Source organism: Scyliorhinus torazame, chromosome 6, assembly GCF_047496885.1.
Source record: "Scyliorhinus torazame isolate Kashiwa2021f chromosome 6, sScyTor2.1, whole genome shotgun sequence".
In the NCBI taxonomy this organism is placed as follows: Eukaryota; Metazoa; Chordata; class Chondrichthyes; order Carcharhiniformes; family Scyliorhinidae; genus Scyliorhinus; species Scyliorhinus torazame.
The window spans coordinates 67,525,138-67,669,316 of NC_092712.1; the positions used below are offsets into that span (position 1 = coordinate 67,525,138).

Below are 144,179 nucleotides of genomic sequence, written 5' to 3' on the forward strand. Positions count from 1 at the left end.
ATTCCCTGCCCTACTTTATTTCCATCTGTGGTCTCTTACTAAATGTAATTATTTGTAAATGACAATGTATGTAGAAGCAAATACAAGTAAATGGTTGGTTCATCTGCGAGGAGTGCTTGGGGCTCTCGATAATGGGAAAGGGTGATTAAATCATCTGCTTATTAGCATGGAAAATTGTCATGGTGAGGTGACAGGGGTGGAGAGAAGTAGATGTGTTTCTGGTGGCATTTTGTTGGATGTGGCAAAAATGTTAGATAATGATCTGTTGACCATAGATCCTGGTGGGGTGGAAGGTAGGAATTGATTGATTGATTTATTGTCACATGTACCGAGGTAAAGTGAAACGTATTGTTCTGTGTACAGTCCAGACAGATCGTTCCATACATGAAAAAAATAGGACATACATACACAATGTAAATACACAGACAACGGGTGAGCAGATGGAGTGCAGTACTACTCAGTACAGAAGATGTGTGAAGAGATCAGTTCAGTCTATAAGAGGGTAATTTAGCAATCTGGTATAACAGCGGGGAAGAATCTGTTTTTGAACCTGTTAGTGTGTGTTCCCAGACTTTTGTATCTCCAACCCGATGGAAGATGTTGGAAGAGAGAATAACCAGGTTGGGAGGAGTCTTTAATTATGCTGCCCGCTTTCCCAAGGCAGTGTGAGGTGTCGACAGAGTCAACGGATAGGAGGCAGGTTCGCGTGATGGACTGGGCTGGGTTCACGACTCTGTAGTTTCTCAGGGTCTTGGCCGAGCAGTTGCCATACCAGGCAGTGATGCAGCCAGATAAGATGCTTTCTATGGTGCATCTGTGAAAATTGGTAAGAGTCAACATGGACATGCCAAATTTCCTTAAATAATATAAGGAACAAGCGGAACACTGTGTTGATTCTGAGGAAGAGCATAAGTGAGATGATCAAGGGCCCTGTCAACGACACGGGAGAGAAATCTGGAGGAATACTGGAAGTAAACAAAGAGACATGCTGAAACTATTTAGATCAGACAGCAACGGTGGAAAGAGAAACAGAGGGTACGATCTTGAGCCCGCACTCACCACCTGTGAGATTGGCGGCGGGCAGAATATATCGAGAATACAATTCTTGCCGGAGATTGGGTTGCATGATTTCCCTGTTCCTCATTGGCGACATAAGATTCACACCCTCATTAGCACAGGGCTAAAGAGCTGGCTTCTAAAGCAGACCAAGGCAGGACAGCACGGTTCAATTCCAATACCAGCCTCCCCGAACAGGCGCCGGAATGTGGCGACTAGGGGCTTGTCACAATAACTTCATTTGAAGCCTACTTGTGACAATAAGCGATTTTCTTTTTTTTTCATTAATAACTTCGAAATCATTCAAATGTGATTAGCGCCCACATTTCTTCTCCCCCCCCCCCCCACCCCGCCAAATGATCTCCCCTCACAAAGTATTCATACCTCGCCAACATGGATGCAGAGGTACTGACAGTCAGAAAGATCTAGGTGTACAGGTCCACAGGTCACTGAAAGGGGCAACACAGGTGGAGAAGGTAGTCGAGAAAGCATACGGCATGCTTGCCCTCATTGGCCGGGGCATTGAGTATAAAAATTGGCAAGTCGTGTTGCAGCTGTATAGAGCCTTAGTTAGGCCACACTTGGAGTATAGTGTTCAACTCTGGTCGCCACACTACCAGAAGGATGTGGAAGCTTTAGAGAGGGTGCAGAAGAGATTTACCAGGATGTTGCCTGGTATGGAGGGCATTAGCTATGAGGAGAGGTTGAATAAGCACGGTTTGTTCTCACTGGAATGACGGAGGTTGAGGGGCGACCTGATAGAAGTATACAAAATTATGAGGGGCATAGACAGGGTGGATAGTCAGAGACTTTTTCCCAGGGTAGAGGGGTCAATTACTAGGGGGCATAGGTTTAAGGTGTGAGGGGCAAGGTTTAGAGATGTACGAGGCAAGTCTTTTTACACAGAGGGTAGTGGGTGCCTGGAACCCGCTGCCGGAGTTTTTTGGAAGCAGGGACGATAGTGACGTTTAAGGGGCATCTTGATAAATACATGAATAGGATGGGAAAAGAGGGATATGGACCCCGGAAGTGGAGAAGATTTTAGTTTAGATGGGCAGCATGGTCGGTGCAGGCTTGGAGGGCCAAAGGGCCTGTTCCTGTGCTGTACTTTTCTTTGTTCTTGGTAAGTATAGCCCCCCAGGGAGTAGGGGGGGGGGTTGGGAAGAGAGCGCAAGAGGAGGGGGTGGATAGAGGAATGTGCCTGCTGCTCTCAGGCACAGGTTGGCACTCTGACCTGGTAAGCTGGCAGTGCCAACCTGGACAGCCTGTGGGGATCGTCAGGGAAGAGTCCCCGATACCTCAGTGATTGGTGCTAGGGGGCCCCCGGTTTCTTTAGAGCAGGTTCCCAGCTCTATGAGGCTCCAGCCTGCCAGAGTGTCGGTGTAAACCACGTCTACTCATTTCTTTTCGGTAAAGAAGCTCAAGGTTCCATGAGAAAACTGGTCTGTGCCACTGGAGAGTTGTAAGTCAGTTTTCTTGTCTGATTCAGACACTTTGACAAACTCTGGTTAAGATTCTGCCCAGAATTAAATTTTCAGGTCGTTGACCTGTCATCATATCAGAAACACTGGTAAGGAATGTGACGCTGCAGAATAGATGTGGGGTGATTGCAGATATGAGGAATGATTGGATAGGCTGGGGTTGTTCTCCATGGATTAGAGGAGACAAGAGATGCATCTTCTTCTTAGGTGGTCCCTCAGTAAAGGATGGTTTGCTTACACTCTTATAAATGGGTCTCAGGTGACTGAGGATTCCAATGTGTGATCTCACCTCCAGTCTCTATCACAGATAGGGCAGCCGGTGATTGGAGGAGAGGGTGGGTGGAGTGCCGGGTTGCCACATGCTCCTTTCATTGTCGACGTTTAGCTTCAGTCAGCTCTCAGCAACTAAGTCCCTTCCCGGATGCTTTTTCTCCACTCTGGGCCAAGGGTTCCCAGGTGTCGGTATGGATATTGCAGTTTTTGCAAGGAGGCTTTAAAGTATCCTTGGAGTGCTTTCTCTGCCTCCTGGGGCTCGCTTGCCATGTCAAAGCTGGAAGTAGAAGTGCTTGTTTCGGGGATCAAGTGTCAGTAAAAAATGGTGAGGCACCAGGAGAGTGGATGGGAAGGGCCTAGTTACTTTAGCAGAGAGATCAGTGACCAGGGGCAAAGATTTAAAGTGATTCATAGATTTTTTTTCAACTCATTCAAAAGGCGCCTGGCTATGCACCTGAAATGCTGTAATCTGCAACATTACAAACCAAATGCCAGGAATAAGTTTGGCCATGTTTTTCAGCCAGTGTAGTAACAACGTGCCGTAAACTTTCTATAATTCGATGTGATTGAGGTAGAAATTGGGAGAATTGAACACACTTCCTGTAAGGACTATATTCCAAGTTACTGTTAGAATCAGTGGGCTCTGGCAGTGATTCCACTGTTGCTCTTTTGAACTCCTTAGAATTCATTTATTTTTTGTTTTTATACCGTAGAATCATTGAGCCAATGGGTAGAATCAGTAAGTTTCCAGATGACACATATAGGCCGGGTGGTTAACAGTGAGGCTGAGAGTCTTGGGTTGCAGGAATATATAGATGGGATGGTCAACTGGGCAGAAAAGTGACAGATGGAATTTAATCTTGAAAAGTGTGAGGTGTTGCACTTAGGAAGGAGCAATTTGACAAGGAAATAGTGAATGCATGGCACCACACTGGGAAGTCCTGAGGAACAAAGAGATCTTGGCATGTTTGTAAACAGATCTTTGAAGATAGAGTTAATAGGGTGGAGAAAAAGGCATATGGTAAACATGCCTTTATCAATCGTGGCATAGATTACAAAAGCAAGGAAGTCATGTTGGAGTTATATAGAACTTTGGTGAGGCCACAGCTGGAGTACTGTGTGCAGTTCTGATCACCACATTGTAGGAATGATGTGATTGCACTGGAACGGGTGCAGAGGGGTTTCACCAGGATGTTACCTGGGATGGAACATTTTAGTTATGAAGAGAGGCTGGATAGGCTTGGGTAGTTTGCACTGGAGCAGAGAAGACTGAGGGGCGATCTGATCGAGATGTACAAGATTGTACACAGCCAGGGTGGATAGGGATCAGTTGTTCCCCTTAGTTGAAGGGTAGGTTACGAGGGGACACAAGTTCAAGGTGAGAGGCGGGAGGTTCAGGGGGGATTTGAGGAAAAACGTTTTTGACCCAGAGGGTGGTGATGGTCTTGAACACACTGCCTGGGAGGGTGGTAGAGGCGGGTTGCCACACATCCTTTAAAAAGTACCTGGATGAGCACTTGGCATGTCATAACATTCAAGGGCATGGGCCAAGTGATGGCAAATGGGATTAGGATTGGCAGATCAGATGCCTTTCATGCGGCAGTGCAGACTCGATGGGCCGAAAGGCCTTTTCTGCACTGTAATTTTCTATGATTCTGTGAATTCCTAGTGCAGGAGGCAGCCATTCGGCCCATGGGGTCTGCACCAACCTTCTGAAAGAGCACTCTACCGAGACCCATTCCCCACCCTATCCCCGTTACCCCACCTAACCTGCACATCTTTGGACTATGTGAGGAAACCCACGCAGACGCGGGGAGAACATGCAAACTCCACACAGTCACCCACCGGAATCAAACTCCAGTCCTGACGCTGTGAGGCAGCAGCGCTAACCACTGTGCCACTGTGTACTTGTCCCATTATCATTCCCTTATGCATTGTACCATCATCCCTTTTGTCATTTAAGTTTCTCTGCTTTCTACCCCATCCTTGACTTCCCCTTTTATTTTATTTGCTGTCTTTGAACTTGCTTCACACCTCTAAACACCAGAATTGAAAAAAATCAAGAGATACAAGATCATTAACCTGAAAGATTAACTATTTTTCTCTCTACAGATGCTGCTAGACCTGCTGAGTTTATGCAGCATTTTCTGCTTTTATTTCAGATTTCCAGCATTTGCAATATTTTCCCTTTGTGTTGGGAGTATACAAACTCGGTCACCAGGTAATAGTTCAAGTTTATTGAGCACAATGGGATCAATTTACTTTTGATGCAGTGAGAATGTTCATGACAGCTAAGCGCCCACAGCATTGTAAGAAAGAAACGACCACGACTTAAAAGATGACTGACTACAAGAGCAAATCATTGTTCAGCCCATCATTTAGTTTTAATTTGGATCAGTAAAAATAAAAAGCTTCTAAAACACGTTTCGGCAATCACCAATTCAAATGGTTCATGCAGACCAGCTGTCTCAATGGAAACAGAATGCTTTGTACAAAATGTTCCTCAGGTGTCAAATTCTATTTAAATAGATGCATTTTCCCCCTGTGTGGGTTGGGGGGGGGGGAAATGGGGTGGTTGCTCTACATTCTTTTTGCAAAAGAAAAAAGCCAGCAGCATGATCTGTTTCTTCAAAATCAGATGTAAAACAATGTTCCTTATATTGCTTCAATCATTACATAGTGGTTGGCCACCAATGTTTCGTCAAGCACTGGACACACATGGAATCCATATTTATTCTGGTACAATACTATTGAGGTAACAAGGATTTTCTACTTATCGTCTCATTCACAAAAGCATTGAGCAGTTTTCACATCATGGAACACAATGCTGTTACCAACTTCATTTCCTGCAGCATCGTGACATTGGAGGCAGTAACATTTCAGTTGAATCAATCCTGATTCTGTCTTTAGCATTATTCCAGGAGAATAGGAGGGTAACATCCTTTTGCATCAGTTCTTCTTTACTTTAGGAGTATTATCTCTGTACCCAAGTTGGATCTCGGGCAATAGATTCATTTTCCGGCCCTAAAATTGCCGCTCCCCATGTGCTGTGTCCAGTTGTCAAATGCCTGATATATTGAAAAAAAAAACATTAGAAATAGAAACATTAAAGTTATTTCTATTATCTGGATTATGAAAAATGTTTTCTTACATCAATGTTAGAACAGTTCTGGACACAAGACTCCATCATTCTCTGCATTTTTTATCTTTCAAATAAAAACAAAAATACTGCTTCAATCCCGGTCTGCCCCTTTAAGAATTCATTTTTAATCAAGTAATTCCCTCTGACCTCATTGTAGTCCGCATGTTCAATTTTTCTGATCAAAGGAGATGGAAGGAGGGAATTCTGAACGCTACCACACCAGAATTTAAAATCAGAAGTCAAGCAGTAGCAGGGCAGAAGGAGAACTGAGTCACTAAAAGCTTTGACCCAAATTTTCCTCCCAGGGGAGAAGCTCCAGCATTTTGCTTCTGTCTGCCTCCAAAATCGATACTTACCTTGTCTGTAGTTTGCAGTAAAAACTCTCTCTTTCTGCAGCAAAGCCCAATGTCGAGACAGCTGTAAGGGCTTGCAAGGTGGCACATTGCCAGTGATTGGTGGATGTGGGCATTGCTGGCTGGACCCATTACTGTCCACCTTCAACACCATAATCCCAGCAAGGCTGGTTTAGCTACAGGGGCTGGTTTAGCTACAGGGGCTGGTTTAGCTACAGGGGCTGGTTTAGCTACAGGGGCCTAGACAGCTGGTTTGTGATGCAGAACAAGGCCAGCAGCACGGGTTCAATTCCCGAACCAGCTGAGAATTCTGCATTCTCACTCCGTGTACCCGAACAGGCGCCGGAATGTGGCGACTAGGGGCTTTTCACAGTAACTTCATTGCAGTGTGTAGCGCACAAAGACTCACGAGAGACAAATAGAGATGAAGTCGATGAGGCTTTATTAAGCGTGACTTGTTCCCCGCAGTTCAGTAGCAGGCTGGCCTGCGGGGGAGAACTCCTGGTTCTTATACTCCGGCTTCAGGGCGGAGCTAGAGGTCAACAGCCAACCAGGACCCGGGATCTGTCAGCCAATGACATCACGGCTTCACAGTCCCACATGACCCCTAATGCATACTACCACACAGTGTTAATGTAAGTCTTCTTGTGACAATAAAAAGATTATTATTATAAGCTCATATCAAAACCTAGGACTTGGCTCCTCCCTCAGCAACTGGATCCTCAACTATCTGACTCACAGATCACAATCAGTAAGGATAAACAACAACACCTTCTCCACAATAGTCCTCAATACCGGGGCCTGACAAGGCTGCGTACTTAGCCCCCTGCTATACTCCCTATACACATGACTTGTGTGGCAAAATTTGGCTCCAACTCCATCTTCAAGTTTGCTGATGATATGACCATAGTGGGTCGCATCTCAAGCAACGATGAATCAGAGTACAGGAGGGAGATAGAGAACCTAGTGGTGTAAAGTAACAACAACAATCTCTCCCTCAACATCAGCAAAACTAAGGAGTTGGTTATTGACTTCATGAAGAAAAGTATCGTACACATCCGTCTGCATCAACGGGGCTGAGGTGGAGGTGGCGACAGCTTCAAATTCCTAGGTGTGCACATCACCAGTCTGTCCTGGTCCACCCACGTTGATGCTACGATCGAGAAAGCACAGCAGCGCCTAAATTTCCTCAGGAAACGAAGGAAATTCAGCATGTCCACATTAACTCTTACCAATTTTTATGATGCACCATAGAAAGCATCTTATCTGGATGCTTCTCAGCGTGGTATGGCAACTGCTCAGCCCAAGACCGCAAGAAGCGACAGAACGTTGTGAACACAGCACAGTACACCACGTGAAACCGCCTCCCATCCATGACTCGGTCTACATCTCCTGCTGCCGAGGGAAAGCGGGCAGCATAATCAAAGACGTCTCCCACCCAGGTATTCTCTCTTACAACCTCTTCTATCAAGTGATACAAAAGTCTGCGAACACGCACGAACAGGTTCAAAAACCACTTCTTCCTCACTGTTACCAGGCTCCTGAACGACCCTCTTCGATGCACAGATCTCTCCACATATCTTCTCTACTGAATAGTATTACAGTCCGTATGCTTCACCCAATGTCTGTGTCTATGTATTTACATTGTGTATTTATCATATGTCCTATGTTTTCTTCACGTATGGAATGATCTGCTTGGGCTGTACGCAGAACAATACTTTTCACTGTACCTCGGTACATGTGACAATAAAACAATCCAAATCCATCCCTAATTGCTCTGGAACTGAATGGCCTGTTCGTCCATTTCAGAGGGCGATTAATAGTCAACCACATTGCTGTGGGTCTGGAGTCACATTTAGGCCAGACCTGGTCTCGATAGAGGTTTCTTTCCCTAAAGGGCATTAGTGAACCAGACATTAGTGGTCTTTAAAACATCCGACAATGGTTTTGTCATCATTACACATTTTAATTCCAGATTTTTAAAATGTAATTCAAATTTCCACCATCTGCCAGGATCACAATATGATCCTCCCACGTCCTTCCCTGCAGCACCTCTATCCTACAAAGCATCCTACCACAGTAACTCCTGGCTCCTTCACCCCAAAGTCACCATCCCAAACCTGATGCCCTCTTTCCCCAGTCCTCTCCGGGCCCATCTCCTGGCTAGCTCATTCAATCTCTCACCTTTTCCATTCTATCACAGCCCTTCCCTTTGTTCTTTTCTCCCCTCCCCGCACCACCTGCCTCTGTATTGCTTAGAACCTGTTACATCTTAATCTTTCTCTGTTCTGATGAAAGGTCAATGACTTGAATCATTAACTTTGTTTTCCTCTCCACAGATGCAACCAACCTCATTGACTAGGGGAAGTATTTTTCTGTTTTTATTTCATATTTCTAAACATCTGCAGTATTTTGCTTTTGTATAAGCATTTTTTAAAATTCCACTGAAATTAAAGCTTAACTCAAAAGAATCTCTTTGCACATAAGGAAGGATGCTCAACTTCTGTTCCAGGACAGTAGCATTTAAACACAGCTTTATGCGATATTTGTAACTTGGGATAGCTTTTATTTGGAAGCTACTCACTTGTTAGCTACTCCTACCAAGCCACCATGATCAACAGCAAAAAGTTCCTCCCTGCGTTTCTGCTTCATTTCATCTGAGATACCGTACAGAAAACGGTCCAATCCTGTTGATCAAAGCAGAATGTGTGTTGCAATTAAACAGCATATTTTCAGTTGCCAAATGCCCTTTTCACGGGTCTGTCAATGTGTTTGCCTCTCATATTTGCAACCAATGTTCGTGGCGATTTTAAGAAATATCTTTTAAAATCATTCACGCAAATTTTGCAACCACTTTTTGCAGTTCCCATTCACCGACTATGAAGAGGGGTTTGGAGCTGCATTCACATTCAATTCTAACATGGCAGGGGATAGGAACCTAGGCAAGGATTCCGTGCAGAGAGAATCAAGAACAAGAGGAAAAGACAGCAAGGAGAATAAGAAAAGTGATAGGCAGATAAATCAAGAGCCCGTATCAGATAATAACGCTGTAAAAAAAGTAGGATGGATGGGACAATGAACGTTAAAAGGACTGGACCTTAAGGTTTTCAACCTGAACGTGCAGAGCATTCAAAATAAAATGGATGAATTAGTTGGGCAGATAGATGTAAAAGCATATGATATAGTTGGGATTAGGGACACATGGCCCCAAGGTGACCAAGGATGGGAACTAAACATTGAGAACTATTCAGTCTTTAGGAAGGACAGGCAGAAAGGAAAATATGGCAGAGTCGCATTGTTGATTAAAGATGATATTGATACAATATTGAGGAAAGATATTAGTATAGAGGATGTGGCATCTGTCTGGGCGAGTTATGAAACATCAAGGGGCAAAAAACATTTGTAGGGGTGGTATACAGACCAAACTGCAGTGGTAATGTTGGGAATTGTATTAGACAGGAAATCAGGGATACATGTGACAAAGGAACATCTGTGATTATGGGTAACTTTAATCTGCATATAGATTGGGCGAGTCAAATTAGTAACAGTACAATAGAGGAGGAATCGGTTGGAGCAGCAATTGGATGCACTTAGGAGCATGCAGGTGGCGGAAAGCGTCATAGATCGCAGTTATGTAAGTGTGGTCACACCCAAGGTGCAGGCAGAGAAATGGGTGACCACCAGAAAGGGCAGGCAGTCAGTGCAGGAATCCCCTGTGGTTGTCCCCCTCTCGAACAGGTATACCCCTTTGGATACTGTCGGGGGGGATAGCCTATCAGGGGAAAACAGCAGCAGCCAGAGCAGTGGCACCACGGCTGGCTCTGATGTTCAGAAGGGAGGGTCAAAGCGCAGAAGAGTAATAGTTATAGGGGACTCTATAGTCAGGGGAACAGATAGGCGCTTCTGTGGACGTGAAAGAGACTCCAGGATGGTATGTTGCCTCCCTGGTGCCAGGGTCCAGGATGTCTCCGAACGGGTAGAGGGAATCCTGAAGGGGGAGGGCAAACAGGTAGAGGTCGTTGTACATATTGGTACTAACGACATAGGCAGGAAGAGGCATGAGGTCCTGCAGCAGGAGTTCAGGGAGCTAGGCAGAAAGTTAAAAGACAGGACCTCGAGGGTTGTAATCTCGGGATTACTCCCTGTGCCACGTGCCAGTGAGGCTAGAAATAGGAAGATAGAGCAGACAAACACGTGGCTAAACAGCTGGTGTAGGAGGGAGGGTTTCGGTTATCTGGACCACTGGGAGCTCTTCCGGGGCAGGTGTGACCTGTATAAGATGGACGGGTTGCATCTAAACCGGAGAGGCATAAATATCCTGGCCGCGAGATTTGCTAGTGTCACACGGGAGGGTTTAAACTAGTATGGCAGGGGGGTGGGCACGGGAGCAATAGGTCAGAAGGTGAGAGCGTTGAGGGAGAACTAGGGAATATGGACAGTGTGGCTCTGAGGCAGAGCAGACGGGGAGAAGTTGCTGAACACAGCGGGTCTGGTGGCCTGAAGTGCATATGTTTTAATGCAAGGAGCATTACGGGTAAGGCAGATGAACTTAGAGCTTGGATTAGTACTTGGAACTATGATGTTGTTGCCATTACAGAGACCTGGTTGAGGGAAGGGCAGGATTGGCAGCTAAACGTTCCAGGATTTAGATGTTTCAGGCGGGATAGAGGGGGATGTAAAAGGGGAGGCGGAGTTGCGCTACTTGTTCAGGAGAGTATCACAGCTATACAGCGAGAGGACACCTCAGAGGGCAGTGAGGCTATATGGGTAGAGATCAGGAATAAGAAGGGTGCAGTCACAATGTTGGGGGTATACTACAGGCCTCCCAACAGCCAGCGGGAGATAGAGGAGCAGATAGGTAGACAGATTTTGGAAAAGAGTAAAAACAACAGGGTTGTGGTGATGGGAGACTTCAACTTCCCCAATATTGACTGGGACTCACTTAGTGCCAGGGGCTTAGACGGGGCAGGGTTTGTAAGGAGCATCCAGGAGGGCTTCTTAAAACAATATGTAAACAGTCCAACTAGGGAAGGGGCGGTACTGGACCTGGTATTGGGGAATGAGCCCGGCCAGGTGGTAGATGTTTCAGTAGGGGAGCATTTCGGTAACAGTGACCACAATTCAGTAAGTTTTAAAGTACTGGTGGACAAGGATAAGAGTGGTCCGAGGATGAATGTGCTAAATTGGGGGAAGGCTAATTATAACAATATTAGGCGGGACCTGAAGAACATAGATTGGGGGCGGATGTTTGAGGGCAAATCAACATCTGACATGTGGGAGGCTTTCAAGTGTCAGTTGAAAGGAATACAGGACAGGCATGTTCCTGTGAGGAAGAAAGATAAATACGGCAATTTTCGGGAACCTTGGATGACGAATGATATTGTAGGCCTCGTCAAAAAGAAAAAGGAGGCATTTGTCAGGGCTAAAAGGCTGGGAACAGACGAAGCCTGTGTGGCATATAAGGAAAGTAGGAAGGAACTTAAGCAAGGAGTCAGGAGGGCTAGAAGGGGTCATGAAAAGTCATTGGCAAATAGGGTTAAGGAAAATCCCAAGGCTTTTTACACTTACATAAAAAGCAAGAGGGTAGCCAGGGAAAGGGTTGGCCCACTGAAGGATAGGCAAGGGAATCTATGTGTGGAGCCAGAGGAAATGGGCGAGGTACTAAATGAATACTTTGCATCAGTATTCACCAAAGAGAAGGAATTGGTAGATGTTGAGTCTGGAGAAGGGGGTGTAGATAGCCTGGGTCACATTGTGATCCAAAAAGACGAGGTGTTGGGTGTCTTAAAAAATATTAAGGTAGATAAGTCCCCAGGGCCGGATGGGATCTACCCCTGAATACTGAAGGAGGCTGGAGAGGAAATTGCTGAGGCCTTGACAGAAATCTTTGGATCCTCGCTGTCTTCAGGGGATGTCCCGGAGGACTGGAGAATAGCCAATGTTGTTCCTCTGTTTAAGAAGGGTGGCAGGGATAATCCCGGGAACTACAGGCCGGTGAGCCTTACTTCAGTGGTAGGGAAATTACTGGAGAGAATTCTTCGAGACAGGATCTACTCCCATTTGGAAGCAAATGGACGTATTAGTGAGAGGCAGCACGGTTTTGTGAGGGGGAGGTCGTGTCTCACTAACTTGATCGAGTTTTTCGAGGAGGTCACTAAGATGATTGATGCAGGTAGGGCAGTAGATGTTGTCTATATGGACTTCAGTAAGGCCTTTGACAAGGTCCCTCATGGTAGACTAGTACAAAAGGTGAAGTCACACGGGATCAGGGGTGAACTGGCAAGGTGGATACAGAACTGGCTAGGCCATAGAAGGCAGAGGGTAGCAATGGAGGGATGCTTTTCTAATTGGAGGGCTGTGACCAGTGGTGTTCCACAGGGATCAGTGCTGGGACCTTTGCTCTTTGTAGTATATATAAATGATTTGGAGGAAAATGTAACTGGTCTGATTAGTAAGTTTGCAGACGACACAAAGGTTGGTGGAATTGCGGATAGCGATGAGGACTGTCTGAGGATACAGCAGGATTTAGATTGTCTGGAGACTTGGGCGGAGAGATGGCAGATGGAGTTTAACCTGGACAAATGTGAGGTAATGCATTTTGGAAGGGCTAATGCAGGTAGGGAATATACAGTGAATGGTAGAACCCTCAAGAGTATTGAAAGTCAAAGAGATCTAGGAGTACAGGTCCACAGATCACTGAAAGGGGCTACACAGGTGGAGAAGGTAGTCAAGAAGGCATACGGCATGCTTGCCTTCATTGGCCGGGGCATTGAGTATAAGAATTGGCAAGTCATGTTGCAGCTGTATAGAACCTTAGTTAGGCCACACTTGGAGTATAGTGTTCAATTCTGGTCGCCACACTACCAGAAGGATGTGGAGGCTTTAGAGAGGGTGCAGAAGAGATTTACCAGAATGTTGCCTGGTATGGAGGGCATAAGCTATGAGGAGCGATTGAATAAACTCGGTTTGTTCTCACTGGAACGAAGGAGGTTGAGAGGCGACCTGATAGAGGTATACAAAATTATGAGGGGCATAGACAGAGTGGATAGTCAGAGGCTTTTCCCCAGGGTAGAGGGGTCAATTACTAGGGGGCATAGGTTTAAGGTGAGAGGGGCAAAGTTTAGAGTAGATGTACGAGGCAAGTTTTTTACGCAGAGGGTAGTGGGTGCCTGGAACTCACTACCGGAGGAGGTAGTGGAGGCAGGGACGATAGGGACATTTAAGGGGCATCTTGACAAATATATGAATAGGATGGGAATAGAAGGATACGGACCCAGGAAGTGTAGAAGATTGTAGTTTAGTCGGGCAGTATGGTCGGCACGGGCTTGGAGGGCCGAAGGGCCTGTTCCTGTGCTGTACATTTCTTTGTTCTTTGTTGTTTGTTCTTTGAATTTCTGGTGTGTGTACGAGATGGTTTTCTGTTGAGGAACCAAGGGAACAGGCCATCTTGCTGTGCAATGAGAACGGATTAGTTGGCAATTTAGTTGTGAGAAAATCCTTGGGAAAGAGTGACCATAGTCTTTATCAAGGTGGATAGTGAGTTAGTTGATTGTGAGGCCAGGGTCCTGAACCTCAATAAAGGTAACGATGATTGTACGAGGCAGGAGCTGGCAAAAAATAGGGACAGTAAGTTGCAATGAAGAAATAAGAACGGTATAAATGGATATCGATAGATTAGGAGAGTGGCCTAAATGTGGCAGATGGAGTTTAACGTGGATATAAGTGTGAGGTCATGCATTTGGGTCGAAAAATTGGAACGGCAACTTATTATCTAAATGGGAAAGAGACTTTGGGGTGCTCCGATGCAGAGGGATCTGGATGTCCTCGTGCATGAGTCACAGAAAACGAGTAAGCAGGTGCAATAGATAATTAGGAAAGCAAATGGAATGTTGGCATTTATAGCACAAGGAATTGAGTATAAAGGTAAGGAAATGTTGGGCCACAGTTCCCTTTCTACTCTTGTGTCAAATAGAAATAAGCAACCTTTGGAGTTCACCTATTCGTTCTTTGAATGCCTGCCATTGCCTGTCGACTGTCCTTCCTTTCAGTACTGTTTCCCAGTCCATCATTCATAAGTTCATAAGATATAGGAGCAGAATTAGCCAATTCGGCCCATCGAGTCTGCTCAGCTATTCTATTATGGCTGATATGTTCTTCATCTACCTACAATGCGACAGACCAAGAGCTAGATTGCAAAATCAGCCAGAGCATCTCGCCCTAGAATACATGATCCAGGAGCAGGCATTGGCAATTTACACTCCTGAGCCTAAATACCTTTAATGTGATTATGGCTGATCCCATCCTGGCCTCAGCTCTACCGCCCTGCCCGTTCCCATAACCCTTCAACCCATACCCAATTAAAAATCTGTCTAACTCCTCAAATTTACTCACTGTCCCTGCATCCACTGCACCCTGGGGTAGCGAATTCTATAGATTCACAACCCTTTGGGAGAAGTAGTTTCTCCTGCAATTTGTTTTTAATTTGCTACCTCTTATTCTAAGATTATGACCTCTCGTTTTAGAATGCCCCTCAAGAGGAAGCATCAGCTCCACGTTTACTTTATCCATAACTTTTAGCATCTCAATTAGATCTCCCGTCATTCTTCTAAACTCTAGAGAGTATAGGCCTAAACTGTTCAATCTCTCTTCATACAACAAACCCTTCATCTCTGGAATCAATCTAGTGAACCTCCTCTGAACTGCCTCCAATGCCACTGCATCTTTCCTCAAATAAGGGGACCAAAACTGTGCACAATACTCCAGGTGTGGTCTTACCAATGCCTTGTACAGTTGTAACAATGAATAGAGATGTTTCACTGTAATTGTAGAGGGCGTTGGTGAGGCCACACCTGGAGTAGTGCATGCAGTTTTGGTGTGCTTATCTGAGGAAGGATGTTACTCAGTTTGAACTTGTCTCAAGTCCACAAACTTGGGAGATGCAAAAGGTGCAAAATACAAATTTACAAATGAGAGGGGCGATATTGTTGGAGAGGACAGTGTGAAACAGATTGGTAAGCTCGAGGAAATACTTGTTAGGAAGGAAGATGTGTTGGGCATTTTGAAAAACTTGAGGATAGACAAGTCCCCCGGGCCTGACGGGGTTTATCCAAGGATTCTATGGGAAGCAAGAGATGAAATTGCAGAGCCGTTGGCAATTATCTTTTCGTCCTCACTGTCAACAGGGGTGGTACCAGGGGATTGGAGAGTGGCGAATGTCGTGCCCCTGTTCAAAAAAGGAACTAGGGATAACCCTGGGAATTACAGGCCAGTTAGTCTTACTTCGGTGGTAGGCAAAGTAATGGAAAGGGTACTGAAGGATAGGATTTCTGAGCATCTGGAAAGACACTGCTTGATTAGGGATAGTCAGCACGGATTTGTGAGGGGTAGGTCTTGCCTCACAAATCTTATTGAATTCTTTGAGGAGGTGACCAAGCATGTGGATGAAGGTAAAGCAGTGGATGTAGTGTACATGGATTTTAGTAAGGCATTTGATAAAGTTCCCCATGGTAGGCTTCTGCACAAAGTAAGGAGGCATGGGATAGTGGGAAATTTGGCCAGTTGGATAACGAACTGGCTAACCGATAGAAGTCAGAGAGTGGTGGTGGATGGCAAATACTCAGCCTGGATCCCAGTTACCAGTGGTGTACCGCAGGGATCAGTTCTGGGTCCTCTGCTGTTTGTGATTTTCATTAATGACTTGGATGAGGGAGTTGAAGGGTGGGTCAGTAAATTTGCAGACGATACGAAGATTGGTGGAGTTGTGGATAGTAAGGAGGGCTGTTGTCGGCTGCAAAGAGACATAGATAGGATGCAGAGCTGGGCTGAGAAGTGGCAGATGGAGTTTAACCCTGAAAAGTGTGAGGTTGTCCATTTTGGAAGGACAAATATGAATGCGGAATACAGGGTTAACGGTAGAGTTCTTGGCATTGTGGAGGAGCAGAGAGACCTTGGGGTCTATGTTCATACATCTTTGAAAGTTGCCACTCAAGTGGATAGAGCTGTGAAGAAGGCCTATGGTGTGCTCGCGTTCATTAACAGAGGGATTGAATTTAAGAGCCGTGAGGTGATGATGCAGCTGTACAAAACTTTGGTAAGGCCACATTTGGAGTACTGTGTACAGTTCTGGTCGCCTCATTTTAGGAAGGATGTGGAAGCTCTGGAAAAGGTGCAAAGAAGATTTACCAGGATGTTGCCTGGAATGGAGAGTAGGTCTTACGAGGAAAGGTTGAGGGTGCTAGGCCTTTTCTCATTAGAGCGGAGAAGGATGAGGGGCGACTTGATAGAGGTTTATAAGATGATCAGGGGAATAGATAGAGTAGACAGTCAGAGACTTTTTCCCCAGGTGGAACACACCATTACAAGGGGACATAAATTTAAGGTGAAAGGTGGAAGATATAGGAGGGATATCAGAGGTAGGTTCTTTACCCAGAGAGTAGTGGGGGCATGGAATGCACTGCCTGTGGAAGTAGTTGAGTCGGAAACATTAGGGACCTTCAAGCAGCTGTTGGATAGGTACATGGATTACGGGAAAATGATATAGTGTAGATTTATTTGTTCTTAAGGGCAGCACGGTAGCATTGTGGATAGCACAATTGCTTCACAGATCCATGGTCCCAGGTTCGATTCCGGCTTGGGTCATTGTCTGTGCGGAGTCTGCACGTCCTCCCCGTGTCTGCGTGGGTTTCCTCCGGGTGCTCCGGTTTCCTCCCACAGTCCAAAGATGTGCGGGTTAGGTGAATTGGCCAATGATAAATTGCCCTTAATGTCCAAATTGCCCTTGGTGTTGGGTGGAGGTGTTGAGTTTGGGTAGGGTGCTCTTTCCAAGAGCTGGTGCAGACTCGGGGGGCCGAATGGCCTCCTTCTGCACTGTAAATTCAATTATAATCTATGATTAATCTAGGACAAAGGTTCGGCACAACATCGTGGTCCGAAGGGCCTGTTCTGTGCTGTATTTTCTATGTTATGTTCTATGTTACTGCTATGGAGGGAATGAAGCGAAGGTTTACCAGGCTGATTCCTGGGATGGCAGGACTGTCATATGAGGAGAGACTACATTGATTAGGATTACATTCATTGGAGTTTAGAAGTTTAGAGGTCATAGTTTGAGGATAAGGGGGTAAAACCTTTTAGGACAGAGGTGAGGAGAAATTTCTTCACCCAGAGAGTGGTGAATCTGTGGAATTCACTGCCAGAAAGTAGAGGCCAAAACGCTGTGTAATTTCAAGAAGGAATTAAATACAGCTTTTGGGGCCAAACAGATCAAGGGATTGAACTTGATGATCAGCCATGATCATAATGAATGGCAGAGTAGGCTCAGTGGCTGAATGGCCTCCTCCTGCTTCTATTTTCCATGTATGTTTCTATAATGTGCACACTGTGCAAGTAAAAGCTCCCTCAAAGACTAGCCCACACAGGCACATGGCATGATGGCAAGTTTGTTTTCTATTAAAAAATGTTTTTGTTTTTTTAATAAATGAAAGATTTGTTAGAAGCACTGCCCAGCAAATGTGCGGTAGAATCAGTTTTAGTCACATTCCTGTCTCCAAATTCAAAATGTCACAGAACTTTTCAGCTTAAGAAAAGCACCACACTCCAATCAATGTGATCGCTAGTTATTTTCCCTCCACATTCCTAAATATCTGCAACTTACAACATTTAAGGTAAACACTTCACCTTTGTCTGATGGGGCGACGGGGGCATCCACAGTTGAAAATACAGAGAGTTTAGCTTCATCAATATCTTCTTGTGTAAATTTTCCTGCTTTCGCCCAATCCACACTCCTTCGGAATGCAGATATTGTATCGATAGAATTTGGATCTCTAGATTTAATTCGGGAGAAATAACCACAAATATTCATGATGCATTGTAATAATCACACCTATTTCTAATTGTACTTTATATCCTTTAACCAAACATCAACATTAGTTCAATGATAAAACGCTAAGCATGTCACAAACAGACAATTTGTAGTTCCACATGTTTTTACACAAAATGGCATTTGAAGGCTGAAAAATATATTCAGAAGACAGAATAATTTAACCTACCACTGCAAATTGCATCTCTTACCTAGAATATTGTACTCAAGTAGCTCATTTAGTAGAACAAAGAATATACGGACATATGGATTAGGAGCAGGAGTAGGCTATCTGTGATAACCTTTCACCCCCCCTTGTTAATCAATATCTATCTAGCTCTGCGTTAAAAATATTCAACAACTCTGCTTCCACAACCTTTTGTTCCAAAGACTCACGATACTCATAAAAAATTCTCATCTCTTGTCTTTATTTTTAAACAGTGACCCCCTAGTTCTAGATTCTCCCACAAGAGGAAACATCCTTTTCACGTCCACCCTGTCAATACCTCTCAGGACCTTATATTTTTCAGTCAAGTAGACTCCTTGTAAACTCCTGTGGGTACAAGCCTAGCCTGTCCAACCATTCCTGACAGGACAACCCACCTTTTCCAGGTAATAGTCAAATAAACCTCCTCTAATGTAATTTCAATGCACTTATGTCCTTCCTTAAATAAGGAGACAAATATTGCACACATTATTCCAGATGTGGTCTAAACAATGCCCTGTATAACTGAAGCATGACCTCCCTACTTTTGTTTAAATTCCCCTCATAATAAACAATAACATTCATTAATTTTCCTAATTACTTGCTTTACCTGCAGACCAACCTTTTGCGATTCATGCACAAGGACAATCCAGATCCCTCTGTATCCTCTCACCATTTAGGTAATATGCTTCCTGCCAAAATGGACAATTTAACATTTTCCCACATAATACTCCATTTGCCAGATCTTTGCCCACTACCTCAGCTGATCTATTTTTCTTTGTCGCCTCATGTCCTCGTCACAACTTATTTTTCCACTCTTCTACCCATATTTGTATTATCAGCAAATTTGGCAACCATACCTTCCATCCCTTCAACCAAGTTATTTATAGAAATTGTAAAAAGTTGAGGCCAATACGGATCCTTGTGGTATGCCACCCGTTACATAGTACCAACCAGAAAAATCCCATTTGTTTATTCTATTTCCTGGTAGCCAGGCATTCATTTATCTATGCCAATATTACCCCCTACACCATGAGGTTTTATTTTCTTTAATAACCTTTGATATTGCATCCTATCAAATGCCTTCTGAAAAAGTAAGTACAACCATCGGTTCCCCATTATCCATAGCACATGTTATCTCTTCAAATAACTCGAATGCATTGGTTAAATATGATTTCCCTTTCACAAAACCATATCGACTCTGCCGGATTACCATGATTTTTTTTTAAAAGTGCCCTACTATAACAACTTCAATAGCTGCTTCTAACATTTTGTCTATAACACAGGTCAAGCTAATTGGCCTGCAGTTTCCTGTTTTCTGTCTCCCTACCCTTTTGAATAAAGGAGCTACATTTGCTATTTTAAAATCTAAAGGGCGAATCTAGGGAATGTTAGGCAATTGAAACTAACGCATTGTCTCACTCACTTCTTTCAAGACCGTAGGATGTAGCCCATAAAGATTACCTCTTCGGATTTAAACATTTTAATCTCATAAAATGTATATGCTGCTGTAAAATCTTTATTTTCCTCGGCCCACCACATTTTATTTGCCAGTTTCAACTCTCACTGCGATACTGGGACAAACAATGGTGAAGCTACCCGTCTGGTGACTAGTTTCAATACTCTATTATCCTAAAATACTAACAGAAAATAAATCTGAATGTAATCATGGGACACCACTGCTTTTGTTGATGTTTCCATTGTTCTCCAACGTTATTTTCTTTCCATTATAACTTGCTTTATACAATCTAGTCCACACAGGCAATTTTCCCAGTGCACTTTTGTTGCTAAGAGCCTTGGCCAAAGGAACTCAGGTTTGGTAACTAAGTGCACAGGCAGCAGGGAGGTTCCCCACCTGAAGTACATATTCACTGGAGTGCAACACTGTAACCAATTCTGTGCATTTAACTATTTCACTATACTTTCTGAATTAATAATTGAAATATTAGAAATAATTGGTCAAGGTTGACCAACTGACTGACTTTTCACCCATTTGAGTGCATTTCATATGACCAGGTGACTCTTTTGATGACTTATAATGCATCACAGACACATGCTTCAAGCCAAGGTCATCTTAGCGTGACATAGGCAGGGTTCAGGACACACTTTGAATGCATGAGGTTCAGGCTTTTGTTTAAAAAAACATTAGTGGAGCCCACCAATTTGGTATTGATATCAATTTACGAGGACAAAATTCTGCAATTATTTGACAAATGAAAAATGACTACTGCATTGAGGAATGGGAAGTTGCTCTTACAAAGAGATAATTTATACAATGGGATTAACTGTCCCATTCCTTCAATGGGAATTCAATGGTTTCAAATTAATTTTACAATTTCAAATCTGGACAGGAAACAGATTAAAATATTTGTCAGTGCTCAATAGATTAATCTGAAGTTACAAAAATGTGAAAAAGGCCCATACATTTTAGTTTAAAGCTTTTTCAACATTTGATAAAGGTTTGAAGAAAGAAACTTGGATTGGATTTGTTTATTGTCACGTGTACTGAGGTACAGTGAAAAGTATTTTTCTGCGAGCAGCACAACAGATCATTAAGTACATGGGAAGAAAAGAAAATACATAATAGGGCAACACAAGGGATTGAATATAACTACATGTACTGTGCTGTAATGTTCTATGTACATAAGCATCAGCATCGGATAAAGCATGCAGGGTGTAGTGTTAATGAGGTCAGTCCATAAGAGGGTCATTTAGGAGTCTGGTAACAGTGGGGAAGAAGCTGTTTTTGAGTCTGTTCGTGCATGCTCTCAGACTTCTGTATCTCTTGCCCGATGGAAGAAGTTGGAAGAGTAAGTAAGACGGGTGGAGGGGTCTTTGATTATGCTGCCCGTTTTCCCCAGGCAGCGGGAGGTGTAGATGGAGTCAATGGATGGGAGGCAGGTTTGTGTGATGGACTGGGCGGTGTTCACGACTCTCTGAAGTTTCTTGCGGTCCTGGGCCGAGCAGTTGCCATACCAGGCTGTGATGCAGCCCGATAGGATGCTTTCTATGGTGCATCTGTAAAAGTTGGTAAGGGTCAATGTGGACATGCTGAATTTCCTTAGTTTCCTGAGGAAGTATAGGCACTGTTGTGCTTTCTTGGTGGTAGCGTCGACGTGGGAGGACGAGGACAGATTTTTGGAGATGTGCACCCCTAGTAATTTGAAACTGCTAACCATCTCCACCTCGGCCCCATTGATGCTGACAGGAGTGTGTACAGTACTTTATTTCCTGAAGTCAATGACCAGCTCTTCATTTTTGCTGGCACTGAGGGAGATTGTTGTCACTGCACCACTCCACTAGGGTCTCCATCTCCCTCCTGTATTCTGACTCGTCGTTATTCGAGATCCGGCCCACTATGGTCGTATCGTCAGCAAACTTGTAGATGGAGTTGGAACCAAATTTTGCCACGCAGTCGTGTGTGTATATGGGGTAGAGTAGGGGGCTATGTACACAGCCTTGCGGGGCCCCGGTATTGAGGACTATTGTGGAGGAGGTGTTGTTGTTCATTCTTACTGATTGTGGCCTGTTGGTCAGAAAATCGAGGATCCAGTTGCAGAGTGGGGAGCCAAGTCCTAGGTTTTGAAGCTTTGATATGAGCTTGGCTGGGATTATGGTGTTGAAGGCGATGCTGTGGTCAATAAGTAGGAGTCCTTGTTGTCGAGATGCTCTAGGGATGAGTGTAGGGCCAGGGAAACGGCGTCTGCTGTGGACCGGTTACGACGGTATGCGAATTGCAGTGGATCAAGGTGTTCTGGGAGTATGGAGGTGATGCGCTTCATGATCAACCTCTCGAAGCACTTCATTATGACTGAAGTCAGGGCCACCGGACAGTAGTCATTGAGGCACGTTGCCTGGTTCTTCTTTGGCAGCGGTATAATGGTGGTCTTCTTGAAGCAGGTGGGGACCTCGGAGTGGAGTAGGAACAGGTTAAAGACGTCCGCGAATACCTGTGCCAGCTGGTCCGCGCAGGCTCTGAATGCACGGGCAGGGATCCCTTCCGGGCCCATCGCCTTCAGAGGGTTCACTTTCAGGAAGGCCGATCTGACTCTGGAAGCTGTGATGGTGGGTATGGGTGAGTTATGGGCTGCTGGGGCACTCGACAGCGGATTGTTGGTTACCTGCTCGAACCGAGCATAGAATGCATTGAGTTCATCGAGGAGGGGTGCGCTGCTGCCGGAGATACTGCTCGGCTTCACTTTGTAGCCAGTTCTGTTGTTTAGTCCTTGCCACAAATCGCCGAGAGTCTGTCTGTAATTTGGTTTGATATTCTTTCTTGGCATCTCGGATGGCTTTGCGCAGGTCATACCTGGATTTCTTGTATAGATCAAGGTCGTCTGACTTGAACGCCTCAGATTTGTCCTTCAGTAGGGAGTCAATCTCATGATTGAGCCATGGTTTCCGGTTGGGGAACTTACCTACTGCTTTCTTTGGCACGCAGTCGTCCACACATTTGCTGATGAAGTCTGTGACGGTGGTGACATACTCATTTAAGTTGGTCGCTGAGTTCTTAAATATGGACCAGTCCACTGTCTCTAAGCAGTCACGTAAGAGCTCTTCTGTTTCCTCGGACCTGCACTGCACGACCTTCTTAATTGGATTCTTCCACTTGAGTTTCTGCTTGTATGCCGGGAAAAGGAGCACCGTCTTATGGTCTGATTTCCCAAAATGCGGTCGTGGTATGGAACGGTAGGCGCCCTTGATTTTTGAGTAGCAGTGGTCAAGAGTGTTGTCGCCCCTGGTGGGACAGATGTGCTGGTGGAATTTTGGCAGTATACTCGAGGTTGGCCTTATTGAAGTCTCCGGCCACGATGAACAAGGCCTCTGGATGTTCTGTTTCCTAGTTGTTTATAACTGTGTTCAGTTCATCCAGCGCCTTCTTCACTTCTGCCTGGGGTGGGATGTAGACCGCTGTGATAATGGCTGAAGTGAACTCACGTGGAAGGTTGTATGGGCGGCACTTCACGGTCGGGTATTCCAGGTCCACCAGGGTCGCCACATCCAAGCACCAGGAGGGGTTGATGAGGAGGCAAACCCCTCCATCCTTCGCTTTGCCTGATGACATAGTGCGGTCCGCCCGGTGAATTGAGAAGCCTTCAGATTGTATGGCACAGTCCAGTAAGGCGGGGGTGAGCCATGTCTCTGTGAAACAGAGCACACAGCAGTCTTTTACTTCCCTCTGAGAGGTAAGTCTGGCGTTAAGTTCATCCAGCTTGTTTTCGATCGCTTGGACGTTTGCCAGGAGTATGCTGGGGAGAGGGGTCTTGAAACCGCGTTGCTGCAGTCTAACCTGCAGACCACCGCGTTTCTCTCGCTTGTATGTTTCATTCTGTTTCCTACTCAGTCTGCTATTCTAAATTGTCACTTGTAACACATACCTGTAAGAATAGAAAGTAAACAAGCCACTATGGCTTAGGTTGACACCTCCTCCGTATGCACCACCTTTCTCTCGAATTTCCCGGTGCAGGAATTTCGCTGTCAACAGCCGTGCAAGAACATGAAGTCTATAAATAAAAAATAGTTAATAGCACACTGATTCAAATGTAAAATATTGGCCATACTATATCAAGAATACAGTACTCACAGGGGTGCTACCTGCCCCTACGCCTAGTGAGTGTTACCTCGGACGGCACGGTAGCAGTGATTAGCACTGCTGCCTCACATCGCCAGATACTCGGGTTCGATTCAGATTTTGTGCGAATGTGTGGAGTTTGCACATTCTCCCAGTGTCCGCGCGGGTTTCCTGCGGATGCTCGTTTCCTCCCACAGTCCAAAGATGGGCAGGTTAGGTGGGTTGGCAATGCTAAATTGCCCCTAGAGTCCAAAGGTTAGGTTGGTTACAGGAATAGGGGGATTGGGCCTATGTAGGGTGTTCCTTCAAAGTGCCGGTGCAGACTCGATGAGCCAAATGGCCTCCGTCTGCATTGTAGGGATTCTATGATTCTGCAAACACTGAAAATAATGAAGATACACTGGTACAGTCAATTTGCATATTAATCAGCATCCTGCAGCAAGACACCAATTTGCATCTTTTTTTCCTTCCAAGCCCCCAGCCTCTCAAATGTTGGAATATGTTAGGTTACCAGAGAACCCACTGAACCAGACAGGATACAATAGATAGATTCAAGAGTGCATTTCTGGATGGCACAACTCAAAAAACGTTGCCATATATTTCTATTTATGTGCTTTTGCTTTTTCTCCTAAAGATGCTGATTTATGTTGGGGATACAGTTGTTTGGGAATATCAACCTGTAATACCTTGCATGATGTCCATTCTCCAAGTCGATAGCAATCTGGGTGGTTTTATTCTCCATCGTGTCTAACCTAATTCTTCATTCCTATTGTCTGGCTGATATTGGTCAACTCAGCACTGAGCGGGAATTGAACCAGAGATTTCTATTTCATCAGATGGAGAATTCAGAGGGTGAATTTATCTCCAAAGCCACCAGAAGGTGGTGTTGTTCATTTTACTCTCCTCCCAGAAAGTATTCAAACCATGGGGAGCTGATGTTAATTTCACTCCCAGCTTTGAAATAACTAATTTACTTACAAAAACTCTGGGAAAACTGATGTTATTCATTTCAATTCCTTCCTTGAACACACACATTTACTTATTGAACCACCAAAGATTTTGCATGCACACTACACAAAACATTTATTTTTAATTTCTTCATTATGTTTTAGTCTTTAATTTATACCATTCTCAAAGCCGATTATGAAACTATTGGTTGAAATTTAAGACAAATGGGTGCTATTTAATTTCAATGCAACGTACTTGGTAAAGTCTGGATTCATGTAGGGAACGGTGCGGACGCATTCACTCACATAATTCACAGGGAAGGGAAGCTGGAAATGTGTCTTCATTTGACAAGCTTTGAACGTGGGTTCCTAAGAGAGAAGAAAGCTAAGAAATTTTAATTAAATATTCTCAAATGGTTTCAAAAGTATGCAAAACTGAGTTACTGGTATTTAAGTGGGATTCAGAAACACTTTGCAGTTAAACAACTACAGTACCTTATATCTCGATCTTATAAAAAAGCGTCACATGAAAGCATTCAAAGTGAAAATATTGCTGAATGGTATAATTTAAGACACCAGGGGCGTCATTCTCCGACCCGTGAATCCCGCCCCCGCCGAAGTCTCCGGTACCGGAGATTGGGCGGGGATCGGGCCGCGCCGGTTGGCGGGACCCCCCGCTGGATTCTCCGGCCCAGATGGGCCGAAGTCCCGCCCAGAAATTGCCTGTCCCGCCGGCGTAAATCAAACCTGGTATTTACCGGCGGGACCAGGCGGCGTGGGCGGGCTCCGGGGTCCTGGGGGGGGGGGGGGGGGGGGGGGGGGCGCGGGGCGATCTGACCCCGGGGGGTGCCCCCACGGTGGCCTGGCCCGCGATCGGGGCCCACCGATCCGCGGGCGGGCCTGTGCCGTGGGGGCACACTTTCCCTTCCGCCTCCGCTACGGCCTCCACCATGGCGAAGGCGGAAGAGACTCTCCCCACTGCACATGCGCGGGAAACTGACAGCGGCCGCTGACGCTCCCGTGCATGCGCCAGGAAACGGACAACGGCCGCTGACGCTCCCGCGCAGGGAAACTGACAGCGGCCGCTGACGCTCCCGCGCATGCGCCGCATTTCCTCAACAAACGCCATTTCCGCCAGCTGGCGGGGCGGAAATCCCTCCGGCGTCGGCCTAGCCCCTCAATGTTGGGGCTCGGCCCCCAAAGATGCGGAGCATTCCGCACCTTTGGGCCGGCGCGATGCCCATCTGATTGGCGCCGTCTTTGGCGCCAGTCGGCGGACATCGCACCGTTGGGAGAATTTCGCCCCATTTTTGTAACCAGTTTCTTACTGGGTTAGATTTTCAAAATACCAAGTTAACATACTAATTAAGAGCAAGAGTAGACCACTCCCCCCACCCCCCCCCCCCCCCCCCCCCCCACCCCCAAAACCTGTTGCATCATTCAATAAGCTCATGGCTGATCTGATTGTAACCTCAACCTCACATTCCTGCCCACCCCCGATAACCTTTCACACCTTTGTTAATCAAGAATCTGTAATAACACGTCAGATTTGGCACAGCAACAAAGATCTGAATCACCATAAGCAAATAAGCAGTGAAACATTCTGCCATGGTACAAATAATCTAGAATACGCCTAATAATCTAGAATAAGTATGAGAAGATCCAATTAAGGTATACAAGATGCTAAAGGGGGTTGACAGGGTAGATGTACAGCAGATGTTTCACCTTGTTGGTTATTCTAGAACGAGAGGTCATAGTTTTAGGCTTAGGGGTGGTAGATTTAAAACAGAAATGAGGCGGAGTTACTTCACTTAAAGGGCCATGAATCTGTGGAACTCTCTAACCCAGAGTGCAGTGGAGGACAGAACATTATAGATATGTTTCTAATTAGTAGCGAGATGAAGGGCTATGAGGGGCAGGCAGGAAAGTGAAGGTGAGTCCAAGATGTGATCAGCCATGATTGTACTGAATGGCGCAGTGGACTCGAGGGGCTGAAATACCTACACCTGCTCCTAGTTCTTGTGGTTCAAAAGTGGCAGAGCATTTTCCCTGGCCTCCACTGAAACTTGATCAATGTTACCATCTCGGCTGCAGAACTATTACTATTATGTATATTCATACAAGGTCTTTCATCATTCTTTTGTTATGTTTTTATAATATATGCAAAATTATAGATTTTTTCTTAATTCCCGAAGCAGATGTGTGTCTAATTTTGGATGAGTTCAAATACTATTATCAAAAAATATCTTGCCTTCCACTGACCACTTTTGTACAGCATTCCAATGTAGGTCAACATCATTAAAATTAATGTAACTAATTAAGTTAACCATGCCTCAAGTGCTCGATCCAACCCAAGATGAAGGGGAATAATTTAATCAGTTTTCCTAATAATAAACTAGCAAAAATATTTAGTACTTTCTACTGAAAGATAGGTAGATAAGGGGCAGCACGATGGCACAGTGGTTAGCACCACTGCCTCACGGCGCTAGGGACTCGGGTTCGATTTCGACCTCGGGTGACTGTCTGTGTAGAGTTTGCACTTTCTGGGTGGGTTTCCTCCGGGTGCTCCGGTTTCCTCCCATTGTCCAAAGATGTGCAGGTTAGGTGGATTAGCCATGCTATATTACCCTTACTGTCCAAAGGTTCAGTGGGGATACAGGGCTAGAGTGGGGAACAGGGCTAGAGCGGGGATTTGGCATAGGTAGGGTGTGCTTTCGAATGGCCGGCGCAGACTCAATGGGCCGAATGGCCTCCTTCTGCACTGTAGGGATTCTATGAATTGAAACGTCAGAAGAATCCATGCCATTGTGTGTTGAATTGAGAGATTTCTGGTATCTAGACAATGGTCAACATTCTCAGAAATGTCATTAGTTACTGTGAATAATGCCACTATATTACTCTTACAAACACAAGCTTTTTGGTAGCTCCTGAGCCTGCAGATACTTCACCCCCAGCTTCTTCAGGATTGAGTGCTTTCTGTAATCAAACAAATAAAATTTAATTAATATTCCATCTTTCAAATTGAAAGCGGTAATAAACATTTGCTGGCAGCAGATTGGAGAATATGTATACTTTACGTCCTAGTGATAAATGGATACTTGGGAAAGAATGGAGTTCTACATTCAAAAAGTTAATCTCAAGTTAAATACAACTAATTCATCAATAGTGTTTAAACAAGACCTCTCTCTCCAGTGAAGACACTATCAAAGACACTATCACTGCTTGTGAAGGTGAACCAATTGCATCAGCAGTGATATTAATCTGCCATTTATGGTCAATGCTCATTCTCAATAAGCAAGGTCCAATTGCAAACCTTACAGCCAATTACCCAATTTCCCCAAAATGACAGCCATTAAATTACAACGTATCGGAGATATTTTACAAAGCTTTGCTGCACTTAAAAAAGGTGCCAAAAACATGGCCGCCAGTTTCACAAAAGCAAAATCAGTGCATCAAGCAAAACATGGATCTTTTGAATAATACTAGAGGTGGTTTTACACTGAATGTTGATCGATTAACTAGATTAGAACTGCAAATGGTAGATGTGGAATTAAAATCTCTCTGCTGGATTCAAGAACAAAACTTGGATTACAGCATACATGACGTTTCCAAGGATACGGTGAGGATCCTCATCGTGGAACCATTCCAGCAGCCACAGGCGGTGACCCTCCGTCCTCCTGCCGTGAGGCTGTGTCCAAAGCATTGCTGGGCTCAACACAGTGGGGGTCACGTGTGATGCCGGCAAACCTGTATCACCCTTAGAAAATGGTCCTTAATTAATACCTTAATTCCCTCACCACCTTCTGCTGATTCCAGGGTAACTTGCTGGAGGCAGGTTATCGCATTGGGGAGCTAACCCAAGAGGGTCTACTTTCCTGGCCTTCTCACCTCCAAACCCATCTTAAAGGGACCAGTAAAATTACCCCAATGTTACCACATTCTTACTCACCCTGGGTGGCTGAACATATAGATTGCACATTAAATTGAATGCCAAGGGGTTTTTACAAATTTACAATCCTGGTACATTAAAAGTTCCATTGTCTATTAAAATAGGAGAGTCATTTGGTGAACAATGGGAATCATCCTCTGGTCTGTTTTATATGGTAAAGCAGTGTACAAAGCACAAAAAATGATTGTAAATGCTCTGTGGAGTGTACAAGGTGGTGGCATTTCACATTGGGCTTTTTCTTTGCAAAAAGAATAATGTGTAATTGAGATGTTGGCTAATCAAGTGTGAGTAATCAAACTTCAACTCTCATGAATAAAAGGGAGAGGAGTGTACAGACACATTCCCAAATGAAACAAAGGGGCAAGTTATTGGACTTCACGATCAAATCATAGAACAAGAAGGCACAAGTAAAAATTCAAGTGAAATGCTAACTTCAAAATCCCTCTTCGCCGTACAAGTCAGTACATTCATCTAACATAGAAGCTGGAGTGATGGGATGTTTTTAAACAGAGTACCTCAGTAATATTTGAACGAATAAGTTTCTTGTCCTTCTTTTTCTTTCCAAATCCAGGAATATTTCTTATGAACTTTTCAACTTCTTTTGACGCTTCTGCAATTACTTGAGTAGTAGCATTCACTGAACACCTATCACAAGACAGTATGCACCAATGAAATACCTGCAATGATCTAATCTTCTCTTACCCATATAAAAATAGGCTCAATGTGAAGTAGCACAAGTACATTGACTAGAAGTTGATGGCCGAGGTTTTCTGAAAATCCTGGTTCCTGTCTGCGATGTTTTTAAAAGTAGCATTTACTGTCAGTCCAGGAACAAGATAAATTCATTTACAAGACAGAAATATAATTTTTACATAAACTGAGAAAGAATTAATTATCTTCATCTTTTTGTTAAAAATAACTGCAAGAAATTAGTGCATTCCCCCTCCCCAATTGTTCCCCCCCCAACAATTGTCAACAGTTGTGGAAAAAAGTACAAAACTGTTCAGTCCACCTATATTCACACTGCAATATTACCATTGTGAAGTAATTGTGATGTTCAAATTGTTGCAATTATTAGTCATTATGGCACAGAAAGAGGCCATTTTGTTCATTGATTTTATGCTTGCTCTCTGTACAGGAATTCAGTCAGTCCTATTCCACCCCACCATCCCACTCTATCTCAGTCGCCCTGCAAGTTGATTTTCAAGTGCCTATCCTTTTTCTTTTGAAATTATGATCGTCACTGCCTCCACTACCCTCATAGGAATAAATTCCAGATCATTATTGAAACTTACAGGATACTGTGAGGCCTGGATAGACTGGACGTGGAGAGGATGTTTCCACTTGTAGGAAAAACTAGAAGCAGTGGACACAATCTCAGACTAAAGGGACAATCCTTCAAAACAGAGATGATGAGGAATTTCTTCAGCCAGAGGGTGGTGAATCTGTGGAACTCTTTGCTGCAGAATGCTGTGGAGGCCAAATCACAGGGCATCTTTGAGACAGAGATAGATAGGTTTTTGATCAATAAGGGGATAAGGGGTTATGGGGAGATGGCAGAACGGGGCTGACAAAAATATCAGCCATGATTGAAAGGCGAAGCAGATTCGATGGGCCGAGTGGCTTAATTCTGCTCCTATGTCTTATGGTCATTACGAATGACTGTGTAAAAGCTCTTCCCCACATCCCCACTGTGTCTCTAACCCAAAACATAATACCGGTGTCCCTCAGGCCTTATACTGGGAGCAGCTTTTCTTGAACTCTTTCGCTCCGTGTGGCGCCCTCATTGTCCAAGGGTAACAAATCATAGCTCATGCCATGAAACTACTATGGTGAAAAGCCAGGAGGCCCACAAACGACCTCAGTCCGCATGTGTCATTCTGCACTACACTTCAGGAATCTAGCCTATTGAGCTAACTGACTCCTGCTTTTATTTGTCGATCTTAGCTAAGCCTTTCATAATCTGGTACACATAATAATAATTTTTATTATTGTCACAAGTGGGCTTACATTAACACTGCAATGAAGTTACTGTGAAAATCCCCTATCAGATGTCTCTGCAACCTCGTTTGCTCCAAGGAGGACAAACCCTACATCTTCAACCATACCCAAGAAAAAGCATACAATACTTAAAACTTAAGTATTAAGAATTTAATAACAAAAAAGGAGCAATCACATTGCTGGGAGTGGTCGATAGGCCCCCTAACAGTCCAAGAGAAATAGAAGAGCAGATACGTAGGCAAATTTCAGAGAAGTGTAAAAGTAATAGGGTAGTGCTGTGGGGGATTTCAACTTCCCTAATATTAACTTGGGTAGCCATAGTGTGAAAGGTTTAGATGGAGCGGAATTCTTAAAATGCATCCAGGAGAACTTTTTAAGCTAGTATGTAGAAGGTCTACAAGGGTCCTAGTCTTAATATCCGGTAACAAAGCTGGGCAAGTGGTTGAAGTATCAGTGGGGGAGCATGTATAGACAGTGATCGTAACTCTGTTAGATTCAAGATTGTTATGGAAAAGGACAAGGATGGACCGGAGATCAAAATTCTAAACTGGGGGAAGGCCGATTTTAATAAGATCAGATATGATTTGGCCAGTTGGGAGGAGGCACTTTTAGGTAAATCTGTGACAGAACAGTGGGACACATTCAAGGAAAGAGCGAATACAGGGCCAGCATGTTCCAATCAAGAAAAAGGGTAGAACCAACAAATCCAGTGAATCCTAAATATCGAGCGATATGCAGCACTTGATCAGGAGAAGGAGAGGCTTATGACAGGTATCAAGGACTCAAAACAGCAGAAGCCCTAGAGACATATAAAATGTGCAAGAGGGAACTTAAAAAGAAAATTAGGAGAGCAAAAAGGGGACATGAAAGGATACTGGCAGGTAAATTAAGGAAAATCCTAAGTTGTTTTACAAGTACATTAAGGTTAAAAGGATAACTAGGGAAAGAGAATGGCCCATCAAGGACCACATTGGTAATGTGTGCGTGGAGCCGGAGGATGTAGTTAGGGTTCTAATTGAACACTGTGTGTCAGTGCTCACTCACGAGAGACAGCGTGGGTATAGAAATCAGGGAGAAGGACTGTAATAAAATTAACGGGTTTAACGTGGACAGAGAGGAGGTTCTGAGTGATCTGGCAGGCTTAAAAGTAGACTAATCTCCAGGGCCAGTTGAAATAGATCCCAGGCTGTTGAGTGAGGCAAGGGAGTAAATAGCAGGGGCACTGGCAATAATTTTCAATTCCTCAGGAGAGGTGCCCGAGGACTGGAGGATAGCCAATGCGGTACCATTATTCAAGAAGGGATGAAGGGATAAACCAGGAAATTACAGGCCACTCATTCGAACCTCGCTGGTGGAGAAACTTTTGGAAGAAATCCTGAGAGACAGTTAATCTGAATTTGGAGAGGCAGGGATTAATCAAGAACAGTCAGCATGGTTTTGTGAAGGGGACCAACTTGATTGAATTTTTCGAAGAGGTGACAGATGTATAGATGAGGGAAATGTATTTGACGTAGTCTACTTGGATTACAGCAAAGCTTTTGATAAAGTCCCACATGAGAGCCTGATAGCAAAGGCAAGAGCCCATGGGATCCAAGGAATTTTGGACAATTGGATCCAAAATTGGTTGAGTGGTAATGGCAGGAAGCAGAGGATGATGGTCGCAAGTGTTTTTCTGACTGGAAGCCTTGGGGGCCCTTGCTGTTTGTGGTTTATACAAATGATTTAAATATGAATGTAGGAGGGTTGATCAGTAAGTTTGCAGATAATAAGAAAATTGGTGGGATGGTAAATAGTAAGGAGGGTAGCTTTTGTTTTCAGGAGGAGATAGACAGACAGGTCAATGGCAAATGGAATTCAATCCCGATAAGTGTGAGGTGATGTGTTTGGGCAGGACAAAGATGGCAAGGGAATACATGATAATGGCAGGACCCTGGGAAGCACAGAGGATCAAAGGGACCTTGGTGTACATGCATACCGGTCCCTTAAAAGTAGCAGAGCAGGTGGATGCAGGGGTTAGTGTATGAGGAAAGGTTGAACAGGTTGGGAATGAGGTGATCTTATCATAGAATATTAGAATTTAAAGTGCAGAAGGAGGCCTTTCGGCCCATCGAGTCTGCACAGGCCCTAGGAAAGAGCACCCCATCTAAACCCACACCTCCACCCTACCCCTTAACCCCAGCTAACCCTTTTGGACACTAAGGGCAATTTAGCATAGCCAATCCACCTATCCTGCACATCTTTGGACTGCGGGAGGAAACCGGAGCACACGGAGGAAACCCACGCAGACACGGGGAGAATGTGCAGACTCCGCACAGTCTCCGCACGGCCCAAGCCGGGAATCGAACCTGGGACCTGGAGCTGTGAAGCAACTGTGATAACCACTGTGCTGCCCCAGAATGCTTAAGATGTTTCATTGCATACCATAAGCATAATCCTAATTTTTAACAAGTACTTCAATTATGCTTCCCCACCCAAGCTTTTGGGCTATGGACTTTTAGCGCAGGGTTATATTCTATATCCAGTCTGCTCACTATGTAAATCTGCCCATTTTTTTCCCATTTTATAGATTCACATTTAACAGAATTTCATAAAAGAAAAAGATGTGCAACCACATTTCAGCCTCCACCAATACTTTTAAGATAGATAGAAAATTGTTGAAACGTACAAGATCCCGAGGGGACTTGATTGAGTGGATAATAAAGTGGTGACAGAATGTATGCCTCAAGTCTAGAATTCACGGACACCGTTTAAAAATTGGGGGGGGGGGCTCCCGTTTAAGACCGAGATGGGTAACAACATTTCTCAGAGAGTCATTAGTCCGTGGAAATCTCTTCCTCAGACAGCAGGAGAGGTTAAGTCATTGGATATATTCAATCTGAGTTAGATTGACTTTTGTTAGATAAATGTGCTATGTGGAAAGTGCAGTGAGGCTACAATCAGATCAGCCATGATCTTATTGAATGGCACAGCAGACTCAAGGAGCTGAATAGCCTACTCCTAATTCTAGTGTTCTCGTAGCTCAAGTCCCTCATCCCTGGAACCATGATGGTAGATCTCCCATGTGCCCTCTCAAGGTCTTTGATTTGCTCGTTTGGTGACCAATGTTTTTTTTTTTTTAAATTCATTTACGGGATGTTGGCGTCGCTGGTTAGGCCAGGATTTATTGCCCATTCCTAGTTGTCCTTCAGAAGGTGGTGGTGAGTTGCCTCCTTGAACCGCTGCAGTCTTTGAGGTGGAGGTACACCCACTGTGCTGTTAGAGAGGGAGTTCCAGGATGTTGCCCGAGACAGTGAAGGGACGGTGATATATTTCCAAATCAGGGTGATGGGTGACTTGGAGGTGAACCTCCAGGTGGTGGGGTTCCCAGGTTTCTGCTGCTCTTGTCCTTCTAGATGGCAGTGGTCGTGGGTTTGGAAGGTGCTGTCTAAGGAACCTTGGTGAGTTACCGCAGTGCCTCTTGTAGATGGTGTACACGGCTGCCACTGTTCTTTGGTGGTGGAGGGTTTGAATGTTTATGAAAGGGGGAGCAATCAAGCAGGTTGCTTTATTCTGGATGGTGTTGAGCTTAGAGCGTTGTTGGATGCACTCATCCAAGCAAGTGGAGAGTATTCCATTACACTCCCGACTTGTGCCTTGTAGATGTTGAACAGCTTTGGGGGCTGTCCTGACCTTTGACCTGCTCTGGTAGCCACAGTATTAATATGGCTTGTCCAGTTCAGTTTCTGATCAATGGTTACCCCAAGGATATTGATTGGATGTAATACTCTAGTTGTGGTCTAACCATAGCTTTATACGAGTTCAGCATAACTTCCCTGCTTTTAAATCTTAAGACCATATGATATCGGAGCAGAATTAGGCCATTTGGCCCATCGAGTCTGCTCTGCCATTCGATCATGGCTGATGTGTTCCTCATCCCCACTCTCCTGCATTCTCACCATAACCTCTGATCCCCTTATTAATCAATAAATCCCCTTATTATCCTGTACCAGCCTCCCCGACCAGGCGCCGGAATGTGGCGACTAGCGGCTTTTCACAGTAACTTCGTTTGAAGCCTACTTGTGACAATAAGCGATTTTCATTTCATTATAAATCAAGAACACCAGGTTTGATACATGGCTACAGACTGTGTAGCCACCTAAAATGGCTGATTCCCTATTAATTTGGCCGAAACCCGATATAAAATGGCTAACCGAAAAGGCTGATGGGAAAAGCAGCCAACAGGACACAAACGAACAGCTGCAGACAGAATAGCGTATTCGGCTCTGGGGAAGTCGGCCCAGATCGATACCTACGACTATTAGCAGCACATCAACACAGACATCTGCAGTTTAATCGGCTATCCCCGGGAACAATTGCAACATATTAGCTATTGAATGCCGGGCCAGACCTCTCGGCGCCTGCAGTGGCCGAAAAAGAGACAGGTGAACGACCACCCCCCCGATCGAGGAATCGCCCCATTATTGGAGCATAGCGAACCCAGTGATTGGGAACAAGTCCAATCACTTGGGACTCAGGGTCAAGGGCCGCCCCGAGAGGCGGGAAGCCCCTGGGCCCTATAAATTGAGGGGCCAAGTTCAGATCGCTCTCTCTCCCTTCGTCTCCTGCTCGCAACCTTCGCAAGAACCTTCGACAAAGAAACAGTAAGTTTGACGCCAGCGATCGCTACCCGATAGAGGCTCCTAGCCATCGACCCGTATCAGCCTTTTGAATCACGCAGGCCAGACCCAATTCGATAAACCATTCGTTTCCCTGACCTGGTGGGCCATTCCTAAAATTAAGTATTGGCCAGTAGTAGTAGGTTTTGATATAGACAGTAGGATTATTGTGTAAGTATTTATTGCTGTACATAATAAATGACCATTGATTTCAATCTTACTAAGCGGTGTGCTGACTTATTAATCATAACTCGAGCTTGAACCACGTGGCGGTATGTGAAAGATACCTGGCGACTCGTGAGCAAAGGTGACATAATCAGAGCTAATAAAACTAAGGCTATTAAGAGCAACAGCTGGAAGGTGAAATTAGACAGAATAGTTATTTCTTAGAACACAAGAACTAGGAGAAATAGGCAATTTAACATCTAGAGTCTGCTCCACCATTCAATATAATCATAGCTAATCTCATCATAGCCTCAAGACCACCGTCCTGTCTGTTCTCTGTAACCATTCAATCCATTAATAATTCTTCCTTAAATTTACTTTTAAGACCATAAGAGCAGAATTAGGCCACTCAGCCCCCGCCATTCAAACATGGCTGATATTTTTCTCAACCCCATTGTCCTGCCTTCTCCCCATAACCCCTGATCCCCTTATTAATCTCTGATATCTACCAACTAAAATCCAAGTTGACCAATCTATCTCTGTCTTAAAGACACTCAGTGATTTGGCCTCCACAGCCTTCTGCGGTACAGAGTTCCACAGATTCACCAACCTCTGGCTGAAGAAATCCCTCCTCATCTCTGTTTTAATGGATCGTCCCTTTAGTCTGAGATGGTGTCCTTTGGTTCCAGTTTTTGCATTCAATACCTTCATTTATGAAGCTAAGATTCCACTTGCTTTGCTAATTGCTTTCTCAATATGCCCCACCTTAAAAGAGATGTAAACATGAATCCAGATGCCTCTGTCCCTGTATATTCTTTAGGATTGTGCCATTAAACCCATTGTCTCATCCATCAAAATGCATCACCTCACACTTCTGTGTTAAATTCTCCATTGGTATCATCTTTACTATTGCCGCAACTCCAATTTTATCATTGACAATTTTACTCTGTATTCCAAGATCCGAGTGACTTTTTTTATAATATATATATAAAAAATATATATAAAATCAAAAAATACCGATGCCAGCAGACCCTTGGAGAACACCAATATCTACCAGCCTCCAGTCAGAAAGACAACCCTTTGCCATGATTTACTGTTTCTAACTGTAAGGCAATTTTTAAAATCCAAGTTGACATGATCCTCCTATTCCATGTGTTCTATTTTTTTAACCAGCCTTTTAGCGGTATTTTGTCAAATGCTTTTTTAAAATCCATATACTCAACACCCTTCAAGTGCTCCTGACACATTTCAGAAATTCCACCCACTTTTTACTCATTGTACCATTATCCCAAATCAATATTTGAGTCCTACTCGATAGTTTTTCTAGATCTGTGATTACCCTGCAGATTTGTTCCTCTCTCCCTCTCATAGCATTTGCAGCCTAATCGAATAACTCCAGAAGTGTGTTCATACTCTGTTGCTTCTCAACTCTAACCAAGTGGATTCTATCCCTGCCACCTCAGGAACTCGGTCTCTTTCAGGGCTACAATGTCTTCCCCAATTAGTGCTGCCAATCCACCTCCTTTTGTTCCTTCCATATCTATTTTGAACGTCCTTGATTATTAAGCATACAGTCTTCCCCATTTTAAAGCCATTATTTCTATTATTACCGCTACATAATATTCCTGCAAGGCTACTTGCACTTGTAGCCCACTAACCGTGTCCACCACACTTTGTGCATTCACATACATATATTCAAAACCTGCTTTGTATTCCTTGTGGTCCTTCTTAGTCAGCTCCTGTCCAACACTGACCCTTTCCTACTTCTACATGCTGATGCCCAACCCCAGCCAATTTAGCTTAAACCCTCACGAACCACACCAGTGAACTCCCCATGAGGATGTTTGGGGCAACTCATCCCTTTTGAATAGACACCTCCTGCCCAGAATTGGGCGAATACCTCAAAAATCTGAAGCCCTCCCTTTTAAAAAATATTAGTTCATGGGATGTAGGCTTCGCTGGCTGGGCCGGGCTAGCATTTATTGTCCATCCCGGATATTTAAGAGTCAACCATATTGATGTCGGCCAGACCAGGTAAAAGACATTAGTGAACCAGGTGGGTTTTTAAGACAATCGACAATGCCACATTGATTTGGTATACACCTCCCGCTGCCTCAGGAAGGCAGACAGCATTATCAGAGACCCCTCCCACCCAGGCATTGCCTTCTTCCAGACCCCTCCATCAGGCAGAAGGTACAGAAGTCTGAAGGTCCGCACATCCAGACATAGGAACAGCTTCTTCCCCACAGCTACAAGACTCCTCAATGACTTCCCCTTCGGACTGATCTGTTCCCTGTAAGAACACTATTCACGACGCCCTATGCTGCTCTTGCTCATGTATTTGCTTTGTTTGGCCCCTTGTTCCGCACTGTATCCAATCGCTGTTTGTCGATGTACCATTGGGCAGCATGGTAGCATTGTGGTTAGCACAAATGCTTCACAGCTCCAGGGTCCCAGGTTCGATTTCTGGCTTGGGTCACTGTCTGTGCGGAGTCTGCACGTTCTCCCAGTGTGTGCGTGGGTTTCCTCTGGGTGCTCCGGTTTCCTCCCACAGTCCAAAGATGTTCAGGTTAGGTGGATTGGCCATGCTAAATTGCCCTTAGTGTCCAAAATTGCCCTTAGTGTCCAAAATTGCCCTTAGTGTTGGGTGGGGTTACTGGGTTATGGGGATAGGGTGGAGGTGTGGGCTTGGGTAGGGTGCTCTTTCCAAGAGCCGGTGCAGACTCGATGGGCCGAATGGCTTCCTTCTGCACTGTAAATTCTATGATGATGATTTCTATGATTTGTCAATGTTCTCTGTTGATTATTCTTTTTGTCTACTGTGTACGTACGGTGTACGTTCCTCGGCCGCAGAAAAATACTTTTCACTGTACTTCGGTACATGTAACAATAAATCAAATCAAATCATTCCAGACCTTTCATTCCAGATTTTTTTTTTTATAAATGAAGATTTCACCATCTGCCATGGCAGGATTTGAACCCGGGTCCCCAGATCTCTGGATTACTAGTCCAGCGACAATACCACTATGCCATTGCCTCCCCTGCCCCACATGTTAAGCCATGCATCGTTTCTTCACTGCCTTCCGATTTCTAATCTTGCTAACATGTGGCACATAGAGTAATCCGAAAATACCCCCATAACCCGAGGTCCTACATTTTTATATTGGAAACATGAACATAACAAAAATGTAATTGGACCATTGCCATTGCAATGCTACAGTTAATACAAGTTGCCAGCAGAGGGAAGACAAACAGAACTCAAAACTCCAAAGGTCTAAGATGATCTTAGAAAGTGAAATAATAAAAACGTACAGTGATAATCTTATCATTGCGGTTTTTGCCTATCAGAACAACCCAGAGAATGGCAATTTTAAAGTTAACTGTGCTTCTTTTCAATTGGCTGACATGTTTGTAAATATTAAAAGCTTACCTCATGTTCTCATTGTTCAATAAGTGCATCTTTATTCGAGGCAGCTTACGGAGAACAGACAAGAGTTCAGGCTTTTCTGCAATTCGTTTCATGTGTTGCACCTTTGGGGGAAGAATAATTTGCACGTGGTCAATGTTTTTTGGAAATCTTTTGCTAATCTACAGACGTTTCTGGAAATACCCTATGTACAAAATACAATTGGAAAAGAAAAGGAGGGTATAAAAAAATATAGGCAAGTAAAATCGAAAGATGTTTTATAAATATAAAATGAGGAAGAGGGAAGGAAAGATTAGAGCCAATTAGCGATCAGCATTTGTGAAGGTGCACTGCTTAGTGAATACTGTGTGCTCATTTTCATAACAGGGAAGGACAAATCAAACATTGCAGTCAAGTTGCCTAAAATATTGGATGGGAGAAATGTATCAAAGGAGGATATATTAAGGTGTTTAGCATCCTCAATATAAGATAAATCACCAGGCCTGGATGAAATGCATCCCAAACTGCTTAGGAAAGCAATAGAAGGAACAGTGAAAGTTCTGATCATCATCTTCCAATCTTCTACGCTACAGTACTGGAGGACCACTTTTATTTACTGGTCGTCCTGCCATTTGTGGATATGCACTCAAAATAACTCTGCTCTTCTGCACTTTTCCGAATCCTATTTATTAGGTATTTTCTTGCAGTTTGTCCTCAAATGCTATTCTCACAGTTCTCTGGACTGAACTCCATGCACCACTCTTCTGCCTACGTGACTCGTCAGAGAACCATAAAATTATTACAGCATCAAAGGAGATGTATTGGCCAGTCATGTCAGTACTGGCTTTCTCTCAGAGCAACTCCCTAGTGCTATCTTTTCCCCATAGCCCTGCAATTCTTTTCTTTTAAGAATTTTTTTTTAAGAGTACTCAATTCATTTTATTCCAATTAAGGGGCAATTTAACATGGCCACTCCACCTAACCTGCGTATCATTGGGTTGTGGGGGCGAAACCCACGCAAACACGGGGAGAATGTGCAAACTCCACATGGACAGTGACCCAGAGCCGGGATCGAATCTGCGACCTCGACGCCGTGAGGCAGCAGGGCTAACCCACTGCGCACTGTGCTGCCCTGCAATTCTTTTCTAATTGGCCAGTTCTCTTTTGAAGGCCTCGACTGAACCTACCGGAGTGTGCCTTCCACATTGTAACCACTACTGCATAAAAAATATTTATCTCATGTTGTCATTGCTTCCTTTGCCAATCAACTTAACTTGATGTACTCGATCCTTCTGCCAACAGGAACAATTATCTACTGTCCAGATCCTTCATGATTTTGAATATCTCACTCAAAGCTGCTCTTAATCTTCTCCAAGAACAGCCCCAGCTTCTCCAATTTACCTACTCAACTGAAGCTCCTCAGTTCTGGAACCACCCTTGTGAATCTTTTCTGCATTCTCTTGTCTGCCTTCACATCAGTGCCCTTAATTGGACACAATGCTCCAGTTAATGCCAAACCAGTGTTTTATACAGGTTTGTTATGGTTTCCTTGCTTTTCTACCTTAGAACATGGAACATACAGTGCAGGAGGCCATTTGGCTCATCGAGTCTGCACCGACACACTTAAGCCCTCACTTCCACCCTATCCCCGTAACCCAATAACCCCATCTAACCTTTTTGGTCACTTAGGGCAATTTATCATGGCCACTCCACCCAACCTGCACGTCTTTGGACTGCGGGAGGAAACAGGAGCACCTGGAGGAAACCCACGCAGACAAGGGGAGAACTTGCAGACACCGCAAGTTCTTCCCAGCGGGGAATCAAACCTGGGACCCTGGCGCTGTGAAGCCACAGTGCTATCCACTTGTGCTACCATGCTGCCCACCTTATGTTCCTATTTATAAAGCTTAGGATCCTATATGCTTTATTAATCACTTTCTCACCCGACAATCCACTTATGATGATTTATGCACATATATCCCAAGGTCACTCTGCTCTTGCACCCCTTTAGTTTATTGATATCATTTTGCAGTCTTCAGTTTTGTTCATCATCATCCTCAGTAATAACCTCTACATTCAAGTCAAATCACTGATATGTGAGAAACGAAATGTCGCCACAATCCCAGAAGACCATAAGCTGCTCTCACTTTGAGAGAGAGCTGATTGGTGGTGATTTAACCCGAGGGTCAAACAAAGAAATGTACAGCACAGGAACAGGCCCTTTGGCCCTCCAAGCCCGTGCCGACCATGCTGCCCGACTAAACTACAATCTTCTACACTTCCTGGGTCCGTATCCCTCTATTCCCATCCTATTCATGTATTTGTCAAGATGCCCCTTAAATGTCACTATCGTCCCTGCTTCCACCACCTCCTCCGGTAGCGAGTTTCAGGCACCCACTACCCTCTGCGTAAAAAACTTGCCTCGTACATCTACTCTAAACCTTGCCCCTCTCACCTTAACCTATGCCCCCTAGTAATTGACCCCTCTACCCTGGGGAAAAGCCTCTGACTATCCACTCTATCTATGCCCCTCATAATTTTGTAGACCTCTATCAGGTCACCCCTCAACCTCCTTCATTCCAGTGAGAACAAACCGAGTTTATTCAACCGTTCCTCATAGCTAATGCCCTCCATACCAGGCAACATTCTGGTAAATCTCTTCTGCACCCTCTCTAAAGCCTCCACATCCTTCTGGTAGTGTGGCGACCAGAATTGAACACTATACTCCAAGTGTGGCCTAACTAAGGTTCTATACAGCTGCAACATGACTTGCCAATTCTTATACTCAATGCCCCGGCCAATGAAGGCAAGCATGCCGTATGCCTTCTTGACTACCTTCTCCACCTGTGTTGCCCCTTTCAGTGACCTGTGGACCTGTACTCCTAGATCTCTTTGACTTTCAATACTCTTGAGGGTTCTACCATTAACTGTATATTCCCTACCTGCATTAGACCTTCCAAAATGCATTACCTCACACTTGTCCGGATTGAACTCCATCTGCCATCTCTCCGCCCAAGTCTCCAAACAATCTAAATCCTGCTGTATCCTCTGACAGTCCTCATCGCGATCTGCAATTCCACCAACCTTTGTGTCGTCTGCAAACTTACTAATCAGACCAGTTACATTTTCCTCCAAATCATTTACATATACTACAAACAGCAAAGGTCCCAGCGCTGATCCCTGTGGAACACCACTGGTCACAGCCCTCCAATTAGAAAAGCATCCTTCCATTGCTACTCTCTGCCTTCTATGACCTAGCCAGTTCTGTATCCACCTTGCCAGCTCACCCCTGATCCCGTGTGACTTCACCTTTTGTACTAGTCTACCATGAGGGACCTTGTCAAAGGCCTTACTGAAGTCCATATAGACAACATCCACTGTCACTACAACCTAGGCAAGGGGCAAAGTTGAGAAGACATGAATAACCTCAGCCAGTACAGAAATTGAACCCCCGCTGTTGGTGTTGCTCTGCACCATGAGCCAGTCACATACACACCCATCAACCATTATCCTTTGATAGCACACATGGACATTGACAACTGGGAGATGGTAGTTGACAGTTGTGACCTCTGGAGGATGACTGCTGAAAGGACGTTGGAAGAGGTGAGTGGAAACAAAAATCTTAGCTGGCCAAGAAGACAGGCCAGAGAAACGTTCATCCTCTCAGCCCACGTTCTTCCTCTGCAGTAGTCTGCCATGTCTGTGTGAGGCTCCTGAGCCACACCAGGCTATGTTGAACATGGAGTTGACCACCAAGACACAAACCATCATCTTATGAGTCATGCCATCAGAAGCATACAGTTGGTTGAGTAACAAATCTACAGGTTATCAAGCAGTTTATAAGTGAAGCACAGTTTATGCTCGCTGGATTCTAACCAGATTTTTCACTATCATTAGGAAATAAATCTTAATGCTGTAAGCCTGTTAATAATACAATATCGATCACAGAATCTCCACAGTGCAGGAGGCCATTCAGCCCAGCGAGTTTACACTGAGCCTCCGAAAGAGCAGCCTATCTTGGCCCACGCCCCTACCCCATCCCAGAAGCCACATCTAAATTTTGGACATTAAGACACAATTTGGCATCGCCAATCCACCTAATATACCATTTTAAAAAAGGATAACTTGCTCCACTCCGGTCTATTACTTACGTTTTTGTAAGTATGTAAGGAAAACCTATCATATGCTGAGTGGGGATGAGGAAAAGGGAAATGAGAAAGGAGGAATCACTCATTTTTCATTCTACCTGGCTTATTCCATTAAACATTTCTTGTAATCTTCCTGCCGATGTTAGTGTCTTGCCAGCTCGAACCGCAGCATATTGGTGCCCAGAATCTGGAATTCCATTGGCTAGTTCCTGGGCCGCCATCATAACCAACACCCTTAAATGTTCCTCATCTTCAAAACGTGGACTGCAAATGCAAGCATAATATTTACACAGAAGTCTATTGAATCACAGAAAGTGTTTACAATTTAGAAATCTAGTTTTAAAAAGGAAGCTTTCACATGTGTCAGCTTATAATTGCACATTGTGCAAAAGGAATGTTTAAGATGCTTGATTGCATAGCATAGACATAATCCTAATTTTTAAAACATATTTCAATTGTGCCTGCCCACCCAAGCTTTTGGGTTATGGACTTTTAGCATAGGGTTATATTCTATATAAAGTCTGCTCACAATGCAAATCTGCCCATTATCAGTAAATGACAGAATGCAGAAAAAAACATTAATACATTCTTTCCACTTTCACCCATTTTAAACTTTTTTTTTTCATTTTATAGATCCAGGTGAACAGAATTTCACAAAAGAAAAAGATGCACAACCACACTTCAGTTATGACGCACAGAAAATAGAAGTAGAAGGCCATACGCCCTTCGAGCCTGCTCGATCATGGCTGATCATCAAGTTCAATATCCTAATCCCGCCTTCCCACCCATATTCCTTGATCCCTTTAGCCCCAAGAGCTATATCTAATTCCTTCTTGAAACGCATCCATTAAACCATAGAATTCCTACAGTGCAGGAGTCCATTCGGCCCATTGAGCCTGCACCGACTCTCTGAAAGAACATCCTACCTAGGCCCACTCCCCTGCCCTATCCCCGTAACCCTACCTAACCTACATATTTTTGGACACAGAGTAATTTAGCATGGCCAATCCACCTAACTGGCACATATCTTTGGGCTGTGGGAAGAAACCAGAGGAAACCCATGAAGACACGAGCAGAACATGCAAACTCCACACAGACAGTAACCCGGAATTGAAATCAGGTCCCAGCAGCTGTGAGGAAGCAGTGCTAACCACTGTATCACCGTGTCGCCCACGTAAGCCAGAATATTTACAGTTGTGGTACAGACCAATTCATTTAACATTCTTTCTGTTTGGGAATAGCCAATGACCATCTCCTGTTCTCCAAATACTAATAGCATGCTCCAGAGAACTGACAATATGGGTAAAAGGTGAAAGCATGCTTAGTCACAAAACAACTTTGAAGAGATGGGTCCCAGCACGAGAAACACATCATCAATGCTACTGCAGCAGTAAACATACTGGGCACGATTCTCCCAAAGGGAGACAAAGTCCCGCCGCCGGAGTGAAAACCGGAGCGTTTACGTGCGCTGGGCCGTGGCGCCGCGTAAATGACATGGCCGGTGTCGCGTAAATGAAGTCGCCCGCGCATGCGCGGTTGCCGTCCTCCCCGAGGCCGCCCCGCAAGAAGATGGTGGATGGATCTTCCGGGGCGGCGGAGGAAGGGAGGTTCTCCTTTACAGAGGTCGACCCGTCGATTGGTGGGCCCCAATCGCGGGCCAGACCCCATCGGAGGCCCCACCCCCACCCCCGTGAAGGAATCCCGCCCCCCCCCCACAGGCCGCCCCCCCCCAGCGTTCCCGCACAGATCCCGCCAGCAGCGACCAGGTGTGGACGGCGCCAGCGGGAACCTGTCGTGTCAGAATGGCCGCTCGGCCCATTCGGGCCGGAGAATATCGGGGGTACTGGAGAATCGCCGTTGTGAATGTCTCGGCCAATTCTCCGGCTGGTGCAGTGCAGAACTCGACGGGGCTGTTCTCACCGGTTGGGAGAATGGCGGGATGGTGTCGCACGATATAATGGCGCAGCCGGCGATTCTCCCAACCGGCACGGCCTCGGAGAATCGCGCCCACTGACTCAGGAGTCTCAAAAATGTGAACTATTTAGATTTGCAACATTTATGCTGAACATTACTGGCAAGAACAGCATTCATTAGATCAAATGCAATTAGGTGTTGATTTCTAGTCTGAGCTCATTTTAGTAGGCCAGACCCGTCAGCAAAGAGTAAATGTCATTACTGAAACCTACTCGGGTAAATTAAGGTTCTTCCAATGACATGTTCCATTCTAACAAGGTCAATAACATAATAATAATTTGTATAGCAAGCAATAGTTCAGGACAGCTCAAAAACAGCTTCCACACACATTTGGAACATAAGTACTGATCAGGCCTCACCTGTTAAAAATGTCCATCCAAAGCTGCATCATGTCAGGCAGGTTTCTGTCCAAACACAGTGAAGTAAATAACACTCCCTATTGTAAAGGAAAAAAAGTTAGCAGAAGTTTTGAGAAAAACAACAGTAAATGTTTTCTATCTGTGAAAGACATCAATTTAAAAAGCAATAAAGTACTAAAAATAGTACAAGGTACTGAGGTGGCACTGTAAAAACATTATGAAAAACAAATAGACTAGCAGCAGGGCATTTTATCAGAGGAAAACAATCCCTTGAAGGATGTGTCAGCGCATGTTATTAAAGAGGTTACGCAAGTGGCAAAAATGAGTAATTAATTTTATTGCTGATCAAAAAATGTGGTTTCTTGGTGTGAATTCAAAGAAAATCAATAAAAAATCATTGATTATTTGGAGCATCAAGGAATCAAATAAAGGTAAAACCAGTTTAAATATAGGCAATTCTTAAAATTCTATGTCAATTATAGGAGGTGCGTGCCAACCCAAATGAGAACGGACTATTGCTTGTACAATTCATGTACCACTTTCATGGATCTTGGTGCACTTCCAAATATTTTACCCAATTGATGAAATGGACATGTGCTAGACACAAAAACGACATGTGGTTAGGTCATTTCCTCCCCTTCACCACGGTTCTTCATAAGTCTGAAGAACCCATCATTAAATCCCTTAAATACAAAAAAATCTAACTTAGCTCATCAAAGCATTCGACAATTTGAGCCCGTGTTCCTTGCTCAGTGTTCCATTTGGTCCTGCTTCTCCACAATACCTAGCTGTTCCATTTGCACCCCATTAAACTCTAACCAAATGCTTCTCAGATGACATTTCACTGGACCTTTTGGGTTCATTAGCTTGAAATGTACTGATCAATATATTAAAACTCTTTCCGCACCATTTATTTCTCCAGCTTCTGCTATCAGACCTGACCACAAAAGGGACATTTCCATCTGCTTTTCCAAGGAATGCATTCATATCAAGGATGGAGAGAAACAAACATTTCTCCCATCTCTTCTACTCCAGATGAGTTAATTTTGGCCTTGCATCTTCTCCGGCTATGTTTGCTATCCAAGTTTAATTACTTGCCCATAAACTTTATTTATACCTCTCAACATTTTTAAGACTTGGAGCATTTATGATTGAATTATTTATTTTCCCTAGTGATAGGGAGATCAGCAAATGTCAGTTACACTGGAATCGCCAAGTCCAAATATAGAACATTGAACATAGAAAAATATCCTTGTATTATTTCCAGACCGATCCTTACGCATGCTTCAGAACGCAGTGCCCAAAATTAGAATCAGCAGTATAATCAATAAAAACATTACAATAACCCTTAGACTTCGAATAGGTGCAGTTCACTTTAAATGGTATCAATTTTCCTTATGCTCATCATCTGATCACAAGCCACATCTTACATTGCAACGTGGGGCAGCACGGTAGCATTGTGGATAGCACAATTGCTTCACAGCTCCAGGGTCCCAGGTTCGATTCTGGCTTGGGTCACTGTCTGTGAGGAGTCTGCACTTCCTCCCCGTGTGTGCGTGGGTTTCCTCCGGGTGCTCCGGTTTCCTCCCACAGTCCAAAGATGTGCGGGTTAGGTGGATTGGCCATGATAAATTGTCCTTAGTGTCCAAAGTTTCCCTTAGTGTTGGGTGGGGTTACTGGGTTATGGGGATAGGGTGGAGGTGTTGACCGTGGGTAGGGTGCTCTTTCCAAGAGCCAGTGCAGACTCGATGGGTCGAATGGCCTCCTTCTGCACTGTAAATTCTATGATAATCGCTTGCAAGGTAGCAATGAACGTGGATATTAGGGGACTACACCATCCCTCCCATAATTTTTTTCTAGTTTATCTTCCTCTTGCAACTTGCCACAAAGTTCTTTAGCCTCAAGTCTTCTTTAAAAGGCTTAATGTGATGATGCCGGCTTTGGACTGGGGTGGGCACAGTAAGAAGTCTTATAGCACGAGGCTAAAGTCCAACAGGTCTATTTGGAATCACTGGCTTTTGGAGCGCAGCTCCTTCATCAGGTGAGTGAAGAGGTGGGTTTCACAAACACATACATGGACACAGTCAATGATGCAAGATGATAGTTTGAATGAGAGTCTTTGCAGGTAAGTAAGTCTTTACAGGTCCAGACGGTACGACTGGAGAGAGGGACAGTCACATGTTAAAGAGGCGTCAATTGTCTCAAGCCAGAACAGTTGGTAGGCTTGCAAAATCCTACCAACTGTCCTGGCTTGAGCCAATCACACCTCTTTAACCTGTGATTATCCCTCTCTCTAGTTGCACCGCCTGGACCTGAAAAGACGTAATTGCCTGGTTATTTTAAAGACAAGGAGAGATTCTTCCTTCCAAGCACAAGCTTGAAATATTAACTAGCTCAAGAACTGCCTTTGGCTGTGATTTCTTCACTAAAATACATTGATTGTGTACCTGCTCATACATATCTAAATTATCATTATCTTGGAGAATCTTGGGTGAAACAGCCATTCCTCCAGTCTTCAACTCAATCTGCTGATCCTGCTGTCTGTAATCAAGGTTTCCACAGCCCATTCTAAATGGAAAAAATATATTTTCTTAAATAAAGAGGCCTTTATTTCTTCAAGTGCATAATCGATTGATAAATTCATGCAACAAATCAGATCATCAACATTACACAGATATCAGTGCGTCAACACATGCCTGGGTGCTTCACTAACCCACCTTGTGATTACATTGCAGAACAGTGGCACATATGGCTTCAGCTCCTCAGGTAATGTGTTAAGATTAGTGAAAGCCTTGAAATAGACAATTCCATTGGTCGGTTGACTACAATACTGAACAGGCACCTCGCCTTCTAAAAGAAAATACATTAGAATTAAGATTTTCTATGGCCAAAGCACTACAAGTTTCAAAGATACACTGCAAAGGGAATCAACTTTACCTCTCAGATTCTACTTCAACTTTGAAAACACAAGTTCACCTAACAACATTTATACTCTTTTCTCTTCCTGCATCTCTGCCACTGCTGATCGACCTTGCCATGTCTGAATTTCAATGTCAGTTGCTTTCTCTCAATCTCTATCCAGGACTTAAACTCTTTAACCCTTTCTCTTGTTGCCTCCATATCCTCTTTGATGAGAATTCTACCAATTTGGTACTCATAGAATTTACAGTGCAGAAGGAGGCCACCCGGCCCATCGAGTCTGCACCGGCTCCTGGAAAGAGCACCCTACCCAAGGTCAACACCTCCACCCTATCCCCACAACCCAGCAACCCCACCAAACACTAAGGGCAATTTATCACGGCCAATCCACCTAACCTGCACATCTTTGGACTGTGGGAGGAAACCGGAGCACCCGGAGGAAACCCACGCACACACGGGGAGGATGTGCAGACTCCGCACAGACAGTGACTCAAGCCAGAATCGAACCTGGGACCCTGGAGCTGTGAAGCAATTGTGCTATCCACAATGCTACCGTGCTGCCCACTAAAGTGTACTAAAGTGTTCCAATCAAATTTTGAAATTTGGCTGTTCATAATCAAGGAGTCATTTATTTTTATCATAAGGCCTTGAAGTGACTTTTCAAATCTTGCCATAACCTTATTTCTGGGGTTCTTTTTCATTAAATATGTTTTTTTAACTAAATCGATTAAAATTACAAGATTGTGATCAGACAGGAACATGTACATGCTGATGACTGCATCCTTGTATCCATTCTAAAGAGAAGATTCAGATGATAGCTGGATTTGTAACTTCCACCCACTACTGGTCGGAAGTAACATATTAATCAGCTTCTGGGGATATCACACGTTAGACTGTCTATCACCAATGATAAAACAGAACTAAATGTGGTCAAGGAGATCGTCTATGCTGAGAGTTTACGATGCAAGGATCGATAAAGAATTAATTAAGAGTGCAAGTATAGTCTTTTGGAAGACAAGCCAAATGTTCTTTAAATTAGTATAGTGCCAATGTTTGCACCAAGATGCAGATTTAAAAGAGAAGAGTTCTTGTATGATAATCCTATTTTGGTTATTAAGAGTCGTACCTACATACGACATCTCCACGGGTGTCAGTGGAAATGTCTGCTGAATATCAGAAATCTCAAGTGCTGGGAGACTGGATGCATCCTGAGATGTGCTCTGAGCAGCAATTAGTTCCAGTCCTGAGGAAATAGAATTGCAACAATTCAATGTGCATACAGAGAATGAATAGTAATATATTTACAAATATCAGCTCTGCAAAATAAGAGAACAAAATAGCATTTAAACAATGCTTCAGAATATGTCTTTAAGATTATTCCTTACATTGTGGAATTTATATATTTTAAAACATTGCCGATATATTGTCTGCCAAGCAGTCAATATTTCTTAATGGGAAACAAATTTTCTTCTTAAAAAGTATTTTATGCATAAGCAATATAGCAGGCCCAGCATGGAAAATAAGAGCTGAGGTTGCGTTAGAATGGTGTAAAACACTTGTTTGGCCACAGATAAGAGTATTTTATACAGTTGGGGTCATGGGATTAAAGGAAGGATGTGATTATAACAGAGAGGGTACACAGAAGATTTACGAGGGTGTTGCGAGGAATGGAGAGTTTTAGCTAGGAGGAAAGATTGGATAGGCTGGGATGTTTTCTTTGGATCGGAGGAGGGAGATGAATTTAATTTAGATGGTCAAGGTCATAAGGGGCCTACAAAAAATGAATTGAAAAGACATATTTCCCTTAGAAGAGGTCAATAGTTAAGAGAAAGGATTGGAGGGAGGTTGAGGGGAATCATTTTTCAAGTGTAGGTGGTGAGAACTGGAACTCTGTCTGAAAAGTTATAGAGGCTAAAACTCGCAATCACATAGAACATACAGTGCAGGAGGCCGCCATTCGGCCCATCGAGTCTGCACCGACACACTTAAGCCCTCACTTCCACCCTATCCCCGTATCCCAATAACCCCTCCTAACCTTTTTTGGTGACTAAGGGCAATTTATCATGGCCAATCCACCCAACCTGCACGTTTTTGCACTGTGGGAGGAAACTGGAGCACCCGGAGGAAACCCATAGAGACACGGGAGAACGTGCAGACTCCGCACAGTGACCCAGCAGGGAACTTGGGACCCTGGTGCTGTGAAGTCACAGTGCTAATCACTTGTGCTACCGTGCTGCCCAAAACATTTAAAAATAATATTTGGACATGCAATTGAAATCGCCTACAGGGCTACGGCATAGAGCTGAAAAGTGTGATAAGGGTGGATTGATCTTTTTAAACTGGCACAGATATGATATGATGGACCAAGCAGCTTTCTTCTTTGTTATAAATTAGTTATGTGTCTGCAATTCTCATGCGTCACTTTAGCAACACTCAATTGAACAGATTTTGATAATTGTCCTCAAAGTAGTACACCAATTCGGAATTGTTGATTGATTAAAGAAAATACAATGGTTAGCAATAGACAACATTATGAGCAACTGAAGTGCTGATGTAGCAGTCCTTGCCAACCCCGACCCCCCCCGCCCCCCCACCGAAAAAAAAGAGAGTCCAGAATTTAAATTCAATCCAAAAATCTGGAATGCATTCTAAATTTGTGATGAATTATCGGCTGGGCAATTATTTTAAGCTCGCTCCCCCCCCCCCGCCCCAAGTATCTTCCCCCTGATGGATAAAGACACAACTGGTTTAGCACTTAACCCTACAGATTGGTAGACATCATGTTTGACTACTGGTATGCAGCAGCTAGAGCTCTCAGTCCCAATCATTGGTGACTACTGCTGAAAAGTGCATATGCGTGCATGTCACCTGATACACAACTACAGTGCCTGCCTTCCCTTCAAGATGAAACAGCTGACTCGCACACAAACTAGACCAGCATACAGACTGGCCACTTGTGAGTGAGAGACAATGGTGTTCTTGGCGTCCTAGAACAGAACACTATTACACATGAACACTTGCAGGACCAGACTATAAAAGGTAATGTTTCATTCAATAAAATTAAAATTAAACCATTTATGCAGGAATTTGGCAACATTATCACAGCAACAAGAAACAAAAATGTCACACCTTTTTTATATATCTCTTGCCTTTCTTCCAATGAAAGAGAATTGACCTTCTCTTGTAGTTTTCCTTTTTCAACTTTAGTTTGATTCTCCAAATAACCAACATCTGGACTCATTGACAACGCCAGCTGGTGAGGGTTTTCCTGTAATGCAATAAACAGCACAAATTATGACTACAATAACCTTGGCATTAAGTAAAAAAAAAAAGTCTCTTGAGAAATACATGACTTTTATTTCAAAATGCAGTTCACAATAAGATGACCTACTTTGAAAATAAAAATAATAGGAACTAAAGGCTTACATCCGTGGATTCTATTGGAAGCTAGGGTAAAAAACATGTTTAAACTAATTTCTTTTAAACGTTTCTTTGGAGAGAGAAATTGCGCCAGAGAACGTGAGAAGAGACGAACCAGGAAATTCTGGGTCAGGGTGAAATTATTCAACAATTTGATAGCTATTAATCAGCATAGATATCAAAATTGATGATTGTGCTCGAGAAACTTGACAGCAGTTTTTGAAAAAAATTACAGATGACGGGATTGCTTGCATGAGTTTTAAATCCTACAACACAAGAAACCAGACGGTAGTGTAGTACTGATGGTAGGTACTCCATTGAGCAATCTGGAGATCGTAAATTCAAATCCTATTAAGCGAAGTTGTGAAAATGAATTCAATCTGACCATTTATGAATTGGCACCAAAAAAGTTACCATTGAAGCTGCTCGCTTGGTTATTGAAAAAAATAGTTTGCTAACGACTTTCAGCGAAGGGTACCTGCTACTCATATCGTGATGAGTCTACATGTAACTCCAGCACCATACAGTGTGATTGACCCTGAAGTGGCCATGTAAACATAAATTGTAAAAATAAAACTGCCTCACAAGGCCTTGACTTCTTGGGGACACTGCCTTGTGTCATCCATTGCATCAGAATTAAAATATTCATATCCTGTATAATGTGACAATTCAAAAAAATAATCAACATTTAACTCTACCTTCAACATAACAAAGTCCTAGGAAACAGTATTATATTTAAAAAAATTTAATAAGCACACTCAATTATTCATACAGTTGAGGTGGGTGAAGGGTGTGCTGAGAGAGTACGGGGAGAAGACCCAGGCACTTGCTGGCAGGACAGCTCTGCCAGCAGGCCACCTCACGAGAGATTGGTTAGGTTCGGGATGGGGTGAAGGGGCTGATGGTGGCGCCCGAGCAGGTGAACAGGGCATTTGAGGAGGTTTATAAGAGGTTGTAGAGCCTCCAGTGAATGAGTAGGATATGAGGGAGTTCTTCGAGAGGCTGAGAGGGCAGGTTTGGAAGAGCCAGTGGGGATTGAGGAAGCTTGAACAGCGATAGGGAAGATGCAAATGGGTAAAATACTGGGGCCGATGGGTTCCCGGTGGAATTCTATGACCTTTTGGATAGGTTGCGTCGCTGTTGGTGGATATGAGGATGCGGTGGCTAAGGGGCATTCCTGTAGACGATGGGGCAGGCATCTATTTCGCCGTTGTTAAAATAGGATATCGAGCCGGTGGAATTTGGGTTGCGTCGGCCAATACCCTGTTAAATGTGGATGCCAAGATTCCTGCCGAAGTGTTGCCGCTTAGGTTGGAGGAGTGTCTTCCACAGGTGATTCAGGAGGATCAGACAGGGTTTGTAAAGGGTGCGCAGTTGGCCTCGAATGTGCAGCGCTTGTTAAACGTGGGTGAGTGGGGGGAAAGAGAGAGAGAGAGACAGAGAGAAAAGAGTTGGAGGTGGCGCTGGATGCTGAGAAATCGAGTAGAGTGGAGTTATTTGTTTGTGGTGTTGCATCACTTTGGGGTTGGGCCTAAGTTTGTGGTGCGGGTCAAATTGTTACATAAGGAACTGAAGGCAAATGTTCGTCCAAATTTAATTTGGAGAAAGTGAATGCTTCTTAGTTTCCTCTCCGGTGGCGGAAGCTGACTTACGAGAGATTGCCGTTTCATGTGGCAACTACTCACTTCAGTTATCTGGGGATGCAGGTGACTAGGACTGGGCTCTGCCCTGTAATTTGAATTTTACATGCCTGGTGGGTAGGGTCAATGCAGATTTGTTGAGGCGGGACAGCCCCCCCATACTGGCAGGCTGGATGCAGGCGGCAACGGTCAATATCTTGCCGCAGTTTTTATTTTTATTCCAGTGTTTACCGTTTACTTTGCTGAAGCCGTTTTTTTATAGGGTGGTATGGTTGATTTTGGCATTTGTATGGACGGGTGAAGTGGCGAGGATTCGTAAGATGGTGCTTCAGAAAGGGCGACAGTCAGGGGTTTGGCTCTTCCAAATCTGATGTGTTACTATTGGGCGGTAAATGCCGAGAGGTGCGGAGTTCGAGTAGGGAAAGGAGGCAGGCTCTGTAGGGGGTCATGGTTACCGGCATCGGCAATGGCGCTGCTCCCGTTTGCCCCAGGGAAATACTTGGGTAATCTGGTGGTGGTAGCCACGCTGACGATATGGAGGCAATTTTGGCAGCATTTTTAGTTAAGGGCAGGATCAAAGTTGATGCTGGTTCGAGAGAATCATGTGTTTGAGTCAGCCAGACTGGATTACCTGGTCTGGCCTACATGTGACTCCAGACCTACAGCAATGTGGTTGACTCTCAACTGCCCCCTCAAGGACAATTAGGGATGGGCAATAAATGCTGGCACAGCCTGCAACGGGGGGGGGGGGGGGGGGGTCTTCTTGGCGATTAGTGAGAAGATTTTGGAGGAGGATATGGTGTCGCTGGAGTTAAGGCCAAGTCAAAGGAGTAGCTGTGGTAGCTTTGGAGGCGGGATTGCGGTGTGAGATGGTGTCGGGGGGGGGGGGGGTGAGAGAGAAAGATGCCTCAACCTCGTGTGCGTGACAATACAGTTCAAGGTGGTCCTCAGGGCACACCTGATGAGGTTGAGGATGAGCCGGTTGATTTGACGGGGTCGAGTACACTTGCGAGCGGTATGGGAGGGGTCTGGCCAACCACGTACACATGTGCCTGAACTGCCTGACGTTGGGAGAACTTTTGGGGGTCATTTTTCAGCATCATGTCGGCAATCTTGCACTTGGAGCCCATCCTCCGAGGGCTATATCTGGGGTGTCAGACTTGCCGGAGCTGCAGACTGAAGCGGGGGGATGCCTTTGTCTTGCTGACTGCTTGCAGGCAGGTCCTGTTGAGGTGGAGGTCCGTTTCTCCGCCCGGTATGGCTTGGGACCTGATAAGAGTTCCTGGGTTTGGAGAAGCTTATGTTTACCTTAAGGGGGGCGATTGAGGGTTTCCACAAGAGTCTGTTTGTCCTTCACTTTAAAGAGTTGGTTAATGTCAGCTGCTGGGGGGTTGGGGGTGAGGAGAGGAAGCGGAGCTATTCTTTTGAGTTATTGGGGTGTTGGTTGTTCTTGTTTTTTTGGCATTGTTTTGTTTATGTATAAAATGTTAAAAACTGAATTAAAATATTTTCAAAAATAAACTATTCATACACTCCTGATATCCAGTCACTTAATAATACTTTGAAGGTTAGCTTCTGCATATTTCAAATTTATTTCCAAACTCCTACACGGATTCAATATACATTAACTCAACTTGAAAGCGACAATCTCCCGAGTCAACCGAATACACAGCTGGAACTGAAGTAGGTTAAACAGCCGAGGCCAAAGATCCCAAATCAGCTCACAGCAATTCCTATGCATTTACCTTGAAATACTGCTTTACTTTATCTTGCAGGAAATGTGGATTATCTTTCAATGATTGTCTAAATCTAGCCACTTTTTCACTGATACGCAGCATCTCTACAGGATCACCATCATGATTCCAGTTTGTAGCAACATACTAGGTACCAGAAACACACAAGGCAGAAAAATCCAATCAACTGTTAAAGGAAAACTTATTACTAGGAAGTACAAACAGAATACAGTCAGATCTATAGAAAACAAACACCGTTTCAATCAAACAAAAAAAGAAGTAACTATATAAAAAATACAATATATTTTGCAATCCAGTTAAGACAATTTAACATTCAAAATTAAAGAATGGCTATTTCGGTTTTTAAAAAAAAAATTCAAAGGGACGTGGGTGACTAGATCAGCATTTAGATTGCCTATCCCTAATTGCCCTTGAGACAGTGGTGGTAAATTTCCTTTTGAACCGCTGCAGTCCATGTGGTGTAGGTTCCCTGTTAGGGAAGGAATTCCAGGATCTTGACCCAGTGACATTGAAGGAACGTGATATAGTTCCAAGTCAAGATGGTGTGTGGCTTGAAAGGGGAACTTCCAGGTGGTGATGCTCCCATTTGCCACCCTACTTTTACACATGATCTTCACAAGGGCCACAGGGGTTAGTGATTCACTTGGACAGCACAACCCAGATCAGTTTATCTTGCATGCCTTATCTGCTAGAGCTTACAGTACTGCTTTATAATTATTGCACACAAGTATATTAGCAGGAAATATATTTTAGATGCATGATAGAAATAGAAAGGGCAAAGCATAGGACCCTCCCCACCTCAACCATTGATGAAAAAATGGCCTCTTGAATTTTTACTTTAAAAATATTCAATTTTCCAGGAAGTCAAATATTTGCAGATTTCAGAACTGTACCTCACTGACATGAAGTGTCTAAAAGGGTGGATGAAAATAATTTGATATTGTTGTATGCCATGACTTCAAAACAACAAGAACTGTAGGGATGGCTATGGGCAAACGGGTTGGAACTCAGGAGCCTTGGCATAGTTCTTGAGTTGGATAAGCAGCTGATGAAATTGTGGATTGGCAGCAAGGTATCTAGGAAAAAGAGAGTTCCAGTTGGGCCCCAATGCTGTGGATAGGTTTGTGCAAGGTGGGAGTTCTTCTTCCCATTGGACAGTCAGTTGAGTGCATGACAAGTTGAAGCATGGTACGAGGTGGCATCTGCCCTGCTAGTGGAAATGTTTACCTCCTCAACATTTCCCCCTCAACTCTCAACACCTTCACTGAATATTTCCTTGATCTCCTTTGCCCCAAGAACAATCCCAACTGCTTCAGTTTCTCCAGATAACTAGATTCCCTCGTCCCGCATATCAACCTGGTAAATCCCCACTGCGCTCTCTCCAATGCCTTGACATCCTTTCTTAAGTGTGCAGCCCAGAATTGGACATGATTAATTTCAAATTAGTGAAAAGGTAGCTTGTTTGCTTTTGCGTTCTGTGGCCATGATAAAAGGTGTGATGCACAAACTTAATAGCATTTTAATTTGTTAAATGGGTTTTCCAACCACAGTGGGAAAGGTTGACCATCTGACGGGAAAGCAGCCAGATAGCAAAGCAGAGGCAATTCCTAATTAGGCGGGAGACAGGGGGCAGAGGTTCCAATGGTATTTAGGTGAGCTTCGTGACATCTGCAAACATTGAAATTATGCTCAAGTTCAGTCTACTGGTTCACAGGCACCCCAGGAATCATAGGATAATATCTGGCCCTTCAGCTGGTAGTTTTCCTAGACTTCCTAGGTTGAAACCAAAGTATAAGAGGGATCCTCACTTTTCAAACTATTTTAACGACCAATCCACCTTCTAAAGATGTGTTTGTCACTTGTCTCCCAACCCGTAATGAAGTGATCAGGTTAGTTATGTTCCTTTTAACCTTTCACATGGCATGGAGTTTAGAAAGACCTCTGTTTACAGTCAAGTATCCCATAAGCTTTTGTTAAATAAAAGTTTCAGCAACTTACCTTGCCTCCTTGTGTGTACATGAATCACTTTGTTCCTGCACCACCTTTAATATTGTACAATTTATTTTATAGTATTCTAATTTCCCCATACAAACTACATAATTTCACACTTTCCTGCACCTCTCACATGTCTGCCCATTTCACTGGTCTATGTCCTTCTGAAGTCTGTGACTATCCTCCTCATTGTTTATGCCACTGCAACATTTACCATTTGCAAACACTGAAATTATTCCCTGCATGCAAACCTTGGTCATCAATGTATAGTAAAGAGAGTAGTCCCAATACCAACCCTTATGGGACACCACTTTATACTAATCTCCAGTCTGGAAAAAATGTTCGCTGATACTTTGCTTGGTCTCAGCCAATTTTTGTATCTACATTGTTGCTGAGTATCACGTGTAGCTGAAAAAACTAATTTCAACCACTTCAAAATGCTATCTGCGAACACGTTATTAACACAATTGGTCGCATTGAGCACCACCGAACAGCATACTCTGGATTAGTTAGATTATAGCACCATCTTGTGGTACATTGGTTGGAAACATGCTCAGTACACAATAAACTGCAGTGTGGTAATGTCTGGTTAGACTGCCATCTTGTGGCTGAAGTAAAGAAGAAAACTTACTGTTGCCAATGCAAGTCCAAAATGGGTAGTCTGGTGTTTCAACTGAATTTCAACCTTGTGAAGGAGCGCTTCTATTCTCTCTTCCTCAAAACCATTCCTTTTATTTAACAAGAAAGAAAAGACTTTGCCTTAAAAAATAGATTTTAACCATGTGCAAGTTAAGCAAATCCTTATAATAATAATAATTTATGTTTTTGATAAGTATGCCAAATCTATATTAAGACAAACTATCAAGTCTACCCAGTGGTTGGCAGACTGCTGGTTCTTCCTCATTCATTTAGGCCAATAAATTAAGTTGTGCTGCCCTACCATCGTGTTCTGGCCACAGGAAACACTTGCCTGTGCCTAAATGGATAGATTGGAGTAGAGTGCAACGAAAATTAAATTCGGGCATGGTTGGTATATGAAAAGATGTAATAAATACATAGTTCATAATACATTAGTATGTAGGGTTTTCACACTCCAATTTCCAGGCTTTCTTTAACAACATACCAACAACATACCGGATTGCAAATTTCCATCTATATTATTTGAGCCAGACAGGAGGAAGTGCAGATTGTCCTTCCTCTGGTGAGAAAGCCAATGCCCTCTTCTCAGCAATATACAGCAGGGAATTTGAGATGAGGCAGGAAAGGAACATATTGCGCACCCAAATGTGTGGAATCTCTACATAATTAAATGCTGTAACTCCAATATGTTGTGCTGCTGTAATGAAAACACTAACTCTCAGTTTATAGAATAGGTTACATACTCAATTACTTCATCTATTATTTTGGTGATGATCTGCTTCACAGTTTTAATGTCATGTTCTGCGATGCCCTGCAGCCCCACACTAAAGCAAGCCTCTCTTGTGCTGCCATCATATCTGGAAAACAAAACACATTTACAATACTTTAGCTTAGAAACCACAAAAGGCAGCTGGCATTTATTTGGCGATTTCTTTTGAAATTAAACTTTGCTTACATTCTGCCATCCGTTGCATATCGAATTATCTTATTTATTAATTATAATCATATAAACCTTGGGTCACAGCATACAAATCAACCTTTGAAGCCTCAAAATATCTTTCCAAAAACGGCGTTCGACTTATACACAGAGTATAAAATATGAGTTGCTGGAGGTGGCGCAGGTGGCTAACATTTTGAAATGTGAAAAAACAACACTGGTAATTAAAATTAAAGCAATGTTATATATTTTATTGAATAAATTAATTCTACAAGAACCTCTTTAACCACAGTCAAAACCTCTTTTAAACCATCAAACTCATCGCCTTCCGTATCCGAGGCAAGGGGTTAATTCATTGAGTCACTTTGGGGAGGATGTAGCATAGTCAATGTCATGCGACTAGTAATCTAGAGGCCCAGATTCTAGGGACATGGATTCAAATCCCACCATGGCAGCTGGTGGAATTCAAATTCATGACTAAATCTGGATTATAAAGCTAGTTTCAGTAATAGTGACCATGAAACTATCGATTGTCATGAAAACCTATCTGGTTCACTCATGTCCTTTTTTTGTTCATTTAGGTAAGGAATTCTGCCATCCTTAGCTGGTCTGGCCCACAAGTGATCCAGACCCACAGCAATGGCCTTGGCAAGGATCCCAGATCCTTTTAAAAAAAAGCAGCTTCATCAACTTGCCTTGCCACCTTGTGCTTGCGACAACTACTTTGTTCCTGCACCACCTTTAAAATTGTACGATTTCTTTTTCACTAGCTTTTCTCACCTCTCCTTCCAAACTACATAATTTCACACTTTCCTGCACCCATCACGTGTCCACCGATTTCATTAATCTGTCAGTGCCCTTCTGGTGTCTGTTATTATCCTCCTCATTGTTCATAACACCGCCCTCTGAAAACGGCCCAGCAACATAATTCAGTTCAAGTGCAATTAGGGATGGGCAACAAATGCTGGCCAAGTCAGTGATGCCCACGCCCCACGAAGGAAACAAAAACTTTGGATAATCCATAATAATAATTTTTTTATTGTCACAAGTAGGGTTACATTAACACTGCAATAAAGTTACTGTGAAAAGCCCCTAGTCGCCACATTGCGGCACCTGTTCGGGTACACAGAGGGAGAATTCAGAATGTCCAAATTACCTAACAGCACGATCCACACTCCGGATCAGGGGCAAAATTCTCCCGAAAGGGCGCGATGTCCGCCGACTGGCGCCCAAAACGGCGCCCCAAAGGTGCGGAATGCTCCGCATCTTTGGGGGCCGAGCCCCAACATTGAGGGGCTAGGCTGACGCCGGAGGAATTTCCGCCCCGCCAGCTGGCGGAAACGGCCTTTGTTGCCCCGCCAGCTGGCGCGGAAATGACATGTCGGGGCGGCGCATGCGCGGGAGCGTCAGCGGCCGCTGAAAGTTTCCCATGCATGCGCAGTGGAGGGAGTCTCTTCCGCCTCCGCCATGGTGGAGACCGTGGCGGAGGCGGAAGGGAAAGAGTGCCCCCACGGCACAGGCCCGCCCGCGGATCGGTGGGCCCCAATCGCGGGCCAGGCCACCGTGGGGGCACCCCCCGGGGTCAGATCGCCCCGCGCCCCCCCCCCCCCCCAGGACCCCGGAGCCCGCCCACACCGCCTTGTCCCGCCGTTCAAAAGGTGGTTTAATCCACGCCAGCGGGACAGGCAATTTATCGGCGGGACTTCGGCCCATTCGGGCCGGAGAATCGAGCGGGGGGGCCCGCCAACCGCACGATTCCCGCCCCCGCCAAATATCCGGTACCGGAGACTTCGGCAACCGGCGGGGGCGGGATTCACGGCAGCCCCCGGCGATTCTCCAACCCGGCGGGGGGTCGGAGAATGACGCCCCAGATGTGGCACTTTCAGTTTCAGAATCATTCATCCACAACAAATCATCTTCCACTCCACCCATGTTCTGTATATTTCAAATGATCTGATGAGTTTGTGCACTAATAGTATCCCAGGATTTGTTAACGAACCCACCCTTGAAGGTGGTGGGAATCTAGAACTCATTGCCTGAAAAGGGTGGTAGAGGCAGGAACCCTCACAACATTTAAGAAGTATTTAGTTAAGCACTTGAAACGCCATTGCATACAAGGCTATGGTCTACGTGCTGGAAAAATGGGATTAGGATAGGTGCTTGATGGTTGGCGCAGACACAATGGGCGGAAACAACAAAAAACACACAAAAATTAAACACTTACCCAACAGAAGGAGAAAAGTCGGTGCCAATCCTGGTGTCAATCAAAGCTTTATAAAAGGGAGAATTGGGTCCCGATACCAGCAGAGATGACAAAAGACTCAGCGTGAATGTTTCAAAGCTATCGGTGATGCTAAAGGAAGACATTTCAGTGAGACATACATTTGGAACAAAACATTCTTCAACCACATGGAAATGATGTGCCATAGAAGTACTTCATTTAGTAGCCTTCGCTGACAGTTAACCACCAGCTGAATCAGGTCATGGATTCAAACCCCACTCCAGAGATTTCAGCACATAATCCAGACACTGTAATAAGCATTGATGGCACACTGCACACTAGTTTAATCTCGTGTCCAAAAGGGAGCACCCAAGGCCCAGTTTAATCTCTTGGATGGACATAAAAGATTTCATGCCACTCTTCAAAGATGAGCAGGGGAGTTCTCCTAGCAATATTTCTTCGTCGCCCATCGCAAATACATTTTGTTTACAAATCTCGTTGCTGTTTGTTCAATTATATTGCATATAAATTGGCTACCATTTTTGGCTACATTAAGGTGTTGGTTAGATGTAATGAAATAAACAACAGGTGTGAAAGATGAAGATATATTGAAGCTCTTACATTTAAGAAAAATACAAAAATACATCCACAATTCATGACAAAGAGCGGAGGAAATTGATTAGGTTTTAAATTGGCGGAAAAAATACTAACATGAATTACAGGCATTACTCACACCATATGAATGTGAGAACGCGAGAAGGCCATGCAGACCCCTTCATAACAAATTAGCAAAAAGGAATTCTGAACATCTTAAACTAATTGTGATGAAAATTGATTCTAGTCAGGATATTTGAAAAAAAATCAAAAACCATTTGTCCAGATCAAACAAGAGTCAAGGGCGACATGACAAACATATTCTAATTATTTAATTTAAAATAGGATGTAAACAATCCTTTGTTACAGATTTTGATGAATTCCTGGAAGTTTGACAAATAATTTACTTATTTCCAGGAAATTCACTGATCATAGTCGGCAGAAAATTAAATGGATCTGAACTTTGAATTGTGAAACCTCTTTGAAGAAAGGAGATTGGTTAAATCAATGAAACTGTACATTAATCCTAAAAGTAGCTGCAGAATACAAGCCTCCTTTCAATACTTTGAATAACGTTACTGAAATTGCAGAATGTATTTATGGAAATGTTCCAAATGCTCAGCACAATTTAATGTAATTAGAGGAGAACCTTCAGTCCCTTTGTTATATGGCAAAGGGAAAAGGGTTATTACAATATGGTTAATATCATAATTGGATTAAGATAAATAGCATCCTTAATACAATGCATATTTTTGAATCAATCAAGAAATAGGAACAGAATTATAAATATGCTTACTCGCCCAATAAGAAGCTCACACTGTATGTGGTTTGTTTGGCAGGATCAGGAGCCAGTGAATCAGGCCCACAAGTAACATGACACTCCCTCTGGAAAAAATACCACATCAAAAACAAAAATCAAAATAGTACACTACATGTTTTTTTTATATGTAGCACTTTTGGTGAAATTAATAATCTATAGGAACTAGTATTACCCAATGAAAATTCCCAGCTTCCTTCATTATTTTACAAGCAACACACCATCCTTGGAAAGTTAAATAGAAAGGACAAGGCAATACTGCAGGGTATTGATACAGATAATGATAACCAGAGGGTGACAAGAGGAGACAGGGCATAAAAACATGAGTGCAGCAGCAACAAATAATGGCAGAGTAGGGAAAATGGGGAAAAGACAGAATTAAAAACTTCTTTATTTGAAAGCATGCAGCTTTCATAATAATATGGATGAATTGACAATATAAAGAGAAAGAAAGAAATAGAATACAAGCCATTAGAGAGATGGTTGGAAGATGACCACGGTTTGGGACCCGAATATTCCAACAGTATTTGACATTTTAGATGGACAGGAAGAAAGGAAAAATAAGGTGTGGCAGGTCTGTTAATAAGGGATCAGATCAGCATAGTAGTGAAAAACTATCTAGGTTCGGTAGATCACGATGTAGAATCAGTTTAGATGTAGGAAATCGTAAAGAAAATCAGTCACAGGTCACAATAGTTTATAGGCCCCCAAACAGCAGCTGCTCAGATGGGCAATAATACTGGTCTAGCCAGCGAAGCCCACTTCCCTTGAATAAATAAAAGTAAAATGCAAAGGTAGTCTGGATGATGAATATATAACACTTTCTTAGAACAATGCATCCTCGGACCAACCAGACAGCAGGCTAATATATAGACTCAAAAATGTATGCTGAGACAGGGCTATTTAGTGACCTCATAGTAAAGGGTCCTCTCGGCAAGAGTGATCATAACTTGGCAGAATTTGAGGGTGGGAAATGCACATCCCAAATTAGTATCTTAAATTTAAATTACAAGGGTATGAAGATAAGAGTTAGCAGAAGTGGACTGGGAAAAATAGGTTAAAAGGGAAGACAGTAGAAAAGCAGTGGGAGACATTTAGTAAGATATTTCATAACTCTCCACAAAGATATACTTTCGTGAGAAAGGATGAGATATCAGTTGCTAACTAATGATGTTATGGATAGCACTGAAGCACGGACAGAGGCTGGTTTAGCACACTGGGGTAAATAGCTGGCTTGTAATGCAGAACAAGGCAGCAGCGGGGGTTGAATTCCCGTACCTGCCTCCCCGAACAGGTGCCGGAATGTGGCGACTAGGGGCTTTTCACAGGAACCTCATTGAAGCCTACTTGTGACAATAAGTGATTATTATTATATTATTATTGAAAGGAAAGGTGCACAATGTTGTCAAGATTAATGGTGAGCTTGGGCAGCAAGCTGGCGCAGATTAGCACTGCTGCCTCACGACGCCTATGACCCGGGTTCGATCCCGTCCCCAGGTCACCGTCCATGTGGAGTTTGCACATTCTCCCAGTGTCTGCATGGGTTTCACCCCCCACAACCCAAAGCTATACAGGGTAGGCGGATTGGCCACCCCAAATTGCACCTTAATTGAAAGGGGCAAAAAGATTAATGGTCAGCCAGAAGATTGGGAACGTTTTAGAATCTAGCACAGAATTAAGGGATGAGAAGGGAGAAATTAGAATGAGAAAAAACGAGAGAGAAATATAAAAACAGACAGCAAAAGCTTCTTCAAATATAAATATATATTTTTAAAATAAATTTTACAATACACAATTTTTTTTTTCCAATTAAGGGGCAATTTAGCATGGTCAATCCACCTAACCTGCACATCTTTGAATTGTGGGGTGAGACCCACGCAGACACAGGGAGAATGTGCAAACTCCACACGGACAGTGACCTGGGGCCGGGATCGAACCCGGGTCATCGGCGTCGTGAGGCAGCAGTGCTAACCTGCGCCAGCTTGCCGCCACCTAGGTCACGACCGAGGAGCTCTTGAGGTGATGTCCTGGAACTGAGTTGGCTGACCTTCAACAATCAAAAACATCTTATGTTGTGCTAGATATGACTCCCAAACAGCGGAGGTTTATTCCTCCCACACCTCCCCACCCCTGCTAAGCATGTAACACCTGATAGCACTGTTAATGACTTCTTCCATCACTTTATCTATGATCGTGAGTAGACCGATATTGTGGTAATTGGCTTTATTAGATTTGTCCTGCTTTTTGCTTACAGTACAGGCAATTTTCCACATTGCTGGGTAGATGTTGTAGAATAGAGGGATTACCGTATCCTTGTACATGAATCACAAAAGGTTAGCATGCAGGTAAGGTACAGCAAGTAATTAAGACAAATAGCATGTTGGTTGATATTGCAAAAACAGATCAAAAAAGTAGGGATGCCTTGCTACAACTGTACTGTAGATTGGTTGAGACTGTACTGTAGATTAGTTGAGACTGTACTGTGTACAATTTTAATCATCTCACTTGAGGAAGGACTTACTTGGATTGGAAGAAGTTCACATATGGTTCACTTGGATGACAGGGTTGTCTTATGAAAAAAATTTGAGCAAGTTGGACCTATATTCATTGGAGTTCAGAAGATTGAGAAGTGATCTTACTGAAACATAAAAAGACTCCGAATGGGCTCGACAGGATAGAAGCTGAGAGAATATTTCCACTCATAAGGGAATCTAGAACTATGGTCACAATTTAAATATAAGGGGGTCTCCAATTTAAGATGGAGATGAAGAATTTCTGCTCTCAAGAGAGTCGTTAAGTTTGCAGAACTCTCCTCCAAAGGAAGCAGTGGAGATAAGTTAAAGGCTGAGATAGACAGATTTTTGATCTCCAAGGTGATCCGGGGGTTCAAGGTAGGGAAGTGAAATTAAGGCCACAATCAGATCAGTCATGATCTCACTGAAAGGTGGAGCAAATGGCCCAAACATTGTTTAGAGAAACAGAGAAAATAGGAGTAGGCCATTTGGCCCCACTTGTACATGATTTAGCTCACTGGGCTAAATCACTGGCTTTTAAAGCAGACCAAGGCAAGTTCAAATCCCGCACCAGCCTCCCCGAACAGGTGCCGGAATGTGGCGACTAGGGGCTTTTCACAGTAACTTCATTGAAGCCTACTTGTGACAATAAGTGATTTTCATTTCATTTCATCTCATTCATTTTCATTTCATTTCACGAGCCTGCTTAGCCATTCAATATGCTAAGCCTCCTCTATCTCAACGCCATACTCCCACATCTCCCCATAACCCTTGACATCTTTACTTTAGAGTCTAGAAATCTACCTATTTCCTTCTTAAGTATATTCAGTGACTTGGCCTCCACAGCATTCTGTGGTAAAGAAATCCACTGGTTCACCACCTTCTGAGTGAAGAGGTTTCTCCTTTTAACATCCTCCTGACGACCCACATTCCCACCAAGTTATGTGTTGTCAGCAAACTTGGAAATGTTACTTTCGGTTTCCTCATCAAAATTATTGATGTATATTGTGAATAACTAGGGCCCCAAGCATTGACCCCTGTGAAACCATGCTCGTCACTGCTTGCAACTTCGAAAAAGACCCATTAATTCGTAGTTTCCTGCTAACCAATTCTCATTCCATGCCAATATATTATCCCCAATCTCATGCACTTTAATCTTGCACATTAACCTCTTATGTGGGATTTTATCAAAGGCTCTGAAAATCCAAATGCACCACATCCACTGGTTCAGTCTCATCTATTCTACCAATTACATTCTGGAAAACTGCAGTAGGTTTGTCAAATACGATTTTCCTTTCAGAAATCCATGTTGGCTTTGTCTAATCCGGTTGATGTTTTATAAGTGTCCAGTTATAACATCTATTATAGACTTGAGCATTTTCCCTACTACTGATGTTCGGCTAACTGTCCTGTAATTCCCTGTTTTCTCCCTCCTTTTCTAAATAGCAGAGTTACATCAACCAGCCACCAATCTGCCGAGATTCTAGAATCCACAGCATCTTGAAGATGACAACTAAAATATTCTCTAATTCCATGGCCACCTCCTTTTGCACCTTTTAATGCTTTTTTTTCTTCTCTGACTTTGAACTAAATTGACATTCCCTCATCATCACTGGGACAAAAACGTGGAATTCCCTTCCTAAGAGCGTTGTGGATGTGCCTATGTCATATGGATTGCAGCGGTTTAAGGCTGCATACCAACACCTTTACAAAAGCGATTAGGGAAGGACAACAAATGCAAGCCCTGCTTGCGATGTTCATAGCTCATGTAATAATAACATTTACTCTACTTTTTATTTATTTACTAAATAGGTGGGAGCCTGTTAGCCCACGAGATAACTAGCATGCAGCTCAGAAGCCAGCAGCATAGGTTTGAAGCCTGTTCCTCACTCTGCCCTGCAATGAGTGGAAAGAAATGGAAAGCCACCACTGAATAAAATCAGCCAAGAAAATGGCTTATGATACAGCCTATCAGGTGACAACCAGTCAAGGATCTGTCTTTAGACAGAAGACACTCATCACCAAAACGGGTAGCAACCCCACCAAAATCAGAACTATAAATGGCAATAAAAGTTATGGTTCAATTTGAATACAAAACAATATTGGATTGTTGTTCCACTAAATAGAAAAGACAACTTACATTATTTTTTCTTGAGAATTTCTGTATGCGCCTCCAATTTTATTCTTAAATAGTCAGAGCATCATTTTTCATGACTACAGGACATCCTATATTGCTGGACAGCCAATTAAGCATTTTTAAAGTGCAATTTCCCAGCTGCAGTGCACCCCAATCAATGACTCATATCATAGCAGACTGCCTCCTGACAAAATTCAGCAGAGGGCTCAGAGAGCTCCATTGAGCCACTGCGGAAGCTATTGCCCGGCTAGGTGATTACGGCACACACTAAAAGAAAAATCTTCAAGAAGAATATTCAAGATATTAACAGGGAAAGACAGGGTAGATAAAGAAAAACCATTTCCACTGGTTGGAGATTCCAAAACTAGGGGGGGGCATAGTGTGAAAGTTAGAGCCAGACTGTTCAGGAGAGATGTTAGGAAGAACTTCTTCATTCGAAGGGTGATAGAGGTTGCAACTCTCTCCCACAAACAGCATTTGAAGCTGGATCAGCTGTTAATTTTAAATCGGAGATAGATTTTTGTTAAGCAACGATATTAAGGGATATGGGCCAAAGGCAGGTATATGGAGTTAGGTCGCAGCAGGGGTTACACTCCCTCAAGTCTTGTAGCCATGTAAAATGGCTGCGTTCCGATTAATCTGGCCAAAACCCAGTTTAAAACGGCTAACCCGAAAGACTGCAGGGAAAAGCAGCCAAGAAGACACAAGCAGGCAGCTGCAGACAGTTTTGCATATTCGGCTCTGGGAAGGTAGCCCAGATCGATACTCAGGGCTATCAACAGCCCATCAACCCAGGTATTTGCAGTTGCATTCAGGACTGTTTGCAGTCCATCTATTCAGACATCCAGTTAAATTGGCTATCCCCGGGAACAATTGCAACATATTAGCAAGTGAATACCGGGCCAGACCTGTCGGCGCCTGCAGTGGCCGAAACAAAGACAGATGAGCGACCAGCCCCCCGATCGAGGAATCGCCTCACCATTGGACACATCGACCCCAGAGATTGGGGACAGAATCCAATCACTTGGGACTCAGGGTCAAGGGCCGCCCCGGGAGGCGGGAAGCCCCTGGGCCCTATAAAAGTGAGGGTCCAAGTTTAGATCTCTCGCTCTCTCCTCTTCGCCTGCTCGAGACCTTCGCAAGACCAGCCACCGGCAATAGTAAGTTTGAATCCAGCGATCGCTACCCGGTAGAGACACCTAGCCACCGACCTGTAGCAGCCTATTGAATCCCGCGGGCCAGATTTGATTGGACAAGCCATTCGTTTCCCTGACCTGGTGGGCTCTTCCTAAGTATTGGCCAGTAGTGATAGGTTTATTATATAAATAGTAGTATTAGGGTATTAATATTGCTTGTTGTATATAATAAATGACCGTTGTTTTAATCCTTACTAAGCGGTGTGCTGTATTATTAATCATAACCTGAACTTGAACCATGTGGCGGTATCATAAAGATACCTGGCAACTCATGAGCAAAGGTGACGTAAACAGAGCAAATAGACTAAAGCTAAAAAGAGCAACAGTCTCCAGAGTGGAGTTTGAACACACAACCTGCTGGTTCAGAGTTAAGAATGCTCCTACCGAGCCAAGGCTGGTACTAATCTCGGAGTTTATTTTGTTTCTAGCTAACAATTACACATGCCCAGAGCCAGTGAGGTATAGCTTTTCTATCATTTTGAAACACAGAGCAAAATCTAAAAAAGAAATTACAGTTGTGTAAATTTTTTAAGGAATAGCTAATTTGTCATCTTTTGGGTTTAATCTTTGTGATGCTGTCCTCAAAATACTGGCTTAAACACTTATTTGAGACTTCATCTAGAGTTATCAATGGCCACATGAGGCGTAAATAATTGGTGTGCTTAAGGCAGTTTGAAAGTTATTAGATCAAATTCAACTGAGGCAAGGCACCTGAATCAATAATTTGTTATCCCATTTGCAATTTCATTTTTTACACGAGTCAGCAATAAACTGTCTTTGCCAAAGGGTTAGAAGCACTTTGACTACCCATCTTCTCAGATAGGATTGATGTGTGGAAGACTCAACATTAAACATTAATTTAACAACCATCGCCTGCCATTTGCTCCATAAAACACTTGCCCAGACCAGATATGCAATTATTTCCTATTACTTGCCCATCCAGCAATGTTAAGAGGCACAGAAATGTGGACCTGGTAGCATGACATTAGGTAGAAAATTTCAGGTTATTGACCCAGCAACCATAAAAAGAGTGACTGACCAATATTGCATTTTAAATATATATATACTATATATATATATTTTGGACACAAAACTGAAAAATATGGTGTTCAATTCTTGTACATTATATGCATTTATATTGCACCTATCACACCCACAGTAAATCACTTCACAACCAACGAATTACTTGGAAATTAAGCCAGCTTTGCTCCATAGGCAAATGTAACCATCAATCCAGAAAGAGAAGGACCAAGTCTTTACATACCGGTTCACTCCAGCGTGGCTGTATGGGAACAGAGGTACCAGGGTCAATGTTGTGGAATTTGCAAAGTGCCTCTTCCTGGATTTGTTGAAGGTGTTGCTCCAATGGCAGATCACCATATGTAAAGAACCTGGAAAGGATAGATTTGCAGAAATAAAACTTGCAGGCTATTATACAATCCGTGCATTTGCAGAGCCTAGATTTTAAGTAAATGAAACTTTGATATTAGCGCCCACAGTGGTTCAGCAAGTACAGCCAAACAGATCAGGAAGATTACAATGTGAAATTCATGCCCATGTTAGCCAATCTCAGCCACAGAGTTGGTAGGAGCAGCACACCAGTGACTGACTCACTTTGGGGGTGGGGCGAGGGAGAAATCTGAATGTATATATGGATACCAATGATTCAGGATTTGACGTAGCTATGATGCCCAAGTCAAACAGCCTCGATAGTTTTGTTTGAACTTTGACAGAAATAAAGTAAACTAATGAAAAGGTACAAGATTGTAATCAGTATTTATATAGCCAAGGGACAATATCTTTGGGAAAGGAAAAAGTAAATAATTAGGGTTAAGCCATCTAAAGATTGTAGAAGTGTCATGTGTAATGCAGTGAAAACCATGTGATCATAAATTCTTTAGATGATATCATAGATCATAGAATTTACAGTGCAGAAGGAGGCCATTCGGCCCATCGAGTCTGCACCGGCTCTTGGAAAGAGCACCCTACCCAAGGTCAACACCGCCACCCTATCCCCATAACCCAGTAACCCCATAACCCAGTAACCCCAACACGAAGGGCAATTTTGGACACTAAGGGCAATTTATCATGGCCAATCCACCTAACCTGCACATCTTTGGACTGTGGGAGGAAACCGGAGCACCCGGAGGAAACCCACGCACACACGGGGAGGATGTGCAGACTCCGCACAGACAGTGACCCAAGCTGGAATCGAACCTGGGACCCTGGAGCTGTGAAGCAATTGTGCTATCCACAAGGCTACCATGCTGCCCCGTGCTGCATATAGGGCACTAGATTTTGGAATATGAGCAGTGACCTCACCAATGCATCCAAAACCAAAAGTGGACTGTTCTATGTCTTCAATAGATTTTTTGGAGAACCTTGCATGCTGATTCACAATATGCATGTTCAAATCTTGAGAATACTGATCTAATTAGTCAAGAATGATAATCAGCAATTCAGTAGTAAAATTTGATACTAAAATATAGTCCTAAATAGTTTATATTGTTATCTTTTTTCTTACGGCATTTTACAGTTGCATTTGTAACCAGCAATAACTTTGATCCATACTATAGTCAGCATAGGTTCTTTTTACTGGATCTGCAGCAAGTAAAATTCTGTATTTGTAAAAAGATTTATAAAAGAGATAAGGGGTGGGATCCTCTGGCCTCCCCCACAGCCTGTTTTTTGGCTGCATTATCTTCTGGTCCTGCCACTGTCAATGGGATTTCCCACTAAATCCACCCCACGCCCCCAGGAAATCCTCAGTGGGGGTGTGCCTTTGGCAGGACCGAAAGATCCCATCGGTGTGAACAACCAGAAGATCTCACCCAAGGAGTTTTATTCATTCAGGTAAAGTGCTGTCAATTGTTTGATCACAGTATAGCTGTGTGAAGTATTGTTTATTTGAACTGGAATCATGCAAATAAAATCAAGCACAGCCATTGGAGTTCGATTTGCCTAATTTAATGAAATGAAAATCGTTATTGTCACAAGTAGGCTTCAAATGAAGTTACTGTGAAAAGCCCCTAGTCGCCACATTCCTGCGCCTGTTCGGGGAGGCTGGTCCGGGAATTGAACCGTGCTGTTGGCCTGCCTTGGTCTGCTTTAAAAGCCAGCGATTTAGCCCAGTGTGCTAAACCAGCCCCTAGTAATTTATACCATTGAATAATTCAAACTTTTTCCAACCAAAAACCATCAATTAGACTGTATTCGCTTTAACATGCTCCTTTAATTGGCTAGAGGCATCAAAAGTGAATTTAAACAGGATGGTGTAAACTGAATCCTTTTATACTGATCTATAATGTCAAATTTCCAAAGGTACATGGTTCAAATTTAAATAAGGTTCAGCCAGCAAAGTAAAAGTGTGTGAATAATTTTATCTTCAAGTCAGGGAGGTGTGGAGTTAGAATGATTTAAAAGTTTCCCTGCTGCATTCATCACCCTTCTGGAAGGTGGAAAAGCTGTTGTTTACAAGTTTTGAACTCCCAAAGGTGAAGGATTCACATCACTCAATCTAATGGCATTACTGTACCTGGCATTGCTAGGGTGGTAGTGTGTTGCATGAAAGCTTTTCAATTCTTCCCAAGTAAGCTTGGGTATGTGCAGTGGGTCACCGCCAGATATTACTGAGTAGGTATGGTCCGGAAGAAGCTTGTTCTGTAGATGCTGAGCATAGAGGTTTTCATTGTTTGCCTGAAATAGCAATGAAAGACAGCGACTTCTCATTAAATGCAGAACAGAAACTTATCTTGTTGCAAATCCACACAGACTTGAAAGAAACATTGAAAATAGGAATGGGCTATTCAGCCCTTTAAGATTGTTGTATCATTCAATATGATCATGGCTGATCCTCCTCTATCACACCATACGCCCACACTCTCCCCATACCCCTCAACACCTAGAAATCTATATAATTTCCGTCTTAAATATATTCAGTGACTTGGCCTCCACCGCCTTCTGTGGTAGAGAGTTCCATCAGTTCACCACTCTGAGTGAAGACATTTCTCCTCATCGGAGTCCTAAATGGACTATGCCGTATCCTGAGACTGTGATCCATTGTTCGAGATCCCCCCAGCCAGAGGAAACAACATTCCTGAATCCAATCTCTCCAGCACTGTCAGAATTTTATACGTTTCAATTAGATCCGCTCTCATTCTTCTAAATTCCAGTGAATATAGGCCCCTTCGACGCAATCTGTCCTCATATAACAATCCTGCCATCCCAAGAATCGGTCTGCTAAACCTTCGCTACACTCCCTCGATGGCAAGTATATCCTTTTTTCTATATCATCAAAGTGCACACATTACTCCAGGTGTGGCCTCCCTGTGCAGCTGCAGCAAGACATCTTTGCTCATGTACTCAAATCCTCTTTCAATGAAAGTCAACATACTATTTGCCTTCTTAATTGCTTGCTATACCTACATGCTTATTTTCAGTGACTGGTACACAAGGACACCCAAGTTCCTTTGTACATCGACATTTCCCAATCAATCACCACTTAAATAATACTCTGCCGTTCTGTTTTTCCTGCCGAGGGGGATTTCACATTTATCCATGTTATACTGCTGCTGTATTTGCCCACTCACTCAACTTGCCGAAATTAACTTGAACCTTCTTAATATCCTCTTTAGCGCTCACATTCTGACCATATCATCAGTAAATTTGGAAATATAACTTTTGGCTCCCCCTCCCCCAAATTCAAATCAATGATGTATATTGTGAATAGCTGGGAATCAAGTACTGCTCCCGGCAAAATCCATTAGTTATCACCTACCACTTCAAAAAAGACCTATCTATTCTTACTTTTTTTTGCTGTCAGATAACCAATTCTCAATCCATGCCACTATTACACCTAATTCCATGAGTTTTATTCTTGGGCACTCAGCTCTTGTGTGGGACTTTATCAAAAGCTTTCTGAGAATCTAAATGCACCACATCCACTGGTTCACCCGTATCTATTCTACCTGTTATGTCCTCAAAAGAAACTGCAGAAGGCTTGTCAAACAGGATTTCAAATGGATGTTTGAAAGCGTGGTTTGAAACCTCAGCAAAGAAGAACATAAACATTGATGAAGCAACACAGTTTTTTGGGTGAAGAATATTCTGGCCAGTGATTTTATCCATCTATCTGAAAACAGGGAAGTGGATACAGTTGAACTGCTCCTGAAGGAGCAGTGCTCCGAAAGCTAGTGATTTGAAACAAATCTGTTGGACTTCAACCTGGTGTTGTAAGACTTCTTACTTTTTCAAATGAAGTTACATTTGCCACCTTCAAATCTGCCAGAACTGTTCCAAAATTAGATGCCAACCAATGCATCCATTGCTTCTATGGCCACCACCTTTAGTACCCTGAGATTTAGATTATCAGGCGCTGGGGATTTATTGACTTTCAGTCCCATTAATTTCTCCAGCATTATTTTTGAAATAATATTAATTTCATTCAATTCCTATTATTTTGTATTGAAAAATGCACTCGCACTCGACCTAAATAGGTTTGATAACAGTTGGAACTATTGTAAAAAATTTTACTTAAAGGCTACCAACCGACTTCTGGTTGCGGCTATGTGGAGCTAAGTCGTACGTTCGGCAGCTCCCAACAGAAACTGACTTTTGGGCTCTTTTTAGGGCCCCCAGCGGAATTTGTTCGACGGTTCCCAGTGTGGGAAGGTGATAGTAACATTTTCCCGGCACTGTATGGATTGGACCAGGAGTGGAGCGGTGAAAAAAGTAGTTTTGAAGCAGCGAAAAGTGAAAGGGAGGAAAATCAAGATGGCGACGGTTGGAGACCAGGCAGCGTGGGCGCAGGAACAGCAGGAGTTTCGCCAGCGCTGCTTCACGGAATTGAAGGCAGAGCTGTTGGAGCCGATGAAGGCTTCGATAGACAAGCTGCTCGAGACCCAGAAGACCCAAGGGAGGTGCGGCAAAAGGCCTCGGAGAACGAGAACGAGGCCTGGCGATGAAGCTAGAGGCGCACGAGGCGATGCATAAGAAATGGCAGGAGAAGTTCAAGGACATGGAGAACCAGTCGAGGAGGAAGAACCTGCGGATTCTGAGTCTCCCGGAGGGAGTGGCGGGGTCGGATGTTGGAGCAGACGTGTTCACGATGCTGAACACGTTGATGGGCGCGGGGGCCTTCCCGGGGCCCCTGGAGCTGGAGGGGGCCAACCGAGTCCTGGTCAGGAGGCCCAAGCCCAACGAACCGCCGCGGGCAGTGCTGGTGCGGTTCCACCGCTTCGTGGACAGGGAGTGTGTCCGAAGTGGGCAAAGAAGGAGCGGAGCTGCAGGTGGAAGAATGCAGAGGTTCGTATGTACCAGGACTGGAGCGCGGAGGTAGCCAAGAAGAGGGCCGGGTACAATCGGCCTAAGGCGGCTCTGCATCGGAAGGGGGTGTAATTTGGAATGTTGCAGCCGGCGCGACTGTGGGTCACTTTCAAGGACCGCCACCACTACTTCGAGACGCCGGAGGAGGCGTGGACCTTTATCCAGGCAGAAAAGTTGGACTCGGATTGAGGGTTAGTTGCGAGGGGATGTCGAGAGGGGATTGATGTGATTGTTGTGGGGTTTTTTTGGGGGGGGGGGGGGGGGGGGGATGTTCTGTTCTGTTTGGTACAGTGTGGGGTAGGGTGAAATGGTTTGTAGCGGGGGTTAGGGCTAGGTGAGAGTGTGGGCATCGGTGGTTGGAAGAAGGGGCCCCATTGGGGGTGAGGGGAGACCCGAGGTGAGGGAGCTGGGATCAGGCTGCGAAAGGGAGCTGCGCCTGAGGGGGCAGGGCTGGCTTGGTGGAAAGCGCAGTTTTGTTCCCGCGCTAGGGAAGGAAGGGGGTGGGGTCAGGCGAGAGGGATGGTGATGGACAGGGGGGGGGGGATTCTCACACTGGGGGGGGGGGGGGGGGTCGATGGAGTGGCCGGGGTAAGGAGGAGTCAGCTGACTTACGGGAGTGCTATGGGGGGAGCAATGCAGCTAGGGGGGACCGAGCTTGAGGGGGGGGGGGGGGGGGGGGGGGGGTGGACTGGGGTGGACTGGGTTGCTGCTGCATTGGCCAAAGGGGAGCTGGAGCCTGAAGAGAGAGTCGGGGCTGGGGTCTGCCGCTGGGGGGAACGGAGAGTTTGGGAGGCGCGGGCACGCGACTGGCCTAGAAAGGGAGATGGCCTAATCGGCAGGGGGCAGCCCCCTGATCCGGCTGATAACTTGGAATGCGAATGGCCTGAATGGGCCGGTTAAGAGGGCCCATGTGTTTGCGCACCTGAAGGGACTGAAGGCAGATGTGGTCATGCTCCAGGAGACGCATTTGAGGGTAGCAGACCAGGTTAGGCCGAGAAAGGGGTGGGTGGGGCAGCTTTTCCACTCAGGTTGGACGCAAAGAATCGAGCGGTGGCGATTTTGGTGGGGAAGCGGGTGTCGTTTGAGGCGCTGAGCATCGTGGCAGACAATGGAGGTAGGTACATGATGGTGAGCGGTAAGCTGCAGGGGGTGCGGGTGGTCTTGGTGAATATGTATGCCCCGAATTGGGACAATGCTGGATTCATGCGGCGCATGTTGGGCCGGATTCCGGACTTGGAGGCAGGGAGCTTAATAATGGGGGAGGACTTCAATACGGTATTGGATCCAGCATTGGGCCGCTCTAGATCCAGGACGGGAAAGAGGCCGGCGGCGACCAAGGTGTTGAGGGGGTTTATGGACCAGATGGGAGGAGTGGACCCATGGAGGTTTCTTAGGCCGGGGGCCAGGGAATTCTCTTTCTTTTCCCACATCCATAAAGCCTACTCCCGGATTGACTTCTTCGTTTTGAGCAGGGCTCTGATCCCGAGGGTGGAGGACACGGAGTATTCGGCCATAGCCATCTCAGACCATGCCCCGCACTGGGTGGAGCTCGAGCTAGGGGAGGAGAGGGACCAGCACCCGCTGTGGCGCCTGGAGGTGGGTTTGCTGGCGGATGAGGTGAGCGGGCGGATCCGGGGGTGCATTGAAAGATACTTAAGAGGTGAACGATAATGGGGAGGTGCAGGCAGGGGTGGTCTGGCAGGCGCTGAAGGCGATGATTAGGGAAGAGCTAATCTCCACTAGGGCCCACAAGGAGGGGAGGGAGAAGTTGGTGGGGGAGATTTTACGGGTAGATAGGAGGTATGCAGAGGTCCCCAAGGAAAGACTACTCAAGGAGTGACGAAGTCTCCAGGCAGAGTTCGACCTGTTGACTACCAAGAAGGCGGAGGTGCAGTGGAGAATGGCGCAAGGGGCGGTGTATGAATACGGGGAGAAGACTAGCCGGATGCTGGCACACCAGCTTCGGGAGCGGGAGGCGGCAAGGGAGATTGGGGGAGTTAGGGATAAAGGGGGGGAACACGGTGGGGAGTGCGGTGGGAATAAATTTAGAGACTTCTATGATGGGCTGTGTCGGTCTGAGCCCCCGACCGAGGAAGGGGGGGGATGCGTCGTTTTCTGGACCGGCTGAGGTTCCCGAGGGTAGAGGAGGGGTAGGTGGCGGGGCTTGGGGCACCGGTAGGGCTGGAGGAGCTGACTAAGGGGCTGGGGAGTATGCAGGCGGGGAAAGCACCGGGGCCAGATGGGTTCCCGGTGGAATTTTACAGGAAGTATATGGACCTGTTGGGCCCACTACTAGTGAGGACTTTCAATGAGGCGAGGGAGAGGGGGGCCCTACCCCCGATGATGTCCAGGGTGCTGATCTTGAAGCGGGACAAGGACCCTTTACAGTGTGGGTCGTATAGGCCAATCTCGCTCCTCAACGTGATTGCAAAGCTGTTAGCGAAGGTGTTGGCTACCAGAATTGAGGACTATGTTCCGGGGGTGATCCACGAGGACCAGACGGGTTTCGTGAAGGGAAGGCAGCTAAACACCAATGCGCGGAGACTCCTAAATGTAATCATGATACCTGCAGTGGAGGGGGAAGCGGAGATAGTGGCGGCTCTGGAAGCGGAGAAGGCTTTCGATAGGGTGGAGTGGGTGTACCTGTGGGAAGTGTTGAGGAGGTCCGGGGAGGGGTTCGTTAGTTGGGTTAGGTTACTGTACGAAGTCCCGGTGGCTAGTGTGGCCACAAATCGGAGGGGGTCGGAATACTTTCGGCTGTACCGGGGGACGAGGCAGGGGTGCCCTCTATCCCCCCTGCTATTTGCGTTGGCAAATGAACCTTTGGTGATGGCTTTGAGGGAGTCCAGGAACTGGAGGGGGGGACGACGCCGACACCTGGTATCGGTGTATGCAGACGACCTGTTACTGTATGTGGCGGACCCGGTTTGGGGGGGGGGGGGGGGGGGGGGGGGGGGGAGATGCCGGAGGTGATGCGGATCCTCAGGGAGTTTGGAGACTTTTCCGGGTATAAGCTCAACATGGGGAAGAGTGAGCTATTCGTGATACACCCAGGGGACCAGGGAAGGGGGATAGACGAGCTTCCACTGAAGAGGGCGGAAAGGAGTTTTCGGTACCTAGGGATCCTGGTGGGCAGGAGCTGGGGGCCCCGACAAAGCTCAACTTGACGAGGCTGGTGGAGCAGATGGAGGAGGAGTTTAAAAGGTGGAGGAGGAGTTTAAAAGGTGGGATATGCTACCACTCTTCCTGGCGGGTAGGGTACAGTCGGTGAAAGTGACGGTGCTCCCGAGGTTCCCTTTTATATTCCAGTGCCTCCCGATCCTGATCCCCAAGGCCTTTTTTAAGCAGGTCAGCAGGAGCATCATTGGGTTTGTATGGGCGAAAAAGACCCAGAGGGCGAGAAGGGTGTTTCTGGAACGGAGCAGGAACAGAGGGGCTAGCGTTGCCCAATCTGTGTGGGTACTACTGGGCTGCCAATGTGGCGATGAAACGCAAGAGGGTAATGGGGGGGGTGTCGTGGAAGATGTTGGAGATGGCGTCCTGTGTGGGCACGAGCCCGAGAGCGCTGGTGACGGCATCGCTGCCGCACCCGCCGACAAGGTACACCACGAGTTCAGTGGTGGCAGCGACCCTCAAAATTTAGGGGCAGTGGAGACGCCACAGGGGGAGGCAGAGGCTTCGGTGTGGTCCCCTATCCGAGAGAACCATCGGTTTGTCCCGGGGAGAATGGATGGGGCGTTCCTGAGCTGGCACAGGGCAGGTATTAGAAGGATGGGGGACCTGTTTATAGATGGGACGTTTGCGAGCCTTGTGGCATTGGAGTAAAAATTCGGGCCACCCCACCCCCTGGAAATGCCTTCAGGTACATGCAGGTAAGGGCGTTTGTAAGACGGCAGGTGAGGGAATTTCCGCTGCTGCCAACACGTAGGATTTAGGACAGGGTGCTCTCGGGGGTGTGGGTTGGAGAAGGCAAGGTCTCGGCGATCTACCAGGAGATTTCTGGAGGACGAGGAGGCCTCGGTGGAGGAGCTGAAAGGTAAATGGGAGGAGGAGCTGGGGGAGGAGATAGACGATGGTACGTGGGCGGACGCCCTGGGTAGAGTAAATTCTTCCTCCTCTTGTGCCAGGCTTAACCTGATACAATTTAAGGTTCTGCACAGGGCGCACACGACAGGCTCAAGGCTGAGTCGGTTTTTTGGAGTGGACGACAAGTGTGTGAGGTGTTTGGGGAACCCAGCAAATCATGCCCACATGTTCTGGGCGTGCCCAGCGCTGGATGGGTTCTGGAGGGGCGTTGCGAGGACGGTGTCTAAGGTGGTAAACACCCAGGTTATGCCGAGTTGGGGGATCGCATTATATGGGGTATCGGACGAGACGGGAATGCAGGAGGCGAAAGAGGCCGGTATTCTGGCCTTTGCGTCCCTGGTAGCCCGGCGGAGGATTCTGCAAGGCCCCCCCCAAGCGTGGAAGCCTGGATCAGCGACATGGCAGGGTTCATTAAATTGGAGAGGGTAAAATTTGCCTCAAGAGGATCAGTGCAAGGGTTCTTCAGGCAGTGGCAACCATTCCTAGACTTTCTAGCGGAGTGTTAGGAGGTGGTCAGCAGCAGCAGCAACCGGGGGGGGGGGTGTGGGACTTTGTGTTTACTACTGTGTTTATTATCGTTTAATGGGGGGCTTGTATATTGGGGGAATACGTGACATAGCTATAAGATATTTATTTATGTGTTCTTTGTTTTTTCTTATTTCTGTAAGGGGGGGGGGTTTGTTGAAAATATGCAAAACATTTGAATAAAAATATATTTTTTCAAAAGGCTACCTACCTGTGCTTTTAGCCTGCCCGTGCTTATCGAAATAAAACTATTTAAGCCCCATTTTCCTGTCTGACGTTCTATATGAGATTAACTAACTATCTAGGCCTACAATTTTGGTTCTCATAATTTAAAATAATGAATAGAAAAATATCCACGACTTATAACAAAATCAAGTGGCTCAAATAAATTCCAAATTAACTCCAGAAGAAACCCCCAAGACTATATTTTGATGCTTTAGTTTTACAATGCTGGCAACAGTTGTCACATCTCTATGAAATTATATCCTGCAGTACCACGAATGTACATGAAAGTGTTCAAGTCAAATTACACCTTTTACAAAAACACTTACAAATACACCCTTCATTTCATTGAATACGACTCCTTTGAAGACAAGTGGCGAGCCTGGGTCATCAGGGGTTTCGTGTTCCAGCCTCCACCCTTCTTGCCTGTTAAAAGATACAGTGGAATTCAACGTTGCAATATAAAATATTGTCTTATGCATATTGTAGATATATGATAGGTTATTGATTAATGTGATGTCTTTAGGTTATTGATTAATGTGATGTCTTTACGTACTGATTGAGTGCATGGTTAGAGAATGGAATTATTCAAAAGACCATGACTGCGAAAAGATAGTCATTGTTTCAGATAATGAATAATCTATAGAACTTTAGGGTCATGTCTGCAGAAATACAGACATTGTTTCAGTGAATGTCTCATATAATGAATTGATTACAGTATAATATATCAGTGAATGTTTCATAAAATGAAAAGACTATTGTATTCATTGCACTTAGTAATAAAAATGTATTAATTAGTTACATCAAGGTCTGTGGTCAGCAGCAGCGTGAAAAACGTATTCTCTTGATACTGACTTGAACTAACCTTGATGGGCATCCGTCAATCTTAAGCAATGGCCAATGTTTAATTAATAAATCATCCTCTAAGTAACAGACATCCACTTGAACAAATCAGGAGATTTCAGCTGAGAATTAGGAGCCAATGAGAGTAAATGAGGGATTAGACCATAGATAAGGATTCCGTTAGGGCCTCATGGTTGAAATTTCATTCTTGAATTCCTGCCTTCCTGAATCATCTATTTCTTTATACTTTTCAGTTGCTTTTATGTTTAACGCTTTTTGTTATGTTCTGACCAGTTTATGTATTATTTGATCTAAGTTTTGATTTAGTTCTTATGCAAGTGTATTAAAGTGAATAATTATCAATAAAGTTGTACACAGCTCCAGGATCCCAGGTTCGATTCCCGGCTTGGGTCACTATCTGTGTGGAGTCTGCACGTTCTCCCCGTATCTGCGTGCGTTTCCTCCGGGTGCTCCGGTTTCCTCGCACAAGTCCCGAAAGACATGCTGTTAGGTGAACTGGACATTCTGAATTCTCCTTCTGTGTACCCGAACAGGCGCCGGAATGTGGTGACTAGGGGCTTTTCACAGTAACTTCATTGCAGTGCTAATGTAAGCTTACTTGTGACAATAAAGATTATAATATTATTTTGGACACCTCCAATCAACCGGACAATCTCTTATTGGAAGATATCCCACAATATACGTTAAATATTCAGCTTACCAGAAATCCAATTCCCTTAGGCATGGAAAAAAGGCAGCATCCAGGTAAACAGAGAGGAGATTCTGAAAATCCTTTGAATTTTGGGTGGAAAATGGATACATTGTGTAATCACTAGCTACAAAGATCAAAAGAAAAATGCAAAACAACTATTAGTTTGCCTTGATGCTGCTAAGTTATGTACACAGTATTCACAATTAACCTCAACAAGCTGCCTTACATTTTAGGCAAGATCTGTAACTTAACATGCTGTTAATCACAGCATAGATCTACATACCACTTTAAGTTATTTTATAGAAATTCAGGTGCACTCATGATCATGGAAATTTGATCACTCCAGAATAGCGATCACTCGATGGGGAGTTGTCAATGTAAGGTGGGGTAAGAACGTTTTGGTTCAAAATAATAATTTTGAATGGAAGAGACGATACTTCAACTGGATGAGGCAACAACAAAGAATGATAAGAATATTGGGTTTTATTTTAGGTACAAGATAGAAACAAAGAAGAACAGTACAGCGCATGAACAGGCCCCTTCGGCCCACCAAGCCTGCGCCGATTATGCCTGTCTAAACTTAAACCTTCTGCACTTTTTGGGTCCGTATCCCTCTATTCCCATCCTATTCATGTATTTGTCAAGATACCTCTTAAAAGTCGCTAACATACCTGTCTCCATCACCTCCCCCAGCAGTGAGTTCCAAGCACTCACCAACCACCCTCGGTGCAAAAAGACTTGCCTCGCACATCTCCTCTAAACTTTGCCCCATGACTTTAAACCTATGTCCCCATGTAATTGATTTTTCCACCTTGGGAAAAAGCTTCTGACAATCCACTCTGTCCATGCCACTCATAATTTTGTAAACTTGGTCACTCCTCAACCTCCATTGTCCCAGTGAAAACAATCACAGTTCATCATCCTCTCCTCATAGCTAATACCCTCAAGAACATCAAGAAGCAGTGGCAAATCTATATAAAACCTTCACATGACCCTAGTTGGACGTTACGTGGTTTTGGGCACCACACTGTCTAAAACTGCATATTCGGCAAGTCAGCATCTAGTCAAATGAAAGAACAGACTTGAGGGGCTGAATGACATATGTCTGTCTCCTCGAAGGACAGCGAATTAATAGAGAAGCCCAATGAGAATCACTACAATGCTCCTTGATATAGTTTTAAATATGAAGAAAGACTGGAGAAACTAGGAATGTTTTCATCAGGAGAGGAGATTACTGGGTAGTTTCTGAGCTATTCAAAATTAAGGGAAACAATAGACAGGAACAGATCGTTTTCAGTTGCTGACGAAACTTTATATTTAAAAAAAAAAGAGGACTGTGAGATTGTGGAATGCACTCCCAGTAAATGATTAAAACGGATCCATTAATATTTAAGAATGCAGTAGATAGTTGAAGGAAAGGTAAATAAGGAATATGAGAAAGGAGCAAGTACAAAGGAATAGGAACAATCCTTTTGTAGAGGATAAACACTAACATGAGCAGGTTAGACCGAGGAGCATAATAATGTTATCATTTCTTTGCATTTTCCATGAAAATGCTAAATCTTAATATTTGTTTAAATAAACATATACAGAAAAAGGCCGCAGTCCAACGGAACACAAAATTACACGTGGTATTCAGTCAAATCTGTTCAATAGATTAATTACAAAGCAAGCTAACAAACTCACCCACCCCCCCAACCATCATCTAGCTACATGTCCACACAATTCGGCAGTTCTGACCTGTGAAGGCATTCATGAAGGTAGCAAGTGATCGGGTCAGCATTTTGAAGAAGGGGTCTCTACATTGGTACTTCTCAGAGCCACAAAGCACCACATGTTCCAGAATATGAGGAACACCAGTACTGTTGAGTGGGGTAGTACGAAACTGCACACTGAAATACAAATACCGCAAAGTCAGTTAATTATGCGACTATACCACAAAGAAAATTTGGATACCATAAAAAGCCGAATTTTAATTCTTCTTACTTTTTGTAAATGATGAAGGGGAGACATGAGGAAAGTTTTTTTATGCAGTGAGTGGTTCGGATCTGGAATGCCCAAGTGTGGTTGAGGCAGGTTCAATCGAGGCAATCAAGAGGGAATTGCATTATTATCTGAAAAGGAAATGTGCGCAGAGCCACAGGGAGAAGAATTGCTCACTCGGAGAACCAGTACAGACAAGATGGGTCAAATGGCCTTCTTCTGTGCTGTAACAATTCTGAGATTTATCATCACATTCCTCAGTATGGATTACATCAACTTAAATCTTCACAGAATGACAAAAATCAAAAGGCCAATCTTCCACATCGAATCAGAGAAGGTTACAGCACAGGGGACCATTCAGCCCATTGTGTCCATGCTGGCTGTTTGCAAGAGCCACTCATCTTGACCCATTCTTCTGTCTTTTCCCCTTAACCCTGCGATTATCTAATTCTCTCCTGATAGCCACAATTGACCCTGCCCCTACCATACACTCATGCAATTAATTCCAGACCATATATTGCGTAAAAAGGATTTTCCTCATGTCACAATTGCTTCTTTGGTCGGTCACCTTAAATTGGTATCCTCTGGTTCTTGATCCTTCAGCCAACGGGAACAGTCTCTCCCTTTCTAGACCCATGTTGCTGACACCTCTATCTCATCTGTGGGACCAAACCAAGCTATCTACAGAAACGTTCCTCATCCCTTGAACCATTCTGGTGAAACTTCTCTGCATCCTCTCTAATGACTTCACATCATTACTCAAATATGGTACCCAGAAATTGACACAACACTACAGTTAAGGCTGAGCCAGTGTCTTACACAGGTTTATCGTAACTTCATGCTTTTGTACCTTATGCCCTTCCTTGTAATTTTTTTATTAACTGTTTTCTCAACCTGCTACGGTGCCTTCAGTGCTTTATGCACTTACGTTCCCGGGTTCTTCTACTCCTGCACCCACTTTATAATTGCATCTTTTGCATTATATTCTTTCCTCATTCGTCCCACTAAAATTAATCACAAATTAATCTGCCACTTGTCTATCCATTCAACCAGCCTGTCCTTGTTCTCTTTATCACTATCCCTGCACTTCACAACACTTTTAACCACTGGAAGAATGGTGCTCTGTAACCAATTGTAGGTCATTAATATATATCATGAAAAACAAGAGTTCTGGGAACCCACACCATAACTTCTTCCAGTCCATGACAACTGCTCTCTGTTTCTTGTCACTCAACCGATTTCATGTTCACGCTGCTATTGTCCCTTTTATTCCATCAGCATACACGCCTTTTAAATACTACTTGCAGCTAAACCAACTATTAAAATCTCACCCCCGTACGATCTGCAGAGAATATCAGCCATTTTTATGACATTTCTATTTTCAAACACCGAACTGCCCAGGAAGGGAAAATGCTCAGTAGGGCCAGAAGCACATGTGGAGAGAAAGTGATAACATTTCGGATGGGTGACCTTTTACCAGGTCAGTTTTGTTTATTGCTTCATAGGTGCAGCCAGACCCGAAGATGCTCAGCGTTTTAAAAATGTAACTTCATATTTCCAGCATCAGGTCTGTACTGAACTATCTGGAGTTGATTTTTTTTTTTTAAGCGTACAAGGGTTATTAATAGATAGAGTATATACACAATCAGGGGCAGTAAATGAACCATTACTATAAATGATAAATAAATACCTGAACAGATTGTTTGGATCATCCCTTGCAATGTGCAAGTACTGAGCCCCTGTATTATCATGGTTAAGTTTAACAGCTGTCAGGAAGAGATCAGGAACAGCAGTCACCTGCGGGAAGGAAAGATTATGAGCTTGGACTATATTTACAGACTTTAAGATATGTTTCAGGGACAGCACCCAAATGTGACCTTCGCAAGTTAGAGTTAAAAGTAGGAAAACCTCAAATGCTGTCATGTCCTGCTGTTGCGACTCTCCACTTGCAAGAACTTAATACAATAATCTCAACATGCATCCTGAAGTTTATTAAATTTGAACATATGAAATAGGAGAAGATTATTATACGGATGGTTGAGTCTGCTCCACCGTTCAATATCATGGCTGATCTTTGTCTTAACTCCACTTTCCCTTCCACTCCAAAAATTCCCAAGAAACCAAAAATCTGTCTATCCCAGCCTAAAGTATATTCAATGATGGAACATCCACAACCTTCTGGGATAGAGAACTTCAAAGATTCACAACACTGGAGTGAAACTTTTTTCCTCATCTCAGTCCTAAACGATCAGCCTCTTATCTTGAAACTGTGCTCCCTTGTACTAGATTCCCAGCCATGGGAAACATTTCATCACCTACCCTGCCCAGTCCCTTCAGAATTTTGTATGTTTAATGAGATTTTGTCTCATTCATCTAAACACCAAAGAATACGGACACAATTTACTCAGTCTTTCATCACAGGGCAATGCCCATGGACTTAGCCAATAAACCTTCGCCCTACCACCACCAATGCAAGTGTAGCCTTCCTTAATTATGGAGGCTAAAGTTAGACAGTATACCAGATGTGATCACACCAAAGCCCCATACAATTAGCGCAAGGCTCCGTGGCACTTCAATCCCTTGCAATAAAGGCCAATACACCATTTAATTTCCTATTGCTTGCTCTGCCTGCATAACTTTTTTCTGTTTCTTGTCCGAGTACATTCAAGCTCCTCTTGAACATCAACATTTCCAAGTTTCATGTATTTTAAAAGGATTCTGCTTTTCTATGCATATAACCAAAGTTAATAAACTCTCATTTCCCCACATTATAATCTATCTGCTACCTTGATGCCCACCACTTAACCTGTATTCTTTTAAAATGCAGTTGCCCTGATGACTGCAAGATGAAAAGCTTAAAAAACATGTCTCTTCTGAACAATAATAAGGAAAGATGCGTATTTTAGAACATAGAACATTACAGCGCAGTATAGGCCCTTCGGCCCTCGATGTTGCGCCGATCTGTGAAACCACTCTAAAGCCCATCTACACTATTCCCTTATTGTCCATATGTCTATCCAAAGACCATTTGAATGTCCTTAGTGTTGGCGAGTCCACTACTGTTGCAGGCAGGGCATTCCACGCCCTTACTACTCTCTGAGTAAAGAAGCTACCTCTGACATCTGTCTTATATCTATCTCCCCTCAATTTAAAGGTATGTCCCCTCGTGCTAGACATCACCATCCGAGGAAAAAGGCTCTCACTGTCCACCCTATCCAATCATCTTGTGTGCCCCAATTAAGTCACCTCTTAACCTTTCCTCATAAGATCTTCCCTCCATACCAGGCAACATTCTGGTAAATCTCCTCTGCACCCTTTCCAATGCTTCCACATCCTTCCTATAATGCGGCGACCAGAATTGCACGCAATACTCCAAATGATGCCGCACCAGAGTGTTGTACAGCTGCAACATGACCTCATGGCTCCTAAACTCAATCCCTCTACCAATAAAAGCTAACACACCGTACACCTTCTTAACAACCCTCTCAACCTGGGTGGCAACTTTCAGGGATCTATGTACATGGACACCGAGATCTCTCTGCTCATCCACACTGCCAAGAATCTTACCATTAGCCCAGTACTCAGTCTTCCTGTTATTCCTGCCAAAATGAATCACCTCACACTTTTCTGCATTAAACTCCATTTTCCACCTCTCAGCCCAGCGCTGCAGCTTATCTATGTCCCTCTGTAACTTGTAACATCCTTCCGCACTGTCCACAACTCCACCGACTTTAGTGTCATCTGCAAATTTACTTACCCATCCTTCTACACCCTCCTCCAGGTCATTTATAAAAATGACAAACAGCAGTGGCCCCAAAACAGATCCTTGTGGTACACCACTAGTAACTGGACTCCAGTCTGAACATTTCCCATCAACCACCACCCTTTGTCTTCTTCCAGCTAGCCAATTTCTGATCCAAACTGCTAAATCACCCTGAATCCTATGCCTCCGTATTTTCTGCAGTAGCCTACCGTGGGGAACCTTATCAAACACTTTACTGAAATCCATATACACCACATCAACTGCTTTACCCTCATCCACCTGTTTGGTCACCTTCTCAAAGAACTCAATAAGGTTTGTGAGGCACGACCTACCCTTCGGAAAACCGTGTTCACTATCTCTAATCAAATTATTCCTTTCCAGATGATTATACATCCTATCTCTTATAAACCTTTCCAAGATTTTGCCCACAACAGAAGTAAGGTTCGCTGGTCTATAGTTACCGGGGTTATCTCTACTCCCCTTCTTGAACAAGGGGACATTTGCTATCCTCCAGTCTTGTGGCCAAATGCAGCAATACTAACTGTAGAATTCTTTTGAGGATAAACCATACAGTATACAACTCCATTGTTAAAGAGAAAATAACTACCTGGTTTACTGTGAAGCCATGAATTTTCTTCCCAACTGTGTACTGTCTGATTCTCTCTCCCACAGAACTGCTGTTCCATCGGCAGGTACAATGGTTCACAGGCCTGTTAATAAAAGGTTGTTGGAATGACAACAAAACTTCCCTCGGTATATAAAAACATTGCTTAAGTGTAAATTGGAAATCTTTTATGAGGTGATCACAAGGATTGAAAACTAATAAGTCATGGCAGGCATTTTTCTAAATTAAAGCCAGGGGTTGGGACAATCCTTTAGGACAGTGAAGTTAGGAGGACATGCAGAAAACAGAGCAGATTCCATTACACAAGAACCATAGGGGCTGGTTTAGCACAGTGGGCTAAATCGCTGGCTTGTAATACAGAACAATTCCAGCAGCGTGGGTTCAATTCTCATACCAGCCTCCCTGAACAGGCACCGAAATGTGGCGACCAGGGGCTTTTCACAGTAACTTAATTGAAGCCTACTCGTGACAATAAGCGATTATTATTATAGCAGAGACTGGTCTAGCACCACTGGTAAGATCATAAGACATAGGTGCAGAATTAGGCCATTTGGTCCATCGAGCCTGCTCCACCATGGCCGATATGTTTAATACAATATATATAATCTTAATTAGTGTCACAAGGCTGACATTTACACTGCAATGAAATTACTGTGGAAATACCCTAGTCGCCACATTCCAGCACCTGTTCAGGTACAGGAAGGGAGAATTCAGAATGTCTAATTCACCTAACAAGTACATCTTTTGGGACTTTGTGGAGGAAACCGGAGCACCCGGAAGAAACAGGGAAAATGCACAGACTCTGCAGAGTGACCCAAGCCGGGAATCGGATCCGGGTTACTGGCGCTGTAAAGCAACAGTGCTGACCACTGTGCTACCGTGCCACCTTACGTGTTTCTCATCCCCATTCTCCTGCCTTCTCCTCACCACCCCTGATCCCCTTATCAAGAACTTATCTAGCTCTGTCTTTAGGCCACTAACTCTCATATCTGAAGTGAAAGTATGTTTAGGGTGGGTATGAGCACACAAGAACTCATTCTGGAGATGAAGCACCATCATACCCAGTGCAAACCTTTCTCCGGACTCCAGTCAGTCAGCAATGCCTCACAGGGCAGTGAAATCTCTGCCCACTCCCCAACAGATCCACAACTCGTGTACAGCCCGGGGAGGGGAAAGGGGGGCAGCTTGTAAAACTTCGGGCATCCGCGCCCGGGTCAAGCTGACTCCTGGGGGGCTCAGGATGGACTCTCGTCCCAAGAGAGGCCGAGCCAAAGTTTTAAGTCTGAGGGTCGCCCTGTACCGGGAGCAACGACCTGGCTCAAGGTTGGACGGACGTGCCGAGGATCAGGAAGGCCAGGCTGTACCCACTGACTGAGCTCAGGCTGTGCGCTCCGACCCTGGGCAGCTACGCCTCGGGCTGCAGCCCCACGCTTCCCGACAGGACGGGAGGAGGTGCAGTCCCAGCGACTGTCAGCGCAGCAGCCTCACCTCAGCCTGGGGAGCAGGCCACACACACCTGCCGCCCTCTGCATCCTTCTCCCGTCTCTCTGCTATGCGCCTGCACCACCGGCCCGCTGCACCTACAAACATTCCCGGCCCTCATTGGTTATCCCTCCCATAGAATGGCGACATGAGATTGGCAGTGGTTCGGAGAGACGTCATCAATAGAGTGGGCGTGGCGAGCGAAGAGTTGGAGTGCGCGTGCGCAGAGGGCCAGTGCTGGGGAATGGGTGCACAGCATCACGTGGGGAGCTGGGCTGCTTGACCCGCTGAATGCCACCAAAGCTGCAGGGCCATTTTGGCTTGATGACGTACATCATGATGGACGCTCCTTGTAACTTGTTTGACCAGGCTTTTGGTCACCTCTGTTCATATCCCTCCCTGTGGCACAGTGTTCATTTTTTGGTCATCAAGACTCCACCACATTACAGAATCGTTACGGTGCAGAGGGAGGCCATTTGGTTCACTGTGCCTGCACCGGCTCTCCAAACCAGCTTTATGGCTCAGTGCCATTCCCCTGCCTTTTCCCCATACTCCTGCACATTGTTTCTATTCACGTAATCATCTAATACTCTCTTGGATGCCTCGACTGAGCCTGCCTCCACCACACTTCCAGGGAGATCATTCCAGACCCGAACCACTCGTGTGAAAAAGTTTTTTGCTCACATCATTTTGCTTTTGCAAATCACCTTAAATCTGTGCCCTTTCTCGTTCTTGATTCTTTTATGAAGGGGAACAGTTTCTCCCTATCTGTCTATCCCCCCTCTTGATTTTGAGTATCTATAAAATTTCATCTCAGCCTTCTCCTCTCCAAAGAGAACAGTCCTAACCTCTCCAATCTATCCTCATAACTGAAGTTTCTCCTCCCTGGAATCATTCTTGGATACATCTTTTGCACTCTCCAATGCATTCACCTCATTCCAATAGTCTTGGGCCCAAAACTGCACAATATTCCAGCTGAGGTCTAACTAGTGTCTTGTATAAGTTCAACATAATGTCCTTGCTTTTGTACTCTATTCCCCTATTAATAAAGCCCAGGATGTTATATGCTTTATTAACTGCTCTCTCCACCTTTAATGCCACCTTCAATGATTTATGCACATTTACACAGGTCCCTTTGCTCCTGCACCCCTTTTATAATTTTACTCTTTATTTTATTTATCTCTTCATGTTCTTCCTTCCTCACCTCACACTCTCCACAAGGTGGCACGGTAGCACAGCGGTTAGCACTGTTGTTTCACAGCACCAGGGACCCAAGGTCAATTCCCATTTTGGGTCACTATCTGCGGAGTCTGCACATTCTCCCCATGTCCGTGGGTTTGCTCCGGGCGCTCCCACAAGTCCCGAAAGACATGCTTGCTAGGTGAATTGGACATTCTGAATTCTCCCTCAGTTTACCTGAAGAGTGGTGAGTCTGTGGAATTCATTACCACAGGACATAGTTGATGCTAAAACATTGAATATTATTCAAGAGGCGGCTATATATAGCACTTGGGGTGAATGGGATCAAAGGTTATGGGGAGAAAGCAGGATTAGGCGATTGAGTTGGATGATCAGCCATGATCGTGATAAATGGCGGAGCAGGCTCGAAGGGCCAAAAGGCCTCCTCCTGCTCCTATTTTCTATGTATTTATGTATCTATGAACAAGTGCCAGAGTGTGGCAACTAAGGGATTTACAATAACTTCATCGCAGAGTTAATGTAAGCCTACTTGTGACACTAATAAAGATTCTTATTATTATTGAACTTTATCTGCCACCTATCTGCCCTCTACACCAATTTGGCTATAACCTTTGGAAGTTCTACACTGTCCTCTTTACAGTTGAAATGAAATGAAAATCGCTTATTGTCACAAGTAAGTTTCAAATGAAGTTACTGTGAAAAGCCCCTAGTCGCCACATTCCAGCGCCTGTTCAGGGAGGCTAGGACGGAAATTGAACCGTGCTGCTGGCCTGCCTGGGTCTGCATTAAAAGCCAGCTATTTAGCCCTGTGCTAAACCCGCCCCGCTAGTGGCTGGTTTACTGGAACATTACACTAGTTTGTTTCACTCGCACACGGAGACCTGGCATGCTCCAATTGGGGCCATTTAAAAAAAACTTGCTAACTTTTTTTTAAAAGTTGAGAACTTTTCTTCTTTTGATTGAAGCCCATTAGTGTCGCATTTGCTGTCACGGAACCCGCACAGACTCTACTCCAATCCTGCACATTGGGAGCTTGTCAATTTCAGCATCTTGCTGCAGTTCTTTTTTTTACGTAAGTTTTTTTTAAAACTTAAAACCAAAGTTTTTGCATCGCCGAATTATTTCCTTTTATTTTTTCTAAACGTTTCTTTCTCAACTTTTGACTCTGTTGACCAATTCAGATTTGTTCTGCATCTTTCTCTCAGTCTCTCCAAGGCACTGAGCCTCCTAGCCCACCTCCTAGTCTACAACATGAGTGGAGGTACATTGCTGTATTTCACTCACCCTTCTTGTGGATTCTGACCCAGAGGTCTTACCACATTCTCTCCATTGTCCACGGATCTTGCAACTTTCCATCTTTTCTGATTCTACATTACACAGGGTCTGACAATATCTCGATATCTCAAATGGTTCTATCTACCCAAGGCATTCCGGTTAGTATTTTTTTTCAGACTTCTATTAAAACAGGATACTCACAGTTTTCGAGCCAGAGGCAGTGTCATGATAATTTTATCCTCATCACCAAATGTAATGATGTACTTTCATAGACTTCAGTTGTGAATACAAAATAATTTATTAATAAGAAAACAGCAGTATCATGGCTCCACCTAGCTCCCTATATGTCTCTGCCTAAGAGTACTCCACGCCTGGGGCTGATTATCCACTGTGAGTCCTAGTTCGTCCCTCAAGCCAGGTGATCCTTACTCTGCCCTTAAAGGGATAATCACCATAAATCACCACATTAAATGGATGTGACATACATCTGGAGAGTTCAGCTGCATGAAAAAAGAAAGTTCCTCTTTGGATCAGGGTGTTCAGTTCACTCATAGTCATGTCTATACAAACATTCTTCTTGCTGACTTCCGGTTGCGGATATGCCTGGGTAGGTCGCACGTTCGGCAGCTCCCACTGTGAACGGACTTTTGGGCCCTCTTGAGGAGCCCCAGCGGCACTTGGAGGACGATTCCCGGTGTGGGAAGGCAGCAGTGAGGTTCCCCCAGCATTGCATGGAGTGGACCAGGAATGGAGCAGTCACAAAAGTGGTCTTGGATGTAGCGCAACAAATACTCACTCAAGTCGAGAAGAGATGAAATCAATCAAGGTTTATTAAACAAGACTTGTTCCCCAGCAGCTCAGTTACAGAATGCGGCTGCTGGGAGAACTCGAGCTCTTATACTCCGCCTTCAGGGCGGAGACTGCGGGCGGCAGATCCAACCAGGACCCGGATTGGTGTTGGGAGTGTGTGTGTGTTTCCGATGGGCGCCAGGTCCCGTAGGGAGAGCGTGTCCTGTCGACCGTCGGGGTACGCCACGTAGGCGTACTGAGGGTTTGCGTGGAGAAGGTGAACCCTCTCGACCAACGGGTCCGATTTGTGCGCCCACACATGTTTTCGGAGCAAGATGGGTCCTGGGGCTGCCAGCCAGGTCAGCAGCGACGTTCCGGAGGAGGACTTCCTAGGGAAGACAAGGAAACACTCGTGAGGCGTTTGGTTAGTGGTGGTACACAGCAGCGACCGGATGGAGTGGAGGGCATCCGGGAGGACTTCCTGCCACTGGGAAACTGGGAGATTTCTGGACCGTAGGGCCAGTAGGACGGTCTTCCAGACTGTACCGTTCTCCCTCTCTACCTGACCGTTCCCCCGGGGGTTGTAGCTGGTCGTCCTGCTCGAGTCAATGCCCTTGTTGAGCAGGAACTGGCGCAGCTCGTCGCTCATGAAGGAGGACCCCCTGTCGCTATGGATGTACGCGGGGAAACCGAACAGTGTAAAGATGGTGCCGAGGGCTTTGATGACTGTGGCCGCTGTCATGTCGGGGCAGGGGATGGCGAAGGGGAAACGGGAGTACTCGTCCACCACGTTCAGGAAGTATACGTTGCGGTCGGTGGAGGGGAGGGGGCCTTTGAAGTCCAGACTGAGGCGCTCAAAGGGACGGGAAGCCTTTATCAGAGCACTCTATCTGGCCTGAAAAAGTACGGTTTGCACTCTGCGCAGATTTGGCAGTTTCTGCTGGCTGTACGGACCTCCTCAACAGAGTAGGGGAGGTTGCGGGACTTCACAAAATGGTACAATCGAGTGACCCCCGGGTGGCAGAGGTCCTCGTGGAGGGCTTGGAGGTGGTCTACTTTTGCGTTGGCACATGTGCCGCGGGATAGGGCATCGGACGGCTCGTTCAGCTTTCCGGGACAATACAAGATCTCATAGTTATAGGTGGAGAGCTCAATCCTCCACCTCGAGGTCTTGTCATTCATGATTTTGCCCCGCTGTGCATTATCGAACATAAAGGCTACCGACGTTTGGTCAGTGAGGAGAGTGAATCTCCTGCCGGCCAGGTAATGCCTCCAATGTCGCACAGCTTCCACTATGGCTTGGGCTTCCTTTTCCACTGAGGAGTGGCGGATTTCTGAGGCGTGGAGGGTCCGGGAGAAAAAAGCCACAGGTCTGCCCGCTTGGTTGAGAGTGGAAGAGGAGGGACTTGTCGATGGCGCGCATCGTGGCCTTTGCGATATCAGCTTTTATGCAGCTGAAGGCCTGGCAGGCCTCTGTCAACAGGGGGATGGTAGTGGACTGGATTAACGGGCGGGCCTTGTCTGCGTACTGGGGAACCCACTGGGCGTAATACGAATAGAAGTTCAGGCAGCGTTTCAGGGCTTTGGAGCAGTGGGGGAGGGGCAATTCCATAAGGGGGCGCATGCGTTCGGGGTCGGAGCCTATCACTCCATTGCGCACTACGTATCCCAGGATGGCCAGACGGTTGTTGCTAAAAACGCATTTTCCCTCGTTATAGGTGAGGATCAGGGCATTATCGGTCTGGTGGAATTTGCGGAGGTTGGCGTCATGGTCCTGCTGGTCATGGCCGCAGATGGTTACATTGTCGAGGTATGGGAACGTGGCCCGCAACCCGTGCTGATCAACCATTCGGTCCATCTCCCGTTGGAAGACCGAGACTCCGTTCGTGACGCCGAACGCGACCCGTAAAAAGTGGTAGAGCCGCCCGTCTGCCTCGAAGGCCGTGTACTTGCGGTCACTCGGGCGGATGGGGAGCTGGTGGTACGCGGACTTGAGGTCCACGGTGGAAAAAACCTTGTACTGTGCAATCTGATTGACCATGTCGGGTATGCGGGGGAGAGGGTACGCATCGAGCTGCGTGTACCTATTGATGGTCTGACTATAGTCTACGACCATCCTCTGCTTCTCCCCGCTCTTCACAACTACCAGCTGGGCTCTCCAGGGACTATCGCTGGCCTGGATTATGCCTTCCTTCAGCAGCTGCTGGACTTCAGACTGGATAGATGTTCGGTCCTGGGCACTGTACCGTCTGCTCCTAGTGGCGACGGGTTTGCAATCCGGGGTGAGAGTCGATTAGGCATGGCGTCTCGTACCCGTTGACCAGCACCGTTGTCGTTGCCGTTTGGAGCGTCCGGGGCTGCGACTGGTCCAGGGTCACCGAAGCCAGTCTTGGTTGCTGCACCGTGGCGTTTTCTTCCGACCCCGTGAAGCCGTCTATGCTGGGGTCCTTGGCTATCAGCCAAGGTGGCGGCGTCCATGGATCGCACGCGGTCGGGGGTGGACAAAATGGCCGCCCCCACGGATCGCACTTGGCCGGGGGGTCACAAGATGGCGGCGCCCAGCCTCCCCGCGTGGTGTCCGGGGCCCAAAATGGCGGCGCCCGCGGGCCGCACATGGAGCGCTGGGGGGGTTGAGTCTGCTGTCCCCGTTCTCCCCCTGGGACTGCGTAATGCCCCTTTTTGCCGCAGCTTTTACAAGTAGCTGAGTGGGCCGGGCAGCGCTGCCGGAGGTGTTTCGCCCGCCCGCAAAAATAGCAGCGGGGCCCACCGGGATGGTCTGGTGCTCTAGCCGCGCAGGCTTGCGGGGGGGTGGGGGTTGACGGGGAGTCGGTCGCAATGGGGGTCCACGGAGCCCAAGGGGCAGCCGCGCGGTCGGGGCCATTGACGCGGGCATTTTGTGAGGCCACGTCGAGGGAGGCCGCAAGGGCACGGACCTCTTGTGAGTCCTAATGAGTCTCTCTCTAACAGTCTTTGGCGATTTTGAGAAGAAGTCATACCTGCCACAAAAGCATCCCTGATTAGGAGCTCCGTGTTCTCGTTTGCGCTCACTGACGGGCAGTTGCAGTTCCTCCCCAAAATCAAGAGCGCGCTGTAGAACTCGTCGAGCGATTCTCCGGGGATTTGCCGTCTCGTCGCGAGTTGGTGGTGTGCGTAGACCTGGTTTATGGGCCAAATGTAGACTCCTTTCAGCATGGCGAGTGATGTCGGGAAATCCTCCGCGTCTTCGATGAGCGTGTAGATCTCCGGGCTCACCGTGGAATGCAGGATCTGCATTTTCTGATCTTCCGTGGTCCGGCCGGGGGCCGTTCGAAGGTAACCTTCGAAGCATGCTAGCCAGTGTTTAAACACGGCCGCCGAGTTTGCTGCATGGGCTTGATTCGCAGACACTCCGGGGCGATCCGGAGCTCCATAGTCTTTTAAGCTTGCTGAATAAATTGTAGCGCAACAATTACTCAAGTCAAGAAGAGATGAAATCAATCGAGGCTTTATTAAGCAAGACTTGTTCCCCAGCAGCTCAGTTACAGAATGCGGCTGCTTGGAGAACTCAAGCTCTTATACTCCGCCTTCAGGGCGGAGCCTGCAGGCGGAGCCTGCGGGCGGCAGATCCAACCAGGACCCGGGACCTGTCAGCCAATAGCCTCTCGGCTTCACAGGTACCGTACTACCCCTAATACATACCACCACATTGGAGGAGAGAGGAGAACAGGCGTGAAAAAGTAAGATGGCGGCAGGCGGAAACCAGGCAGCGTGGGCGCAATGGTCGCAGGAGCAGCAGGAGTCCCTGAAAAGCTGCTTTGCGGAGCTAAAACAGAGATGCTGGCCCCAATTAAAGCGTCGATTGAGAGGCTGGTGGAGACCCAGAAGGCTTAAGGAACGGCGATTAGAGAGGAGCAGCAGAAAGCCTCTGAAAACGAGGACGAGATCCTGGGCCTGGTGGTGAAAGTGGAGGCGCTGCATCAAAAGTGGCAGGAAAAGTTTGAGGACCTGGAGAACAGGTCGAGGTGGAAGAATCTCTGGATTCTGGGTCTCCCTGAAGGTGTGGAGGGGTCCGACATCGGGGCATATGTAGCCATGATGCTGAATACGCTAATGGGCGTGGGAGCCTTCCCGAGGCCCCTGGAGCTGGATGGGGCTCACAGAGTCCTGGCAAGGAGGCCTAAAGCAAATGAGCCGCCAAGGGCCGTAGTGGTGAGGTTTCACCGCTTCATGGACAGAGAGTGCATCCTGAGATGGGCGAAGAAAGAACGGAGCAGCAGGTGGGAGAATATGGAGATCCGCATCGACCAAGACTGGAGTGCAGAGCTGGCCAAGAAGAGGGCAGGATTCAACCGGGCCAAGGCGGTTCTCCACCGAAAGGGGGTGAAGTTCGGGCTGTTGCAACCAAATTGTGGGCCACTTTTCAGGACCTCCACCATTATTTTGATACGCCGGAGGAGGCGTGGACCTTTATTCAGAACAAAAAATTGGACTCGAACTAATGGCTTGCTGTGGACTTTGGGAAAGCTGGGGAGTAGGAAGGGGGGATTGAATGTGATATGTGTGTTTTAATGGGCATGGGCATTGTTTTGGAGGGGCCGCTCCTCGCGTTCGAAGGGGGGAGGGGGGGGCAGGAGGCCCTGGGTCGTTGGGAATTGGGGGGAGGCTGCAGGAGAAAGGAGCTGTGTCACAGGGGGCGGGGCCAGCCCAGGTAGAAAATCGCGGGCTTTTTTCCCGCGCTAAAGAAGGGGGGGTGGGGGCGTGGCACGTTGGGAGGGGCGGTGCCAGAGGGGTGTCCGTATCGACTTGAAGGGGGAGGGGGGGACTTTGACTGGGAATCTAAACGGGGGATCGGTGGCAGAGGCGGGAGCGGCTTGGGTCAGCAGGAGTCAGCTAACTTACGGGAGTGCAATGGGGAGAGCAAGGGGGCTAGACAGTTTTCTAGCCGGGGAGGGGAGGGGGGAGAGGGGGGGTGGGGGGGGACTGGGTTGCTGCTTCATTGACCGAAGGGGAGCTGGAGGTAAGAGGGAGAGTCGGGGCGGGGGTCCTCCGCCTGAGGGGCTGGAGAGTGCAGGAGGCGTGGGCACGTGGCTGGCCTAAGAAAGGGGATGGCTAGTCAGCAGGGGGGTCTGGGGGGATGGCGGGCACATAGAACGTGAGAGGCCTGAACGGGCCGGTCAAGAGGGCCCGGGTGTTCATGCATTTAAAGGGACTGAAGGCAGACGTTGCTATGTTGCAGGAGTCGCACTTGAAAGTGGTGGATCAGATCAGGCTGACAATGGGATGGGTGGGGCAGGTCTTTCATTCGGGGCTGGTTGCGAAGAATAGAGGGGTTGCAATCCTGGTGAGTAAGCGGGTATCGTTCGAGGCGCTGAACATTGGGGCTGATAATGGGGGTCGATATGTGACAGTAAGTGGTAGGCTGTAGGGGACCCGGGTGGTGCTGGTGAATGTGTATGCCCCAAATTGGGACGATGCAGGGTTCATGAAGTGCATGCTGAGTCGGATCCCGGATCTGGAAGCAGGGAGCCTGATAATTGGGGGGGGGGACTTTAATACGGTACTGGGCCGATCCAGGTCGAGGTCGGGCAAGAGGCCAGCTGCGGCCAAGATTCTCAGGGGGTTTATGGATCAGATGGGGGGAGTGGATCCGTGGAGGTTGGCTAGGCCGGCGGCCAGAGAGTTCTCTTTTTTCTCCCACGTGCATAAGGCCTATTCACGGATAGACTTCTTTGTGGTGAGCAGGGCACTGATTCCAAGAGTGGAGGGAACGAAATATTCGGCCATAGCGATTTTGGACCACGCCCCGCACTGGGTGGAGTTGGAGTTGGGGAGGAAAGGGACCAGTGCCCGCTTGGACGTGGGACTGTTGGCAGATGAGGAGGTTTGTGGGCGAGTCCGGGGATGTATTCAGAGATACATAGAGGCCAATGATAATGGGGAAGTACCGGTTGGTATAGTTTGGGAGGCTCTGAAAGCGGTAGTTAGGGGAGAGTTAGTCTTAATTAGGGCTCACAGGGAAAAGAGAGGACGGAGAGGGAGAGGTTAGTGGGGGAGATATTAAGGGTGTGTGATGAATGATATCTGTATACACATGTACCTTTAATGCGTAGGCCCTTTTAAGACCGGGTTTGGAACCCTGGAGGACTCCGCATCTGGCTCCGCCCCAAGGGAACTGTATATAAGGTTATGTTCAGTGGGCAGCTGAAGGAGGGAGGGAGGGGATGCAGCGGTTCCGGGCCAAATTGAGGTTCCCGAGAGTAGAGGAGGGGCAAGTGGAAGGCCTGGGGGCCCCGATTGGGATAGAGGAGTTGGTTACCGGGTTGGGGAGCATGCAGGCGGGCAAGGCCCCGGGGCCTGATGGGTTCCCGGTCGTATTTTACAGGAAGTTTGTGGATCTGCTGGGTCCGCTGCTGGTGAGAACCTTCAACGGGGCGAGGGAGGAAGGGATTCTCCCCCCGACAATGTCTCAGGCCATGATCTCGCTGATCCTTTAGCGGGACAAGGACCCGCTGCAGTGTGGCTCGTATAGGCCGATCTCGCTCCTTAATGTAGATGCCAAGTTGCTGGCAAAGGTCCTAGCCACAAGGATTGAGGATTGTGTCCCAGGAGTGATACACGAGGACCAGACGGGGTTCGTGAAGGGCAGGCAGTTAAATGCAAACGGCGGAGGCTCCTGAATGTGATTATGATGCCCTTGGAGGGTGGGGAGGCAGAAGTGGTGGCGGCAATGGACGCGGAGGAGGACTTTGATCGGGTGGAGTGGGAGTACCTATGGGAAGTGCTTGGCAGGTTTGGGTTCGGGGAGGGGTTCATAGGGTGGGTCAAATTGTTATACCATGCCCCGGTGGCGAGCGTAAATACGAACCGCGGAGATCAGAATATTTTAGGTTGTACCGTGGGACGAGACAGGGGTGCCCCCTGTCCCTTCTGTTGTTTGCTTTGGCAATTGAGCCGCTGGCCATGGCGTTGAGGGAATCTAGAAACTGGAGGGGGTTGGTCCGGGGAGGGGAGGAACATCGGGTCTCGTTGTACGCTGATGACCTGCTTTTGTACATCGCAGATCCAGTGGAGGGGATGGTGGTGGTCATGCGGATCCTTAGGGAGTTTGGGGACTTCTCAGGCTGCAAGATTAACGTGGGGAAGAGTGAGCTCTTTGTGGTGCATGCGAGGGGCCAGGAAAGGGGGCTGGAGGAGCTGCCGCTAAAGAGGGCAGAGAGGAGTTTCCGATATTTGGGTATTCAGGTGGCCAAGAGTTGGGGAACCCTGCATAAGCTTAATTTGGCGCGGTTGGTAGACTAGATGGAGGAAGACTTTGGGAGATGGGATGTGTTGCCACTCTCCCTGTCGGGCAGGGTGCAGTCCATTAAGATGACCTAGGTTCCAGTTTGTGTTCCAGTGCCAGCCCATCCCCAAGGCCTTTTTTAAGCGAGGAAGCAGGAGCATTATGGGGTTTGTATGGGCAAGTAAGACCCCGAGGGTCAAGAGGCTGTTTCTGGAACGTAGTCGGGACAGGGGTGGGCTGGCGCTACCGAATCTGTGTAGTTATTACTGGGCAGCCAATGTGGCAATGATTCGGAAATGGGTAATGGAAGGAGAGGGGGTGGCGTGGAAAAGATTAGAGGTGGCGTCATGCATGGGCACTAGCTTGGGAGCGCTGGTGACGGCACCTTTGCCGCTACCGCCGGCGCGGTACACTACGAGCCCGGTGGTGGCTGTGACACTGAGGATCTGGGGGCAATGGAGACAGCACAGGGGTGAGTTGGGGGCCTCAATTTGGTCCCCAATATGGAATAATCATAGGTTTGCACCATGCAGGATAGATGGTGGATTCTTAAACTGGCATCGGGCCGGGATTAAAAGGATGGGGGACCTGTTTATCGACGGGGCTTTTACTAGCCTGGGGGCGCTGGAGGAGAAATTTGGGTTACCCCCCGGAAACGCTTTTAGGTACATGCAGGTGAAGGCGTTTATGAGAAGGCAGGTAAGGGAATTTCTGCTGCTTCCCGCACGGAGGATTCAGGACAGTGTGACCTCGGGTGTATGGGTGGGAGAGGGCAAGGTCTCGGCGATCTATCAGGAGTTGCAGGAGGCGGAGGAAGCCTTGGTGGAGGAGCTGAAGGGCAAGTGGGAGGAGGAGCTGGGCGAGAAAATGGATGAGGGCTTGAGGGCGGAGGCCCTGGGTAAGGTTAACTCCTCCTCGTCTTGCGCCAGACTTAGCCTGATCCAGTTCAAAGTGGTTCACAGGGCACATATGACACGGGCGAGGATGTGCAAGTTTTTTGGGGTGGAGGACAGATACGTGAGGTGCTCGGGGATCCCAGCAAATCACGCCCATATGTTCTGGGCGTGCCCAGCGCTAGAGGGGTTCTGGAGGGGCTTCGCAAAGGCTATGTCCAAAGTCTTGGACACTCGGGTAAAACCGAGCTGGGGGATAGCAATATTCGGGGTAACAGATGAGCCGGGAGTACAGGAGTCGAAAGAGGCCGGAGTTCTGGCCTTTGCATCCTTGGTAGCCCGGAGGAGGATCCTACTAATGTGGAGGGATGCGAAACCCCCAAGCGTGGAGACTTGGATTAATGACATGGCAGGGTTCATCAAGTTGGAGAGGATAAAATTTGCCTTGCAAGGGTCTGTGCAGGGGTTCTCCAGGCGGTGGCAACCGTTCCTAGACATTCTTGCGGAACATTAGGTGGAGGTCAAGAACAGCAGCAACCCAGGGGGGGGGGAAGGGTTTTTGGCTTGTTTTTATTATTGTAAGGGGCGTTTGCCCCATTTTTGTTCGTAGTTTGTTAGATAGTTTAATGTTTAGCGGTTTAAGTTGTTGCCTGTCGTCATATCATGGTTGTGTTGTAATTCATGGACTGACCACTAGGATTCTCATTAGTATATAAGTGAATGTTAGAGTCAGGTGACCTCAGACTGACTAGAGAGCTGGAATAGAGAGGTTGCTTGTGCATGTTCATACTGTTATTTATTTGTTTTTTTGTATATATTTGACCCACAGTTACTGTTAATAAATCGTTTATAGCTTTAGCTACAAGTGTTCTTGTAATATGAATTAGGCAATCCAAGGGGCTTCCGGTTGCGGCGATGCACTGCTAAGCCGCACGTTTCGGCAGCTCCCGTTCTAATGGACTTTTGGGCTCTTTTCGGGAGCCCCAACGGAATTTTTTTTAGACCAAGTCCAGTGTGTTTATGGAAAGGACCAGCGGTAGTGGCCAGATTGCGAAGGATCCTTTGGAGCAGCGGCAGAGAAGAGAAGGGAGAAGCAAGATGGCGGCGGATGGAGCCCAGACGACATGGGGCCCGGACCAGCAGGAATTCCTCCGACGATGTGTGGAGGAACTAAAGAAAGAGGTGCTGGTGCCGATGTTATTGGCAATCGAGGGACTGAAGGAAACACAAAAGGTCCAGGCGATAGAGCTCCGTGGAGTGAAGGCAAAGGCAGCCGAGAATGAGGATGAGATACAGGGCCTGGTGGTAAAAACGGAGACACATGAGGCGCTACATAAGAGGTGCATCGAAAGGCTGGAAGCCCTGGAGAACAGCTCGAGGAGGAAGAACCTACGGATTCTAGGTCTCCCCGAAGGAGAAGAGGGAGCTGATGTTGGGGCGTATGTGAGCACGATGCTCCATACGCTAATGGGAGCTGAGGCCCCAACGGGCCCCCTGGAGGTGGAAGGAGTGAACCGGGTCCTTGTGAGAAGACCAAAGGCGGGTGAAATACCAAGGGCGATAGTGGTGAGATTCCACCGCTTCATGAACAGAGAGGCGGTCCTGAGCTGGGCCAAGAAGGTACGGAGTAGCAAGTGGGAGAATGCGGTGACACGAGTGTATCAGGACTGGAGTGTGGAGGTGGCAAGAAGGAGGGCGAGCTTTAATCGGGCCAAGGCGGTGCTTCACAGGAAGAAAATAAAATTTGGGATGCTGCAGCCGGCGCGATTGTGGGTCACGCATCAGGGCAAGCACTACTACTTCGAAACGGCGGATGAGGCATGGACCTTCATTCAAGAAGAGAAACTGGACTAGCTCTGAGAGTTTGATGTTGGGGGGGAAGCAACGAGGTGGTGGTACAGAAATGTAAAGTGGGAAAGGGGAGGTTTATTATACAGTAATGTTGGATGGGCAATTTCTCTCCCCTTGATGGGGGGACACGAAGAAATGTGGGCGCCGGTGGGAAAAAGGGACAGAGAGGGGGAATGAGGGAGCTGCGCCATAGGGGGCGGGGCCAATAGGAAAGCACGGGGTTTTCCCGCGCTATGGAGATGATGGCGGGAAGATAGGCGCAGGAAGGAAGAGAGCCCCACACGCAGGGAGGTCAAAGAGAGAACGGGGGAAGCCGGGGTCAGCTAGAGTTAGCTGACATTCGGAAGCATTATGGGGGGAGTAACCATGCTAGAGGGGGATCTAGCGGGGGGACGGGGGGTGGGGGGGGGACTAACTGGGTTGCTGCCGCCGAGTGCAAGGGGGAGCTGGCAAGAGAAGAGGTGGTCGGGACGGGAAGGCGCCGCCTGGGGGAGAGGTGGGTGCGCGGGACCTGGACGGGGGGCTGGCCCAGAAAAGGGGATGGCTATTGGGGGGGAGCGGCCCCCCAATCCGGCTGATCACGTGGAATGTGAGAGGCCTAAATGGGCCGATTAAGAGGGCCTGGGTGTTCGCGCACTTAAGGAAACTGAAGGCGGACGTAGTCATGCTCCAGGAGATGCACCTGATGGTGGCGGATCAGGTTAGGTTAAGAAAAGGATGGGTGGGACAGGTATTCCACTCAGGGATGGACGCGAAAAACAGGGGGGTGGCGATACTGGTGGGGAAACGGGTGTCGTTCGAGGCTAAGAATATAGTGGTGGACAACGGGGGCAGATATGTGATGGTGAGTGGTAGATTGCAGGGAGAGGCGGTCGTGCTGGTGAATGTATATGCCCCGAACTGGGACGATGCGGGATTCATGAAGCGGATGCTGGGACGTATCCCGGACCTGGAGGTGGGAAGCTTAGTAATGGGGGGGGTGGACTTCAACACTGTGCTGGATCCAGGGCTAGACCGGTCTAGATCCAGGACCGGGAGACGGCCGGCAGCGGCCAAGGTGCTTAGGGGATTTATGGAACAAATGGGGGGAGTGGATCCGTGGAGGTTTTCTAGGCCGTTGGCCAAAGAGTTTTCCTTTTTCTCCCATGTCAACAAGGTATATTCCCGAATAGACTTCTTTGTTATGAGTAGGGCACTGATCTCGAAGGTGGCAGGAACGGAGTACTCGGCCATAGCCATTTCAGACCATGCCCCGTACTGGGTGGATCTGGAACTAGGAGAGGAGAGGGAGCAGCGCCCACTCTGGCGACTGGATGTGGGACTATTGGCGGATGAGGGGGTCTGTGGAAGGGTGCGGGGGTGTATTGAGAGATACCTGGAGGTCAATGACGATGGTGAGGTTCAGGTGGGGGTAGTATGGGAAGCGCTGAAGGTGGTGGTTAGAGGAGAGCTGATCTCCATTAGAGCCCACAAGGAGAAACAAGAGGGCAAAGAAAGGGAGAGATTAGTGGGGGAGATTTTGAGGGTGGATAAAAGATATGCGGAGGCACCGGACGAAGGACTATATAGAGAAAGGCGAAGACTTCAGACGGAGTTTGACCTGCTGACCACAGGAAAAGCAGAGGCACAGTGGAGAAAGGCACAGGGGATGCGATATGAGTATGGGGAAAAGGCGAGCCGGCTGCTGGCCCATCAATTTCGTAAGAGGATAGCGGCGAGAGAGATTGGGGGAGTTAGGGATGAAACGGGAACTATGGAGCAGAGAGCAGGGAAGGTAAACAAGGTGTTTAAGACCTTTTATGAGAGGCTATATAAGTCCCAACCCCCGGGGGGAAAAGGGGGAATGCTACATTTTCTGGATCAACTAAGGTTCCCGAGGGTGGAGGGGCAGGAGGTGGCAGGTCTGGGGGCGCCAATCGAGGTGGACGAGGTGACTAAGGGACTGGGGAACATGCAGGCAGGGAAGGCCCCGGGACCAGACGGGTTTCCAGTGGAATTCTACAGGAAATATGTGGACCTGTTGGCCCCGCTGCTGGCGAGAACCTTTAACGAGGCCAGGGAAGGGGGGATACTACCCCCGACAATGTCGGAGGCGTCGATATCATTAATTCTGAAGCGGGATAAAGATCCGCTGCAATGCGGGTCATACAGGCCTATCTCACTCCTAAATGTAGACGCCAAACTGCTGGCAAAAGTGCTGGCGACAAGGATAGAGGATTGCGTCCCGGGGGTGGTGCATGAAGACCAGACAGGGTTTGTAAAGGGGAGCTGAACGTTAACGTTCGACGGCTGCTGGGGGTGATGATGACACCCCCAGCGGAGGGGGAGGCAGAGATAGTGGTGGCGATGGATGCGGAGAAGGCATTCGATAGGGTGGAGTGGGACTATTGGTGGGAGGGGCTGAGGAGGTTTGGGTTCGGGGAGGGGTTTGTTAGATGGGACAGACTCCTATATAGGGCCCCAGTGGCAAGTGTAGTCACAAACCGGCAAAGATCGGGGTATTTTCGGCTACACAGGGTGTAGCGCACAAAGACTCCATGAGACGAATATAGTGAAGTCGATGAGGCTTTATTAAGCGTGTCTGTTTCCCAGCAGCTCGATAGAAAACTGGCCTGCGGGGGAAGACACCGGCTTCTTATACTTCGCCTTCAGGGCGGAGCTTGAGGTCAACGGCCAACCAGGACCCGGGATCTGTCAGCCAATGACATTAGGGCTTCCAGTCCCACATGACCCCCAATACATACTACCACATTCACCCCTTGTCAAAAATGAACCCGGCGGGGCGATGCTTCGTATGGTGGTAAGGGTTTACAGGGCTGGTCCTGGGAGGATAGAACATTCACATGGTAGTACAGTATTGGACAGTTTCGTCCTGTTGCAACTATTTACAGAGGGTATAGGAAAAAAACAAAATGTTCTTTGAACAGTCCATCTTTGTTTTACATCGACGCCACGAGTCGGTCGGGCGGTCTGGTCGTCCGTGTCGATCGCCTCGGCCCCGGCCATGGTGGTGGTGCTTGTACCAGTGTTGTCGCCTCCAGGAGCCGTACGGTTTCAGCTGTCGGTGCAAAGGGGAGGGGGACTGATCCTCCTGGGAAGGGGGCGGTCGCGGGGTGCGGCGGTGGCAGGAAGGGGGGCGGTTGGGTTGATGGTGTCGGGGGGGTGGTGTGTGGTGCCGGCGGGCGCCAGATCCCGCAGGGAGACCGTGTCCTGTCGGCCGTCGGGGTACTCCACGTAGGCGTACTGGGGGTTTGCGTGGAGGAGGTGAACCCTTTCAACCAACGGGTCCGCCTTATGTGCCCGCACATGCTTTCGGAGCAGGATGGGTCCTGGGGCCGCCAGCCAGGTCGGCAGCGACGTTCCAGAGGAGGACCTCCTAGGGAAGACAAGGAGACGCTCGTGGGGCGTTTGATTAGTGCTTGTACATAATAACGACCGGACGGAATGGAGAGCGTTCGGGAGGACCTCCTGCCACCGAGAAACTGGGAGATCCCTGGACCGTAGGGCCAGTAGGACGGCCTTCCAGACCGTGCCGTTTTCCCTTTCTACTTGCCCGTTCCCCCGGGGGTTGTAGCTGGTCGTCCTGCTTGAGGCTATGCCCTTGCTGAGCAGGAACTGGCGCAGCTCGTCACTAATGAAAGAGGACCCCCTGTCGCTGTGGACGTATGCGGGGTAACCGAACAGTGTGAAGATGCTGTTCAGGGCTTTAATGACTGTGGCCGCGGTCATGTCGGAGCAGGGAATGGCAAAAGGGTAGCGGGAGTATTCGTCCACTACATTAAGAAAATATGCGTTGCGGTCGGTGGAGGGGAGGGGCCCTTTGAAATCGAGACTGAGGCATTCAAAGGGGCGGGAAGCCTTAATCAGGTGCGCTCCATCTGGCCTGAAAAAATGCGGCTTGCATTCCACGCAGATGTGGCAGTCCCTTGTGACTGTACGGACCTCTTCTAAAGAGTATGGGAGATTGCGGGACTTGATGAAGTGGTAAAACCGAGTGACCCCCGGGTGGCAGAGGTCCTCGTGGAGGGTTTGGAGGCGGTCAATTTGTGCGTTGGCACATGTGCCGCGGGATAGGGCATCGGACGGCTCGTTCAGCTTTCCGGGCCGGTACAAGATCTCATAGTTGAAGGTGGAGAGCTCGATCCTCCACCTTAAGATCTTGTCATTTTTAATTTTGCCCCGCTGTGCATTATCGAACATGAAAGCTACCGACCGTTGGTCAGTGAGGAGAGTGAATCTCCTGCCGGCCAGGTAATGCCTCCAATGTCGCACAGCTTCCACTATGGCTTGGGCTTCCTTTTGCACTGAGGAGTGGCGGATTTCTGAGGCGTGGAGGGTTCGGGAGAAAAAGGCCACGGGTCTGCCCGCTTGGTTAAGGGTGGCCGCTAGAGCTACGTCGGAGGCGTCGCTCTCGACCTGGAAGGGGAGGGACTCGTCGATGGCGCGCATCGTGGCCTTTGCGATGTCCGCTTTGATGCGGCTGAAGGCCTGGCAAGCCTCTGTCGACAGAGGGAAGGTCGTGGTCTGTATTAGGGGGCGGGTCTTGTCTGCGTACTGGGGGACCCACTGGGCGTAGTACGAAAAGAACCCCAGGCAGCGTTTCAGGGCTTTTGGGCAGTGCGGGAGGGGAAATTCCATGAGTGCGCGCATACGTTCGGGGTCGGGGCCTATTATCCCATTGCGTACTATGTAGCCCAGAATGGCTAGCCGGTCGGTGCTAAAAACGCACTTGTCCTCGTTGTACGTGAGGTTCAAGGCTTTGGCGGTCTGGAGGAATTTTTGGAGGTTGGCGTCGTGGTCCTGCTGATCGTGGCCGCAGATGGTTACATTGTCGAGATACGGGAACGTGGCCCGTAACCCATGTTGATCAACCATCCGGTCCATCTCCCGTTGGAAGACCGAGACCTCGTTTGTGACGCCAAAAGGGACCCGTAGGAAATGGTATAATTGACCGTCTGCCTCGAAGGCTGTGTACTTGCAGTCACTTGGGCGGATGGGGAGCTGATGGTAGGCGGACTTGAGGTCCACGGTGGAGAAGACTTTATACTGGGCAATCCGATTGACCATGTCGGATATGCGGGGGAGAGGGTACGCGTCTAGTTGTGTGTACCTGTTGATGGTCTGGCTATAGTCAATGACCATCCTTTGTTTCTCCCCTGTCTTCACTACTACCACCTGCGCTCTCCAGGGACTATTGCTGGCCTGGATTATGCCCTCCTTTAGTAGCCGCTGGACTTCGGACCGAATGAAGGTCCGGTCCTGGGCGCTGTACCGTCTGCTCCTAGTGGCGACGGGTTTGCAATCCGGGGTGAGGTTCGCAAACAAGGACGGGGGTTGCACCTTGAGGGTTGCGAGGCCGCAGATAGTGAGTGGGGGTATTGGGCCGCCGAATTTGAACGTAAGGCTCTGTAGATTGCATTGGAAATCTAATCCCAGCAAGGTGGGGGCACAGAGTTGGGGAAGGACGTTTAGTTTGTAGTTTTTGAACTCCCTCCCCTGCACCGTTAGGGTAACTATGCAGAATCCCTGGATCTGTACGGAGTGGGATCCTGCAGCTAGGCAAATCTTTTGTGCGCTGGGATAGGTGGTCAAGGAACAGCGTCTTACCGTGTCGGGGTGTATAAAGCTTTCCGTGCTCCCGGAGTCGACTAGGTATGGCGTCTCGTGGCCGTTAATTAGGACCGTTGTCATCTTCGCCTGGAGTGTCCGGGGCCGAGCCTGATCGAGCATAACCGAAGCGAGCCGTGGTTGTAGTAGTGGGGTGGGGTCCGTTGTTGCCGTCCAAGATGGCGTCGGGGATGGACAAAATGGCTGCCCCCATACATCGCACGTGGCTGGGGGGTCACAAGATGGCGGCGGGGGTGGACAAAATGGCCGCCCCCAAGCGTCGTACAGGTCGGGGGCGGTCCAAGATGGCGGCGCCCCTCCTCCCCTCGTGGTGGTCGGGACCCAAAATGGCGGCGTCTGCAGGTCGCACAACGGCGCCCCTCCTCCCCTCGTGGTGGTCGGGACCCAAAATGGCGGCGTCTGCGGGTCGCACATGGTGTGCTGGGAGGTCTGGGAGCGCTAGGACCGCGAGTGCTAGGACCGCGCGGAGCTCCCTCACCGCGAGCGCTAGGACCGCGAGCGCTAGGACCGCGCGGAGCTCCCTCACCGGGGACAGCGGTGGTCGGGGCCCAAGTCGGCGGCGCCGGCGGGTCAGGCGTGGGGCGCGGGACGGGGGTGAGGGTGGCGTTAGGGACGCGAAAAACCCCCTCCTCTCTGTGGAGAGTGTTGGCCGGGACCCAAAGCGGTAGCGCCGGCGGCGGGTCGTACATGGGCTGCGGGGAGGGGGGTTGGGAGCGTAGGCGGCGTGCAGGGCTCCCAGTTCTCCCGGGACCGTGGTGGTCGGGACCCAGAGCGGCTGCGCCTGCGGGTCGCACATGGCGTGCTGGTGGGGTTGGGACGCATAGACTGCTTGTAGGGCTCCCTGTGGCCCCGGGACGGCGGCGACCTCGCGGGATCGGCACACCACCGCATAATGGCCCTTTTTCCCGCAGCTTTTGCAGATGGCTGCGCGGGCCGGACAGCGCTGTCGGGGGTGTTTCGCCTGGCCGCAGAAATAACAGCGGGCGCCCCCCGGTGCGACTCGGCGTTTGGACTGCGCAAGCCTGTGGGTAGATTTGGTTAACTGGGCGAACGTAGAGACTTCTCAGTGCTGTGAACGCCGTCTGGAAATCGTTGGTGTCTTCGATGAGGGAGAAAATCTCCGTGCTCACCCTCGAGTGCAGGACCTGCAGTTTTTGTTCGTCTGAGACTCGGCCGGTGGTCGTCCTGATGTAGGCCTCGAAGCAAGTCTGCCAGTGTTTGAAGGCTGCTGCCGCATTCACTGCGTGGGGGCTGATCCTCAGGCATTCTGGAATGATCCTGAGCTCCATCGTCCTTTTTAGGCACGCTTAATAAATTGTAGCACACAAAGACTCCATGAGACGAATATAGTGAAGTCGATGAGGCTTTATTAAGCGTGTCTGTTCCCCAGCAGCTCGATGGTAAACTGGCCTGCGGGGGAAGACACCGGCTTCTTATACTTCGCCTTCAGGGCGGAGCTTGAGGTCAACGGCCAACCAGGACCCGGGATCTGTCAGCCAATGACATTAGGGCTTCCAGTCCCACATGACCCCCAATACATACTACCACACAGGGGAACAAGACAGGGGTGTCCCCTGTCCCCATTACTGTTCACGTTGGCAATTGAACCACTGGCCATAGCGTTGAGGGACTCTAAGAAATGGAGGGGAGTGGTTAGAGGGGGAGAGAAGCATCGAGTGTCACTCTATGCTGATGACTTACTGCTATACGTTGCGGACCCTGTAGAGGGGATGCCAGAGGTTATGCAGATACTGAGGGAGTTTGGAGATTTCTCGGGATACAGGCTAAATATGGGGAAGAGCGAGCTTTTTGTAATACACCCCGGGGACCAGGGAAGAGGAATAGATGCTCTGCCGTTAAGGAGAGTGGAAATGAGCTTCCGATATTTGGGGATTCAGGTAGGCAGGAACTGGGGAACTCTACACAGACTTAATCTGACGCGACTGGTGAAGCAGATGGAGGAGGACTTCAAGAGGTGGGATATGTTGCCACTCTCATTGGCGGGCAGAGTGCAGGCGGTAAAAATGATGGTCCTCCCGAGGTTTCTTTTCGTGTTTCAGTGTCTCCCCATTCTGATCACAAAGGCCTTTTTCAAAAAAATAGACAGGAGCATTATGAGCTTTGTGTGGGCAGGGAAGACCCCGAGGGTAAAGAGGGGGTTCCTGCAGCGCAGTAGGGATAGAGGGGGACTGGCGCTGCCGAGCCTGAACGACTATTACTGGGCCGCCAATGTGGCGATGGTTTGTAAGTGGATGAGGGAGGGAGAGGGGGCGGCGTGGAAGAGGCTGGAGATGGCGTCCTGTAAAGGAACGAGCCTAAAGGCGCTGGTGACGGCGCCGCTGCTGTTCTACCCGGAAAGGTATACCACATACCCAGTGGTGGTGGCAACCTTGAGGATCTGGGGGCAGTGGAGGCGACACAGGGGGGTGACGGGTGCCTCGGTGCGGTCGTCGATTAGGAATAACCACAGGTTTGTCCCAGGAAGGATGGACAGGGGGTTCCAGAGTTGGCAACGAGTAGGAATTAGGAAACTGAGGGACCTGTTTATAGACGGGACATTTGCAAGTCTGGCAGCGCTGGAGGAAAAATATGAGTTGCCCCGGGGAATATCTTCAGATATATGCAAGTGAGGGCGTTTACGAGGCAACAGGTGAGGGAATTTCCGCTGCTCCCGACACAGGGGATCCAAGGTAGAGTGATTTCCGGGGTATGGGTCGGGGAGGGCAAAGTGTCCGAAATATATCAGGAGATGAGAGACGAGGGGGAGGCGATGATAGAGAAGCTGAAGGGAAAATGGGAAGAAGAACTGGGAGAGGAGATTGAGGAGGGGTTGTGGGCTGATGCCCTAAGAAGGGTAAACTCCTCGTCTTCGTGTGCCAGGCTTAGCCTGATTCAATTTACGGTTCTACACAGAGCACATATGACGGGAGCAAGACTGAGCAGGTTCTTCGGAATGGAGGACAGGTGTGGGAGGTGCTCGGGAAGCCCGGCGAACCACACACACATGTTCTGGTCGTGTCCGGCATTGGATGAGTACTGGGGGGGCATGGCAAGGGTGATTTCAAAGGTGGTGAAGGTCCGGGTCAAGCCAGGCTGGAGGTTAGCGATATTTGGGGTAGCGGAAGAGCCAGGAGTGCAGGAGGCGAAATAGGCCGATATTCTGGCCTTTGCGTCCCTAGTAGCCCGGCGTAGGATTTTACTCATGTGGAAGGAAGCGAAACCCCCCCGGCGTGGAGGCCTGGATAAACGACATGGCAGGGTTCATAAAGCTGGAACGAATAAAATTTGCGCTGAGAGGATCGGCTCAGGGGTTCTCCAGGTGGTGGCAACCGTTCCTTGACTATCTCGCGGAACGTTGAGGGAAGATAGAGTGACAGCAGCAGCAACCCGGGGGGGGGGGGGGGGGAGGGAAAGGGTGGGGGGGGAGCACTATTTTTTGTCATTTTGTTAGTTCACTATATTATTTAAATAATGTTATTTACCAGTTATTGTATTATTTTTATGTTGATTTGTAAAAACGGAAAAATTTTGTTTGAAAAATTTTAATAAAATATATTTTTAAAAAAAGAATCAGGCAATCCAACAGGAACATTACACTACCTAGGCGCAATCCCCGTCACCCCACCTAGGGTCAATATAGCATATCCAATCCACCTAATTTGCACATCTTTGGACTGTGGGAGGAAACCAGAGCACCCGGAGGAAACCCACGCCGACACAGAGAGAATGTGCAAACTCCACACAGGCAGTCACCCGAGGTCAGAATGGAAACAGGGTCTCTGGCGCTGTGAGGCAGCAGTGTTAACCACTGTGCCACCATGTGGTGAAGTTAGGAATTTCTAGCAAATCCGACACCATCACAAAGAAAATTGAGGTTAATGAAAGGAATAATTTGAAATTGTAATTTTTATTTTGAGTTGATCAAACAGCCTGGGAATGGTGAAGTTGTGATCAGCACCTGGACTGAGAATTATAATCACAGACAAGGGGCAGCACGTTGACGCAGTGGTTATCATTGCTGCCTCACGGCGCCGAGGTCCCAAGTTTGATCCCGGCTCTGGGTCACTGTCCGTGTGGAGTTTGCACATTCTCCCCATATTTGCGTGGATTTTGCCCCCACAACCCAAAAGATGTGCAGGCTAGGTGGATTGGCCACGCTAAATTGCCCCTTAATTGGAAAAAATGAATGGGCACACTAAATTTATTTTTTAAAAATTTAAAAATAATCACAGACAAGATATTTTCAGGTTTCTCCATTCATACATGCACTCTATTTGAATAAATTTGTTTAAAAATAGCCAGTACAGGTAACCTTCTTTTTGTGTTTACAATGCCCAAGGAAATTCCAAACCATTTCCAACTGTCTTGAATTCCATTCATTTCCTCCAGACCTAAACCTTTGTTTTATAAGACTCCACATAGTTTCAAGCTGCACCTGTTATTTTGTACAATATGAGTCACGTTGTTCAATCCCACCATTGATTCCTTCTTTAATAACTCTGCTGATGTATTTTACCCTTCCTTCATATTTTCACCCTTTCCTCATCTTCTGATGGTCCATATCTGACCCTTAACTTTCCTGAAATTCTCTAATTTTAGGAAAGATTCTTTGCACACAAATCTATTGTGTAACTGTGGTATTATCATAACTATCAGCATTATAGGGGTTAATGTAGTACCATGAATAGCCACTAGGGGAATCTGCAGATACTACTATATAAATGAAATGAAATGAAAATCGCTTATTGTCACAAGTAGGCTTCAAATGAAGTTACTGTGAAAAGCCCCTATAAAGCAGTGATGCTAGACCTTCGGAGAGGAGTGTATGCAGGAGACATCTAGTAAAGGTCATAAGAACAGTTAGTGTGAGAAGACTTTAGTTATACCAGCTAGTGAGATTAGCAGATGAGTGTAGTTAGATGTTATTGATCAATTCTGTATTCTAAAAGAACTAGGTGTCGAAAACCAGCTTAGTAGTTTAAATAAAATCATAGCTTTCTTCAAGTCAAAGCTACACTGTGGTCTTTGAGGAACACTAGGTCTACCACCGTAAATAAGCAGCAAACAAAATACCACAGTAACCACAGCAGCCCCTCCCCCCCACCCACACACACACACCACTGCCATCCCACACAAAACTCCTCTGGGTTACCTTGTTCCCACTATGCAAAGACTGCATTTCCTTTATACCTGGTCTCGTGACTCCATTTTCCATTCCACAGATATTTTCTTCGGCGTCCAGTACTTTTCCGGAGCGGAGAAACTACGACATCTTCTTCGCAGCCTTCAACACGTCATCGATGAAGATGAACATCTTGCCAAGGTCATCCCCACCCCCCCACGACTTGCCTTCAAATAACCGCGCAACCTCAAACAAACCATTGTTTGCAGCAAACTACCCTGCCTTCAGAACAGCGACCACGACACCACACAACCCTGCCATGGCAATCTCTGCAATCCGTGCCAGATCATCGACATGGATACCACCATTACACGTGAGAACACCACCCACCAGGTACGCGGTACATAGTCGTGCGACTCGGCCAACGTTGTCTACCTCATACGCTGCAGGAAAGGATGTCCCGAAGCGTGGTACATTGGCGAGACCATGCAAACGCTGCGACAACGAATGAACGGACATCGCGCGACAATCACCAGGCAGGAATGTTCCCTTCCAGTCGGGGAACACTTCAGCAGTCAAGGGCATTCAGCCTCTGATCTCCGGGTAAGCGTTCTCCAAGGCGGTCTTCAGGATGCGCGACAACGCAGAATCGGCGAGCAGAAACTTATAGCCAAGTTCCGCACACATGAGTACGGCCTCAACCGGGACCTGGGATTCATTTTTTTTTTTTTTTTTTCAAAAAAATATACTTTATTCAAAAAATTTATCATGAGCATTACAGAAACATTTCAAATTGTCTTGACTGTACATTTTCGGCAGGGTTACATGTTGCCTTGACTTTCTTTCATTCAATTTTGATATTGTCGTACACATATCACTCTTTACATTACAGTTCCTTCTTAAATATTTACAGTGGCATGTTTGTTTTATACATTGGAGTGTTGGTTGCCCAGACCGAGGGGCTTTACACTGTTACGCGCCCCTCGGTGTACATTTGCTGGAAAGACTTTACACGGTGGTCTTTCCCCATTGCGCCTTGGCGGCAGCTGCCCCAAGCTTGAGTGCGTCCCTCAGCACGTAGTCCTGGACCTTGGAATGTGCCAGTCTGCAACACTCGGTCGAGGACAATTCTTTGCACTGGAAGATCAGCAGGTTTCGGGCAGACCAAAGAGCGTCTTTTACCGAGTTGATGACCTTCCAGCAGCAGTTGATATTTGTCTCGGTGTGTGTCCCTGGAAACAGTCCGTAGAGCACAGAGTCCTGTGTCACAGATCTGTTTGGGATAAACCTTGACAAATACCACTGCATCTCTCTCCAGACCTTCTTTGCAAAGGCACATTCCACAAGGAGGTGTGTGACCGTCTCATTTCCCCCACAGCCACTCCGAGGGCAGCGTGCATTGGTGCAGAGCCTTCGGGTGTGCATGAAGAATCTGACAGGGAGGGCCTTTCTCACCACCAGCCAAGCTAGGTCTTGGTGCTTGTTTGAAAGTTCTGGTGATGAGGCGTTCTGCCAGATGACTCTGGCAGTCTGCTCAGGGAACCATCTAACGTCCTCCACGGTCTCCTTTTCCCTGAGGGCCTCGAGGACATTACGTGCTGACCACTGCTTCATTGCCTTGTGGTCAAAGGTGTTTTTCTTCAAAAACTTTTCCACGAAGAACAGGTGGTACGGTACGGTCCAACTACTTGGAGCGTTCCGCGGCAATGAGGCCAGGCCCATCCTTCGTAACTACACAAACATCTATAGCGCAGTCTCAATCAATGGGTGGGAATCAGAAAAGTTCCAGATCAAATCTGGAGTCAGGCAGGGCTGCCCTCTCTCCTCTGCCCTGTTTGTGTGCTGCATAGAACCTTTTGCCGAGTCCATCAGGAGGGATCCGGGCATAAGAGGAGTGACGATCCCAGGCAGTGGAGGCATGCAAGTCAAGGCCTCCCTGTACATGGACGACGTTGCCGTCTTCTGCTCGGATCCTGCGTCTGTGCGCAGGCTCTTGACCACCTGCGACCAGTTTGAACTGGCCTCGGGAGCCAAGGTAAACCGTGGCAAGAGCGAGGCCATGTTCTTTGGGAACTGGGCCGACCGGTCCTTTGTCCCCTTCACTGTCAGGTCAGATTACCTGAAGGTGCTGGGGATATGGTTCGGAGCTGCTGGGGCGTGCACCAAAAACTGGGAGGAGCGCATAGGAAAGGTAAGACAGAAACTGGGCTGGTGGGAGCAACGCTCCCTCTCCATTGCGGGCAAAACCCTGGTCATCAGGTGTGAGGTACTCTCGGTGTTACTGTACGTGGCGCAGGTCTGGCCCATAACCCGACCCTACGCCACAGCAGTCACCCGGGCCATCTTCAAATTTATCTGGCGATCCAAGATGGACCGTGTCCGAAGGGACACCATGTACAAACCTCTGGAGAAGGGAGGGCGGAACGTACCCAACGCCTCCCTCATCCTGTTGGCCACCTTTGTGTCCAGCTGCATCAAGCTGTGCGTGGACCCCCAGTATGCAAACACCAAGTGTCACTACATACTGAGGTTCTACCTGTCCCCGGTGTTACGAAGGATGGGCCGGGACCTGGGATTCATGTCGCATTACATTCACCCCCCACCATCTGGCCTGGGCTTGCGAAGTCCTACCAACTGTCCTGGCTTGAGACAATTCACACCTCTTTAACCTGAGGTTACCCCTATCTCTGGATATGTAAACACTTAATTAACTGCAAATGCTCGCATTCAAAGCATTGTCTTGCATCTTTGAATTTGTCTATATATATGTTTCTGGAACATACCTCTTCATTCACCTGAGGAAGGAGCAGTGCTCCGAAAGCTAGTGTTTGAAACAAACCTGTTGGACTTTAACCTGGTGTTGTGAGACTTCTTACTGTGCTCACCCCAGTCCAACGCCGGCATCTCCACATCACAGATATTTTAAACAGACTCCTTTTGCTTCTTTAGAGGTTTGATAGCTGACAGGCCCCTCACAACTGCAACCTGGCTGGTTTAGCTCAGTGGGCTAGATAGCTGGTTTGTGATGCAGAACAAGGCCATCAGCGTGTGTTCAATTCCCGTACCAGCTTACCCGAACAAGCGCCAAAATGTGATGACTAGAGGCTTTTCACAGTAACTTCATACTTGTGACAATAAAATATTATTATTTCCTGTACCCCCAATTCTCTGTCTCTCCTACTGCAACTGCAATAGGATCCCCCTTATTCCCCTTTTACAGACTTCATTTGTGAATAGAAAAAGGATTTTATTGGTCTTGTGGGTACTGAGTAGCGTCCCTGCCTCTGAGTCAGAAGCTCTGGGTTCGAGTCCGACTCCTGGATTTGATGGCCAAATAAGGCATGTTCATTATGTGGCCAAACAGGTTGAGTATCAATCTGCAAACCCATCCAATATGCCAATGGCTAGCAGTAAGAATGGGAGAGTCTCCTGGTCAGCCATGCTTGATATGGAGTGGAGCCCCTCAAGCGATAAGCTCTGGCGATAGACTAGCGACCTGCTCTGAAAATTACTTGCTACGGAAACAGACAAAAGTCTGTCTTAGTGCACCACGAGGTGTAGGAAGAAAATTGGAATTATCCTCAACTTACAGTGCAACAGCAACAGGTTGTGCCTCACTAGTTTAGTGGAATTTTTTGAGGACATTACCAGTGCGGTAGATAACGGGGAGCCAATGGATGCGGTATATCTGGATTTCCAGAAAGCTTTTGACAAAGTGCCACACAAAAGGTTGCTGCATAAGATAAAGATGCAAGGCATTAAGGGTAAAGTAGTAGCATGGATAGAGAATTGGTTAATTAATAGACGGCAAAGAGTGGGGATTAATGGGTGTTTCCCTGGTTGGCAATCAGTAGCTAGTGGTGTCCCTCAGGGATCAGTGTTGGGCCCACAATTGTTCACAATTTACATAGATGATTTGGAGTTGGGGACCAAGTGCAATGTGTCCAAGTTTGCAGACGACATTAAGATGAGTGGTAAAGCAAAAAGCGCAGAGGATACCGGAAGTCTGCAGAGGGATTTGGATAGGTTAAGTGAATGGGCTAGGGTCTGGCAGGTGGAATACAATGTTGACAAATGTGAGGTTATCCATTTTGGTAGGAATAACAGCAAAATGAATTATTATTTAAATGATAAAATATTAAAACATGCTGCTGTGCAGAGAGACCTGGGTGTGCTAGTGCATGAGTCACAAAAAGTTGGTTTACAGGTGCAACAGGTGATTAAGAAGGCAAATGGAGTTTTGTCCTCCATTGCTAGACGGATGGAGTTTAAGACTGGGGAGGTGATGCTGCAATTGTATAATGTGTTAGTGAGGCCACACCTGGAGTATTGTATTCTGTTTTGGTCTCCTTACCTGAGAAAGGACTTACTGGCGCTGGAGGGTGTGCAGAGGAGATTCACTAGGTTAATCCCAGAGCTGAAAGGGTTGGATTACGAGGAGGGGTTGAGTAGACTGGGACTGCACTCGTCGGAATGTAGAAGGATGCGGGGGGATCTTATAGAAACATATAAAATTATGAAGGGAATAGATAGGATAGATGCGGGCAGGTTGTTTCCACTGGCGGGTGAAAGCAAAACTAGGGGGCCTAGCCTCAAAATAAGAGGAAGTAGATTTAGGACTGAGTTTAGGAGGAACTTCTTCACCCAAAGGGTTGTGAATCTATGGAATTCCTTGACCAGTGAAGCAGTTGAGGCTCCTTCATTAAATGTTTTTAAGATAAAGATAGATAGTTTTTTGAAGAATAAAGGGACTAAGGGTTATGGTGTTTGGGCCGGAAAGTGAAGCAGAGTCCACAAAAGATCATCCATGATCTCATTGAATGGCGGAGCAGGCTCGAGGGGCCAAATGGCCTACTCCTGCTCCTAGTTCTTATGTTCTTATGTGTCGCTGACAACATGATTCCACAAGCCAGCACATCTCCCCCTCCCTTTGTAACATTCCTAGATGTGTATTTTTCTCATGCATGCGCTTCTTCACTCTGTCATCACCTCTGGTTCTGTTAGTTCATCCCCTGGCACTTTTCCATGTAACTGGAGTGGATGCAATTCCTATCCAGTTACTTGGGTCGCAGCATTGCCTGACTCCAACAGATGGAAAGGTGGATGCTTCATGACCTGAGAACTTCCCAAAGCACTTTACACCCAGTGAAGTAGTGGGAAACACGACAGCCACTGATGCACAACAGGATTCCACACATAGCAATGAGATAATCATTCTGATCATCTCTTTTGGCAATTGTTGTTGAGGGGTACATTCATGTGATGGTTTATTGCCACTAGAGGGATAGGGGTCTAATATTGGCCGGTGTAGAGGGGTATGCCGTACCCACCATCACAGGCATTTTGTTGGTGGCAGGAGGCCCATCTGCCCTTAAGCTAATTGACATTTTACCAGCTGCAGTTGGACACCTCACCCATGTGGGGAGACCTCCAGGTGTACCCTAGAAACCTCATTGTGGACCTGGAGGTAGGGAGGGAGCCCCCATGATCAAGCAGATAGCACATGGAAGGTCCTCTCTCAACAGCAGCAAGACCCGTCTCTTCTGGAAGACAACCAACCCCCTCCCCACCACCACCACCATGGCCTTATCCTGTTCCTTGGTGGGGCCTGAATGATTGGCCCCAGCAAGCCCTGACACCACTTACTTGCACTGAAGGATCTCCTCATTGGCTGCTGCAGACCCAACTGTGGCCACCACGCATGGTGGTGTGACTGCGAGTGAAGAGTTATCAGCCAGTTAATTGGCTGGCAGTTTTTGGGACTGGGACATCCTCCCTTGGAGGGGCGATGGCCTGCACTGCCGACAATGGTGTTTCGATTTTCAAAATGCATTCCATAGGATGACACACAAGAGCTTATTACACTGATAAAGGCCGAATTACACAAAACTCTAGACCCAGGCTCGAATCGCGGTGGCCTGTTGAATCGGGAGCGTGGGCCATAATGGGTTTACCGCCGGGCGTCATACCCATTGTGAGTCTCCTGGCCCGCCCCACCAGCCCCAATGATGTTTTCGCCCAGAGTGGGCAGGAACATGCAGTCCAACTACTTTAAACAATTTACATATGATTATCGAGCATGATCCCGATTTAATGGCCCCTAGGAGAATCTGGCCCCCACCCACTCACCCCCACCCACCGACCCCAGCCAGGAATCACATAGGCATAATTTGGTGCAAGACCTGAAAAGCCAGGACCAGGCGCCACAGACTCTGACGTGGAGCAAGGATGTATGTACCCTTCGGTATTGAATTCTGGGTTACAGAGGGGAGCTTTTGTGGTGATGTGGCGATTATGGGGCTTGTGTTGGTGGGAATGGGTTGAACCTGATTGGTAATAGTGTTGAATCCCGTCAGTTTCCTGTAAGAGCTGCGAGGTCTCCTGCTCATTTAGAATTCCATGCACCCTGGGCATCTTGAAACCCTCATAGTTGTATCAGTAGCCCAATCAAAATGTGGACTTAGCTGTGGTTGCATTCAGGAGCCCCCAGGCATTTCTCAACCTCATAGAACTCCCTTGATTGACAGCTCCAAAGCAGATGAAAGAAGGGATTAGTCAGGATAATTGACACAGGAACAGATGCACCAGTAGCTGTCTCAGCCTGTGGCTTTGTGATCTTGTCACCACACAATCAAGAAACACCCCAGGATATTATTCTTGCAACACTTTTGTTGTTTGATTTCAACTGGTTTCAACCACAGTAGGCATCACTCCCACCTGTGATCCATCTATATCATTACCCAGGATAAATTGTCCACCGAAAAAGGTAATTTTTCTATTACTCCTACCAACACTTCACCACATTTCACTAGACTCTCTGACCTTACCTTACATAGTGACACACTACTCTCTAACCATTAAAGATTGACTTGCTCCTGTATTCTTAAGATCTTAATCTCCTTATCTACTCCACAGACGAGTAAACCTTACCGTCACCAAAAAAACTCTTAAAAAGGTCTGACACCTGCTTATCCACCAATCTCTGAACTGGCTGCACTCTGTTACACCTTTTCCAATGGAACAATGTTTTTTTCCCACTTCAATAAATCCCACAGGCTTATCTTGTTTTAATGAGTCTGTCTCCTTTTCTTAAGCTACTAACTGCAATTTCACATGTCCAACTTTATTACAATGAAAACATTTTAGTATTGTTATTTCTCTTCCACTACCATTGGCTTCCTTTTTAACTTGAGGCAAACTCCTTAATATCTCCAACTAGACCTCCTTTGCATTGACTACCTGTGAATTTCGCATTTCCCAGTTTCTATCCTTCCCAGGTTGAAATTGATGTTGAAAAGCAGACTTTGCTTTGTGAACTAATTCAAAATCATTTGCCATTTCTGCTGCCTGTCTAGCAATTTTAACTCTTTGCTCTTCCACATGAGTTCTCACTACTGTGAAAAGTGAATCTTTAAATCCTCCAAAATAATCGTTCCCATAAAATAAAATAAAAGAATAACCAATGTTTAGAGATTGGTGTCTCTATCCACAAATCAAAATTATTTTGTTTAATTCTTTCAAATTCTTTATATGTCTGACCAGATTTCTAAGCATCTGTCTGCATGCTTCTGGCTAGTTCATATGGAATTCATTTGTTTTTCTTACCTCACCGTAATCCCTAGATACTTCTTCTAATAGTGATGCAAACACTTCACTCGCTGTACCTACCAACTTTGTTCAAACCAACACTACCCACATGGTATTTGGTCAATTCAATTGGTTCGTCACTTTCTCAAATGGGATTTAAAAAAAAGCTTCCTTGTCAAACACTTGCAGTACTTGAATATATTTAAATACATCCCGACAAAGCTTTTGACTATGAGGGGTTTCTCCTTCCTTTAGACCTTCCTCAGCTTCTGCTGTTAGCTCCAACATTTTCCATTGCTGTTCTCTTTGCAGTTCCACTGTATGAATGTAGATATTTCAGATGTATTGTGTTAAAGGTATTTGATACAGTAAAGGTTAAAATCCTGGATTAGTGTGTGCATGACTGCTGCATTTGTGTTTTAAAGAATCCTGGTTTGAAAGATTTGGGGAGCCGGAGGTATGATTAACGCATCATAAAAGCTTGGGTAAATGGTGTTTTGTTTGGGTTAAGGGGGTTCCCTGTGGAGTTAATTAGATGCATTGTGTTTCAGACTGGTAAAATTATGTAACTAATGGGAGGAGCTAAGGTATCAGGCATTTTGCAGAAAAACAGTTTTGTTGTGTTTTAAATTGGGATGGGAGCAAAAGTCAATCATCTGCTCTCACTGTCGTTCAGTTAACGATTTGACTGGGGACAGACCAGAAGCAGAATCTGCCTGTGAACAGGATAGGCAGTTTCAACAATGAGTTGAGACAGTTAGGAGTTTGCAGTTGGTTCTAGAGATGGAAGTCTATAGATCCTGCATGGTCCTGACATGATCAGGTCTCTTTCTTTAAAGCAATGTCAAAAGATCTTTCTTTCCCTAAAAAAAGTACCCAGACATCTCTGGCATTCCTGAGTGCTGACTGTATTTGAAAGTGGATTGAGAGCTGAGATGATTTTGTTGTTTGAGTGGGAATAAAGATAGCAGTGAAGTGTTATTGTGTCACTGGATTGATTAGCATTGCGTAAGGACTAATTATAAACTACTTTTCTTGTGTGATGTTAAAGATATTTTAATACAGTGTTAGCAATAAAGTTTGTTTCAATATACCATATCCCTATTTTGCATGAAATCATCCCTGGAGTGAGGCATTCTTTTTTCTTTATTCGTTCATGGGATGTGGACATTGCTGGGTGGGTCAGCATTTATTGCCCAACCCTGAGGGCATTTAAGAGTCAACCGCATTGCTGTGGGTCTGAAGTCACATGTAGGCCCGACCAGGTATGGGTGAAAGATTTTCTTCCCTGAAGGATGTTAGCGAACCAGACGGGTTTTTACAACAATCGACAATAGTGTCATGGCCATTGTTAGGTTTTTAGGTGGCACAATGGTATTGTCATTGGACTAGCAATCCAGAGATCCACGTTAATGCTCTGGGGACCCAGGTTCGAATCCCACCTGGGCAGATGGTGAAATTTGACTTCAGTAAAAATCTGGAATTAAAGGTCTGATGATGACCAATGAAACCATTGTTGATTGTTGTAAAATCCCATCTGGTTCACTAATGTCCTTCAGAGAAGGAAATCTGCCGTCTTTACCCGGTCTAGCCTACATGTGACTCCAGACCCACACTGCAATGTGGCAGACTCTTAACTGCCCCCCTCTAAAATGGCCTAGCAAGCCGCTCAGTTCAAGGGCAATTAGGGATGGACAACAAATGCTGGCCCAGCCAGCGACGCCCACATCCCAAGAACAAATTTTTTTAAATTCCAGATTTTTATTGAATTCAAATTTCACCAGCTGCCCTGGTGGGATTCGAACCCAAGTTCCCAGAGCATATCCTTGAGTGTCTGGATTATTAGTGCAGTGGCAATACCACTACACCACTGCCTCCCATCCTTTTCTCACAGTCTTACAAACTTGAAAAAATATTGGGATTTCTTAACCGGTATCTTCGCCACTGTTGAGGTCTGGAAGAACAAGGCTTATTCACTAGTCATGGCTAATGACTCTGATGCAGCGGCCCCAGACCTAAGCGCAAAGTTGATGCAGTGAAGCCCACTCTGCCACCAGGAGCATCATTGAGTGGTGCATAGGCCTTCCGAAGATACGGTTCCAGTATCTGGACCGCTCTGGCAGGGCTCTCCAATACCGGCCCCAAAGGATCATAGTCGCATGCTGTGTGCTCCACAACCTGACACAGCAGCCTGGTGACAAAATGGAGAAGTTGGAGGAACATGCGGCCTTGTCGAAGGAGGAGTCCCAGGACGGGATGGAGGAGGTCCTGCACCCAGACAATACTGAACCAGCGGCGGCCAGGTACTACAAGACTGGAGGACCAGGGATAACCTCATAGCCTCCAGATTCACAAAGTAGGAGGCTGTTTGTCCGGCAGCTCTAACCCCACCACTGCCGTTATCCTCAAACTCTGCCTTGCCCGATCCTTTATTCCAGCCTTCCCGTCACCCTTGTTCCCTTCACCCTTGTTCCCTCTTCCCGTCACCCTTGTTCCCTCTTCCCGTCACCCTTGTTCCCTCTTCCCGTCACCCTTGTTCCCTCTTCCCGTCACCCTTGTGCCCCATGTCCTGTCATCTTTGTTCCCCTTTCACGTCACTTTTGTCCCCCCCTGACCTGTTACCCTTGTTCTCCCCGCCCCAGAATCCTGGTTTAGCCCCTTCCCCCAAACCTTGCCACCCCTTCCCTTCAACCTTTTCCCCGCCCCACAACCAGTGCTCCCCCTCGCCCCCTCCAAGGGTACGGTTTACATCACACCATGGTGTTGGGCCTGGGTTGGCAGTCAGTTGGTCTCTTCTCAAGGCAGGACCGTGATGACAACTTGCTTTGAGGAAAGCTATGTTCTCCTCATAATCTGAGAATACCTGACTTCTCTCTTTCTAATGCCAGCCCAATGACTTCCCAGCTCGTTCTTGAGTGTGTGAAAGCCTTCCGTTTTCTTCTGGGCCACAGTAGATTGACGGGGGCGGGGGGAGGGGCGGTTGGGCTCACAGCCTGGTGATGCTGTCATACCAGGGTGCCTCAGCCTGTTGCGCTCATGACCTATCACTTCTGAGTGAGGCTGGAGGGCCTGTGGGAAGTTCAGAGATCCAATGTGAAGCCCCCCAACCTTTGGGAAAGCAGTGAGAGTGAGAGGGACATTGGTGTAGATGTGCACTGTTCTTTAAGAGTGAATGTTTACATTAAGTATCTTCTTACCCCCAACTACAGCTGTGTGTCTACACCCATCCTAACTTAGTGGTCGTCTATGTGGCTTCCTGCTCCTTCTAGGCATCCCCCTAGAATGCACATCAGGAACAGTGCCGGCCTGCTGCATTCTGCACTCTTCAGGCTGTAATGCCCTTGGCGTCCTCTAGAGGGCCTGGACCTGGAGGGCCCCGGCCGACCTTTGGGTGTCACAGGTGATGCCTTGTTAACCTGTCCATGCTGCTGTCCAGGAGATGCGCCAGTGTCAGCTGGGGTTTAGAAGGGTTGGAGATTGCCAGAGTCTCCCTGGTGGAAGATGCCACAATGGACTTCAGCACTTCCTCCTCTCTCGGGGTGCTTGCTGACCCTTGGGTAACTCCATGCGATGGAGGGGCAGCTGGAGTGATCTCCAGAAGCCTCAACATCATCTGTCACTGCCAGACCTGGAGGCTCGCCATCGTCTGAACCATGATGCTGAAGCCCTCAGCCAGGATCCTCTGCAACTGGGACATGTCCCTCTGTGATTGGGCCATGCTCTTGTTGCCCTCAGTCATGGTCCTGTGTGACTGGGCCAAGCTCTGGCGCACTGCAGCAATGTTCATGGACCTCAGCCATGGACAGCACAGTGAGCCAAGCCCTGGATATCATCAGACATGGCTCAGACGTCTTGCCCCAGGCTGTCCACTGTGATGCTACACTTGCACTTTTGTCCTGGGTGCCAGACAATGCTGGTACCATCTCCTGCAAATGAAGGCTTTGAGGCTCCTCCAGTTAACCTTGCTATCGCTGGAATGTCACTGTCACTGTCTCCTGTAAAGCCTGCATTTGCATCTCAACCAGAGATGGGATCACATTTTCCAAAGCCTCGACATCTGGCCTAGGCAGCTGTTCCCCAGAATCCAGTAGACCTCCGACTGCCCGGCTCCTTGGAAGTTTCTGCCACCACCGGATGTGCTACAGTAACTTTATGATGCTCATCAGAGAGTGCCCAAGAAGCGTGCCCGCTAACATGTCCCATTGAGGTGAGTTCTCCGTGTTGGTGGATGGTGCTGGTGAAATCAGTGCCGAGAGGGGTTGGATGGGAAGCAGTGACGCAGGACAACCCGGCCTCATCTGATGGAGATCCTGGAAGACAAAGGACATGGGGTCAGCTTTTGGGACTTACAAGGCTGTGGGAGATGAGAGACACAGAATCACGCCCATTTAGCATGAATTGAGGATTGATTAATGGAGAGTAGGAATTAATGCAATGCCACACGAATCAGTATTTGGGCTTCAGCTATTTAACTGAGGCACGATCAATTTGACAGGAGACGAAGTTGAATCCAAACTGAGGCTTTATAAGTATCTGCGGCGACATTCTCCGACCCCCCGCCGGGTCGGAGAATCGTCGGGGGCTGGCGTGAATCCCGCCCCCGCCGGTTGCCGAAGTCTCTGGCACCGGATATTCGGCGGGGGCGGGAATCGCGCCGCGCCAGTTGGCGGGCCCCCCCGCTCAATTCTCCGGCCCGGATGGGCCGAAGTCCCGCCGATAAATTGCCTGTCCCACCGGCGTAAATTAAATCACCTACCTTACCGGCGGGACAAGGCGGCGTGGGCGGGCTCCGGGGTCCTGGGGGGAGCGCAGGGCGATCTGACCCCGGGGGGTGCCCCCACGGTCGCCTGGCCCGCGATCGGGGCCCACCGATCCGCGGGCGGGCCTGTGCCGTGGGGGCACTCTTTCCCTTCCGCCTCCGCCACGGTCTCCACCATGGAGGAGGTGGAAGAGACTCCCTCCACTGCGCATGCGTGGGAAACTGTCAGCGGCCGCTGACGCTCCCGCGCATGCGCCGCCCGGAGATGTCATTTCCGCGCCAGCTGGCGGGGCAACAAAGGCCGTTTCCGCCAGCTGGCGGGGCGGAAATTCCTCCGGCGTCGGCCTAGCCCCTCAATGTTGGGGCTCGGCCCCCAAAGATGCGGAGCATTCCGCACCTTTGGGGCGGCGCGATGCCCGTCTGATTGGCGCCGTTTTGGGCGCCAGTCGGCGGACATCGCGCCGTTTCCGGAGAATTTCGCCCCAGATGTGTGATCTCCCACAGCAGCTGGTGAAATGGCTGTGAGCTGGAGGCCACGCATATTCATAACCAGCCTCCTGGGCGGAGCTAGCATGCAGGGGCCACAGGTGAACCTGTAGTGCAGGTTCTACCATACAACCTCTAATATCAGAACACAGTGGTTTACCACACAGTATATATCAACGACTTAGATGAGAGGACCTGTATCTGAAGATAGGAATCGGGAAACGGGATTGGGCGGAGAATCGGTTTTGACGCCAAAACCATGGCAGGTGCCTGTTTCATGCCAAATCGCAATTCTCCGGTGCCTTGACAGTGGTGTCAATGTGGTCCACCCTGCAAGTACAGTAAACACGCTTGGCATATCATTAGCGGGCCTGACCTGGTATTCTCCGGGGCCTTTACAATTCTCCGCTGTTCACTGGAGTGAATTCCCGACGGCGAGGTTTCAAAATCGTGACATAGGTGCAGTGGCTGCTGAGGGTGAGAGAGTGGGTACAGAAAGTGTCCAACATCATCATAGTCTGCTGACATTCATGCCGCTGGCCAGGGGGATTCTGCCAGTGTTGGAGTGAATAGCAGGGGGTGGCCAGGAGGTGGGCTGTGGCGTCGGGGTGGACTGACACAGAACACCATTGCCGCGATCCGCCATGGTCACATTGCCGGAATGTGGTGACTGGAGGCTTTTCACAGTAACTTCATTGCAGTGTTAATGTAAGCCTACTTGTGACAATACAGATTATTAAAATAAATTACAGAGCAGGCGATTTGGCCCAATTGGTTTAAGCTGTTGTTAATGCAGCCCACCAGTCTTTTCCCACCTTTCTTCATCTCACCCTATCACCATATCCTTGTACCTTTCTGGCTTTCCCTTAAATGCCTCAATGATTTATTTCTACAAAAGATTTTGTCAATTTGCTGTTTGTAGTAGGTTCATCGAAGTGGTGGTGAGTATATGTATATAAATATGGAAAGAAGAAAACCTGTTCTAATTTCGATGGCATTGTAAACAGAAAAAGCCTTTCTTTCTTTTGATACTGTAAAAGGGATTGAAAGGATAATTAACTCAATAACATCTGGCTTTTCACTATATCTGATCCCTGCATGTTTATTGAGTGCTTCAGTTTCCTGGAAATTTTTGTTGTTGCGATTTCTTGGTAACCTTTAGTCATTGGGTGGAAGAGCTGCCAGGGGCCTACTTTGCTGGAGTGCCAGGGCAGTTTTGGCATTGATATTTACAGCTTGGCTCTGTGCCCCAGAATTAGTGAGGGCAGCTTCTAAATCTTGCAGTCATTTGAAATTTGCCAATAGGTTCTTGTCTTTTGCTCTTTCGCATCTTTGTTCAAGTTTGAAAGAGGTTCCAACAGACGAAGGGCCCAACATTAAAGGGACAGGGCTAAACTTCTGACAAAGACGTGTGATGGCGTGGGAGAAGCTCAGAATAAATTCAACCAGCGAAGTAATTTTGGAAGTAGAAAGGGCAAAAAGGCCCAGTCTGTTCTCGGTTTTGTCAGATTAACTGCACCTTCTCATGGCATCTTTCAATCCCTTACTCTTTCCAGAAATACCGACCTATAGTTGCGTCCTTACAATTCAAACTTGACACCAATGGTCTTCACTCATGATTTGCTCCACATATTCATTTATCTTTTATATTTTGAGGACAAATTAAGGTATCAACACTCTACAAACCCAGCCATGTTCACAGATCTTTAGAAGTTTCTGAAACCTGAAACTAGTTTACAGCCTTCAAATCACTGCCAAAATATGTTTCAGGTTTTAGATAATTTATCAAATATTGAGCGCGATTCACAGAAAAAAAGTGTCATTTTGGTGCGTTTGACAGGGTATTCCTCGACAGCCGCAGCACCCACCAACACAAGCACTTCATGTCCAGGTGCGGTGCCCATACATGCCACCAGCTATTGACCCTCCGATCCATCAGGTGTGTGGCTCACAATGTCCTCCATTTGTCCAGGCAGGAGTAGACAGCCCATAATAAGCAGGAAAGGGGACAAACACGGTAGCACAGTGGGGCCTGCTCGGTAATCTTTAATGTCACAAGTAGGCTTAATGTGAAAAGCCCCTACTCGCCACATTAAGATGCCTGTTTGGGTACACAGGGAGAATTCAGAATGTACAATTCACCTAACAGCATATCTGGTCCAAAAGGTGAAGTCACACGGGATCAGAGGTTAGGTGGTAACATGGATATAGAACTGGCTCGGTCACAGAAGGCAGAGGGTAGCAGCAGGAGGGTGTTTTTCTGAATGTAAGGTTGTGGCCACTGCTGTTCCACACAGATTTTGGGAAGGATTCTCCGACCTCCCGGCGGGTCGGAGAATCGCAGGGGGGCTGGTGGCGTACATCTTGCCCGGACACCCTGTTGATCCCCAAATTTCTTTCTCTGTCAGTCTGGCCTCAATAAAAGTTGAGATGGATTTGCACGTAAAAAGAAGTTATTTATTTAGCTTGCAAGCTTGAATCATCTTACAGAAACGTAAGAGACATCCAGCCTCTTACACCCCAGAAAACGACTGAACTAAAAGACAAAGGGATCTCTGCAAAATCAATTCAAATGGTATCAAGTTTCACATACTCGACGGACATAGGTCAGCCTATGTCCCTCCTGACCTGTTTGATCTATTCTGATTGGCTCACTTCCAATCCCTTTCTCTGGCCCCTATCAATGCAGCATCACTCTCATAGACACACCTCTTCCTGCTTTTTCCATGCGGTCTCAAACCCCTTTGTCCCTAACTGCCAGAATCAAAGTGGCTTATTTCTACATACATTAACTAGTAACTCTAAAGTAACTATTTTATATCACATTCGTCATTCCCTCCTTTTATCATTCCATGATAACCAAACTATCCAATCCATAGCTACGGTTCCTCATCTAAAAAGATCCGTCGCTGCATTTCCAATTCCTGTCTTAGCCCCCCTTCATCTGCCTCACCCTCATGGATTTTAACAGTTAAATTTTTTTTCCGGTGATTGGGGCGGTGATCTGATCTAGTGCACCCCGCATTCTACCCATCACACATTTAAGGATGGCCAGGCCCACAAAGATGCAGCCGATAGCTACCACTAGATACATGGCCATATTTATCAACCAGTCCTTCCATCCTCCAAATCCCCAGTTACCCCAAGAGTCAGGATCCTGCATCCCGTCCAAGTGATCCCGTATGCGATCCATAAATTTAGTAATGTTAGCGGTCAAGTCCTGAACACCCATGATACACTTGCCCTGTACTATGGCGCATACCCCACCCTCACGGGCCAGAAGATAGTCAAGAGCATGCCGGTTCTCCATTGCAAACAACCGTAGCTGAGACAACTCCTTGGTTATTGCCCCGAGGGCTCCCAAGGTTTACTACCCGGGTTTTCCTCAGTTTGGCCTTTAACTAACTTAAGTGTATCTCCCGGTAACCTACGTTCTAGCTGTACTTCCCTTCTCACACGCCCCGTCCTCTCTCTAGTCCCTTTCTCTTTCTCATGGTCTCTTCCTACACTCTTCTGACAGCCTGATTTTACCTTTATTGTACCACTTTTAACACATCCAAAATCAAATTTACATGTATTCCAAAAACAAGGCAATGTCCATATAATGTTCCCTTCCCATCGCCGGGACCGGTGCAGCTGCTTCATGACTCCTGCATTCTCCTTAACTTTGATGACCTTCCATGAGTCGATACCATGTCCTCGTATATGGGGGCAGCGAAGAACATCACCTTTGCATAGGTGATGTATCCTTGTAGATTGGTTGGGGCTACACAGATACATAATATTCCCCTTTTCCATGTCCATCGCCAATAACACGCCAAGCGAAGTGAGGCCAAATATCAGACAGATGATGCTTAGCCACTCCATCATGCTCCACACCTGTAAAATAGCACTGGAGAAGGGAGGCAGGTTAGTATCCGACCTTTTACAGTAGTGGAGATGGACTCAATTTACAGTGATGTAGGTGGAACCAAGCACTTCACCCCTCCACTTTAACTGCTGTGGGGGTGGTAAGGAGAACTTGGAAGGGCCCGTCCCATCGCGGCTCCGACCCCTTCCTAGTCCAATTTTTGACCATGACATAACTACCGGGCTGGACTGAAAGTGAGCTAGGTACTGGGGCAATGGCTGGTGAGCCGCGCGGACTGGGCCATGGAGTTCCTTGAGCACTTGCGTAAGGGCTAGAACATAGGTGGTCATTTCTTCAGTCATCTGATGAAACTGAACCCGTCTGGGAACCTGCAGGCTCCAAGGAGTTCTAAGAGGCCTGCCATAAAGAATCTCAGCGGGAGAGAGCCGGGCTGGTCCCGCAGGTGTAACCCGCAGCTGGAAGAGGGCAACGGGGAGCAACTTAAGCCATGTCAGTCCCGTGTCTGCTCTTAATTTTGCCAATTTAGTTTTGAGGGTCTGATTGTGTCTCTCAACCAACCCGGCCGCCTGCGGTCTGTAAGCACAGTGTAACTACTGGCGTATGCCCAACTGGGAGCAAAACTCCTTGTTAATTTGTCCAATAAAATGAGGCCCATTATCAGAACTTAACTGAGCTGGTATACCGTACCGGGGAATGATTTCCCTCATCAAGACTTTAACCACAGGAGCAGCTTTACTATAGATAGTCGGATACGCCTCGACCCATCTGCTGAACACATCCACAATGACCAAAACATATTTGTAACATTGACACCTTTCCAACTCAATGTAATCCATTTGGAGCGTCTCAAAGGGACCACTGGGCAACGGGGTTTGCCCCTTCCCACAAGGGATACCTTTTCCGGTGTTATATTGCTGACAAATCAAACACCGATTACTGATACTTTGGGCCAACCCCTGCATTTTAGGGTGCCACCAAGTGTCCAGCAACAAATCACTAGTCCCTCGAGCCCCACAATGAGTTGCAAAGTGTACACATTCAATGACCCATAAAGCCAGCGCATCAGACATACAAGTCTGATGTGCAGGCGTGGTCCATAAAGAGGAAACAGAATCATATGTACAACCTAACCGTTTCCACATTTGTTTATCACTCTCAGGAGCGTCCTCCTGTAACCTTATGACGTCTTGGATGGTTGGCATTGGCTTGTCAGAAGCAGACATATTCATAGTAGATCGTTTAGTCTGACTTAACATTTTAGGCACCATCACTTGCTGAATTTGTGCGGCTGTGCACGCTGCACGATCTGCTCGTTCATTACCAACGTCAACTGGGGTTGTACCATTCGTGTGGGCAGCGCATTTAATAACGGAAATCTGCGCGGGCATAAGGAGGGCCTGCAGTAGGTCATTAACTAAACCCCGGTGGGATATTTGACCACACATAATCATGTCAGGTTGTTCTGACGAAATGTCACTCAAATCGCCCCTTATTGTGGTAGTTTCCTGAATCAAGGCTAAACAGTCGTGGCCAGGTGCGTCTTCATGGACAGGGGGACCACTAAGAAAACAGGCTGGATTGATAGTGGTACAGTATTTAAATGTCAGATGTGGATTGTTCAAAAGGTATATCTCATACCTATTCTGACGAGCTGCGGTAAGATGCTGACCATTCGCCCCATATCCCTGGCATGGTACTGGTCATGGACCTGACGTGTAATATGAGGGCTTACCGAAGCTGACTGTGGCCATAAATGTGGTGATATTGTAACAAAATCGGCTGTACCTTTTTTTCCCGTGACTGTGGCTGTAACCTTGACTGGCCATTCGGTCTCAAGTAATGGCCGGTATTTGTCCTCCAACTCCCTGTTTCGTCCAGTTCTGTCATAGGCCAGGGTAACGTGATGCAGTGACTGTTCAACGTCTAACGTCCACCACTGGGGGGGTGATAGAAATATAGCACTGTTGTCTCATCCTCCTCTTCGCTGATCCACCCACCCAAAGTCACTATATTGGAGCTCCTGCTGGTAAACTACCATTTCTGCCGCTTGTTGGGGTCGCAGATCATCCTTTTTCATTACATACTCAGTCTTAACCTTTGTAACTGAGCCTCCTTCTTGGCCTACACCCTCCTTCCAGTAAAATCTGACTGCCCTTGCCATCTGGGAAGGGTCGTTCTCTGTCCAATTCATGTTATTACATTTCACAGCAGTAACCACAGAAGGTGGTAGGCAATGCATTAACATAGCACAGTATTGAGGGGAATTCTGACCATTTTGATACAGCAAATCGCCTGACTGCCCCCGGTAGATTTCATTAAAACGCTCCAGAAATTCCTCTGGCTCGTCAATCTTCCTAGGTTTTAGGTCTAAGATAACAGAAAGATTTATGGGCCTTTGAAATGTGCTATTCAACGCATTCAAGATCTGTGTCCTTCTTTTCTCTATTTGCTCTCTTTTTTTTAAAACTTAAAAATGTTTGAAAATTCAAATTGAATTACTGCAACTTGCAAGCTTAGCTCTGATCTCAACTCAGAACTAAATTTACAATTTGCTTAACACAAACTTGTATAACATTTACAACTTAATTATTTCTTTATCTTAACAATTTTTCTTTTAACAAGTTTTTTTTCTTTTACATACACATAAGTATTAGCAAAATCAACTATCATCTCCAGATTGACACTTTTTAAAATGGTGTCCATGATCTTCTTTAAGTTTCTATTAATCTCCAGATAAAATGAGATAAACCTTATTTCAAGTAAGTAAAACTTAAGATTCTGGCAATTTCAATCAATTGCTTTCGAAAATAATAACTTTTATCAAAGAAGTGGAGAAACCCACTGGTTTCCTTTAATTAATTCAAAACGTAACTTTGCTGGTGTTCACTGACTCAAAGGAAAGGTATCCGATTACACTACGGCTGCTGCTGTTATCTCAAAGCCTGAGTGAGAAGCACTGTCTGTTTTCAACTCCGCCTGCTGCTGTTAACCCTTTGAGAGACTTCTGCTTCAACCAATATGCAGCATTCCTCACAATCTCAACTAGACCTCGGAACTTTACAGTCCAAGGAGACAATTTTAGCTTAATCAACTATATATTTAAAACACTCACACATAGAGTTGAACCATCTTCAGATTTAAAAACAGTTATACTGGACTGAACCTCCATCTATTGAAGTCCCATCAGCCCCTGAACCCATATAATAGACTGAACCTTCATTAATGAAGTCACATCAGCCTCTGAACCCTTATAATAGACTGAACCTTCATTAATGAAGTCACATCAGCCTCTGAACCCATATAATAGACTGAACCTTCATTAATGAAGTCACATCAGCCTCTGAACCCATATAATAGACTGAACCTTCATTATTAAAGTCCCATCAGCCCAAAACCCTAACCCAAGCCGAAACAACAATATGAAATCCCATGAATTAAAGTGCTAATCCCCAGACTGACCTGTGATTTCGTCGAGGCGGTCTTTCTGTGCCAACCGCGAGTGACCAGACTAATCAGACGATAAGAAGAGGGGAACAATCAATGAGCGGTCGTTTTCCAGTTCTACATTGAGGGCCCTTTGTTCCCCATCCTCCTGTTCATAATCAGTCTAATTCTGATTTCGCAGTTGGATCAGGATCGCCCAGAGAAATCCCGGTTTTCGGCACCAAATGTTGATCCCCAAATTTCTTTCTCTGTCAGTCTGGCCTCAATAAAAGTTGAGATGGATTTGCACGTAAAAAGAAGTTATTTATTTAGCTTGCAAGCTTGAATCATCTTACAGAAACGTAAGAGACATCCAGCCTCTTAAACCCCAGAAAACGACTGAACTAAAAGACAAAGGGATCTCTGCAAAATCAATTCAAATGGTATCAAGTTTCACATACTTGACGGACATAGGTCAGCCTATGTCCCTCCTGACCTGTTTGATCTATTCTGATTGGCTCACTTCCAATCCCTTTCTCTGGCCCCTATCAATGCAGCATCACTCTCATAGACACACCTCTTCCTGCTTTTTCCATGCGGTCTCAAACCCCTTTGTCCCTAACTGCCAGAATCAAAGTGGCTTATTTCTACATACATTAACTAGTAACTCTAAAGTAACTATTTTATATCACATTCGTCAACCCCGCGATATTCTCCGGCTCCCCAAAACTCCCGGTGTCGTGAATCGCGCCGCGCGCCACGGAGAATGCCGAGGACCAGCGCGACGCAACTGGCCCCTGGGGCCACCCCAATTCCCCGTGCCGGATGGGCCAAAGTCTCGCCGAGGCGTAAATCAAACCACCTATTTAACGGCGTCAACCAGTCGTGATGGTTGACGCCGGCCAACGCGGAGGTAGGGGACGGCGTGGGGCGGCCGCCAGAGAAGTGACGGCATGGCCGCAGATGGTGGGGGTCGCACGAGCCGTTGGAGTGTGCGTGCCGGGGGGGGAGGGGATGGGGGAGGGGCTTGGGAGGAGGGGCTGGGGGATGGGCTGGTGGAAGGATATGGAGGGAGGAGCTGGGGGGTGGGCTGGGGGAGGGAGGGGCTGGGGGGAGGCAGGGTCTGGTGTGGAGGGAGGGGTTGGGGGAAGGGAGGGGCTGCGTGGGATTGCGGGGAGGGGCTTGAGGGGAGGGAGAGGCTGGGGGGGGAGGGGCTGGGTGGAGGGAGGGGGAGGTGCTGGGGGAGGGAAGGGGAGGGGGAGAGGGGAGGGAGGGGAGGGGGAAGGACGGGCTGGGGGGAAGGGAGGGGCAGGGGTGGTTTGGGGAGGGTGTGTGCCGGGGAGGAGAGGGGGGTGGTTGGGGAGGGTGCATGCCGGGGAGGAGGGGGGGGTGCCGGGGAAGGCGACTGATGGAGAGGGTGCATGCCGGGGAGGAGGGGGGGGGGGGTTGGGGAGCTTGCGTGCCGGGGGGGGAGGGGAGGGTGCGTGCCGGGGAGGATGGGGGGGAGGGGGTTGGGGAGGATGCGTGCCCGGGAGGGGGGGGGGGGGGTTGGGGAGGGTGCGTGCCGGGGAGGGGGAGGGGGTTGTGGAGGGTGCGTGCTGGGGAGGTTGCGTGCCGGGGAGAAGGGGGGGGGGTTGTGGAGGATGCGTTCCGGGGAGGAGGGGGGGGGCATTGAGGAGGGTGCGTGCCGGTGAGGAGAGTGGGGGGGGGTTTGGGGACGGTGCGTGCCAAGGAGGGGAGGGTGTCCGCTGGCCATGTGCCAGCTGGCAACAGTCACGACCATGCAGCCATGGCACCTGGCTGCGGGGGGGTGGGGGGGGGGAGAGAGGGGTGGGGTATGGGCAATGGTGACATGTCGTCTATCCCCCCACCCCCACCCCCTGCAGGGCGTTATGTTTGGCCATCACCCAGCGATGTTGGCCGCCGTGGCGGGAGCCACACTTCTACATGTTGCCCTGGGGGAGCTGGAGCTGGAGCGTGCCAGGGAGGCGGCGGAGGCTGCCACAGAGGAGCGTGCCGCAGGGAGGCAAGTGGCAACCACCCAGGCTGGAGGTGCCACCGCACAACAGGACGCGGAGGAGGTGGTGGCGCCACGGCGACGGGGACGCCCGATGAGGCCTCGTGTGTAACGGCCCCGCTCGTCGTACCAGGACCTCACGGACCGGGCATGCAGGAGGAGACTGCGGATGAGCTGGGAAACCGTGGCACACATCTCCACCTGATGGCACACCTGGCACCACGTGGCACATGGGGAGGACACCCCCCCCCCCCGGCTGAGGGGCTGGTTGCTGGGCGACAGGGGTTACCCGTTGCAGTCGTGGCTGATGACGCCTAAACGGAGGCCACAGACTGACGCAGAGAACCGCTACAACGATGCCAATGCAGCGACCAGGAGTGTGATAGAGAGGTGCTTTGGGCTGCTAAAGATGCGCTTCAGGTGCCTGAACCGCTCTGGAGGGGCCCTCCAGTACCTGTTAGATAGGGTCGGCCTCATCATTGTGGTCTTCTGCTTCCTGCACAACATAGCCCAGCAGAGAGGCGATGTGCTGCAGGCAGAGGAGGGGGAAGGGGAGGAACAGCAAGACGAGGCGCAGACCTTTCCAGATGAGGAGGTTGGGGTCAATGGTCAGGACAGACGGGCTGGACATGGACAGGAGGCTGCCCACCGTTACCGGCTGGGCTAGTGGGTATGGGACAGGCTGATAGCTGCCCGGTTCACGGACTAGGGGGGGCGTGGGAATCACCGAGTATGGGCACAGACTGCACACCGCGGCACCAGCCTATCACCCTCACCCCACCCACCCAACACCAACCACCCTCACCCCACCCACACAACACCAACCACCCTCACCCCACCCACTCAATACCAACCCCCTCACCCCACCTACCCAACACCAATCACCCGCACCCCACCCACCCAGCACCAACCACCCTCACCCCACCCACCCAACACCAACCCCCCTCACCCCACCCACCCAACACCAAACCCCCTCACCCCACCCACCCAACACCAACCACCCTCACCCCACCCACCCAACACCAACCACCCTCACCCCACCCACCGACACCAACCACCCTCACCCCACCCACCCAACACCAACCACCCTCACCTCACCCACCCAACACCAACCACCCACACCCCACCCACCCAACACCAACCACCCTCACCCCGCCCACCCAACACCAATCACCCTCACCCTACCCACTCAATACCAACCACCCTCACCCCACCCACCCAACACCAACCACCCTCACACCGCCCACTCAACACCAACCACCAGCACCCCACCCGCATGTACACCACCCCTCCATTGCACATCCACCTGCGGCACAACGGGCCGGGCTCACACGACCGACGGTGGAAGCGTGTCTATTGCAGGCCATGGAGGATGATGACAACCTGCCCTGCGATGAGCTCTGGGCTCCACATCGTTGGACAATGTCTGACCCATGGCCACAGTACCACCCTCCACCCGGACCATCCCTGCATGCGGCCGTGACACTGCAGCGCACGGTCCCGTCGTCTGCCCGGGGGAATGGCGAGGGTGACTCGGGGGGAGGGGGGGCACACTCACCTGAGGCCAACATTCTATCACCCCTCACACACCCACTGGCGCTCACATCACACCCCACCCCCGCACGCATCGGACAGAGCACAAAGGCAGCTTCTGTAGGTGTGAAAGTGCTTTTAATAACAAACATTTCATACACGTGCCCTGCCCCAGAACTAATCTGTGCCCTGCACCCGTGCTAACTAACTCAGTGTCTAATTTTTTGGCCTGACGGGCCTTATGACTATATCTAGGTGGTTCCCCAGATGGTACAGCAGAACTGGAGGTGGACTCCTGTGATTCCTGCCCTGTGACTAGGGACCCCTTTGGCGGCCGTTTCCTGGGGCGGCCCGGCCTAGATGGGCCAGGCTGCGGCTCGGGCGACTTGGATGCCGAGCTGCCAGCCTGTCCTGCCCGTTGCCCACCAGATGCATCTGGGACGGAAGGGGGGGGGGAGTCCGAGGTGTCGCGGTGTTCCGGGACCCCCCCTACAGGGGGATCCGGAACGGGCCCCGCCACCTCCTCCTCCCTCGGGGCGCTACATGGGTTGGGGATGCGAAGGGACCGAGCACCCGACGCCCCCTCGACACCTGGCACTGCCAGTCCTGGAGGCCCACCCTGGTATCAACAAAGGCCTGCAAGTTTGCAGCCATGGAGCTCAGGGAGTTGGCCATCCCTGTCTGTGTCTGGGCGACGCCGGCCAGTACCTGGGCAATGGCGCCGATGCCCTCAGCGATGGCCTGCAGAGACTGGGCCATTGTCTGCTGAGACTGGGCCACGGCGTTGAGCGCCTCTGCGATCTGCTGCTGGCTCTGGCTCATGGCTGCCTGTGAGAGGGCAGCCATGCCCTGGGTCACGAAAGCCCCACACCTTGCATACTGTGACCCATGCCTGACACTGTCGCATCCATTGCCTCCACCGCGGACGCCACCGTGCGGTGTCAGCATGGATGGCACGCATGACTGGCACCATTACTTGCTCCTGCACGCGAGTGGAGTCCTCCACCTTCATCTGCAGCTGCCGCAAGCCGGCCGTCACACCCTTCGGTCGACCCTTGGTCCGTGCCTGCATCGGGTCTATGGGTGAGTGTGGTAACCCCAGGGACCCGGGACCCGTCTGGGCGGCAGATGGTTGCCTGCGCCGGGCTGCCCTCCGACCGCCCGGCCCCCCAGCTGCTCCTGCCTCCACCTGCTGAACCGGGACGGCTGTGTTGTGTGCCCCAGTTAGTGTCCCAGATGCCTCATCGCTAAAGTGCCCAGGTGCGTGTCTATACGATGGTGGAGGGTGTAGGAGATAGCAGTGGCATAGTGGCATGTTCCTTATCCAACCCGAAGTCCGGGGTCCCCTGGAGTGGTGATTCCTATCTATCCACCCCCTGTGTGTGGGTGTCGTGTGCGTCAGTGTCCTGGGCGTCAGTGTCCTGTGTGTTAGGGTCCTGTGTGTTGGAGTCCTGTGTGTCGGTGTCTTATGTTTCCGTGTCCTGTGTGTTAGGGTCCTGTATGTTAGCATCCTGTGTGTTAGGTTCCTGTGTGTCGGTGTCCTGTGCGTCAGTGTCCTGTGTCGGTGTCCTGTGTGTCGGTGCCCTGTGTGTCAGTGTCCTGGGCATCAGTGTCCTGGGCATCAGTGTCCTGGGTCGGCTGCGGCGGGGGCCTGTTGCTGTGGCTGCCCTCCTCGTCGCTGGGTGTGGCCCGCCGGCGTCGCCGCACTTGCACGAGATGTGGGCGGCGTCCGCCTGGTGCTCCGGGTCTGTCCCTGGCTTGTGGCCGCCCTGGAACGTCCTGGGGACGGCGTCCTCCTGATGGGCCGGGTTGTCCCTCTTCCCCCATATCCCCCCTCCCCCACGCTTGTCTTCATTGGATGGGGCATCATGCATAAAAACTGGCAAGTCATGTTACAGTTGATTGATCGGTGGGGGAGGGAGGGAGGGAATTTAGAGGAGGGTGTCAAGCTGACAGACACGGCCTTGTACTATAGGAATCTGGTGAGGATGAGGGCCTGCCCTCCACTTTTTGGCAGTACACCAACAGAGCGGTTAAGGCACCGGAACCAGTTTTAGAAGTCTGTTGCACGGCTCAATGACAGCACGGGTGACAACATGGGCCTCATTATAACAGGTCTCCGCATCAGTCTCAGGCCTCTACACTGGTGTCATTAACCGGGATGCAATGGGTATCCCTTGTCTCCCAACAGCCAACTCATCATCCTGGGGTGGTCCTCAAAGACGCAGGGGGTCTCCAAGTGCCCAGGATGCAGCTGTCATGAACATTCCCTGGGTAGCGGACTCACACTTGATATGGAGATGGTCACATACAATCTGAACATTCAGGGAGTGGAACCCCTTCCTGGTAATAAAATGCACTCCCTGATATCCTGATGCGCGCAGAGTGACATGCGTGCCATCTGTTGCCTCCTGGTCCTGGGGCATCCCAGTGATGGTGAAGAATACGGCAGCCCGGGCATCTTGGTGGGTCTGGTCCAGCTCAAAGGTGATAAAGTCAGATGCCCAGGCATACAGGGCATTTGTGGCCCCCCAGGTGGATCTGTGGATTGTAGATTGTGGAATGGCACACAGGTCCCCGCTCAAGCCCTGGAATGAACCGGTGGCATAGAGGTTGAGGTCTGCGGTGACCTCCATGGCCAATGGGAGCTGGTGTCATCATCCCCCATGGGGTGCCAAGTCCGCGATGACATGGTCAGGTCCCGCACTGTCGCTCTCCTGAGATGGAGTTTTCTGCAGCACATGCTGCCCGAATCTCATTGAATGGCCAATGACACCTGTACACCTCGGGCCGTCGCTGGCCTCCCCCTCTGGATTTCTTCCCAGCCTGATGGACGGCTGGGACTTCAGGGTGTGCAGCAGCCCCCTGCATATGAAGTGCCGCCCCAGCCTGCATCGTCGCTGCTGCCTTCTCCGGCGTCTGACTGCCTGGGCTGCCACTAGCAACACGAGGGTATAAGCTGCGGGTCTGACGCCACCATCCATTTTTGTATCTGTGAGGAATTGGAGAAGGAGATGAATCGACAATCAGTGAGGGTTTCCATCCGGGACTCTCAAATCCCACATGTCTCCCACACCCTTACTTGTCCCGCCATCTTTCAGAATGCCATCCAGCGAGCCAGTTGCGCTGGCAAATTATGCTTTGCACACTCATCCCTGGCCACATCAGGAGCTCCTAGACCCCAGACCCCAGACCTCTGCGGGGAACATTAAGGAGCTCAGGTGCCCACCCTGATCCGCGCAGTCACCCTTTAACCACGACAGGATCCTCAGTGGTGAAGCCCTGCTCTTTAGTGTTTGATTGTTGTCAGCTCCCTCTATGGTGCTGATGCTCCTAGAGTTCAGGCAAACTGTTCAAGCTGCAAAGGTTGTTGAAATGCAATGCACTAATCATCCTCTGAGGCACCTGTGAGGGCAACACGGTAGCACAAGTGGCTAGCACTGTTGTTTCACAGCGTCAGGGTCCCAGGTTTGATTCCCCGCTGGATCACTGTCTGTGAGGAATCTGCACGTTCTCCCCGTGTCTGCGTGGGTTTCCTCCAGGTGCTGCAGTTTCCTCCCACAGCCCAAAGATGTGCAGGTTATGCGGATTGACCATGCTAAATTGCCCTTAGTGTCCAAAAAAGGTTGGGTGGGGTTACGGGACTAGGGTGGAGGTGTGGGTTTAGGTAGGGTGCTCTTTCTAAGGGCGGGTGCAGACTCGATGGGCCAAATGGCCTCCTTCTGCACTGTAAATTCTATGATCCTATGACCTGGAACGCTTCAGCATCCAGATCAAGCCCAACCACCTGAGGGACCCCCCCAAACCCCCCCCCCCACCCCCCCCCCCCCCCCCCCCCCCCCCCACCCCACCTGAGCACTGAACCAGGAACTCCTGTGCCATTGAGTTGCCGGAAATGGAACTGGCTACTCCCCTTCTCATTTTCCTTCAGCAGCCATTGCAGCAGCTTCACGTTTTTGAAAAGGAGTATGAAACGAAACCAGCGTGACTTCCCGCTGGGAAGTCAGGTAATTCCGGGAGGCCGCTGCATTCGACTTCAATCGGGAATGGGGCGGGGAAATTGTAAACCTGTTCATGCCAGGCGCGAATCTCAATTTTGGCCTTCCCTGCTATTTACCTGGCATGTCCAGCTCTGCGGCAGGTGCAATGCGGTGGTTGAATCGCGGCCATTAACTGATTACTCACGGCATTGCTCATTAGAAACAGTCTCCGAAATGCAAAAATAAATGGTTCCATTGTCCCATAACTGTGAGCATTAGTTCCAGTCAATTAGTTATTCTAACCAAATAAAAAAAAACACTTGGTAATTTACCTTCTCCACGCTGTGGAGTGAAAATTCACTTCCCAGCACCAAACTCTGGTCTAATGTGGTGCATCCCTGAATGTATAAATCAGTTTTTGGATTAAGCAATATGGCAACAATTATACCACACAGACAGGCAAAGGGAGACAGTGGTGATAAAGGACAAATAATTAGACATCACGCACAATGTTTAATATCAAGTGGCACGGTGCTGTGTAAAACAAAGAAGATTTGTTTACTGTTTTAAACAGGCTATTTGCAGAGTAAATGAAAGCTGCACTATTCAAAGCACCACATGATTAACTGATGTAGTTGTTTCATTGACTTCTTTCCTATCTGCTCCAATTATTAGGCAACTCTCTTTAAATTTTATTACAAGGATAGAGCGCGCAGCCCAACAGTGGAGGAAGCAACCGAGGCAGGGGAAAGGAAAGTTGAACAAGTAAACTAGAAGTGAAAGCAGGGCCCAGGCAAGCTGCCAGGAGCAGGAAGGCAGGAAAATGGCAGAAGGACCAAGCGCAGCCTACGAGGTGGAACACAATTGGCAAGGCTGAAACAGGATCAAGGCAACTGCGACAGCGGGGGATGTTTGGAGAGGCTAGCAGCAAACGCAGGAGTGTCCTTGTGAGGGTGTCAGAGGTTAGAAAATGGCCCGAAGTGTCATGGGATATGGTGTAGAAGCAGCAGTGAGGCATCGGGGTGCATGGGACGGATTGGCACATAGAGACGGGTGTGCAGGTGAAGGAGATAGATAAAAATAAAAATTGGTGGTAGTACCTAGCAGGTCAGACAGCATCTGTGGAGAGAAACTGAGTTAATAGGCTAAATCTACAGCCCCATGAGCTGCGGGGCAAATACCTTAATGCCGCTAAACCTCGCGAACAGCCAGAAACGGGATTTGGGCCGGTGAGATCTCCGTTTGAGATCTGCCCCCCCTCCACCTCCACTCAAGCCCCCCGCCCCCCCCCCCCCCCCCCCAACTCCACCGCTGACATGATCAGTTTCACTCTATTTTATCTCCATATATTTTAATAAAGTAACAGGTAATTACTGGACCCGACACTGTAAAGTCTGCCCACGACGTTTCTTTCCCTCCCAGCAGCGTGACGGTATGCCAGTGCGAATCACGACACGTTTTCAAAAGTGAAAAACGGTAGTGATGACCACGCTAGGGCGGGGAGGCGACTGTAGCCCCGGAGGTTTCGGGGATGTGCCTGGAAATTGCCCCTGCCAGTGTCCCCTGGCACTGGCAGTGGACACTTGCGGGGGCAATGGTAGAGCCGTTCGGAGGAGGAGGAGCAGTCACTTTCAGGGAGAGAACCTGAGAACATCTGAGACCCTCAGAAGGTAAGAAGGTAAGTAAGTGATTTTTACTCGTTTTTACTTTTATTATCTTTTCAAATTGTGTGTGTGTGTGTGTGTTGGGGGGAGGGGGGGGGACTGAAGTGACATCACAGAAAAGCTGTGACCTGAGTGGCTGGTTGGGAATCTACACTATATTAAAAAAATTAAGCATTGGCAACTAATTAAACATAATTACTCAATTATAATTTAGAGGGGTATCTAAGCCAGAGATCGGAGAATACTATATTTAGCTTTCACATTTATAGTAGAAATCTAGTGCTAGGAAACAGATAGTTAACGTAACTTCAAAATTTTTAAAAAAACTTTTAAATTTAATTGACTAATTAATTGACGCAATGTCAGATAGAGGGGTGCAGTGCTCTGACTGTGAGATGTGGCAGGTCCGGGAGGCTTCCAGCGTCCCGGATGGCTTCATCTGCAGAAAGTGCACCCAACTGGAGTTCCTCACAGACCGCATGGTTCGGTTGGAGCAGCGTTGGATGCACTTAGGAGCATGCAGGTGGCGGAAAGTGTCATAGATAGCAGTTATATAAACGTGGTCACACCCAAGGTGTAGGCAGAGAAATGGGTGACCACCAGAAAGGGCAGGCAGTCAGTGCAGGAATCCCCTGTGGTTGTCCCCCTCTCGAACAGGTATACCCCTTTGGATACTGTTGGGGTGTTAGCCTATCAGGGGAAAACAGCAGCAGCCAGAGCAGTGGCACCACGGCTGTCTCTGATGTTCAGAAGGGAGGGCCAAAGCGCGGAAGAGCAATAGTAATAGGGGACTCTATAGTCAGGGGCACAGATAGGCACTTCTGTAGACGTGAAAGAGACTCCAGGATGGTATGTTGCCTCCCTGGTGCCAGGGTCCAGGATGTCTCCGAAAGGGTAGAGGGCATCCTGAAAGGGGAGGGCAAACAGGCAGAGGTCATTGTACATATTGGTACTAACGACACATGCAGGAAGGGGCATGAGGTCCTGCAGCAGGAGTTCAAGGAGCTAGGCAGAAAGTTAAAAGACAGGGCCTCTAGGGTTGTAATCTCGGGATTACTCCCTGTGCCATGTGCCAGTGAGGCTAGAAATAGGAAGATAGAGCAGCTAAACACATGGCTAAACAGCTGGTGTAGGAGGGAGGGTTTCCGTTATCTGGACCACTGGGAGCTCTTCCGGGGCAGGTGTGACCTATATAAGAAGGACGGGTTGCATCTAAACTGGAGAGGCATAAGTATCCTGGCTGCGAGGTTTGCGAGTGTCAAACGGGAGGGTTTAAACTAGTATGGCAGGGGGGTGGGCATGGGAGCAATCGGTCAGAAGGTGAGAGCATTGAGGGAGAACTAGGGAATAGGGACAGTGTGGCTCTGAGGCAGAGCAGACAGGGAGAAGTTGCTGAACAAAGCGGGTCTGGTGGCCTGAAGTGCATATGTTTTAATGCAAGAAGTATTACGGGTAAGGCAGATGAACTTAGAGCTTGGATTAGTACTTGGAACAATGATGTTGTTGCCATTACAGAGACCTGGTTGAGGGAAGGGCAGGATTGGCAGCTAAACGTTCCAGGATTTAGATGTTTCAGGCGGGATAGAGGGGGATGTAAAAGGGGTGGCGGAGTTGCGCTACTGGTTAGGGAGGATATCACAGCTGTACTATGGAGGACACCTCAGAGGGCAGAGAGGCTATATGGGTAGAGATCAGGAATAAGAAGGGTGCAGTCACAATGTTGGGGGTTTACTACAGGCCTCCCAACAGCCAGCAGGAGAGAGGAGCAGATAGGTAGACAGATTTTGGAAAAGAGTATGAAAAACAGGATTGTGGTGATGGGAGACTTCAACTTCCCCAATATTGACTGGGACTCACTTAGTGCCAGGGACTCAGACGGGGCGGAGTTTGTAAGGAGCATCCAGGAGGGCTTCTTAAAACAATATGTAGACAGTCCAACTAGGGAAAGGGCAGTAC

The 144,179-nt window shown here is 47.3% G+C and overlaps 1 protein-coding gene across 4 annotated transcripts; it reads right to left on the reverse strand.

The window, feature by feature from the left end:
- Positions 1-5,169: 5,169 nt before the first annotated feature.
- pitrm1 (pitrilysin metallopeptidase 1) lies at positions 5,170-89,059 on the reverse strand. Of its 4 annotated transcripts, none has more exons than XM_072508302.1 (27): positions 88,891-89,059; positions 87,385-87,487; positions 84,705-84,811; positions 82,772-82,923; positions 81,041-81,155; positions 79,806-79,902; positions 71,855-72,015; positions 69,584-69,710; positions 62,453-62,541; positions 61,066-61,194; positions 58,648-58,761; positions 57,897-57,993; positions 55,265-55,399; positions 51,589-51,727; positions 49,586-49,702; positions 48,258-48,390; positions 47,988-48,108; positions 45,541-45,617; positions 43,306-43,471; positions 39,084-39,184; positions 29,348-29,477; positions 27,788-27,859; positions 25,140-25,252; positions 23,743-23,868; positions 17,979-18,124; positions 8,890-8,992; positions 5,170-5,878 (listed from the first exon to the last, which is right to left on the reverse strand). In XM_072508302.1, the coding sequence occupies exons 1-27, from the start codon at positions 88,932-88,934 to the stop codon at positions 5,785-5,787; spliced, it is 3,108 nt and encodes a 1,035-aa protein (XP_072364403.1). In that variant the 5' UTR covers positions 88,935-89,059; the 3' UTR covers positions 5,170-5,784. The 4 variants fall into 4 exon arrangements, with proteins under 4 accessions (XP_072364403.1, XP_072364401.1, XP_072364402.1 ...); XM_072508300.1 differs by having other exon boundaries at positions 88,919-89,019; XM_072508301.1 differs by having other exon boundaries at positions 48,258-48,387; positions 88,919-89,014.
- Positions 89,060-144,179: the final 55,120 nt, after the last annotated feature.

Excerpts from the sequence above, each read along its gene's own strand:
- pitrm1 (XM_072508300.1), bottom strand. The coding sequence starts at position 88,992 with ATGTTTGTAGGTGCAGCGGGCCGGTGGTGCAGGCGCATAGCAGAGAGA. Across the intron at positions 61,195-62,452 it reads GTGAGCTTCTTATTGGGCGA|CATCACCGATAGCTTTGAAA; the intron begins GTAAGCATATTT and ends GTCTTCCTTTAG. Across the intron at positions 25,253-27,787 it reads CTACCAAAAAGCTTGTGTTT|GAACCCACGTTCAAAGCTTG; the intron begins GTAAGAGTAATA and ends CTTCTCTCTTAG.